Source organism: Trachypithecus francoisi, unplaced genomic scaffold, assembly GCF_009764315.1.
Source record: "Trachypithecus francoisi isolate TF-2019V2 unplaced genomic scaffold, Tfra_2.0 Lachesis_group12, whole genome shotgun sequence".
NCBI classification, from domain to species: Eukaryota; Metazoa; Chordata; class Mammalia; order Primates; family Cercopithecidae; genus Trachypithecus; species Trachypithecus francoisi.
The window spans coordinates 105,968,654-106,108,945 of NW_022681457.1; the positions used below are offsets into that span (position 1 = coordinate 105,968,654).

The following is a 140,292-nucleotide window of genomic DNA, read 5'->3' on the forward strand; positions in this document are numbered from 1 at the left end:
CTTTGGGAGGCCAAGGTGGGTGGATCACTTGAGGTCAGGAGTACAAGACCAGCCTGGCCAACATGGCAAAATCCCATCTCTACTACAAATACAAAATTTAGCTGGGCATGGTGGTGCACACCTGTAGTCCTAGCTACTTGGGAGGCGTGAGAATTGTTTGGACCAGGGAGGCAGAGGTTGCAGTGAGCCGAGATTATGCCATTGCACTCCAGCCTGGGTGACAGAACGAGTGAGACTGACTAAAAAAAAAAAAAATTAAATAATTAGGGTACATCAAAGACAGGGGTACTGTGTTCTCAGGGCAGGACTTCTGGCTGTAGGGAGAAGAGTCAGAAGGAGGGTGCTTGGGGCTGGGGCCACAGGGTCTGGCTTCTTCCTCTGGAAGGAACTGTGAGTCGGGCAGATAGTGTCCTTCCCTCCCTCAAGGAACCCTCCCTTCCTGAGATGGGGAAGACAGTAAACTGGTGGAAATGCTACAGAGAAATGAATGCTTACAATGGAGAAGAACAGGAGGCCCCGACCCTGGGTTAGGGGGTATGAGGTAACTTCTAGGAGGAAGTGCTGCCCTTACCCTCATCAGAAAGTCTAACATAAAAGGGACTGACTTTAATATTAAATGTTAGCTGGGAGGTGGAGCAATCAGAACCCTCATGTGTTGTTAATGGGGAGGTAAAATTGTATGGCTACTTGAAAATCTGTTTGGCAGTATTTGTCAATGTTAAACACGCACATCCCCTGTGACACAGCAATCCTGCCCCTGGGGCGAGTCCCAAGAAGAACAAGTACTGTGTTCACCAAAAGACGTATGTGAGAAGGTTCCAGCTTGACTCCTAGTATCCTCAAATTAAGAAACAGCCTAAATCTGCAGTAGAATGGATAAATAAATGGTGATGCTCACATCATCTAACTCTATGTAGCAAGGAAAAAGAGCAAAACAACACACAACTAAATGGATGAATCTCATACACGTAGGGTGGAACAAAAGAGGCCAAAACTAGACCGTATGATTCCACTTAATGAAGTTCTAGAACAGCCTAGAAAGGAATCTGGGGAAAGAAAAGTCAGCACCTGATTACCTTCGGGAGGCATCAACTGAGAGGGAGCATGAGGGGACCTTCTGGTGTGTGGGAAATGACCTGGTGAGTTCATCAGGGGTACAAATGTAGGAATTCATAGAGCTCTACGATTAGTATTTGTGCACTTTACCTATATACGCACCTTTATGCAAAGTCAGAACAAGAAAACAAAAGAGAAGGAGAAGGGCTCCCAAAGCTAAGATCTGGCCCATAAGTAAGGGCTGGCCAGTGAGGAGGGGGATGGTGTCTTGGAGGAGAAGCCAGCAGGTGCAAAGACCCGGGGGCACGAGTGTGTGATCTTGCTTCTCTGCCTGGCTCTGGGATCGCCGATGGTGCTCCTGTCCCTCTCTTCTCTATGCTCCCTTCCACTCATTTGGAGGTTTCCACCGACACCGTGAACCAGGTTGGCAGAAGTCATTTCAAGAGCATGTTCCTCCAGTCCATGTTTAATGTTCTACCTTTGAGTTGTTGCGGGAGGAGCTACAATCAGAGCAGAAGAGGGGCTGGCCTTGGAATTCAAAGCTGGATTCAAAGCTCAGCTATGCCATGAATGTGTGTTCTTGGAGAAGCCCTTTCTCCCCTGTGAGCCTCAGTTCCCCCATCAGTAAGCAGGTCTTCTTAACATACACAGTTTTAGTGAGAAAGTCGGCTGCAGGAGGTGTTCAACAGATTCCCATCATATGGGAATGAAGGAATAAGGTCTGAAGGCAAGGGACCCATGCCAGGCTCATGGCTACCCCTAGAGTGACTGAGTGTGGCCCTGATAAGGCCTCTGCAAACCCTGGCATTGATCATCTGTCACACAGAACTCAAACCACCACTCAAACAGTGCCTGGCACATACCAGGGATTCAAGGAGCATTGGGTTGTAATAGCTGGTGCCTAATACGTGCCAGGCATTGCTCCAAATGCGTCATACCTGTGGACTTCTTTTTTGATCCTCCCAGTAGACCTATGGACGTCTGCCTTCCCATTTTACAGAGGGGAAACCAAGGCATAGAACTTTTGAGTGACTTGCTCAAAAGCACTCTGTTAATAATTGATGGAGCCTGGCCCTCGTCTCCTGCACCTAACCACACTACCACACAGCAAGAACAGATGGGGCCGCCCAAGCTGCCTCCACAGGGTGGCCTGGAGAAGGTGCCAAAAGCAACCAGGGCTCCCCCAGGGCTGCTGACCAGGATCAGTGCTGTCAGGGCAGCCAGTGGGGACACTCCAATGCCCTGACTTTGGCAAAGCCCACACCCTTTTCGAGGAAGACAAACCCACTCATAATAATTGTTGAGGCAACAAGCAGCTTAAGCCGCTCATAAGCCCTGAGGTGCCTGTGAAGGCTGAGGCCCGGCAATGAGCCGCCACTGCCAAAACCAGCAAGAGTCACCCTTTTTGCCAACCTTTTTTTTTTCTTAGCTGTTGTCATTATTGTTTTTTGGGAGGAGAGATGGGACATCTCAGGAATTCGCCTGTGCTGCTGAATTCTCACCTGCAGCATCATGTGGACTCACAGCCACTCCCTATCCTCTGTACCGTCATGTTTTACTGTTCTCTTTAATTCCACCATGAAGAGACTTGATAGGAATGTTCTGGAAACTGCAGCCTGGGGGTGGGGACAGGGGATGCGGGGAATGGGGAGCAGTTTATTCTCCATGGCAGCAGGACTGAACTTTGGTGCCAGAGGGCCACTGGGTGTGAGATATTTGTTTTTTCCTGCCTCTTTATACATTTTATGGGCTTTCTACATTTGCTTAAGCAAAGTTAAAAAATGACAATGATAATAGTTAACATTTATTGAGCATTGCTGGCATTGATTGAACATTTATTGAACATACTGACTTTCCATGTATGAACTCACTTAACCTTACAATCACCGCGTTTTTTTTCTTTCTTTTTTTTTTTTTGGAGACAGTCTCACTCTGTCACCCAGGCTAAGTGCAGTGGTGAGATTACAGCTCACTGAAGGCTCTACCTCCCAGGCTCACCTGAGCCTCCCACCTCAGCTTCCCAAGTAACTAGGACCACAGGCATGTGCCACCATGCTCAGCTAATTTTTTTTAAAGTTTTTTTTTTTTTTTTTTAGAGATGGGGTCTCACTATGTTGCCCAGGCTAGACTCGGACTCCTGTGCTCAAGCGATCCTCCCACTTCGGCCTCCCAAAATCCTGGGATTACAGGTGTGAGCCACTGCACCAGGTCAGATATTATTATTATTATTATTATTATTTTGAGACGAGGTCTCACTCTCACCCAGGCTGGACTGGAGTGTAGTGGTGCAATCTTGGCCTCTGGGGGTTCAAGTGATTCTCGTTCCTCAGCCTCCTGAGTAGCTGGGACTACAGGCACATGCCACCATGCCCAGCTAAATTTTTTTGCATTTTTAGTAGAGACGGTGTTAAGCCCTTGGCCAGGCTGGTCTCAAACTCCTGGTCTCAAGTGACTGGCTTGCTTTGGCCTCCCAAAGTGTTGGGATTACAGGTGTGAGCCACTGCACCTGGCCCCAGGTCAGATAGTCCTATAGTCTTATTTCCAGATGAAGAACTGAGTACAGAAAAGGAAAAATGAAAACTATTGAAATTTAAAAAGAGATCATTAATAAAGAGGAACAAACTACTGATACATGCTACCACATGGATGAACCTCAAAGACATGGTGCTCAATGAAAGTGGCTAGACACAAGAGATCACATCTTGTAGAATGTCATTTATCTGACATATGTAGAAAAGGCAACTCTATAGACACAGATCCTAGATTAGGGGTTGTCTGGGGCAGGGGGTAGGAGTGGGGATGATGAAATATTCTAAAACTGGTTTATAGTGTTGTTTGCACAACTTGGTAAATTTACTAAAAACAATTGACATGGGTGAATTATATAATATGTAAAATATTCCTCAATAAAGTTGTAAAATAAAGAAATGCAATTACATTCTGCAAATATAACATTTCCTAAGCAGCCATGATCCACTTTACAGGAATTTCTCCAGTAACTAACAGTTAATTCATTTGTTCACCTGAACTCATCTTCATTGAGCATCTATTATGTGCCAGGTTCCGTACCAGGATGTGGGTTCCAGGGTGAATCTGATCAAGTGTTTCTGCTCTAATGGTGAATATGGGTTAGCAAGTGTTAGAAGGCTGGGCTAGAAGGGGTGGAGATGTAGATGAGAAATCCAGCAATGACAAGCGAGTATACTTGGGGCTGCCACAGGGTGGGCAGTGCTGGCAGAGCCTGGAGGAAGCAGCTTCCACCCAGACCTGGCAGGTACTTGAGAAGGTTCTGAGAAGAGAAGGTTCTGAGAAGAGAAGGTTCCGTGCTTGAGGCTGGGACCTGGAGGATGAGGAGTTGTTAGCAGGTGAAATGGCTGGGGAGTGGGGCAGGAAGAATAAAAGTCATTTGTTCATTCATTTCTTTTTTTTTTTTTTTTTTTTACATAAATTTTCTTTTTTTAAAAAAATTTTTTTTTCTTTATTTTATTTTATTTTATTTTTTATTATACTTTAAGTTCTAGGGTACATGTGCATAACGTGCAGGTATGTTACATATGTATACTTATGCCATCTTGACCTTTCTTAATGCACTCCTAATGATGGAAACACTATATCATGATTAGTTTACAACTGGGCTAGAAATACACTGGGAGATGGTGGAGAAGAGGGGTACAGACGGGTGGAGTAGAGATGCCTGTTTTCATGATTAGTTTTATATTACTGATTTCTTAAACTTTTTTTTTTTTTTTTTTTTTTTTGAGATGGAGTCTGCATTTCTTAATTCTTTATTCATTCATTCAGCAACCTTTCATTGAGAGCTGTTATGCCCATTTCCCTGATGAGGAAATAGAGCCTCAGAGAGGTAAAGTGACTTGCTAGAGCACAGATACAAACCTTAGCCAATCTCTTGTTTTAAAAGCCCACTTTTTTCCACTCTCTCCTCTTGCCTCCAAAAAGAGTCTGGGCAGGTTAGACACACCGCTGTGACTTTGAGGGTCAGGGGGAGGTACCCTGCCAAAAAACAAAACCTAAGTATCCTTGTTTAGTGAGAGGAGGTTGGCCTGACCCTCAGGGATGTTTCTTTGTCTGTTGGAACCCTCCCCCTGCTTTGAGGACCCATCTTTAGCCCCCTTTGGATCTTGAATCAGGGAGCCAGCCTGCCAGCATCCAGGGTTAAGGGGAGGAAACCACTGAATTCATTGTCTGGGCCAGGGAGGACCTACCATTGGAAAGGGAATGGGACCAGAATTCTAGACCAGGCTCTGCTACCAATTATTCGGGTGACCTGGGTTAGTCCTTACCTCTCTGTGGTCCTCAGTTTTCTGGTCCCCCAAACAAGAGCATTGGGCTGGCTGCATCCTGAGCTACAAGACTTCTGGCCTCAGATGCCTCCAGATTGATATGGGCTGGAAGTAGGGTGACACATTCGTTCTGATTTGCTCGTTCAGATTTACTTTCCAGCTTTTAGCATCAAGAGAAACCTTCTCAGTCCCTGATAAATTGGGATGGTTGGTCACCCTAGCTGGAGGACTGTTAGGTTAACCTCGCCTCACATTTTACCCACCAAGTCAAGACACGCAGCATCTCGCCTTTACTCCTATGTGGCCACGGAACTATTTTCTAGCCATTTTGTTTGTACATATTGTGTTTCTAGGGCTCAGCTGAAAACCCTCTCAGGTCCAGCTACCACTTCCCTCAGTTCCTTCAGATCTTCTGGGCTCTGCTTGACCATCTCCTTTCCCCCCTCCCCGCACCCCCTCCCGTTCCTCAGGATGGTCTTTTTTGGTTGTCTCCATCAGCTCCCCTGGAACCCCTTTAGCTCCTTCGTCTGCATTTAATGCAGGATCTGTGCTGAAGCAGGTGCTCCACAAGTTATCATGGAAAGTCTGAATATCTCCGGGGCCCAGGGCAGGGCTGCCCCCACACCCCAGGAGGGCTTCACACCCCAATTCCAGGGCAACTTTGTTGGCAGGACAGATCCTTCCTGGAAGAGGTTGCAGGGAGCCACTCCCCAGGTGTGACTTCTTAACCCTTTGTCTTCCATGGGACCACTCAGGCATTGGGTGGAGCCTGTGGACCCCTTCTCAGAATAATTTTTTACAAAGGCATTAGGATTACAATGAAAAATCGTTTTACTAAAATAGATATCAAAGTATTAACAGTTTGTCATATAGTGATATATGTTCTCCTTTACTAACACATTAAATAAGATTTAGTGGTGGATCTAATATGACTTGAATTTCACAGTTCTGGTAGCTTAGATGATATCTTGAGATGTTTACAGTAACTGTAGTGTGTTATGTAAATACCTGTGATTTCTACTAGTGACAAAATCACAGCGACATCCACTTGCTACCTACATTCATAATCAAAGGATATGTTAAAAACCACTGGACAGGCACGGTGGCTCACGTCTGTGATCCCAGCACTTCAGGAGGTCGAGGTGGGTGGATCACCCGAGGTCGGGAGTTCGAGACCAGCCTGACCAGCATGGAGAAACTCCCATCTCTACTAAAAATACAAAAATTTAGCCAGGCCTGGTGGCGCATGCCTGTAATTCCAGCTACTTGTGAGGCTGAGGCAGGAGAATGGCTTGAACCCCCGAGGTGGAGGTTGTGATGAGCCGAGATCGCACCATTGCACTCTAGCCTGGGCAACAAGAGCAAAACTCTGTCCCGAACAAACAAACAAACAAACAACCATTTAGAGATTAGTGAGGATAAAGATACAACTTTTGTCCACCCCCGTGTCATGAACTCCCCAGAATTCTATCCTCAGTCTTCTTGGGGGTCCATGAACCTCTGCTTCAAGGCAAAGGGGTTTTGATTTTTTTAGGTTAGATAAACAAGAACATCCTCAAGAGATGAGAGAATGAAGAGTAAAGGGCAGTGTCCAGATTGGGTTGGGTTAAGCAGAGAAAGGTTTCTAGATGGGTGAGTTTCAGAGCTGGGTGTTTAAGGTGAGTCCGTGTTGGCAGGAAGCAAGGAACTGCGGTTGAGGGAAGGAACTATGGGGAGGGTTTGCTTTTATGGCTAAATCAAAAACACAGCAGACTAACATCATAGCCACATCACTCCAGGGCAAGCCCGTGTCTCCTTTGTCACCAACAACACCAAGGCATTGTCCACGTAAGACAGTGTGCCTGTCCTCAAGCTTACATACAAAGAGACAAAACAAACACAAAAGTTAATAACAAGACAAAAATTAAATTGCAATTAAAAAAATTCAGTCGGAAGAATCTGAAACATGCCACAGATCTGGTTAAGTGCATACAATACAAGCCACAGGCGCTCAAAGGTGGGAGTCACCTCCCCTCTGAGGTTTGCGGTGAGGACCAAATGCGGGAGTGGACACGAGGCCAGCTTTGTGGAAGGCCGGTTAGAGCATGCACTTTGGACCATTGCGGCTACTTAACGTCTCAGTGACCTTCTCTGTAAAATGGGGATAATAAATAAGTATAGTGCCTGACATATACTGATGTTTGCAACATGATTCAGGAGACACCAGAGACTGGAGAACTTGGCCTTTAACGTGGTGGGTGTGAAAACATTTGAATGAATGAATGAATGAATGAATGGGTCCTCGGGTTGCCTTGGTCTGCCCCAGGCTGCCCGCTAAGCCCCATGTCTGTGAAATGAATCCCCAGCTCCCGGGGTCAGCTTCATCTCAGCGTGTGGGTGTGGGTGGTGGGGAGGTGCTCAGCAGCTCAGCGGAGGCCAGGCCCCCGCCGAGTTTGTGGGTGTCATCCCGGGAGGGTCTTGCTCAGCCTCCCCAACCCCCATGCTGCTCGGCGTCTCAGTGGGCGGGGGAACCGGCGGGCTTGGCGGTGCCCCGGTTGATCTCGGGAGGACGAGGCCCGCAGCTAGCGTCCGAGGAGCCCACCCCTGGGTCCGCAGCGTGGAGGACGTGCCGGCCTAGGCGCCGCCTTATCCCCGGAAGGTCGATCTGGGCCTCCCCAGGCTGGAGTGGGGGTGGGGTGCCGGTGCACCTTCGGATACTGTGATCCCCCAGCCCTTGCAGCCGCGGTCGCCCACATCCGAAGGAATTTGGGGCCAGGGGCATTCGGGGCGGAGAGGACAGAGAAATGGAGCCCTCTCGGCAGGCGACGAGGGAGAGGAGCGCCCTAAAAAGTGGAAAGCGAGCGTTGCCGAGGCTGCTGGCCCCTTTAAGAGGCCCGGCTGGCTCTGCGGCGGTTCCAGCTAACTCGGTCCCTGGTGCAGCTCTGCGGTCCGGGTCCCCCAGCAGAGAATCGGCACCCGGCGGGGAGGCAGGACCAGACGCAGGAGAGGGCGTGGCCCCGCCGGGGAGCTGGGCGGAGTCTACGCTGCGGCGAAAGCGGGAGAACCCGGCGGTGGGCGGAGCCAAGGGTCTGTGGGTGGGGCCCGGCGCTGCGGGCCTCGTGGGGCGGAGCCTCTGGCTCGGGGAACGCCGCAGAGGGAGGAGGGGTGGGCGGGGCCGCGGCGAGGGCGGGGCCAGTGTCTGCAGTGGGCGGGGCCCGCCGCAGAGTGGGCAGTGCCGGCCGAGAGTCCTCTGCGTGCGGCTGCCGCGGCCCCTCCACAGCGTCTCTGACAGCCCGGGCGGTGCGACCCGCGACCCTTCTGGCCCCGCGCAGATACCGCGGCCTCCACCGCATCCCAAGGAGCGGCCGAGTGCCCTCTCTCGCCTCGGCGCCCGCATCCGGGGCCATCCGTCCCGCCGTCGCTGCGGAGGCCGCATCTGGCGCGCATCTGGAACCGCCCGGCCGGCCGCGCTGGAGCCCGCGCCCACCCTGGCCCGGCCGCGCCGGGAGCCCTGCCCGGAGCTGGAGCCGCACCTGGACCCGCGGGCCCGGGGCCCTGAGCCGCGCAGCCGGCGCATGGTGAACTCGCTGCTGTTCGGGGAGATGGCCTTGGCCTTCGGCTGCCCGCCGGGCGGCGGCGGCGGGAGCTGCCCTGGCGGGGGCGGCGGCGGCGGCGGGGCCGGGCCGGGTCCGTCGCCGGTGACGGCGGCGCTGCGGGACGACCTGGGCTCCAATATCCACCTCCTGAAGGGGCTCAACGTGCGCTTCCGCTGCTTCCTGGCTAAGGTGCACGAGCTGGAGCGGCGCAACCGGCTGCTGGAGAAGCAGCTGGAGCAGCAGCAGAGCGAGCGCGAGCGGCGGCTGCGCTACAAGACCTTCTCCCGCGAGCAGGCCGTGCAGACCGGGCCCGAGCTGCTGCGGCCCCCGGCGCCCGGCGGCGGGCACGGCCTCGGCAGCGGCGCGGCGGCCGGCGTCAACGCCAATGCCGTGGCCCTAGGCGGCCTGCCCCCCGGCGGCGGCTCGCACCCGCAGCACTACGGCCGCCTGCCCGGGACCATCTGGAGCTACACGCAGGTGCGGCGCACGGGCGGCGGCGGCGTTGAGACCGTGCAGGGCCCTGGCGTGTCGTGGGTGCACCCCGACGGCGTGGGCGTGCAGATCGACACCATCACGCCGGAGATCCGCGCGCTCTACAACGTGCTGGCCAAGGTGAAGCGCGAGCGCGACGAGTACAAGCGGAGGTGAGTGGCCGCCCCTCCCCCGCCGCCCTGGGAGGGGGCGCCCAGGTCCAGGCTGCTGCGGAATGCGTGTGCGGGACGGGGGCCGGGCGGGCAGCTGGTCCTGGCAGGTGGGCTGGAAGCTGTGTTTTCAGAGTGCCTTACACATGCCAGAAAGGCCCAGTTATCTAGATCCCAGGATGGGGGTGGGCGCTGGCTACCGTGGGGGCCCCCTCGATGCCGTCACTGGTTAGGCACATTGTTTTCTAGGTGACATAATAACAATCTGTGTTTTATGTGATCTCATTTAGTTCTCAGCACAATACAGCGTGTAAGGCAGACTTATCCTCATCTTATAGATGAGGAAACCGAGGTGCAGAAATGCTAAGTGACTTGCCTAAGGTGGCTTGGCGAATGAGTGGTGAAACCAGGATTTCAACCAGAGATTTTAACCACTCCTGGCTAGTCTGTCTCCTAGCATAGGTATTTTTCCCAAGGAAGTAGGAAGTAGGCTCCCCTCCCTCAACAGATGAAAAGAAAAACTCTAACCAATCCACTGCCTTTTTATTTCTTGAATTAAATGAGATCATGTGTTTGAAAATGGATGGATCTGCCCCTGCCCCCTGGGGCCAGTGTCTGCCGTCTTGCTCCAGCTCTGTAACGTCCAGCTGGCTGGGTTGGATAACCACAACTATAGCAGACTGCTCACAAGCTTTTATAAAATGCCTCCTTTCATCCCTCTTCTCCCCACTCCCTGAGTTTCATGGTTTATTGAGCCCTAACAAACTCAGCCTTAAAAGCCCCCAGGAGAAGATAACGTTGGGCTGGAGACTGGACATTGAATGGACTGAGACCACCATCTCTGGCTAGAACTGGGGTCCAGACTCTGCAGGACTGGCCAGTGCATTCCTGCCCAGCTCAGATTCCCCAGCTGGGAAACTATCATTGCTTCCTGCCTGCAGTCTGGCCAACAATACTGTCTGCTTGGCTTTCTGATAAGAGGAGAGGGGTCTCCTATCTTCCTCCTCTTCCCATAAGAGGAGAGAGGTCTGTCTGGCATCTCAGACCTGGCTGGGGGAGGGGCCCTCTGGCCCTGGCAGTTGCTGTTCCAGGCACGGGCAGCCTTCCACTGGGAGTTATTGGCTCTGAACTCCAGGGCTTGGAGGATGTACTGAGAGGGACCCTTCCTTCCATCTCTAAAGGTCTGCCCAGGGAGCTGGGCATAGGTCTCCTTCCTTATTCTCCCATTGGACAGGCTAGCAACTGGGTAGGATTCAAATGCCAGCCTTATACCTGCTGGTGAGATTATCAAACCACTTGAAATCCTGTTTGCTCATCAGAGAAATGGGAATAATAAAATCTGCCCACAGTTGCTCGAGGGGAGAGCAGGATGGTGATGCTCTTTGGAAGGTATAAAGTAATCAAGCTGATGTTATTAAAGATGATGGGCACTTTGTCAAGCTAGCGGGGAGTAGAAACGCTGAGAGTCCTCAAGCTCTCTCATTCAGCGCCTCGCTTCCTGGGGGTGGGTCTTACACTCCAGTGGGAGATGGGCCTCTCTCCTGGGTTACCTCTTTCTCTGGAGGTACTTGAGAATGGCCCACCTGGTGCCTTCTCTCCTGGGTTACCTCTTTCTCTGGAGGTACTTGAGAATGGCCCACCTGGTGCCCTCTCTCCTGGGTTACCTCTTTCTCTGGAGGTACTTGAGAATGGCCCACCTGGTGCCCTCTCTCCTGGGTTACCTCTTTCTCTGGAGGTACTTGAGAATGGCCCACCTGGTGCCTTGCCACATAGAGGCCACCTCTCCGCCCCTCATGGTCCATGTCATTGGGGCAGGCTAGGGAAACAGGCACTTGCTCTCGATGGTGCAACTGGGGATGGGCCAGGCCCTCCTGTCTGCCACTGTTGATCGTGTCGTCATGCCTTAGGCTTGTGTTGTGTTTGTTTTATTGTGTGTATGCTTTTTGGACCTGGCTACTCAGGTGATGGAAAAACCGTGCCCAGTCTTGGAGGGAGATGGATTGGCATTGAGCAATGATCTATTCAAGTTGCACCCAGGGTGTGGGGTGTGATGTCAGCTTCTGGCGCTGGCCTGGAATGAGACGGTGCTGCTGAGACAGGTGGAGTGCGGGCGTCTCTCTTCCCGCCCTTCTGGGATGCGTGCACACCTCTTCTTCCATGTTTTTTCTGAAGTTGACTCAAGACTTACGTTGAGTTTTTCCAAAGCAAGTATACTCCTTTCCTGGAGCCTCAGTTTCCCCATCTGTGAAGTGAGGTAGGTGGGCTAGAATTGCAGTCCTTGACCCAGGCTTTCTTAGAGATGCTTTAGGGGTTCCTTGAATATCTAATAAAAATAATCATTTAAAATAACATTAAGACATTAATACAGTGATAAAAATGTGCTCACTCACCTTTAAGTTCTTAATATTAACTCATTGGGTTCCACTAACACACTTAACTTGTTAATAGTATGTTTTGGGTACCTCCTAAGAATTTTCTTTGGGAAGGAGGGCAGACATTTGATAAACATTTTTTAAAAACTTGAAAAACCACTGGGCTACATGATCTCAAAGGGTCTTCCCAGCCTTGGCAATATATAAATCTGAGTTTGCGCTCCCAGCCCGCTTCTGATTCCCTGGCCATAAGAGAAGTCACCATCTAAGCGGTGAGACCCAGGTGTCTGCCTGTACTGTTGTGGCCGCAAAGGGTCTTAAATCATCCCAGGATGTCTATCACAGAACTCCAAGCAGTGACGCCCAGAAGGGAAAGGTTCCAGGGTTTCCCTGGTCCACCTGGAGGAACCTGCAGCTCCAGAGACCCCCACTTGCTTCCCCAAAGGACAACTTGGGATGTGAAACTCAGCGATCTTCAAGCCGGAGGCTTGTTGAGTTCCACCTTCGTGATTTCTGGCCACGTCTATGTACTACCACCTGTGCTATTACTTACATAAAATATTTTAACAACTTCATTGAGGTACAACTTACAGGTCACAAAAGCTGCCCATTTTAAGTGTACAAGTCAAATTCACAGAGTCGTGCAGTCATTACCACAATTCCGTTTTAGAGCATTGCATCACCCCCCAAAAAGATCCTTCATGTCCATTTACAGAAAATTCCCATTCCAAGACCAGCCCAGGTAATCACGGACCTGCTGTCTTTCTAGAAATTGGCCTTTTCCGGACATTTCATAGAAATAGAATCATACACTCTGTAGTCTTTGTGTTTGGCGTTTTTCAGTTAGAGAATGTTTTTTTGAAGTTCATCCATGTTGTAGCATGTATCCGTAGGCTGTTCCTTTTTATAGCAAAAAATATTCCTCTGTAGTATAGACCATATTTTGTTTATGAATCCACCCAGGTATTCAACATATTTTAAATTTAAAACATCAACCATATACCACCTAGCATCATCTCATGTGCCATCAGTGGTCCACGAACCATGCTTTGGAAACACCAACCCAAACCATAGCCCCTGGCCTGGGGTGCCTCCTGGCCCCAGTCACCACTGCTTTGGTTTTCCCTTGGCCCAACCAGGTCTCTACCACGTGGGAAATGTGGTCGCTGAAGCCGCAATGAGGACAAGGTTGTCAAGCGTTGATTTGGAAACCAAAACAAACATCTCTACTCTGTCACCACCCAGGGCCACTAAAATATCCTGTTCTGACTTTGCAAGCTGGGGGCTTTTCCCTGGAGATTCCCACTGAGTTTATCTGAACTCAACAGTGGAGAGTTCCCCGAGTTGGCATCTAGGAGACTTGGACTTTAGGTCCAGCTCTGCCACTAGGTGCTGTGTGACCTCTGGCCAACCGCTGCCCTCTCTGGGCCTCAGATCCTCCACCTTTACATGCAGGAGTTCCTGTAGGTGATCTCTCTCAGCTCGCTCTCTACTTGAGGTCAGTGACTCCAAGAGGCCCGTGTCGTGGCTGATCTTTCTGCCTCTGGAGACCACAGTGTGTTTGCTGAAGCCTTTCTCTGTTCTGGGCTTCCCCTTCCCTCTCTTGTCTCTGCCTCAGATGACTAGGGTCCAGGCTCCAGGCATGGGCAGTACTGGTCATCCCATCCCGTGGCTTAACTGGTTCAACCGTGTCCCCTCTCTTCATTGGCTCCAAGGAAGGACGCAGGAAAGCTTTCAGGTTGTCAAGAAAAAGGTCCCTCCAGCCTGGCAGCTGCTGCATAGTTGCTCTGGGCTGGTAGAGGAAGTTGTCCTGCGCTGGTAGAGGAAGCTGCCCGGCACTGGTAGTGCTGGCCTAGCTGCCTGTCAGACAGGGCGACTCTTTTGAGGGCCTGGTGCCCCTGTCCAAAAGCCTGTCCAGCCATCCTGGCCCCCTCAGGCCCAGTGTGATTTGCAGCTGGCTGGCCTCGTTCCCTCCCATGCGAGGGGCTGAGTGTATGCGCCCCCCCAGTTGAAGTCAGCCTGGAGCCTAGGTTTCTTTTTTCCTGGTGCCTGGGGTGATTGGAGGGTGGTTTGGGAGCCTGGAGAGACCACTGTGATCATTCAGCCTGGTGGTTTTCAAGTGGGCTTTTTAGATCCCTGGAGTCCAAGGCAGGGCGCCTTGGGGGACTTTGGGGACAGTGGGAGGCTGAGTACCTGAGATTTGACCCATGTTGCCCACCATAACTCCATGCTTCTCTGACTCCCAGACTGTCCAAAAAAGATTCCATTTTAAAAAGTGTTCTGCAGTTTTTGAAAAGAAAGAAACTGCTTATTCAGCTGAGTACTTTCATTTTAAAGGTGGGGAAACCAAGGCCCAGAGGGGGCTGGCCCTCTGTGCCGAACTGGGCAGACCTTCCATCTGCTGTGCAGAGCTGGCCTCCCCGTCTCTACGTGATGCCCGCATCATCGTCCCGCAGTCGAGGCTTTGTTATGTTCTTTCCACCTTTTTGTGTGTCTGTTTGAAACATTTTTTTAAAAAGCCACTTTCTGGGATGGGAGGGACTTTTGTCACAGCTATTTCTGACTATGAGCCGGAAGGGGCTGGGCTGTCGGCCGGAATGAAGGACTCCAAAAAGGGATGGTGGGTGGGTCAGCTGGAGTGTCCCCTGCCCGTTCTTGTCACACCCCAGGGGGGCCCTCAAGCAGGTGGGTGCTGGCCCCTGAATGTCCCAAAGCTCGAATGCTGCCCTGGAATAGAAAGCTGAGGGCTTTGTTCCTTGCCACTCCCATTGACACTTTCGTTATTTCTGAAGCTGGCACCGAAACGGATTCTTAATTCTGATTTTCCAGTGAGGCAGCCTTTGATGGTGGAACAGGGTTTCGCATCCTGGCTCTGCCACTGTCTCTGTGAACATGGGCAAGTGGCTTGGTCACTCCAAGCTGCCCGTGGAGCTCCCCGCTTTGTCCTCTGTAAAAGAGGGGTCATCTTGTTGCTCTCCCAGGGATTGAGAAGGAACAAATGAGGTCTAGTGTTAAGGTACCTGGGGCTTGGCAGGTTTTGGACATGCCTACCCCCACCCCAGCCCAGCCCCCTTCCCCTGGCAAAGGCTGTTCCTTTAATTTACAAGGATTTCTCAGCATGGCTCTGACTGCCTAACAAGTCCATTTCAGGGCACGTTGCCGCTCTCTCTGTCCCATGGAGGCGCCAGAGGTGGTGCTGGGGGTGGAGGGAAAGGGCTGCTTCTTTGTCCAGCATCTAAGAAGGCTGTTGGACCTACTCTTAGCCGTTGATTTGTGCCTCCGGAAATCTCTCGCCATCCCCCAGCCCTTTCTCCCAACTTCCTTTAAGAGAAACAGACAAACCCCTCCATCTAGCGCCTCGGGTCTCTTGAGAACTCTATTACAGAATCCCTTGGCTGGGTTGGCATTCTCACTGGGGACAAATTTGGGAGTGATTCTCAGAGCCTCAAGCTAGAGGGAGGAGAATGAGGTCCCAGAAAAGAAAAGGAAGCAGGGAGACAGCTGACGCTGAAGATTCCTTCTCAGAGGAATGTGAGGCGGGGCTTTGCCTTGGCGAACGAGACCGGATGCGGGGCCCCTTGGTCCCCCTTCCCCCCACGTGTATGCACAGTCTCACACACATGTACATGTACACACACACACTCCACACACATGCAGATGCACACACCAGGCTCTCCGTTCAGTCCTGTAGCTCACGTCCCCACACATGACTGTGTTTGAAGGACACAGAAGGGTAGACCTGGAATTTGAACACGCCCTTTGCTGCAACGAGATGCGATGCCTTCCAGGAGAATTGATTTAAACTGTGCCATGTGTCAGTGACACCGGAGGCTGTGGGCTTTGCATTTGCAGTCCTGGCTTTTGATCACATTGAGAGGTGAAAGCCGGCTGGCGTTCCATTTATTTCCTATGTCACGGATGGCTGAAGGCCCGGGACGGGAAGGAGGCAGCCCTGTCACGTCCCTGTACTCAGGATTAGGGTTGTGTTGCTTTTTCCTGACTTTCTGCTGTCAGGCGGTCCTGAGCGCCCACCACCTCCCACATCACAGCCCTCCACACCCGGAGTTGTAACTACCTGGCGTGTGTCTGCCCCTGCATCGACTGGAAGCTCTGTGGGGGCCTGCTCCAGCTCTGGCTTCGTCTCCCACTGGCAGAGCCCAGCCAGGACCTGGCCAAGGTACATGCTGAGTAAATACTCATGCAGCAGGGAGGCCTCTGTGTCTGGCTGCTGTGAGCTAATAGGTCTCCAGGAGGATGAGACAGAAGACCGACGACATAGACCATGTCCAGGGATTCGGCTGCTTATGGAGGGGATGGCCTGCACTTGGAATCAGAAGGTCTGGGCCAAAGTTCAAAGTTTGAATGAACCCCCAAGCCTGGCAGTGTTGGGTGCTGGGGCCCCAGGGCAGGAGTTAAAAGCCGAGTGAGCTTGGGCTAGTCACTGCCTCTCGAGCCTCAGTTTCTTCATCTGTAAAACAGGGATGCTAAACTCTGTGTCTAGAGGTTGTGGAAGAAGTAGACGGGCTCACCTAGCTATAGCACAGCATGTGTAAATGGTCAAATTCAGAATGATTTCACAGGGCAGAGAGTGGGTGCCCTACAGAGGCTGAGCTGTGCTGGCCCTATGGGGTGGGCAGAGTTTGAAAACCAAGCTGGAAACCGGGAGAGGGTGTCCTGTGCCCTTTGCTGGCAGCATCTGTGGGTTGCACAGCCCTTTGAGTGTTGCCAGACTGTGAGGTGCTTAGAAAATTCCAGGCCAGATGGGAGGCTGCTAAAGGTTTGTGACGTTGCCGCCGCCTGCCCACCAGGGGAGTATCCTCCCACCCACACTGGGCACCGGGCGCTTGGCTTCCTGGGCAGGATGTGGTTTCTCATTCTAGATCTGGTACAAGAGAGGGTAGTTGTCACCCAACAGTAAACCTGGCAAATGGCAATGCCTGGTTCTCTCGAGGGTCCGTGGAGCCCAGGTTCTGTTCTGGGTTTGCCTGCAGGGTGGTCTGATCTTCACTGTGCCCACCTGGGAATGGGGACAGTGGGAAAGTGGGCTTGCCCAGCAACCCTGTGAAGACTGCATTCTCTCCGTAACGTAGCACAATTCCGTGCATGCCATTTAATCCCTTGCATCTCATTTTGTTGCTCTCCAAAATGGGGGTGTGGTTTCTTACAAGTTCTGCTTCCCAGGGTGGAGGTAAAAATCAATTCAAACAGTGCAGTAGGAAAACATTTTGCAAAAGGGTTTGAAAATAAATCAATATGGCTTTATGCTCCTGTTTATTGAGCACCTACTTTGTGCTAGGTGCAGTGATAATTATGAGAGCAGTCCCAAGAGGTGGGAAGTGATTATGCTCATTTTACAAATAAGAGGTTCAGAGAGGTGAAGACATCTGTCCCAGATCTCGCCATGAGTCCATCTGGTTCTCTGGACCCCAAGGTCAGTGCTCCTCCCAGGAGGTGGCCTTGTCTCGTGTCCCTGGAGGTTGGCGAAGGCTGGCTCTGGGTGAGGAGGCAGGCAGGAGGCACGGGGTCTCCCCAGCACCTGTCACAATATTGCCACGGCGGGTGGCAGAACAGGAGGCGGCTGCTGTGCTGGGAAGATTCCCTGCTGTCACTTTACAGTAATTATTTCTTGAGAAAGCAAATGAATCACTGGCAGTAGCAGGCAGATGAGGCTCCCGGGCCACTGTAGCAGGCCTGTCCAGGCCCCTGCTCTTTGGAGAAGGTCTCACTGGGGGCTGGCAGGGCTGGCAGGGGAAGAGTTGGGGAACAGGGAACACATATTATGACCCGTCTGGTGATTTCCATGAGGTCTCATTTAAACCCGGTGGTGGCACTGCAGGATGGAAACTGAGGCTCAGAGAGGAGAAGTAACTTGGAAGTCAGGCTCCAGATCCAACCTTTATCCTGTGCTGTACCCGGAAAGGGCCATGCCCATTGCAAGCCGCTTTCCTGCTGTGAGCCTCAGTTTTCACTTCTGTGAAATGTCGTCTAGCAAAGCTGGGGCAGGCTGTGGATCTCAGACTCTGAATTAATGCTCTATTTATCTTGCCCGGCCCCTGAGTGTCCTCAGGGCAGCAGCCAGCCAGAGGTTCTCATCCACGTATCACCAGCAGCAGAGGGCCTTGGGCGCTCTGGTGGCTATTTGGGAGCTCGCCTCCGCCCTGGGCTGGAGTCTCCGTAGCTTTTGCTTTCAGTCAGTGCTGTGAACTTTGCCAGGGAACAGGGAAGTTGTTACAATCATTTGGTGCCTCTTGTTGGGGAAGATGAGACTGCCGGGTGTGGATGTCTTAGGAGCCAAAGAGGTAGTGTTCTCAGAACAGTGGCTGAACACCCACCATGGGCCAGGCCCGTGCCCTCGATAACTCAGAATCTGGGGACATAGACAAATGTGTCATGCCATGTGGCAGCATCACGTGATAATAGCATGTGCCCAGTACCTTCTCCAACAGTGCTTGTGGATAGTAGGAGCACAATAAACATGTATTAGTTAATGAATTTCATTAAATATTTATACAACATTTACTCTTTGCCAGGCTTCATTCAAAGTGGTTTGCAAACATTTAATTCATGGAAGCTCTAATAACCCTGTGAGTTGGGTACTGTCGTTAGCCCATTTTAATGATGCTAAAACTGAGCCACAGAGACAGGGGAGGGAACTGGGCCAAGACACCTTGAAAGTGGCAAGCCCAGGCTGGGTGTGTTGGCTCACGCCTGTAATCCCGGCACTTTGGGAGGCTGAGGCAGGTGGATCATGAGGTCAGGAGTTCAAGACCAGCCTGGTCAAGATGGTGAAACTCCGTCTCTACAAGAAAATAAATAAAATTGGCCAGGCGAGGTGGCAGGCGCCTGTAATCCTAGCTACTCAGGACCCTGAGGCAGGAGGATCACTGGAACTTGGAGGGTGGAGGTTGCAGTGAGCCAAGATCGCACCACTGCACTCCAGCCTGGGCGACAGAGTGAGACTCCATCTCAAAAAACAAAAAACAGAAAACAGAAAAACAACAACAAAAAAAGAAAGTGGCAAGCCCAGATCTGACCCCAGAAAGTGAGGCTCCAGTTCCAACCTTAAACCTGTGCAGTCCCAGAAAGGGCCATGCCCATTGCAAGCAGTTTTCCTGCTTGAGCCTCAGTTTTCACTTCTATGAAATGGGAGTAATAAATCTGACCTCATAATGCTGTTTGGAAGACCGTCTAAAATGATACCTGTGGAGCACTTTGAAAACTGGCAAGTGGAGTGCCTGTAGGGACTAAATCCTTAGGAGTCCTGAGCTCTACCCGCACTGCGGTTTCTTTTCCAACTTCCTGTGCAGCCTGAAGCTCTGTGAAGCTCCATGCAATGTCTTGTCCTTTCTTGCCTTTACATTCACACCTCCCCCTGGATCCTGGGATGGGATGTTGGACAGAAACCTGCTATGTTAGACAGCTTAGGGGAGAAGCTTCATGTGGAACCCAAAAGCTGGGAAGAGAGGAACCTGCAGCGTATATTTCTGCTGCCTGTCAGCTCTGAGACCTCGGGAGAGTCACTTTGCCTCTCCGAGCCTCTGTGTCTTATCTGGAAAGTGGGAATGGTCACGTTGCATGGAAGGCAAGTGCGATGATGGTGCTCTGATTCTGGCTGCCATGGCAAACATCACTAAATAAGGCTGGGGGTTCTGGGGAGAGGAGCTGAGCAGGAATCGAATGGCATTTGGGCCTTTGCCCTGGCAGGAGCCCCTCCACGTGGCCGTGCTGGGGGTGGGGCCTGTCTCTGAGATGCTTGCTCAGCGCTCTCTGGCCTGCGTGCTCCGACTCTGGGATGTGTGTTCACACAGACCCTGCTCATCTGCTGCTCGATGGAGAGAGGCCCCTGCAGTGGAGACAGCGCCTTCCGCCCTCTTAATTGGCCATCTTTATTACTTGGGTTATTTAAGACGGTTCTTGGCTCGCTGCCGCCTGTTTGCTGTCTTGGGGGAGGGGAAGAGCTACTGGTGTAAGTAGACCTTGTAAAATTCCCTGGCAGACAGGCTCCTCTCTGTATAGGGTCAGCCCATCTTCCCAGGGCCCACTGGCATCCCCTTTTTGCTCCTGACCCACTGTGCTAATAGGCAGAAGGCCATCTTGGGGGTGGTAGTGGAAGCTTTAGGGAAAGCTTGTTGCAAAGTCAGGACCAGAGAGTCTTGGAGATCTGGGTGGGACACTGGTGAGACCCTGGGGTGCCCCAAACCCAGGGATTCTGGAAGGTACCCAAGCCAGTTTAGAGCCAGTCAAGGAAGGCTTCCTGGAGGTGACATCACCTAGGTTGTTTTTGGAAGGTTCAGTAAGAGTGGAAGAGAAGGAGAAAGGGTGCTCCAGATAGAGAGGACAGCTTGTACAAGAGCCTGGAGTTGAGCTGCTGTGCAGGACACAGTGTGGAGCTGCTCCTGGTTCCTGGGCTTGAGCCTGGCACTGCCAGAACTTGGCCTGTCCTGTGCTTGCTTCTTCCCTGTCTTGTCCCCTCCTCCTTCCTCATGCTTTTCTTGGCTCTCATTTTCTGTCTTGCTCTTCTTTCCTCTCCCTCTTTCTTTCTTGTTTTGGGCACAAGCAATCCTCCTGCCTCGGCCTCCCAAGGAGCTAGGACTACAGGCACACACCACTACACCCAGCTAACTTTTTTTTTTTAAATAATTTTTGTTGAGATAAGGGTCTCGCTATGTTGCCAGGGCTGGTCTTGAACTCCTGGCCTCAAGTGATCCTTCTGCCTTGGCCTCCCAAAGTGCTGGGATTACAGATGTGAGCCACCATGCTGGCCGAGTCTTTTTTTTTTTTTTTTTTTGAGACGGAGTCTCGCTCTGTCGCCCAGGCTGGAGCGCAGTGGCCGGATCTCAGCTCACTGCAAGCTCCGCCTCCCGGGTTTACGCCATTCTCCTGCCTCAGCCTCCCGAGTAGCTGGGACTACAGGCGCCCGCCACCTCGCCCGGCTAGATTTTGTATTTTTAGTAGAGACGGGGTTTCACCGTGTTAGCCAGGATGGTCTCGATCTCCTGACCTCGTGATCCTCCCGCCTCGGCCTCCCAAAGTGCTGGGATTACAGGCTTGAGCCACCGCGCCCGGCCGCCTGGCCGAGTCTTGATATTACATTGCAGTTGGTTTCACACTTGCCTTTAAAGAAAATATTAGTATTTAAAACATTAGGACTTAAAATTTGCCGGGTGTGGTGGCACGCGCCTGTTATCGCAGCTACTTGGGAGGCAGAGGCAGGAGAATGTCTTGAACCTGCGAGGTGGAGGTTGTGGTGAGCCAAGATCTTACCACTGCACTCCAGCCTGGGCGACAGAATGAGACTCCATCTCAAAATAATAATAATAATAATATAAAATAAAACATCAGGACTTATCTGACTTGGAGACTGAAGGCTTGAACTCTGCAAGCTACTGCTGGCAGAGCCAGAATTAACCTGGTGCCAAGTTGAGGGACCTCCAACTTGTAGGTTACTCTTTTTCTGAGCCCTAAGGCATAATTCAATTGTGGGGAATTAAAAAGAAATTACTTCATTTGCTTTGCTTCATGTTTCCTGTTGGCCCGTGATTTGGGCCTTCTCTTGGGTGGGAGCTCTGGCTCTGGGGTGACACTGCTTGGAGTTGTGTTACTGCTCTGAGCCTCAGTTCTCTCATCTGTAAAATGGGGATGACAGTCTTAGCTGATGAGGTTGCAAGGATTTGATGTTGCCTGCAGAGTGCTCAGTGTGCCGCTGGCCCCTCAGCTGTTACCGCTCCCTTCCTCCTGCCCTGGCCTGGCTCCCACCAGCCCCCAGGCCCCAATTTGTACATACAAAAACATGTGCAAATCCCAAAGTACTATTTGTCAGGCCACATCCCCAGACAAGGAGCTCTGGAAACATAGCTTTTGTGGGGAATGAAGGATCAGCCTCTATGGTTCACCCAACTCCAACATTCTAGGCAAAGTTCTCAAGCCTTCCAGCTCCAGGGCTTACCCGGGAGATGAGGAGACAGGGCAGCCTTTCCTGGGCCAGGCTCACCAATACCCTGTGGGTCTCATCATCCCATCCCATCTCATACAAAAGGAAAACGGGGCACAGTGAGAACTGCCTGCTCCCTCCCCCTTTGGCTGAAGACTGGCCTTTTGTGTTCCGAGCACTTCCTCTCCCCAGTAGAGCTGCCTGGGCAGCGAGGAGGAGGTCATGTCCCCTCTCTTCTCGAGCAGACTGTCAACACAGGGTGACTGGGAAGGCAAGACCTGGCATTCAAGGCTGTGTCCTGCGCAGGGTGCCGCCTGGAGCCTGTGGCTCCTAGGAGGGCCTGATGGAATGTGGACACGAATGGGGAAGTCTTTCCTGTCCCCGCCTCCCTGGGGATCCTGGACTGTTTCAGCCTCCCCGCTGTGTGGATTTGGAAGCAGCCTCAGGGAGTCACGTTGCTGGTCTGAGGTCTCACTATGAGGTAGGGCCAGGACCAGGATTCGAACCTGCCTCTTGCAGACTGTTACCGAAAGTACTCTCTGCCACACGCACGAGCTCATTCTGGCAGGCTGAGATACGGGAGTTGAAAGACAGAGGTTCAAACCCTGCCCTGCTCCCAGCAGCAGAAAGGCAGCTGTTCCTCCTTCTGGGCCTCCGTAGGCGATGGGTAGATGGTTTCTGTGTTTTCATAGACTGCCTTGCGAGGCCTTGTGGGTGAAGGGCCCACTCTCAGACCTTGGCAGAGGAGTGACGTTGAAGGCTGGCTTGGCATTGTTTTTCCAGGGTTGACGTCAGGGCAGCTGGTTTAGGGTTTCATCTGTGAGACAAAGGCTGCTTTGTAGCTTCTGCCCGGTTTAAGCCCAAGCACATCACCCCCCAAGGTGGGAAACGAGGTGGAAGGGATTGCAGGGCCCAAACAGAGAAGCCTTGGGAGGCTTGGCTTATGCTCAGCCCCTCCAAGAAGGGAGCCAAGATCTCATAATTCTATAGCCATCTTGCTCACTTCCCAAGAGCACCCTGTATACCCACTGCAGTGTTTGAAGCCTCACACATATGTTCTCTGGAACATCGCACCACTCCAGCAAGGTGGCTGTGGGTATGTCCATTGTACAGATGAGAAAAATGAGTCGTGCCAGGTAAAATGACTTGTTCCTTGTCAAAGCTAGAAAGTGGCAGAGTGGGCACGTGACCTCAGGTCTCTGGCTTCCAAGATCACCACTGGGTTCCACCACTAGAGTCTCGTGTTGCACCCAGCTTTGGAAGCCAAGATACCCTAGAATCAGACTGGAGCAGATAAACCTCATGGGTTCTGCGGGGGACCTGGAGCTTTCTCTTGTCAGGATTCAGAGTTGGGTCACTGCTTTGAGCACGTGTTGCGTATTTGTATCTGCATGTGTAGGTATTTGCACATGTACGTACAAGTTAAAGAAGGGAATTGGATACTGGAGGGTCTGCATCACTGGCAGGTGATTCTAGGGAGGCCTTGTGGGCAGGTGTAAGGTGTCATCCCAGGGATGACTGGACCTTCTGCTCTTCTTTGCCAGGATTACCCCTACTTGATCATTCATTATTCCATCCATCTGTCTGTCCGTCTGTCCATCCATCCATCCATCCAACCATCCATCCGTCCATCAGTCTGTCCATCCATCTATCCTTTTCTGGGCCACTGTGCTCAGGCCCTATGCTTGGGCTTTGGGGATGATGCTGCCTGAACTAGGAGTTTGCGGAATCTGGGGAGCTTGCCAAGTGACTGTTAAATCAGGGCTGGAAGAGTCCTTAGAGATTGGTTAGATCTTTTCTCTCCCTTATGTCAGAGTGGGACCGTGACTTGCCCAAAGTTGCATGGCAAGTGGCGGAGCTAGGGCTCAAAGTCAGGTCTATAGGTCCAGCCCCATGTTTCTGCTTCTCCGCTGTGTCAACAGACAGCTCTCACTCCTGGCCGGCAGCCCCCTTACCTAGCGCTTCCCTCCTCTGCTGTTTTGATGTGTTCTTGGCTTTTTGGGAGTTGCTGGCAGACTCTGTTCTGAGAGACTTCCAGAGGTGTCTACTGAACCAGCATGCAGGCCCCACACTGGGGCCAAGCTTGGCCATGCTCTGCCCTGAGATGACACCCTCCCGCGTCTGGAACAGCCGGTTGGCTGAGCCCCTGAGGGGAGAGACTCCAAGGCCCTGTTTACTTTACCCTACTGGACACTGGCTTCTTTTCCTCCAGGGGTCTCCAGAGGTCATCTGTTCCTTCCTCATCTTGGGGCGAGGACCATTGCAAATCCTGCCTGAAGATCTTATTGTCTAGGAAGCACATTCCAGAGCCCTTTCTGAGACAGGCCGTCCAGTGTCCTCGTGGCCTTTTCCAGGGAAGTGCTTCCTGGTGTCTAACCATAATCCCTACTGCTGCCTTTCCCCCCCTTTTTTTTAGCCTTTCACAGAGGAGGAAAGTGGTTGGACATCAATTGCCTGGTGGTTCTCAAGGCAGCACCATTATCTTGCTGCGTACCCTCTTCCCACCTACAATCTCCCTTTTCTCCATTTCCTGAGAGACTGTGCCTTGACTCAGATACAAGTTGAGACACAAACTTCATGCAGAAAAGATCTGGCTGTTCCCTGTAGGATCCCACAAGTTTCTGGGAGGGAGGCACATTCCTTTTTCAGGAGTCATGGAGCCCTCTGAGCCAGAAGTGGCCTGAATCCCAGGGATCACTCTGGTCCCATCTTTCCTGACAGGGAAACTGAGGCCCAGAGAGGTTGAGCAACACATCCACAGCCATTCAGCCAGCCTGTCTGAGTTGGATGTCCTCCTTCATGCGGCAATGCTGTTTCTATGGTTTGGGCAGGGGGCTTGATAAAGGTGGCTGGTGGCCTCTTGGCCTGGTGGTCCCTGCCGCAGACAGATGTCCTGGAAGCAGAACAGCCAGCCCATGTGGCCCCAGAGGGCTCCCTGGCCTGGAATCAGTGCTCCTGCCTGTTGGTTCCCTGGGTTGGCAGATTCCTGGCGGTCCTGGGCTGCCCTCAGGGCCAAGCAGTGGCACCTCCTCCGCTCCCACCCACCTTGTGGCTTCCTTTCTCCCACAGCCTCCCAGACTCCCTTTTGGCCCTAGAGGTGCTAGGGAGGCCCCTCACCTCCAAGGGGAGAGGACAGGAGGCCTGAGTGTACACCAGTGATTAAGTTGCCAGGGGGACGCTGGCTCCTGTGGCTGGGGCAAGAAGGGGTTAAGCAGTGTTGCCTGCCAGGGCTGGACTCCCAGCTGGTGTCCCAGCCACTGGGGCCAATGAGGCCATCTGGCCTGACAGATACCACACTGTGTCCCATCTGTCCCAAGGCAAAGTCACCAGGAGGAGACTGCCTACTGCCTTTGAGGGCCTGCAGGGGTGGGCGTGGACCCTGCTGTCTGTCCCTGGGGGGCCAGGCCAGTTGGGAAGGGGCTCCCCACTGGGCAGGCTGTCCTCTGGCCACGCTCCCTGCAGGGTCTCCCTAGCTGCGAGGTGGGGGAGTCTGAGTCCCTGATGTGGTCGGAGTTTCCTTGTGCAGAAGATCTAGAGAGGTACAGGGATGGACTCAAGGCCACACAGTAAGTCAGCACAGGCAGAGCTGGGCTTCCCCCAACGCCCTGCAGGTGGCTATGCCCTGTGGCTCCAGCTCACAAGCTCATTCATCCAGTCAGTACCGGTTGAGGGCCTACTATGTGCTGGGCACTTGGTCACTCGATACCAGACAGTTCCCCAGTCCCAGCATGGGAGAGGGAACCCAGAGGCAAAGCCTCTAAGGAGAAGCGTGGCGCAGCTTAGCCAAGCCCGGGGCCCTGGATGCTGTAGCAGCCCTCCCAGCAGCCTCCCTCCCAGCCTTCCCAGCAGCTAGAGCTGGGACTTGCTCGCTAGGAGGAGCAAAATAATGTTAAGCACTGGTGTTTATGATCTTGTGGGGTCTTCACCATCCAGGGAGGTGTAGGTACTATTGTTATTCCCATTTTACAGATGAGGAAACTGAGGCTCAGAGAGGTAAAGTCGCTTTAGCAGATCACCAGCTGGGGAGTGGCTGAGTTGGACACCCATCCCAGCTCTGCCTGAACTCAAAGTGTTTTGGGATAAGGGGCAGGGGACGGCTGCAAATGGCCTCCCGCTTTGCCCCAGGCTGGCTCCTTCTTGCTGCGCTGGCCTGGACCATCTCCTTTTTGGCTTTTTGCTGAGTCCTGGCTGGGAATCTTGTGGCTGGAGGCCCAAATCTCAGGGGGAAGAGAGCCCCCCGCTGGGTTGGAGTTGAGAAGAGAGGCTGCGCTGGTGCCGGTTCTTTTGCATAGCTGGGGCTGCCTCCCCTGTGTGGGGTGCCCGGCAGTATCTGGGCAGCACTTGGGGGATTCCCCTCGGAGGACCCTCCATCCATCTGAGGGCCCCAAGGCTCTGCCCTCCAGTGGGGGCTGGGCCAGGCTGATGGGAGCCTCCATAATGCTGTTATGATTATGTGACCCTGGGTGAGTCACTGCGCCTTGGTGAGCCTCAGTTTCCCCATCAGCAGAATGGGGGTGAGGAGATGACAAGCTCCAATAAAGATGGCCTCCGAGGAGCTTTGCAGTCACGGAAGGGTCCCTGGGAGGCTTTGCTCCATTTCATTCCCTGTCCCATCTTAAGGGGACTGACTTCTCTCTCCAGCCCCGTGGGTCGGTGGGAGGAACACTCTTGTTCGTGTGTTGTGGGGTTGCCTGGTGCCCTGCCTCCGCACTCCCCACTGGTTCACATCAGGTGGAATGCCAGGGCTGGCCATGATGACAGGAGCCTGGGATTAAGTAATGAGTCCATCCCCTTGAGCTGTATTTAGTCACTAATTCTTTCGGTGCGAGTGTTTGCAGTCTAATTACCTGTCTCAGCTGCGCTGGAACCTGCCCCTTCCCGGCCAGTGAGGATGATGATGGCGCTGCACAGACAGGTGGCCGTTGCCCTGTCACCCGTCCTTGGTTGCACAAGCCCCACGTGTCTTTTGTTGGCTGGGTCCTTGTCACTCTTCCCTCCTCCCTCCTGGAGATTGCTCTGGAATGTTCTCCTCCCCTTACCAGCCGCATGGCAGGCAGCTCCTAGTCTCTGGAGTTGCACTGAGCCAGTCACTGCTTGTGTGGGACCTTGGACGTATCATCTCCCACCTCTGAGCTTCAGACTTCTCATTTATGAATGACCTAGATGTCCCCGTCTGATGTCCTAGGATCCTGTGTTCTGTGCTTTTTTTTTTTTTGGCCACACCTGGAGCCAGTTTGTGTTTGCCCATCCTCATTTAATCCAGGTGGGGTCATTCTCACCCATTTTACAGGTGAGGAGACTGAGCCCTAGGGAAGTGACTTGGCTTAAGGCCGCAGAGCCTTGCTTTCAACCCAGGTGTGCTGACTCTGGCTGGTGGGCTCTGCCTGGCTGCCAGCCCCTCATTTTTTTCAGGCTGCACATGATAAGGAAAATCTGGGCTCCCAGGCAGCTGGCTCCAGGGTGGCTGCGGGTGAGTAAGTATGCGGGAGATGACCCTGAGGTGCTCTACATTTACCTCCAGGGCAGCACAGTCACTTGGAATAAACAGTGGAGAGACCCAAAGTACATATTAGGTTTCCAAAATAGCCTTGGGAGTTGCTGTTTTTCTCAAAGCTGTAAACATATCCCTGGGCCGGGGGGCCTCTCACACTCTCCTGAGCACAGACCCCCTGAACCTCCTGCCTCTTGACCTGAGTGCCCAGACCTGCTGCCCAGACCCCCTTCTGGCTTTCACTTAAGCAAGAGCTGGAGCCCTGGAGACTGAGAGCCGGCAGACACTGGGGATGGGGATGGGGTGGAGGGTTCATGGGGGCTTGGCCAAGCCTACGCAGAAAGACAATGTCCCGGGGATGGAGAGCCATGGATACCAACTTTCCCATCATCTGCCCTATGCAAGGTAGGCCCAGGCTTCAAGGTGCAGAGAAGAGAGTAGCAGAGTTGGCCTGGACTGTGGAGGTTGTTTGGGGAAACTGAGGCTGGAGGGAGGGGCTGGCAGGGAGGCCATGTCTAAGGCGACAGGGCTGCATTGGCCTAGATTAGATCTCCTAGAGAAGGCTCTGGAGATGACACTTACTGGGCCTTTTTAATCCAGTGAATATTTACGGGGCCTCCTTGTGCCAAGCTCTGTGGTGGGCGCTGGAGTTGCATTTGTGACCCAGAGATGGGCCTGATCTTGAAAGAGATGAAGGCCGGGCACAGTGGCTCACACCTGTAATGCCAGCACTTTGGGAGTCTGAGGCGAGAGGATCACTTCAGCCCAGGAGTTTGAGACCAATCTGGGCAACATAGTGAGACCTCATCTCTACAAAAAAACAGAAAAATTAGCCAGGTGTGGTGGCATGCACCTGTAATCCCAGCTACTTGGGAGGCTAAGGCAGGAGGATCCCTTGAGCCTAGGAGTTCAAGACTGCAGAGAGCCTTTGTTGTGCCCCTGCACGCTAGTCTGGGCACACAGTGAGATCTTATCTCAAAAAAAAAAAAAAAAAAAAAAAAAAAAAAAAAAAAAAAGACAGAGGCAGAGAGAGAAAAGAAGACGAGTTAGGTAGAGGAGACCAGCAGGAGATCAAATACCTCAGTACCAGTGGCCCAGAGGCTTTGCAGTACAGAAGAGTGGCACTTGACCCTGACCAAGGAGTCGGGGTGGCCTCCTAGAGGGGGTTATAAGCTGGGTCATGAAGTCACATCAGGTAAGGGAGAGAGAGAGGAAAATGACAACAGGGAAGGGGTGTAGAACCTGTTGGGCAGAGAATGCAACACATGCCTTGGAGGTGTGATGGAGCTTGACACGGGGGGCTGGAGGTGTCGGGGGGATGCTATTCAGCCTTACTGTACCCTAGCACGTGGCCTTGTTCTCCAGGACTTATCACCCACCAGGTGAGACTTCTGTCTACCCTTTTGGAGAAGAAGTGTCTGGCCCATTTCTCAGATGAGCCTGATCTCCCAACCCTCGCTCCTTGGGGAAGGTAGAGGGCCACTGGTAGACGAAGGCAATATTTTGACCAGTGAGGAAACTAAGGCACAAAACATTGTTGCTGCAGGAGCTAGAGTAAGGACCCAGGACCTTGCTTTTCCTTGGCTCCCTGGGCAACTGGGAGCCTGTGGTAGAGAATGCCGGAGAGCGTTCTCTCCAGCTCGTCACACATGGCTCTTTAGAGGGGCACAAAAGCCTTTTCCACGTCTGCACACTTGATCCGGAAACCCAATCTGGGTATCCCAGAGGGATACCTGGACATGTATGCAAATGTGAGGGTATGAAGGTGTTCACAGTCTTGTTTAGATTGCAGGGACTCTGCGGTGACAGCAGAGAACCCATCAAACCGCTGGCCCTGCAGCCACCTGCTGTGTCACCTGCTTGGGAGGATGCTGCCGTATATTGTTAGGTGGAAAAAATACTTTTGAAAACCACATATGGTCGCATCCCATTGTCTTTAAAAAACAATCTCATAAGAAGAGAAAATCTCATAAGAAAAAGTTGGGAAGGATATACAGCCGATGTTAACCATAATTGTCTCAGGGAGGGGGATTCATTTGGGTGGGTTTTACATTGGTTTTATCTGGCTTACCTGTTTTTTTCTTTTCTATGTCTTGTGTAATCATTGTAAACACTCATGCAATTTAAAGCAAGGGTAACATGAGCAGGTATTTTTGTCTTCTAAAAATTTAAGTGGTTTTGATGTTTTGAGCAGGTATACGTGACATTCAGACTTAAAAAGGTACAGAAGGAGGGGAAATTCTGACACACACTACAACAATGGATGAACCATTTATGCTAAATGAAATCAGCCAGGCCAGGCACGGTGGCTCACGCCTGTCATCCCAATACTTTGGGGGGCCAAGGTGGGAGAATTGCTTGAGCCCAGGAGTTTAAGACCCGCTGGACAGCATGGTGAAACCCTGTCTCTACAAAAAATAATTATTTAAATTAATTGGGCGTGGTGGCTCATGCCTATAGTCCCAGCTACTCCAGAGGCTGAGGCAGGAGGATTGCTTGGGCCCAGGAGGTGGAGGTGCAGTGAGCTGTGATTGTACCACTGTACTCCAGCCTGGGCAACAGAGTGAGACCCTGTCTCAAAAAAAAAAAAAAAAAAAAAAAGAAGAAAGAAAAGAAAAGAAAGAAGAGAAATAAGCCATTCACAGAAGGACAAATACTATCTGATTCTGTTTACACAAAGTACCCCCAAGTGGAATCCACAGAGACAGAAAGTAGAAGGGTGGTTGCCAGGGGCTGTGGGGAGAGGGGTATGGAGTGCTACTGCTTAACAGGTACAGTTTGTTTTGCAAGATGGAAGAGTTCTGGAGATGGATGGAGGTGATGGTTGCACAGCAGTGTGAATGCACTTAATGCCACTTTAAAAATGGTTAAGATGGTGTGTTGTATGGTTTATTTATTTATTTATTTTTGAGACAGGGTCTTGCTCTGTCACCCAGGCTGGAGTGCAGTGGTGCAATCTTGGCTCGCTGCAGCCTTGAGGTCCTGGGCTCAAGCAATCCTCCCACCTCAGCCTCCTGAGTATCTGGGACTACAAGCAGTGCCACCACACCTGGCTACCTGGCTAAATTTTTTGTATTTTTTGTAGAGATGGGTTTTCACCATGTTGCCCAGGCTGGTCTTGAACTCCTGGGCTCAAGTGATCCACCTGCCTCGGCCTCCCAAAGTGCTGGGATTACAGGTGTGAGCCACCGTGCCTGGCCTGTTATGTGTATTAAGAAAAGATACAGAGAGGACAGAGTGATAGTTCTACCCTATGATCCCCAGTCACCCACGTCCCTCATGAAGGGAACCGATGTTTTCAGTGGGATGGTGAATGCTTGGTTTCCTCCCTCCTGCCCCTGGGTACAAATGAGCAGTGGCAACTTGTATGGGGCCCTTCACTCATGGGTAGAGGAAGATACCCCCTGGCCCAGGGCGAGCATTCCCTTCCATCCCCGCTTGCCTGGCACAAGGCAGCCAGTGCCCAGATCTTCCCACGCTTCTTGGGTTGAAGGGATTGAGGATCTGAGGCTGCAGGAGCCAGAGGTCCTGCCCCGGCAAGAGCTCCGGAACTCGCCTCCCCTCTCTCAGTGAGAAGAGAATTCTCTTAATCCACTTCTGTGTCCCCAGCACTTGGCTCCGGGGTGAGCACTTGGGAAATGTTTGTTGATTCTGTCCTGGGGGAAGAAGATGAAATGTAAGCCGGTAGCCAGCCTGAGTTGGGCTGTGGGAACTATTCTGGGCTGCCAGGCTTGGGTGTCTCCAGAAACACCCAATCCCTGCTCACGAAGGCTCTCTCAGTGCCAGATCTTGTGCCAGGCACTGGGATGTGGTGCCGAATTGGACACAAGGGAGATGGGACATCCTCCTGTGTGTCTTGACAGCCCGTGTGTTGCCGGGCATTGGTAGCAGAGGAGGCTGGTTTGGCACCCAGGTACCCTGCCTCGTCCCTGGGGCCTTGGCCAGTCTACCCAGAGGAACTGCCCTCCAGCTGAGTTACCATTTTCCATGGCAAGGAGGGCAGCAGAAAGGCCGTGTTCCATGACTAATCATAGCTTCCATCTATTGAGCATTTACTGGGAGCAGGGCACTGTGCTAAGTGTGAAATGTGTCTTGACTCATCTACCACAACCACCTGGCAAGGCAGGTGCTTCTGTTAGCCCCTGCTCAAAGCCAGGGGGCCTGGAGTACAGGCGGTTAAGTGCTTGGCCCAAAGGCACACAGCTCAGAAGTGCAGACCCTCTGCCCCTCCTGGCATCCTAGTCTAGTGGGGCCAGGAGTGAGATCTCTGCATTCAGTGCCTGGGGGCCCAATGGCAAGCTGCAACCTCCCCGCAACCCCGTGATTTCCATAGCGCAGTGGAGCCAGAAAGAAACAGACCATTTTCCAGAGCACAGCAATAAGGGTGCTGCTCTCTCCAGCACCCTGGAGCTAGTGACAGGGAAGGCAGAGAAGGGACGAGAGCCTTCGTTTATTCGGAGCCTGTGTATACCCTCCTTTTCACAAACTGTAGCAGCCTCCAGAGGCGGGGGGATCTTTATGATGACCAAATGGGGAGCGTCAGGGATTGGAATCACTTGCCCAGGAGCGTGTGGTTGGTACCGTTGGGGTTTGAGCCTTGTTCCATCCAGCTCCAGAGCTTGGTGCCTTTCTTGCTCACCACGTGCCGGCCCCAGCTCATCGCCTTGGCAGTGGAGGTGGTGGTGTGCCGAGGCCTTCCTGCACCTGGGTTCTCTGGCGCTGAGAAATAAGTACATGAGTAAAATGACTTTTTTTCTGGATCAGTGACTGTGACCCCATGTGTACACATCTGTGCGTCTGACCCTAGCATTGTAATGCGGGGGCATTTTTGAAGTGATGTGCTAGGGGTGTGGGCAGGGAGTGGGGCTTATGGAGACAACGAGACACTGTCAAACCATAGAGAGGCTTGGGAACCATATGGACCTGGATTTGACCTTGAACAAGTCATTTCACCTGAGTGTGTATAGTGGGAATGATAACATCCGGCTCGCAGAACTGTGGTGAGAATTAGAGATTGTGGGAGTCAAATGATTAGCACCTAATCAGCATTTTACAATAAACGCAAATTCTTCCCTTCTTGTAGAAGAGTGGAGTCTGATGAGAGAGACAGGGAAGTGAAAATTTACAGCCCCTGGATGCCAGTACTGAAGGTGTGAGTTCAGGACTGGGAACATCAGAATGGGCATGGTGACTTATTCCGGGGAAGTCATGGAAAGCTCCCTGGAGGAGGTGATGAAGGGGTTCCCAGGCCTGGAAGAGGTTGGCAGTGGTGCTCCAGAAACTTCATGGTGGCCTGCAATTTATGATGCAGATTTTTCCTCCCTGTGAGATGCTGGTTGAGACAATTTCCTCCTTGGAGTGGCCTGGTTTTTTAGGGGTGGGGGGAGTGCCCACCTGGGTGTAGTTTCTGGACAGAAGCAGTGGGAGGAGGGCACTGGCCAGCATGCTGCTTGGGATTGTGAGTGTCCACAGAGCTGCAGTTTCTCCAAAGGTGTTTTTTGTTTGTTTTTGAGACAGAGTCTCACTCTGTCACCCAGGATGGAGTGCAGTGGCCTGAACCTAGCTCACTGCAACCTCAAACTACTAGGCTCGAGGGATCCTCCAACCTCAGCCTCCCAAGTAGCTAGGACTACAGGTGCGTGCCACCATGCCTGGCTAATTTTTAAAATTTGTTTGTAGGGATGGGATCTCAATATGTTGTTCAGGCTGGTGTTGAACTCCTGGCCTCAAATGATCCTCCTGCCTCGGCCTCCCAGAGTGTGGAGATTACAGCCATGAGCCCCCATGTTCAGCCTCTCCAAATTTGTTTTCAATAAGTGATACCAAGTGGGAGTGATGCTGGGAATCCGAGCAAATATAGACAGGGGAATTGGACAGGTGCCTCGGAAAACAACTGAAACCTCAGATTGGCATTGGGGCAGGGGATCTGGGGGTTCCCTGGGCCCCATGTTGCCCAAAAAAGCCAACAGTTGGCCTGGGTGAACACCCTTAAATGCCTCGTATGTGTTGGAAGGTGCCATGAGACCAGCTGGGCTGTCCTGCCCTGGACCCACCTGCTGCCATCGTGGCCTTTGTTAGGACAGACCTCAAGGGCTGGGCATGCCCGTTAGTTCCTGGGGTAAGTCTATGGCGTGTGGCGGGCAAAAACAGGGCTTTCAATGGGTTTTGCTGGCATGGGGATTCTGTGGCATTAGCATCTGGCTTCTTTCCTTCTGCCACCCCGTCCCCGTGTAGTGCCAGCCACCCAGCCAGGTGAAGGCAGTGTCTAGCTCATTATCATGACCATCAACAACATGGCTGTTATGCAGACAGTGGCTCTGGGGTCAGATGACCCTGGGTTCAAGTCTGACCCCTCACTTACAGTGTGGTCCTAGAGCATTCTCCCAGCCTCTCCCCACCTCTCTGAGCAACTGTAATTGGGAGGTCACGAGGATGAGGATGATGACACCAATAGCATGCTTGTGGTAGACCAGGCACTGTTCTGGGCACTTTTCATATGCTATTCCATGGAATGCGGGCAAAACCCCTCGGAGGTGGGAGGTATTACCAAGACCCAGAGAGGGTCATAGCTTGCTCAAGGTCACAGAACTACAAGATGGATAGCTGGGATTGGATCCCAGGACCCTCTGTCTCCAGAGCCCCTGTTCCCCTCTCCGCTACACACACTGGTTGGAACACAAGGACTGGCATCCCAGCTGGCTTTTGAGCATTTGTGGTTTGTCAGGTGGCTTTGTGGTCAGTGTAGGGTGCTTGTCCAGGGATCATGGAAGTTATTTTCTGGCTTGGATGGGTGGGCCCTTAGAATTCATCCAGTTTGACATCATTGCATTACTGACGGGAAACTGGTGCCAGAGGAGGGGAAGGGACTTGCCCCAGATCATGCAGCCAGCTGGGGCAGAGGCAGGACTAGCTTCAGGACTTCCTGCACAAGGCTGCTGCCTTGTTGCCTGAAGGGGTGTGTGGCTGGGGGCCGGAGCCCAGTTAGGGGCTTGCCGTTCTCTCCCACTCACCTCTCTCAAGTCCTGATGGCTCACCGCAGACAGCCCAGAGACCAGCTAGCTTCCCTGCAAAGGGCCCCATTGGTCACCAGGAAACAAGGTGGGGGAATGTCAGGTGGGGGGAATGTGATGACCCCACGCAGCTCATTCCCTCTGCCAGGTGATGGGACTCACTTTCACCTCCTTGCTGGGAAAACTCCTTAGCAACTTGATTTCAGTGCCACCTCTCTCAGTTGCTCCTGGGTCCCCAGAGGGCCAGGACAGGATGGAGAAGTGTCCTTGCTTAGGCGGCCCAGACTTTCACCCACCCATTTGCCTCTCCCTCCGCCAGGCAGGTAGAGCCAGGGTGACACCGGTGAAGAGCGTGGGCATCATCTCTCGAGGGCGCCTGTGTGCCTCACTTGAGCCTGCTCTCCTGATCCGTCCATGAGCCCTACGAGGTGGGATTGCTCTCCCCGTTTTACAGAGGTGGAGACTGAGGCTTCTAGCTTGAGGTAGGTAGGCCCTCAGGGGATCACACAGAGGCAGATGACTTTCTCAGCTCACCTGCCCTTCCTGGAGAGGTCTGCAGAAATGCCTACAACCTTTGACCCTCTAAGGCCCGCGGGGCTCGTGGCAAGCCCTCAGGAACTGTTTATGGAACGAATGAGTGAGGGGCAAACAAATGAATGCATGCTCCCACACCATGCTGCTGCTGCTTCTGGGAGAGGGCACCCAGCGGGTGTCTGCTGTTGAGTGCAGGCTGTCAGAGCCTTGATAGCACTCAGGATAACTCTGGATGGAGTTGGTGTCCCTGAGGCTGTCACCTCTTCTGGACTCCAAGGAAGGGCCCTATCTAGGGTGTGCAAATATCATGTCCAGAGGGATTTTGGGAGATCCTATTACAGATGGGGAGACTGAGGCCCAGGGCAGAGAAGGGACTTGCTCAGGGTCATGCAGCGAATTAGCAACAGAGCCAGGACGTGAACCAGGACCTCCTGCTTCCTAGCCCAGTACCCTCTCTTCCACAGGGAACTTCCCTGTGGATGTCAGACCCCTCTGCCTCTCCCCTGAGCAACCTTGAACAGACCTGGCCTGCTGGGATCCCTGGAGGAGGCTGCTGTTTCTGGTTGAAAGCAGCTTTGTGTGTCTGTGTGGGTGGCAGTGTGCTGGGGCACACTTGATTAGTGGCTTCTCAAACCTGGCCCCCATCCCCAGCATGCAGCCTGTGCTCCGTCCTGCCCGGGCCATTACTGCCCGCCTGTAATGGAATCGGCTGCCCTGGTTAAGTGTTCACATTAAATTAATACCTCCTCCGTGGAGACGATCAGTTGGCATTTAATTTGTCTTTCCTTCGAGAGCAGCGGAGTACAGCTGGGCAGCCGGGCTCTGATGGGCACGTCTGTGAGGCAGCCTTTCTCGGGGATCAGGGGCTCCATGGAGATGGGAGCCGGGAGGCCACAAGAGGTGGTGATAGGTGTCCCGGGGGGTGGGGCTTGGGGTAGGCAGGAGGGGGCCTCTTCTACACACAGGGACTTGAGCTTATTGGCTGTCCATTTTCGGGGGAGAAGACAGGCTTGCAGTGCGCCACGTGGGAGAGGAAGTCAGGAGGCAAAGCATCCACATGTGCGTCAGTGCTGAGCTGCCCCAGAGGTGAGCCCTGTGTTAGCAGTAGTGGCAGGATTTCCACATTGTATTCCCAGCCCTGCCCCACTCCCACTCCCTTATCAGATTTTTTTTCTGCCTTAAATATGAATTGTCTGTGGTATTAGAGGGGGATGGTATGCAAGGAGGAAGTTGACTTGGTTGTGGTTTTCAGGTTCTCTAGAAGGGCTCAGCAGAAGCAAGTGGGGGCTGTTGGGGGCACGCAGCCCTGACCCCACCGGGGAGCCTGCTCTGGTCTTCCCAACCCATCCGCTTCTGCGAAACTGCATTTGAAGAAAGGGCTCCCCTGGTCTGCCACTGTGCCTGCAACCTCTTCCTCCAGCTCAGATATTATTTTAGAGAAGAACAGCCGGTTGGGGCCCCCAGGCTTGGCCCTGGCTCTGCTGTGAGGCCTGGGGTGAGGCACTGTCCATGCTGGGATGCCTCTGTGCATCTGCAGGTGGGCAAACACAGGAGCTGGGGCAGCTCAGAGCTGAGGGGCACCAGCCAGGCAAAATCTCCCGTGGTCTGAGTCGCCAGGCTCCAGCATGCCCCTGGCCACCTGCACCCAGCCCTGCTACAGTGGGGTGAGCTCCCTGAGGCCAGGGTGGAGCTGAGAGGGTGCCAGCCCTCCACCCGCTGGGAAGGAAGCTGCTCTCTGCCCCCACCTGCCCTCTGCCAGAGGCCAGGCCCACGCTTGGCCCAGAATGAAGTCTTCCACTGAGGGCTCCAGCCCAGCCTCACCTGAGCTCGTTTCCCCTCACTTGAGTGAGTCAGCCGAGGTGTGCCGGCCACTCGCCTTCCCTCAAGGTGTGGGCCGTTTCTACACCTCCCTTGCAACTCTGGAGGTGGGAGGCGGCCACGCGCCGTGCAGTTCACATGGAGCTGCTGAACACCCGTGGTCTGCTGGGTGCCAGGGGTGCTTTCACCCACACGGTCCCCTTCCTGTAGTTCTCACAGCCACCTTCAAAAGTGGGTGGCTGGCTTCCCGACTCACACAGGGGACAACTGAGGCCCAGAGAAGGTAACTGACTTGCACAACGCAACTGGGAAGCGATGGGGCAGAATTTGGACCCGTCTCTTGCTGCCCTGGAGTCTTGGGATGCTCACTCCAGGAGCCCCAGGTTCATCCCTGGAGCCTTCATTGTTTTGCTGGACCCGCACCCACTTTCCTCCTGAGCGGGAGCCTCCAGCCTCTTTCTCTGACTGCACAGGAAGTGAAAAAATCTGTGAGTCAGCCCCACTGCTGGTGACTTCAGCTTGGGTTTCCGCCCCTCTGTAGGGCAGGCTTGTCGGTCCCTTTCCTGCAGGTCTGTGTGTCATCTTGAGCTGACGGGGGAGGGGGAGGCACTGGCCCTGAGTGGGGTGGGGGTGGGGACTGGCATAGAATCTGCCCACCCCCTTTCCCCAGTGGCCAGCAGAGACTTCTCGTCCCTCACGTGGTTCCAGTGGTGGCTCCTCAGGAATGCGAAGAGACCACATCTGGCTGGGGTGGTGCTGCCACCTCCCCCTCCTGGCCACCAGCCCCAGAGAGTGCTTGTTCTGCTAAGATGGTGGCCAAGGCCCCCGATCTCAGCTGCTGTGTGCTTTTGTGGAGTCATTTCCTCTCCCTGCACTCTTTGTCCTGACATCCCTGCCTCCCCTCCCTGGCCCAGGGCTGTGGGAAGTGGGAAAGGGAAGATTTCTCCTTCTCCTGCCTGCTTCCTGCCCTGGCCATCCCTCCCCCTGGCCTGGCCTGGCCTCTCCCAGGAGAGGCTCTGGAGCCGAATGGATGAAGCTGAGTGCAGGGGCTGTGCTGGGAATTTGCCTCCCGTGAGCCCCCTGGGCTGGGATCGTTCAGGCTAAGGATGCTCTGGGGGAAAGGAGCTCTGGCTGGAGGCGAGGGCCATCAGGGCACTGAGGAGTAAGTGCAGCTTTGGATTCATTCAATCATCCATCCATCCATCCATCCATCCATCCATCCATCCAACCAACCAATCCACTCGATAAATACCTGACTCCTTAGCAAGTGCCCAGCCAGTTTTAGGTACAGGGATACAGCAGCAAGCACAGGAATGATCATAACCAGCTCTCTGGGCCTGCAGAAGGACTGGACCCCCACTTGAGACCTGGCTCCTGTGCCTGTTTTCCCACCTAGGCCAGGGACCTTGCCTCTTGCTTCCTCCTTGCCCCATCTCTGTGCCTGAGACCTCCCAAGATGAGTACCAGCCCCCGGTGGTGGTGGGGAAGGTGGAAGTGGCGGTGACCACACGGTGGAGCCATCATTGGCCCTGGCATCATGGGACTGGCTCCTTTGGGCAAGAGCTGTGTGCTGTGGGATCCCACGACCATGCCACTGGGGAAGAGGAGATCCTGGGGCCTCCGCTGCCTTCAGCTGTGGGGCAAACAGTGGACGTGGATGCGAGGCTTGGGGAAGAGGTGACATTTGAGACCAACCTGGGAGAATGGCTAGGGTTTCAGGTGAGGAGGAGAGAGGAAGAGGGGAAATGAGTTACCTGACCTCCGAGCCTCATCTGCAACATGGGGACGATCCCCAGGGGAGGGTTCAGCGGGGTTTTGTAGAGGGAGGTGTGAGTACCTAACGTGGTGGACACCATCGAGAAGGTGGTCAATACATGTCTCTTCTGTCATCCAGCACTAGAAGAGAGAAGGATTTGGAAGTTTTATGAGCTGCCGGGTCAGGGTGGGCAGGGGCGGCTCTCAGTGAGTCAAGCCATGTTGGCCGTGGCTGGAGTTGTCCATAGGCCCTAGGTCTTCATTTTCCTACCTGTAAAGTGGGGACAGGGTAGCTTTCCAGCCCAGTGCATGTGCAGTATGATGGAGGGGATCTATGGAAAGGCCCTGCCCCTCAGAGAACACTGGGATGTGTTTGTCACCTCATTTTCCTCCAGTGACAGGCCTGTCAATATCCTGGAGTCTTCAAAAGACCAGAAAGAACCCCTCCCCAGCCAACAGAACAGCCCCTGGACTGCTGAGGGAGACTCAAGGAAACTGGCCTTTGTACCCTCAAAGTGATCTCTTTATGTTCACTCCAGCCTTCCTTCCCCTTGTAGCCTTAAAGGGCCCAGGCGTAGGATTCTGCCAGACCTGGATTCGAATCCAGGTGCTGCCATTTCCTAGGCAGTCTTTGGGCAAGTCATTTGGTCAGCCGTGGGCTGGGGCTGAGAGCAGGGTTTGTGCAGGCTGAAAGGAAATGATGTCCGCAAATCTCTGACTCAAAGTAGGTGCACCCGTCTCTTGGTGGCAGACAGTGCCTGGCCTGTCCCTTCCTGCTGCCCTCTTTGTTTCTGTTGGTTCCTCTGCCTGAAACACCCTCCCCACTGAAACCTTACTCTTGTGGGCAGACCCAGGGAAGAGGGAGGTTGTGCTTGGGAAGCAGATGTTGAAATCTCCGTGCCAGCAACTTGGTTGACCAGTTCTCAGTTAAGCTGAGTGCTCCCTGGCTCTGGGTGGGTGGGGAGGGAATGCGGGTGTCTGGAGTGCCATAAGAAACACATCGCCCACCTGGCCCTTCACGCCAGTCCTCAGAACGGTCCAAGGACAGAGCTTTTCTGCATTGTCAACACTGGAGCTGGCTGAGCCAGGTTTTCTCCACCACTGCTGGGAGGGATGTCAGGGCGGACGACAGGCTCTTCAGTCAAGCCAGCTGCTGTCCACATTCGGGGTCTGTCCTCAACCTCCTGGGAGCAGGCCAGCCGGCTGCCAACCCAGTCTGGCTTTGGAAATAAAAAGCCCATGAAATCATTTGTGCAAGCTCATCCTGGGGGTGTGGTGTGTGCAGCTCAGGAAACATGATTGAGATGTGGTAGGGTGGAGGGGGTGGGGCGGAAGGAGGGGAGAGGAGAGGTGGAGGGGCTGGGTTGTGTGGTCTTCAGAGCCTGGCCACTCAGTGCCATCTGTAGCTGAGCATCACTAGGGAGCTGTCTGCCCCAGCCCTCGCCTCCTGAACCAGGATCTGCATGGTAATAAGATGCCCAGGTGATTGGTGTGCACATTCTAGGGTGAGACTCACTGCTTTAGAGACTGGACTGGCTTTGAGTCCCAGCTCCCTGCTTGCTAGCTGTGTGACCTTAGACAAGTCACTTTACCTCTTTGAACCTCAGCTCCCTTATCTGCAAGATGGGCTTAGTTAGAAATTCTTTCCCCAGGAGGGTTAATAATCCACATTAAAGCCAGTGATGTGTGTCCAAGGCAGTGAGCCGGGTGTGTGGCACCCAGACCGTACCCCCCAGTTAATGGTTGCTGGTGCTATTGCTGTTATTGTGTCTGGAGAGCCAAAGATCTGGGCTCCCGCTGTCACCTTGGGTGGATTTGGGGCAAGTCTCATTCCCTCTCCGGTCCTCGTTTTCTCCATCTGTACAAGGGGTCTATTGGCTCCTGCCTCGCCTTCCTCATGAGATGGTTGCTCAAAGGAAAAATGAGGGGTGCTGGGCCTCATTCCAAAGGGTCCCTCTGGGGAATGGGAAGTGTCAGGGAGGTGCCCCTGGGTGCCTGCATCCAAGGGAGGAGCCATGTCATTCTTTATTTTTTGTGCCCTTCTTTGCTACTTCTGTTCTTTCTGCAAGATGTGTTAGAGGGCTGGCTCTAGACGCCAGGCTGCAGCCAGAGCCACGCTGGGGCTCGCCTTTGCACCTGCCCTGCTCAGTGGCTTTGGAATTGAGTCGCCTTCCCCACTCTGAGCAGCGTGGCCAGAAGAGATGATTCAGCTTGGGACCTGTGCTCCAGCCTTCACCCCCGAAGGAGGCCCCAGATGCCTTGTGCTCCTGGGCAGGGGTGGAGTGGCTTGGGAACTTTCCCCCCATTGTGATTCCTGTCCCCAACGTGGGGCCTGCTCTTCTCGGCGAGAGATGGCCTGGGACCGGTCCTAGCCTTGCTCCTGATATACTGGGTTATCTGGGCAAATGGCTTGACCACTCGGCCTCAGTGTCCCCATTTATACAATGAGGGGAGGTTCAGTGAGATGGTCCCGGTTGGATTAGGCCCTTAGGTTCCCTCCCTGCCCCCTCTTAGCTTCCTCTGTGCCCTCTAGCCCTGGCAGGAATCCCTTGCCGTCTAGGTCTGGACCCTGGAACCCACGCAGATCTCAGCCTAGCAGCTAACGCTAGGGCTGGGAAAGGCCGGAGAAAAGAGGGAGAGGGAGAGAGTATGTGTCCTCCAGGAGCCCTGGCCGGGGCTGTCTCCTGTGGGAGAGAGGAGGAATTTTCCTCTGTGTGTGCAAACAGTATCCGTTTTCTCTTGTTTCCAAAAGCCGGTGATGTAACCAGCTCTCCACCCCTCCCTCCCCTCTGGCCTATTTTTAGCTGGCCCCGACAGTATCCTAAAAGGGTTCCAGACTGCGCTGCTCCGAGGCCATGTAGGGAGGGTAGCAGTCGGGTGAGGAAGGAGAGAAGCTCCTCTGTCTGTCCCAGGATGGACAGACATCCCAGTAGGGAAAGAACCTGCCCCCAGCTGCCTCCAGGGAGGGAGGAACTGTGTTGAAGGAGCTGGGTTAGGGCCTTCAGGCTTTGACAGTTCCTGGGTCTATGAGGAGCTCCGCAAGGGGATTCTGAGCAACCAGTCTGGAGCCTCCCCACCTGGGTTTCAGTCCTAGCTCCACACTATCTCACCCTGGCCTTGGGCTCAGCTTGTGCCTCTGGGCCTTGCTTTCTGCACCTGGGATAATGATGGGACCCACGCCATGGGTTGTTATGAGGATTGAATTAACTTCATGTAGAACAGTGCCTGGTACAAAGTAAGTCTCAGCGAAGGTGGTTCTGGAATTGGTATTATCATCCAGCCCCAGGGAAGTGCTCCCACCCCTTCCTGCGGTTAAGGGCAGGGGGGTCCACTGAACCCTCCTCTGCCTTCTCCCCTCCCGCTTTTCCTGTTCAGCTTCGGGCAGTATGCATGTGAAAGTAGTGGTGTGGAAGCCCTTGGAACAACAGGGCCTGGCACATAGTAAACGCTAAATCAGTGGGAACTGTATTTATTGAGTTTTGTTTTAATGTAATAACACAAACCTGGGTTTGAATTCCAGCCCCACCCACTGACTCACTGTGTGTCTTTGGGCAAGACGTTTATTTAACCTCTCCGAGCCTCGGTTTCCACAACTGTAAAATAGAATGATAACACCTACATAGGAGAGTTCTGTGTTGGTTTGGGTAGGCTGTAGGGCATCACAATGCTTAGCACAATGGGTGCAAAGAAGAGCCTGAGAGTGGAGCTGGCTGCAGCGTGGCTTCTAAGGACTGGCTTTGCTACTGCATCTTGCAGCAACAGCAGAAGCAGCAGCAAGCAGTGCTTGCACAGCACTTTACAGTTTGCATGCAGGCAGGTGGTGGTCCCTCCCACCCCTCTCTTCGTGAAGTCCTGGGCTCATACCTTAATGTGGCGCTTGTCACCACCAGCTGGTACTCTGGTTATATATCAGCCTGGCTGTCCTCTCACACCACTCCCCTAGGCTGGGAACTCCCAGAGGGCAGGGAGGGATGGATGCCCCAATGCACCTTCCTTGCCCAGCTCAAGATAGGCCCCGGGTGGGTGTTGGGGTTGTGTCTGAGGGCTGGACTGGCACAAGGAGCTCACCTTCTGACCACCTGTTCCTCTTGGCTTTTGCAGATGGGAGGAGGAGCTCGCCAAGCGCATGAACCTTCAGACCATGGTGGACACACTGCAGGAGGTAAGAGCCCTCAGACATCCTGGCCAGGAGAGGCATGCCAGAGAGCTGTGTGGCCAAGGGGCACAGTCTTCATGCGGCAAAGCCAGGACATTCTTGCACAGCCCCTACTCTGTGACCTCCTACTGCCTCAGTCTCTCCTTTATGGAGCCAAGAAATCTCTTCCACTTCCTCTGCTTGGAAGCTAGGAATGGACCAGCACAGTGTTGCACAAGAGCTCTGATGCAGGGGTTGAGAAGCCTGGGTCCGGGTCCCAGGGTGAAAGTCCCAGCTGCTGTATGAGCTGGGACCAGCGACCCTTCTCACCAGTCACTGTCTCCCCACCTGAGGCTTGGACTAGGTGGTCTGTAAGCCCCCAAACAAGAAGGGTGCCCTCGGTTGGGGCTGAAGGCCTTGGAGAGGGCAGGTGGGCACATCACAGGTGGGCTCCCAGCCTGAGCAGGCTCTCTGTGGTGGGCATTTGGAAACATTTCCCTTGCTGCTCTAGCTGGAATCTCTGCATTCTGGGCTCTGCAACTCCCCCGCCTGTGGTGTAACCTGAGCAGCAAACTTCATCTTCTCAGCCTCTATTTTCCTCTCTGTCAAATGGGAACAAAAGTAGCAACCCCCTGAGAAGGCATGAAAAGTTCCTCCAAAAATGTCTAGAAATTGCGTTCTGATACCGAAAGCATTTATCGTCTAAGAAAGTTAGAGACAGATTAAGATAATTGCCAGTGGGTAGAAGGAAAAGTTTGAATGTCTCCCTTTCTTTTATAACGAAAGTGCTTTTTTCTTTATAAATTTAATGGGTTCATGGTCAAATATGTGGAAGCTATTAGAAAAGCACAAAGAAAATACAAATGATCTTCAGTTCCACCCCTCCACAGTTGAAAAACTGGCGTGTGACCTTCCGATCTTGTCTGTGCGGACGCACACCCACGCTCTTTTAGATGCATGTTAGGTCGACACACGTGACATTGTCATTTTTGAAAGCAGAGATGGCCCAATATTGGCAATTTCACACGGATTGATCTCATATTTTTAATGTAACAGGATTGCTTGTTAATTAACCTGCTCTTTTAATACCTGCCATGGATTTTCCCACGTAATAGATAATCCTTTGGAAAGTGTTTTAAGCAGTCGGCAGTGTTCAGTGGGAAGCCAGGCAGGATGAGGTCCTTGGCGCCCCTTCCCTGGCATGCAGGTGCCCAGCTGGGGTGGACATCGGGTGCCTAGGGCTCTGGATTCAGGTGTCCAGACCCTTCTATCCCCAGAGGACCTGGCCCCTCTGAAGCCTCCCCATCTCCGTCCCCGCAGGCAGCACAGGAGGCTGATGCCATCCAGGAGGAGATGAACGAGAAGATCGAGCGGCTCAAGGCCGAGCTGGTGGTGTTTAAGGGGCTTATGAGTGACGTAAGTGCCGCCCGCCGCCCCTGGGTGTCATGACCTCCCCCACACCCATCATGCAAAATGCTTCATTCCCTCCGAGGCTCTGGAGCTCGGCTTCTAGTTAGAATCCTGGCTGGCTGTGTTTGACCGTGAGGATGACGGATGCATTGGATGCATCAGAGACCAGGCACCCTCCTCCCACCCCCTCCCCACTTCCGCTTCCCTTGGTCTGAGTAGAGATGCATTAATCTGCCGCTTAACCCATCCCACCCTCCCCGGGCTCCCTGATGGTCTGTGTGTGTTTGCTCCCACTCCTTCCCAGCTCGCCTTGATGAGGGCAGGCCTTGGTGTCTGGGTGCAGTGGGGTGTCTGGCAGGTTGGGCCCGGTGCCGTCTGGTCTGTGCGGGCCTGAGAGACTCGCAGGCCCAGCGGCCTTCAGCAGGGTTGCTCTGTGAGGTCAGGAAAGGCTGGCGTGCGTGTCTTTTTGACAATCTGGGGCCCCTCTGAATATCTGTGGGTGGGGGGAGCTATTGGCAGCAAAGGGCGTCTTGGTGCTGGGGACCCAGGTCTCCTCCTTCCAACAGTGGGCAGTACAGGGGGAGACCCCACCAGAAGGCAGAAGGGGCCAGAACATGGGTGAGTGAGCCTGGCATGGCTCCTGGTGTGGAGGGGCATGAAGCTGGGTGAGGTTGGTAGAAGCCTCTCAGGACCCTAGTTGGAGGCCACTGGGCTCCCTCTCACTTGTGTCCAAGGGGATCCACCCTGTGGTCCTCAGTGACTCCCACTGCTGGTCGTGGGAGGCATCCAAGAGAGAGAGAGCTGCCTGTGTCGGGGACAGGTAGGGTGTGTGGGCGGGAAAAGAAGGGCTCTCTTTCTCCAGCGGGAGTTTGGCTTTCTTTTTTCTTTGCTCTAACAAAGTAAACATGGATCCTGTGTCTGCTGGGAGGATGCCTTCCAGCCCTTAGGGAGAGCAGCACACACGGTGTCACACTGGCCCCCGACTCCCAAGGCCCCGACCCCATCCCACCCTGAGCAGCGCCGCAGCCCTCCACTCCACGGAAAAGCCTAAGGCACCCTCGGACTCTGGAGGCCTCCCCGCACCATCCCTGCTGACACCTAGGGGTCTCCCCACCTCTCTGCCCAGCCCCCCAGGCTTGCTCCATCCCTCGCTCATGTAAACCCTGCTGTCCTCCCTGCAGCCCATGACAGACCTGGACACAAAGATCCAAGAAAAGGCCATGAAGGTGGACATGGACATCTGCCGCCGAATCGATATCACGGCCAAGCTGTGCGATGTCGCACAGCAGCGGAACTCGGAAGACGTGTCCAAGATCTTCCAGGTGACTAGGGCTGCCCTGCTCACCAGCCAACTCCCCGCTCTCCCAGAGCAGCCCTGGCCTCCAGCCCTGCCCAGCCAACCCCTGTTTCCCTCCACATCCCACTCACTCCCTCCCCTTCCCCGAGAGGCAGAACTACCCGACCCTGTGGCCTCCCCAGGTAAAGGTAGAATCAGGCTCCCCTGGACTCATAGGCTCGTCTGACTGCTTCATCCTATGGCTGGGGAGACCGAGGCCCAGAGGATGATGTGCTGTGCTCAAGGAAGGAAGTGGCAGAAATCAGTCTCCTGCCCCTCCAGGGCTTGGTTCACCAGCCTACACTGTACCCACTGCCCCATTTCCTGTTCCTTCCTCTGGGTGCTAGAACTGGGCATCATCCCCATGGTTGGGGAACCCTGGCCAGGTTATGGGGAGAGCTCGGGGAGCTGGCCTGAGCTCTGGTAGAGGGGCCTCAGACTTCAGAAGGGGAGCTGTTGGCCTTTGACTATTTTTCATTCCCCCCAAAGAGGCTCTCGATACCCCCCCGACCTAACGTGCAAGTGTGGGTGCCCCCGAGAGACGGCGATCAGGTTAGCGCCAGTGAGGCTGTCTTCTGGAGAGGGCTTGGGGGGCCAGTCCAGCCGAATGAGGCACATGTCATTCTCCAGAGGCTGCTTCTTGAGTTTTGGGTTGTGTTTGGCTTTTGCTTGAGCCCAGGGCAATACGGTGTGTTGTCGCTCTGTGTGTGTGACTCTGACGTCGCTGGGCCAGATCCGGGCCTCTCTGGGGCCCTCTCTCCACCTCCATGCCTTCTTGCTGTCCCTCTGCTGGGAACCAGGGGAGGCCAATGCAGCCTTCGTTTGCTCGTGGCTTGTCTGCTTGGAGTGGAAGCTTTTGGTGAACCTTGGGCCGCCTGTCCTTTGCCTTTGCATGTGAGCAGGAGGGCTCTGGGCAGCATGGGGCCGTATGGCCTTTGTCAGGGGTTCTCCGTCTCTCTGGCTGGCTCTGAGATATCCCAGGTGACTCTGTGTCCTGGTCTGGCCTGCTCCTCTCTCCAAACTGTGGGGTTGCTTCTGTGGTAAAAGGGCGAGCTGAGCCGGCGCACCCACCAGGCCACCCAGGGCAGGGAAGAGTCCAGCCCATCTGTGTCCCCTTGCATGTCTCCCACCTCACGCTTCCTGCTAACGCCACCTGCTTCTTAGAGGACCTGCACCTTTCCTGGCACTGACCGGCCCCAGTCACGCTCATCATCCTGTGAGATGCCGGCTCCCTTCCCAGTTCACCCCTCCCCTCCATCCTAGCCGAGCCCCCCAGTTACCTTGATTGCTTCCTTTCCGGTTCAGGTGGTCCCCAAAAAGAAAGAACGTAAGGTGGCTTCCGATGATGACATCTCCGAGCAGGATGGGGAGGTGAACCGGTTCTCGGACGACGAGGTCGGCTCCATGAACATTACCGATGAGATGAAGCGTATGTTTAACCAGCTGTGAGTATCCCCGTGGCCCGCACACTCTCCGTTTCCCCGGATTGCTTGGGCAGGGGCGGTGAATGGGAAGGCTTGGGCTGAGAGTAGCCCGTAGCACTGGAAGAATTTGGATTCATTTCCTTTTTTTTTTTTTTTTTTGAGACAGGGTCTCACTTTGTCACCCAGGCTGGAGGCTGGAGGGCGGTGGTATGATCACAGCTCACTGCAGCCTCAACCTCTTGGGTTTAGGGATCCTTTCATCTCAGCCTCCCAAATAGTTGGGACCACAGGCATGTGCCATCATGCCCAGCTAATTTTAAATTTTTTTTGTACAGACAGCATCTTACCGTGTTGCCCAGGCTGATCTCAAATTCCTGAGCTCAAGCGATGCTCCTGCCTCGGCCTCCCAAAGTGCTGGGCTTACAGGGGTAAACCACTGCATCCAGCCAAGATTCATTTTCAACATTTGTAATTTGGGAAATTTCATATGTTCAGCCTCTCTTGGAAGCTTGAAGAGGTCAGGCATTGCTGAACCTGGGGCACAGTTTAACAGGGCTGGATGGCAGCTGCTGAATCTGGACAGGCGCATACTCTTCCATTCACCAGCATCCTTTATGTTTCCTGTCTGCCATTCTCCTGCCTTTCCTTTGAAAGCTTCCTCCAAAAAAGCGGTGGGAGAAGGGGTGTTCTTGCCCATGAGATACAGGGGCTGGGCTGTCCCCTCCCTGGTCATGTATAAACATGTCTGTGTCTAAGGATGTCATGAACCCAGAAGGGGCAATGACAGATGTGGTCTTATTTGTAGGCTATTTTTTTTTTTTTTTTGAGACGGAGTCTGGCTCTGTCTCCCAGGCTGGAGTGCAGTGGCCGGATCTCAGCTCACTGCAAGCTCCGCCTCCCGGGTTTACACCATTCTCCTGCCTCAGCCTCCGGAGTAGCTGGGACTACAGGCGTCTGCCACCTCGCCCGGCTAGTTTTTTGTATTTTTAGTAGAGACGGGGTTTCACCGTGTTAGCCAGGATGGTCTCGATCTCCTGACCTCGTGATCCGCCCATCTCGGCCTCCCAAAGTGCTGGGATTACAGGCTTGAGCCACCGTGCCCGGCCATTTGTAGGCTATTTTCTTTTCTTTTCTTTTCTTTTCTTTTCTTTTCTTTTCTTCTCTTCTCTCTCTTCTCTTCTCTTCTTTCTTTCTTTTCTTTTTCTTTTTCTTTTTTTTTTTTTTGACAGAGTCTCATTGTGTCACCCAGACTGGAGTATAGTGGCGAGATCTTGGCTCACTGCAGCTTCTGCCTCCTGGGTTCCAGTGTTTCTCCTGCCTCAATCTCCCAAGTAGCTGGGATCACAGGCATGCACATGATGCCTGGCTAATTTTTGCATTTTTAGTAGAGGCAGGGTTTCACCATGTTGTCCAGGCTGGTCTCGAACTCCTGACCCCAAGTGATCTGCCTACTTCAGCCTCCCAAAGTGCTGGGATCACAGGCAAGAGCTACCTCACCTAGCCTGTGGGCCATTCTTGAGCAGACCTTAGCCAGACCCACCTGCACTAGTTTGCCCTTGGTGGGCTGGCTGTGTTGACCACACGGCTTGCAGAAATGGCTCCTGACGTTCACTTGGAGGGGGCCCCACAAATGTCACTTTGCTGACTCCAGACGCCCAGCCTAGGAGATGGGGTATCACTCGCCTTTTGTAGACAGGGAAACTGAGACTCTGAGAGGAGAAGGGACTTGGGCAACGCCGCTCAGCTAGTATGTGGCTGAGCTGGGATTCAGAGCCAGGCCGCCTCCCACACTAATGCACTCTCAGTAGGAAATGCTGCTTGGGGTGGTGGCAGGGTCTGGGCTGGGTATGGTCAGTGGTGGGCGAACCTGCTGGTGCCAGCTCTTAGAAGCTGCTGTACCCACTCCAGGCTCAGTGATGTCATGTTAGTACCTTAAAATTTGCCATTGCAGGAAATCGGCAAATGCTACCAATCAGAGCTCTGGGAGGCTCTGCCACCTCCTGAACCCCTCCAGAGAGGGCATGTTCCTTCTAGCAGATGCCTTTGACATCACTTGTTTCAAAAGCCAGGGGCACGGGCTCTCCTAACCTTCCTGCAGAGCTCTGAGGCTGGCTCAGAATTCCATAGTCCAGAGCTCACTCTGCCTGGCCCCTCAGAGGGGCACACGTGGAGTTAGGACAGAGCTAGGCCCCCAACTCTTGGTCCAGTGCTTTGTCCCCCATGCCACACTCGGAAGAGAATTCTCTCTTCTGTCCCTATTCTAGGCTGACTTTTAAGGTAGACAGGAGGCAGGGGCAGGGTTGGAACTGGGTGGGGACAGGAACTCTTTTGCCTGATACTTCCTGGACCTGCCATTCCTTTGAAACAGAACCGAGATGGGAGCTGTATTTTAGGGGTTTGCTATTTAAGGGTGATAAGGAGACCCCTAGATTCTTGATTCCTCTTTTGATACCCCCCCATCTCATATTCTCATCTTTTGCTGCCTGCCAAGAGGGGCTTTTTTTTTTTAGACAGCCTTGCTGTGTCACCCAGGCTGGAGAGTGTGGTGGTGTGATGTCAGCTCACTGCAGCTTCCACCTCCCGGGTTCAAGCAATTCTCCTGCCTCAGTCTCCGAAGTAGCTGAGATTACAGGCACGCACCAACACACTCAGCTAATTTTTTTTGGTACTTTTTTAGTAGAGACGAGGTTTTACCATGTTGCCCAGGCTAGTCTCAAACTCCTGGCCTCAAGTGATCCACCCACCTTGACCTCCCAAAGTCCTGGAATTACAGGCATAAGCCACTGCACACGGCCAATAGGGGCTTTTGGAAAGAACCAGTGGTTGGATCTAGGTTTTCTGAACATTGCCCTGGGCATTTCTGAGCCTAAGACAGGACTGTATGCCCTGGAGACCCCAGGCTGGGTCCACGTGGTTAAATTAAAGGGCTTCTCTGAAGAAATTATTGTCCTTGCTTTTATAAAGTCCCCAGGGCATTGTTAAGCTGACCAGGAATAGGGTGAGCTACAAAAGGAGACAGATCAGAGTGGAAGCCAGGAGGCCCCACAGGCAAAGGCTCCAGTGTGTGCAAACAGCATTCAGATCCAAGTCAGGCGAGGTTGGCTGCAGGAATGGGCGCCTCAGTGTTGATAAAGCTGAATTGGGTTCACTATGGAATTAGATTTAGCTGGTTGTGAAGTTACCTAAGTTAAAACAATGAACCCTCTGATCACTTTGATCACCCCCCACCCCCATTCTGCAGTTCTGTGTAGGTCACCCTGACCCCACCACAGGTGGGGCCCTGGGCCTTTCCCGTGGACATCTCCGCCAGCTGTGGGCAGGACCTACCTAGCCAGGCTGCCCCTGGCCAGATCTGATGAAGTGTTTGAGTAATGCAGCCGTGTTTTGTTTTGATCCAAGTCGGTTGTTTGGGCTTCAGACCAAGAAGAAGAGGGGGAATGTGCAACTCTCCCCCGGCAGGGCCAAGGCTCCTCCTCAGCCCCACCTTGCAGATTTGTGAAGTGGGGGTCTCTTCCGAGTTCCTTCTCTGGCCCGTCTTTCTGTCCTTTCCAGCTTCCTGTCCCTCGGCTGGGGTTTCCTTCAGATCCCAGACGCTGGGAAGGAAGTGAAGTCAGGAATCAAGTGTGTGATGCAGTGAGGGCTGGACCCTGGTGACTCCGGACCACACGGCCCTCTCCAGCACCCGCCCCCCAGCTCAGGACCCTGGACTCCTATGGACTGCTATGGGAATGGCTTTTGGAGGGGAGCTGGCCCTGCCTGACTCCAGGGGGCGCTCAAGGCAGCTTTTTACCAGACAGCCTTCTTGGGACCTGCCCAGTCCCCAACCCAGTCCATTGGGAACACTCATTGCCCCGGAGGATCCAGGAAGGAGTTGAGGGAGGGTGGGCAATGGGGAGAGCCCTGGGAGGGCAGCCTGGAGACAGGGTCCACACTGTCGTGTGCTACCGATGCCCTGTGTCAAGTGATTTCACTCCTACAGACTCAGCCTTCCCCTTGGAAAGAGGGGTATGTTGGATGAGCTGATCTTTAGGTCTCCTCCAGTTGGAGTAACCAATACATCTTGGGAACCCCTTAGTCCCAGGCAAACCTGCATGGTTGGTTAACCTACTTCTGGTTCTAGCCAATAGGGAGGTCTTGACATCTCCCAGGCTTTGAATTTAAATCTCGTTTCCAGCATGTATTGTTCTAGAAGGCCACTCAATCTCTCTGAGCCTCTGTTTTCTTACCTGTGAAATGGGAATGATAGTTATGCTTACCTCATGGGATTGTTTTGAGGGTGGAATTGTTTTGAGGGCGTTGCATTTTACTGCATGCTTAGTGGCTGGCCCAGTGCCCAGCACCTAACAGGTGCTTGGGGAGTGTCTTGATGGGGAGGAAAAGGCTGTAGGAAACATTTGGCATTCTAGCCTGTTTCTGCTACATGCTAGCTGTGTGACTTTAGACAGTTGAGTTATCCTTTCTGAGCCACCATTTTTTCATCTGTAAAATAGGAATAATACCAACCTTCCCAAATTGCAGAGAAGATGATATTATATTGAGCATCTCACTCAAACGAGGGGCTCAAGAAATAGCTGTTAAATGAATGAGGAAAATTGCAAGATTGGACTTGGAGGAAAATATCTTTAGTCCCAATTAATTAAAGCCTGACATTAGAAAAAAACCACATTTTTAATTGTACAAACAATACATAAATACATTCTGCATTTTAAAAGAGTTAAACTCCTTTTGGATACGGCGAATGTCCCCTTTGGCTACTACCCCTGTCTTTTCTGAGGACAGCCTTGAAGGTGTGTACCTATTGGGCAGCTGCCCCTTTCTGTCCCCTGTATGGGTCCCTGGAGCCTGGCTTCTGTTCAGTCATGCCCTCTGGTGTCACCCCCACAGGCGGGAGACCTTTGACTTTGACGACGACTGTGACAGCCTGACATGGGAAGAGAATGAAGACACGCTGCTGCTCTGGGAGGATTTCACCAACTGCAATCCGACCATCGACCTGCAGGGCGAGGTGAGCCCGGCGCCTGGCTTCCCAAAGGCCAGGACTAGGGACCTGGGGGGCACCTCCTTTCAATGGTCCCTCATCGCTGTTATTTTCCTACAGCCCCCACCACCCAGCTAAACTATCCCCTTTGGGCCGGGCGCGGTGGCTCACGCCTGTAATCCCAGCACTTTGGGAGGCCGAGGCGGGCAGATCACCTGAGGTCGGGAGTTTGAGACCAGCCTGGCCAACATGGTGAAACCCCACCTCTACTAAAAATATAAAAATTAGCCAGGCCTGGTGGTGTGCACCTGTAATCCCAACTACTCGGAGGCTGAGGCAGGAGAATCTCTTGAATTCAGGAACCAGAGGTTGTAGTGAGCCGAGATCGTACTCTGCACTCCAGCCTGGGAAACTGTCCCCTTTGTTCTATTTCCCCAGCAAGAAGAAAACTTGGGCAACTTGATCCACGAGACCGAATCCTTCTTCAAGACGAGAGACAAGGAGTACCAGGAAACGATAGGTCAGATCGAGGTGAGGGCTCGGGATGTGGAGCCCACTTGTGAGGCTCTCCTGAGGTCCACGTGGTTGAGATCCTGGCGACCAAATGCCCATGTGTCATGGGCAGGGGCTGGTAGAGTGGGACAGGCATAGGATTGGGAGTCAGGAGGCCTCAGGGGCGACTAACATATTTCTTAGGGCCTCAGTTTCCTAATCTGTCAAATGGGGGTGGTGATCCTTGCCTGCCTCAGAGAATTAAAAAGAATATATGTAGTTGAGAAGACGATCCCATAATAACCACAGAGCTGACATTTGAGTGATAGTGAGTGACGCAAGGTGCTGAGTCCACCCGGTATCCTTACCTCCACCCTATGCAGTAGGCACTATGCACCCCTTTTACAGAGGAGAAGATGAGGTTGGAAGAGACCAAGTGACTTGCCCAAGGCCTTGCAGCCAGGAAGCAGCATTGAAGTACAATTCTCTCTGGCTCCAGAGGCTGTGCACGTGATCACTTCTATAAATGACAGTCATTGCTATTGTGCAGGAGAAAGGGAAGCCCAGCTCCTTCCCTAGAGGAAGTATCACTTGATAGAGGACAAGAGCCAGAAACATGAAAAAGCCTTCAGGATTTTTGTAATCAGGTCTGGATAAAGGAACCCAGAGATACCGAGTTCTCAGAACCGGGTGGGGCACATCAGAGCCAGGCTGCTGCTGGGATTGCTAGACAACCATTCCCCTTTGGCCAGAAGAAGTTCTAGGGGACGTGGAACCATGTGCAGAGAGCAGAGGGTGAGGGAGGTTGATGTCCAGAGGCCGGGTCCTGATGGTGTGGTGTCCAGTGGTGGACTCAATGGCACCATCCCTGAGGAATCCAGGAGGGGAGGTTGCTGAGGCTTCTGCCATGAGGATGACTTGCCCTCACCCTTATTCCTCATTGGTTCCTCCCAGCTGGAGCTGGCCACAGCCAAGAGTGACATGAACCGGCACCTACATGAGTACATGGAGATGTGCAGCATGAAGCGAGGACTGGATGTGCAGATGGAGACCTGCCGCCGGCTCATCAAAGGCTCCGCAGACAGGTACCCGCCTGTCCTCCCAGGGGATTCAGCTATGGCGTCCTTGGAGGGGAATTCCCAAGGCTGCAACTCGGCCATGTTTCATACTGCCAACCTATCTCTCTGTCTGTCCGTCCGTCCATACATACATCCAGTGACTGTTAGCACACCTATGTGCCAGATGCCTTACATATCTAACCTCATGCAAGTCCCACCACCACCCTGCCCCTTGTTGATTCAATAGATACTTGTCAAAGGCCTGCTCTGTGCAAGACGGTGGGGCCGGTGAGTACAGCCCTCGCCCTCAAGGAGCCGAAGCCCCATTTTCTGCTGAGCTGGGAGCGAGGAGGCGGACGGGGCATGCTCCCGTTTGCTCACAGGAAGTGATTTCCCTTCCTTTGCCATCTGTTAGTCTGTTCTCATGGTGCTATAAAGAACTGCCTGAGGCTCAGCGTGGTGGCTCACACCTGTAATCCCAGCACTTTGGGAGGCTGAGGTGGGAGGATCACTTGAGCCCAGGAGTTCAAGGCTAGCTTGGGCAACATAGCAAGACCCCATCTCAAAAAAAAAAAAAAATGCCTGAAACTGGGTAATTTATAAAGGAAAGAGGTTTAATTGACTCACCGTTCCACATGGCTGGGGAGGCCTCAGGAAACTTATAATCATGGCAGAAGGCACCTCTTCACAGGGCAGCAGGGGAGCGAATGAGTGCCTAGCAAAGGGGACACTCCCTTATAAAACCGTCAGATCTCATGAGAACTAACTCACTGTCACGAGAACAGGATGGGGAAACCGCCCCCATGATTCAATTATCTCTAACTGGTCCCTCTCATGACACGTGGGGATTATGGGAACTACAATTCCAGATGAGATCTGGGTGGGAACACAGCCAAACCATATCATCTTCCAACCCAGGACCTGTCCCCAGGAGACTGACATGTGTCAGGCATGGCACACAAAGCAGAGCCCCTGCCTTCAAGGACACACAGCCTTGTCGGGGGACAGCCATGCTGAGAATGAGCTAATATGCAGAGAATGCCTGCCACACAGCACAAATACATTGTCGTTGTTTTCCTCGTTTTGCTGCGTTACTGTATGAGAGGGAGGGACAGCCCTGTGGGGAGCAGATCTATGTGCAGGGCCGTGGCCTTGCCTTTCAGACTTTTAACTCCTTGAACCCGCAGAACCCACTGTGGTTATCTCCATTATTCAGACAGAAGAGCAGACACTTAGGCAGGTTAAACAGCTTGCCCAAGCTCCCCCACCCCCAGCTCATCTGAGATAGAACCAGAACTGCAGCCCAGTGATGTTAACTGTATCCTGCATAGCCTCCTTTTGAGCGCTGAGTCATCCAGGGTTTACTGAGCACCTACTATGTGCCCAGACCTGGGTTAAGTGCTTGGAGAGTAACAGTCAAACTTGAGCCATGGTCCAGCTCCCAAGGGATTTTCTTCCTAGAGAAGTCAACACAACCAGACCAAGTAGGGGGCGGTGCAGGGGGTTACCTCGTGAACTTAAATGATCTTAAGGATAGCTGAGTGAGGCAGGAGCTCAGGGCGAGGCTCCTCTAAGGGTAGATATTATAGAAGTGGCAGCTCAGCCTTCCCACTCCTTGGCCCTTCAGAGGCCCAGGGCTGCTCTCTGAATTTCCCCACTCTCTTGTGCTTCTCAGGAATTCACCGTCCCCCAGCTCCGTGGCCAGCAGCGACTCAGGAAGTACAGATGAGATCCAGGATGAGTTCGAGCGGGAGGCAGATGTGGAGCCCATGGTCAGCTGATGACTGAGGCGCTGCCAGCCTGGTGGTCTTGGTGATGGGGCCCTGCCACCTCTCCTCAGGGGGCCAGGAAGGCCCCTTGGAGTGGGGTTCGAAGCCGCACCACACAGACTTTCTCTGCCCTCCCTTCTCTGGAGGCCCCGAGGGACTGCTGCTTCCTTCCTTCCTTCCACACCACCAACGGGTGCCCCGTCTCCATCCCCCACCCACCCAAGGAATGGTGCTGTCAATTTCTATTGTTCTCCACATTACAAATGCAGACTTCTGTGCGGACTTTGCAGTGTTAACTGTGCCTTCTCCCTTAAGCTGAGCCACTTTGAGCTCCAAAGAATTATTCCTAGCAGGTGTTTTTATACAGAACTCTAAGGTGAGGGCCGGGCCGGCCGGCTGTGGTGTAATGTGGTTTCTGCCGTCCGTCTCACCTGCTCCTCTGATTGGCCATGGGCTACGCCCTCCCTTCCTCCTGAGCCAGCCCAGACCAGCCTGGGGCTTGGGGTGCTCTGCCAACCCCCAGGAAGGAGCCGCTTGCCTCTGTGAGCTTTCTAGGCCTGGGTAGGGACCACCCCAATTTTCTCACTCCCTGAAGGAGAGAAAGGTGGAAGGAAGGGAAGGAAGACACATTTTAATTTTTTGGGGGATCGAGTGGCCAAGTTGAAGGGACAAGGCACTGTGAGGGAAGGCGGAGCCCCACTGTGTTTAACTACTATGCAAAAAACAAAACAAACAACAAAAGCAGCTTGCCTTATATCATTGTGGGAGGCAGGACCTCTCCTGGGTTCCTGGCTTCCCCCTGGAGCTGGGAGGGAGGCCGGGGTTAGGGTGATCTGTGTCACAGCACCGACTGGGTAGCGTGGGTTTGGCTGAGGTTGGTCAGGAGGCCGGGGTTCCCGCAAGGCACTGGCCTGCCTGACCGCTTGCTCTCTTCGGGGCCTCTGCGGGTTCAGGGCAGGGGCCAAGGGGGTCTTTTATTGCCCTGATAACTGGATGTTCTTCCCTCCGTCGCCAGTCAACAATAGAGGGTTAGAGATCTGTAATTTCTCTGTGAGAAAGTCTGAAGGGGCCAGGCCCGGTCTCTGCTCCCTTCCACCCGCCTTGGGTTAGGACTGTCCGGCAGTTGCCTGCTTTTGGCCGCTAGCAGGAGAGAGGCCTGGTGGGCTGCTGGCAGGGCAGGAGCTGGAGTGAGGGCCATCCTCTTTCTGCTCCTGGACACACACAAGCCTCTCTCAGCAATTCCCTTGACTGGCCAGTCAGGGTGTTGATCTGAGCCAGTATCCCCCAAGACTTGAATGGCTTGAGTGGGCCTGCATTGAAGGGCACTGTGTGGCGACCCTCCCCCTTCCAAATCTCAGCTTGGAGCCAGCTGAGCAGGCTTTATTATTATTTTTTAACCTTTTTTACCTACTGCAATGGGTCTGTTGCCAATTTTAATTTGTTGTCCCAGGAGCTCCCTCTAGTGGTCAAAGTAGCAAAATGTGCCCAAGGACTAGAACTTGGGTCCCTCTGCCTTGTCTGGAGGCAGAGGAGGGGGATCTGGGTTTGACTGGGATTGTGGTCCCCAGAGGTCCAGGGCCTTTAAGGGTCTTCTCTGTTTTCTGTTTCCCCCACCTGTGTTACAGTCTTAAAAATACTGTACATAATAGATACACGTAGAGAGAGAGAGAGCGTGAGAATGTGTTAGTGACTACGTGTGATGTAATTTATCACGATTTGGTGGCCTTCGTCATGAGTTTTTTCCTTTGTTTTATGTTGCTGGGGGCACCTCCCACAGGTCCCCTGCAGCAGTCTGGCTGTGACTCTTCCATAGTCAGCATCTCCTGTTAGCCAAACAGTTCCCTTTGGCAGGTACTTGGAGGGACAATGGTTTTGGAAGAGAGACGGCCCTTCTCTCTCCTCCTCACTGACCCTTGTTCTAAAGGTTACAGGGTTCAAACATACCTGATTCTTGTTGTTATTGTTGTTGAATTTTTATTTTAACCAAAGGTTATCAGAGCCAGTTGGGCTTGAACCTCAGCTGCTAAAAAGATTTTCCGTTTCCACAAGGGCAGGAAAACATCCGCCCTCGTGGGTCTCCTCCGTCCGGGGCTGAGGGAGGCGTTGGACAGTGTGGTGTGGGAGTTTCGTGGGCAGCGTGGAAGCCAGCCCTGGGTTGTTCCCCAAGGTGGTGGGAGGGTGACAGACATATCTTTAGAGTTAAGACTGTAAGGCAGCAGTGTTAGCGTTGGAGGGTAACAGGTTACTGTGGTGATCGGTGTCCGGCGGTATTATTTTTACTTTCCTCCTTGTATACGTAGGTCATTTGTCTTTGAGAACTAGGGTACTCTAGGGAGTTTGAAAATGGCAGGAGCCAGAAAGAGATCCTGGCCTGAAAGTCCCTTCCTGCTGGCTTTTAATATCTGTTCTCCTCTTGGGAGTGAGGACTTGGGGCAGGTGGGTGGGAGAGGGTAAGCCAGAGTGTGATGGGCCTGCCTCCTGGGCTGGTTCCTGGGTCCGGCCTGCCTGACTGCCTGCCTCTCCACCACATGCTTTTTTCAGTTAATGCCAGTGGGCTGTGCTTGTCCCCTCACCATGAGCCCACAGCTTGCCAAGAAAGACCCCAAAGCTCGCTGGGGCAGCACCAGTCCTAGCTGGGACGAATTGGTCCATCCTTTGTAAAGCTGTAAATACTTCGTTTTGACTTTCTATTTCTAAGCCCAGTGTCATATTGACACTGGTATTTTAGAATTGTTCTCAGATGGGCTCTCCTGCGCTGCCCTCTGTCTCCTATTTTTGGGGGTTTTATACAAACAGAGGATTGGGGAGGGATAGGAAGACTAGCATCCATTTGGCTCCCTGGTTGGTTGTGAAATACACACACACACACACACACACACACACACACACTCTCCTCTGAGACTCCAAACAGAGAAAAATATTATTGGCCAGCCAACATTTTCTTTCTTGTCTTGAGAAAATGTCTTGAGGTCCCTGAAGGACCAAATCCATCGCGGACTAACTCTGTGGGTAGCACTCAGATGACCTAGGGAGAATTCAACCACTTACGCTTGGAATGGGAGGAGAGGGGGTGGGGTGGGGGAAGATTATAAGATGTAACTTAAGCTAAATGTAATCTATTTATAAAGCAAGAGACTCTCATCTATTTTTATGAAAGGAAGGGTTTTTTAATCTAGGGTAGGCAGTTGTGGTAGCCCAGCATTCTCCTGTGGACGAGAAATGGTGCATGTTGTTGCCGGATTGAATAGAACCCATTCCCCTCCCCATGCCTCGTCTTCTGTCCTCACTTTTGGTCATTAACACCCATGAGCAGCTTCAGCAGACTGTAGGTCCCACTTCACCCCATTCTCCTCTCCTCTGACCCCTCAGTTTCTGGGAGGTCTTGGGGTGGGCTGCGGGAAATTCAGAAGTGTGGTGGATGGGGGAAGGGACAAGGCACACTAGGGAGGGGACGAGCTGGGCTCTGGGGGTAGGCTCTGATGAGTTACTCTGACTCTGGTCTGCCGAGATCCATTTCCAACTCAGCTGCGCTGGGAGAGGGTTGGGAGGCAGCAGAGCACGGGTGACAGTGGGAGTACATGACTTCCTTGGAGCCTGGGCCTTCATGGGTCCCAGGTGGTCAGGCAGCTGGAGTAGGAGTGGAAATGGCATAAGATGCTCATAGCCCAGCCCTGGCTGTGCCTACGCCAGGCCAAGCCTGGGCTGCAGTCCTTGCTATGCTCCCCTCAGGGTCCTGGGGGAGGGATCAGGGTGCTGGGGGTTTCCTAGGACAGGGGTCTTCCCCCTTGAGACACCAAGCTCTGGCTCTGGAAGAGCTGTCTCCTGAAGTAGGGAGTCTGGAGGGGGCTGGGTGGGTGCAGGTAAAGCCAGATTCTCTCTGGAAGGGAAGTTTCTATGAATGGATGATTTCCAGGCTCAGGGTGGGCTGTGTGTTAGTTCTGGGCAAATCCCTCACCAAGACCCCTCCCTCCCAAGCCCTCAAAGAAAGGAGGCAAAGCCCTTCCCTGCAAGACCCCTTGTGGACGTTTCTGCATCTACCTGATTTTTAGCCCCATCCAGGGAGACTTTATACCCCATGATTCCATCCTGCCCCACCGTTGCTGTCGTCTGCCAGCTGGGTCTAGCATCACAGGGAAGGGGGGTTTATACTCATGGAAAGACTACTGATCCTACCGGAAACCAACCTGTTTACTGTACTGTTGTAAATATCATGCCCTTTATATCCTGTATATTGGCTTCTTTTAAATAAAGTCAAGTGTCTTAGAACTGATGGTGCTTTTTTTTGTTTTTGTTTTTAAATAGAAGATGAATCTGCTGTTGGGGGAGGGGTAAGAGGACTGAGGGTCACAGAAACACTCAAACTCATTAGCTAATTAGCCATAAAATAGGGGATGTCATATCACCTGTTACATTTGTAGCTCACAATAAAAGCTTTGGAAGATGATAAAGCAGGAATCATTACACACATTTTACTGAAGGGGAAGAGAGGACCCGAGACATCACAGGCTCAGTAACTGGCTTGGCCTGGTTTGGAACTGATGGTCTTTTAACCACAAAGTCCCCATTTCTCCAGGCTCTCCAGCGTGCCCACAGGAGGTCACCTTCCCAGGCTCTGGATCTGACACTATCCAGCGTTCTAGTTTTTCTTGTTAATGGGCACGTTCAGGGCAACATTGCCCTAATGTGAACTGAGCCCACCTGTCTAGGGTCTTCTCCAAAGATGAAGACAAACAGCCGCCACCAATTCCAAGCTGCTTTTTGCCATTCCTAATACTTGGCACTTTTCCCTCTCCAACTCTTCATTTAAATGTTTAAATTCTCCCAAAGTATCTTAAATGGTGTAATCTGGAGAAAAAGAAGTGGCCTAAGATCATGGCGGCATTGTGAGTTGGCTATTATTACCTCCGTTTTACAGATGAGGAAGCTGAGGCCCGGAAAGGATATGTAGTCTGCCTGGTGCCCTACTGAGGAACCAGAATCAGCATCGGAACTGACTCCTAAGCAGATGCTCGGTTCGTGCTGCTGGAAGAAATATAAACAAATTAGAAGAGAGAGTAAGGAAACGTAACATTACTTTAGGAATGGATTGAGTCCCTGAGACCTCGTCATCAGAGAAGACTTCAGAATCCAAGTTTTAAATAGCATTCCAGTGTTTACCAAGCACACAACATTTTGGAAAGCTGACATTTTTACTCGAGGGTAAAAGGCTCACGAACAACTGGTTTTGCGGCCAAAGGCTTTAAAATGAAAAGCTAAGCTTTGGCCAGCTCAGGTTTTATCTTGCATTGATCGTAATCTGCAAGAAAGCTAAGAAGCTGGCCGGCGCCGGGCCTGGCGGATAGGTGGAGGGCGGCTGGGTCCTGTCCAGTGAGGCTGGAAGGCAGGCTCATTCCAGCCTCATTGCGTTCCCCTGGAAGCAGCAGGGGGCTGGCCGCGCTGTGGCCCTGCGGGGTCGAGGAGTCTGGTAGCGGACAGGTTTCCGGCCTCGCACAAACCACTGGCAGCTTGAAAGAAGTCAGGGGGACGCCCACCTGACCCGGGGCGCACACTAGAGGGCCGGGCGCACACTAGAGGGCCTTCCGCCCCGCTTCAGCACGTGTCCCATTCCGGTTATCTCATTGGCTCTATTCAGCCCCTCTCTGCTCCACTTTGGGAGGCTGCAGCAGGACCGCTCCGTTGATTGGTTCAGAAGCTTTGGTGTGTCACTCTGACTGGTCGGAGGGGTTCACGCCTCTCGGGTCATACCATAACGAGAGGAGGGGAAAACGCATGCATTTCAGGACTTCGCTTTCGGGTTCCCTTCCCCTGTGTTGTGTTTTGCCCCTATTATGGCACAAAGAGATACTTTTTATTAGCCGAAGCTAGATATAGTGGAACTTCGGCTGATCTCGAGCTCGGAGGACAGCCGGCGTGATCCGTTTCCCCCCGCGGATCGAGGTGGTGCGCTCTGGACGGGGCTGTGCATTCTAGGCGCGCCTGGGCGGACCATCCAGCAAACAACTCCGCAACGACTCAGAGATGCTGCTGCCGGCGTCCGCGCTCCTCCGCGCCCTGCTGTCCCGTCCTTGGACCGGAGCCGGGTGAGTGAGCACGGGGCTCGGGGCGGCCCGAGCGCGCGCCTGGGGCCCGGGAGCCTGAGAGTCACTGGGCGTCCCCCGCGCCGCACTCCCTCCCTGCCGGACCCCCAAGCTGCTTCGGTCACCGCCGGGTTCCTCAGGGGCTCCCCTTCGACCCCCACACAGGCCTTTCTCCCACTGAGATCCCTTAGCCTCCTCCCTCAGGTAGTCACCTTACTTTAGCGAGGGGACCCCTCTTCCCGAATCCTGCGACAGAGTAGGGTGCCTCGGGAGCCCTGCAGGTTCCCACGCTCGGAAAGTAGCCTCTATAGTCACTCGTCTCACTCCTAATACTGGATCTTCGCAATTTGCGAGCTTCCCCCGAGGGGCACCTCTATTTTTTAGCACACCACACATCTCACTTCCCCGACCCTCGTCCCACGTTCAGTGCGCCCATCCCGCCCCGGATTCCCCGAGTCCTCCTCTCCTTCTACCAGGATTTCGGCCTCTCTCTTTTCTGCTCCCCTCCGCACCCCGCCGCCCGCTTTTTTTTCAAGTTAAATGTTGGGACAGAAAAGAGGGACTCCTTTCTTCTTGTAGGTGGAATAATCATATTTATGGAGTGCTTATAATGAACCAAATGCTGGCCAGGCACTTGGCAGGTGTCTTATCATGAGGATTAAGTGGTTATTACACGGGGAGTACACTGAACAGTGCCCGGCACAAAGGCAGTGCCCGGTTGTGATTATTGCCATGATCATCATCATTATCACCTCTTTTTAAACTTCTCACTCCTGTGAGGCAGGTATTATTCCAAATAATGGAGAAACCCAGGAGCAGTTCAGGGGTGGAGCTGCCCTTCAAATCCAGATTTGCAAACCCCGACACTGTGGAGCCGGGTGTCTGGATCCTTGCCCACTCAGTGACAAATATTCTCAGAGAGCCCTTCCAGCTCGGAGCTAGGTTTGGAGAGGTGGGTGGGACACAGACCCTGCCCCAGAGGGGATCCTAGTCTGGCGGGGCTGCGCACCTGTGGGTCAGCTCCTCCTCCCATTTGAGTTTTGTTTGCTTGACCTCCAGGGCAGTTAGCGGCTGTCTCTCTCCTGATGAGCTGTGCCCTTTCTGAGTTAATCAGTGGCCCTCTCCCTTCCCCCAAGGGATGCCATGGTGGTGCCCTGAACACAAGTGAGTTTCAACACTGCTGTGTGTCCTCTGTGTGTGGGGAGGGGATAGGGAAGGGTGCAGGAAGAGGACATGAGACAGAAGAGTTCCTCTTGTAGGCTGAGACTGGGGCCACACTTGCCATACTCCCTGTGCGATGCCATTTGCAGGCCTTCCCTGCACTCTGAGGCCCAGGAAGATGGGGCTGATAGAGTCCAGTGTTATACCGAGTGCCTACTGTGAACTGATGCTCTACTCAACACCCTAGAGGTGAGGAGTACCCAGGGAATTTACATGGAGTGGGGTCTTTGAGGAGTTTTCAGCTTAATAGGGGAGAAATGCATAGAAGAAAACCTCCAATATCTAGTAGAAAGCAATCTATATTCTAACAGATAAGCCCATGATAACAATAATAATAATTATCAAGCAATCAAGCACCACGGGCTTAACACCGAGCCGATAAGTACTGTCTCATTCCTGTATTATCATGGGAAACGATCTGCCATTCAGAGATATATGACTGAAATTACAGTTGGTCTAAATCCAGATTTATGCTCTGAATTATGAGGCCTCCTGAATTGAGAGGGGAAAGAGAAAGAGCGTTTCGCAACCAGTTCCCTGGGCTCAGGTTACCCCTTTGATGCAGCAGCTGGCCGCGTGCCCTGGACAGGATTTCTCACCCTCACCACTATTCACATTTGGGGCTACATTTTTGTTGTTGTGGAGTCTGTCCTGTGCACTGTAGAATGTTTAGCAGTGTGTCCTTGGCCTTTACCCACTCCATGTCAGGGTCACCCCTGGCCCTGACAGTTATAAAAGAAGTCCTGGCCCTAGCAGGAAACACAAGTTCCCAGACATTGCCAGATGTTCCCTGGGGGACAAAAATCACCTCTGGTTGAGAGCCACTGCTCTAGAGGAACAGCTTTGGTATTTGATCACTTGTTCATTTACTCAACGAACATTTAGGGCACACCTGTGGTGCGCCGTGTCTGCATTTATGGGGAAACAGTTGCAGGGTGTTCTCAGTGACATCCCTCAGGGTCCTATGTGTAAAACTCTAGTCCTGAGAAAAACCACTGCTTTTGAGGAACGGGTATGGGAGATGTGTCTTAGTGTTTTGTTTTTTTGCCTTCAGTGCCAGGAATCTCTGCCAGTTTTAAAAAATACCCTTGATACATGTTTTCTTTTAGTTTAATGCATGTCAATTGTGAAAACTACAGATAGGGCAAAAAAAAAAAAAATAGAAAAATCACCTGGAATTGTACCACACAGAGGTACCCACTGTTAACATTTTGATTCATGTCCTTTAACTTTCCATGAATATATATGCTTAAAAAAAAAAAAAAAAACTCATAGAAACAAGCTCATCTGCCAGTAATTTATTGTAGCTTATTTTTTCCCTTTATACACTTGTCTGCCTTACAGTATATTCCCAGGCCCTGGAACTGTGTCTGGCACCTGGTAAGCCCTTGGCAAACATTTAGGGAATGAATGAACTTATCATGTGAGCCCTTGCTTGTCAACCGATATTTATCACAGCCAGCCTTAGGACAATCACCATAAACGTGTGGCCGTTATAGGTGGGCCCGGGGATGGCGGCTGATGACAATGACTGCCATTTACTTTTCATGTGGATTATTTTACTCAGCCTCTCAGCAGCCTGTGATGTAGGGGTTACCACCCCCATTTCACAGATTAAACAACCGAGGGCCATGGAAATTGAGAAAAACTTGTCCAAGGCCTTGAGCTGGTGAACACCAGGCCTCCCAACTGACTGCCTCTTTTTCCTTTAACCCTGACTTCCTGTTCTTTTCTCAATCAGCTTTACCATTGGTGTCCTCAGCTCTCTTTGGAAACAGGCAGGATACAGATTAATAGCCAGCCCAGGCATGTAGTAGGCTTATAAGAGTTCATTTCTGTTCCTTACTTCTTGTGCCAAACCCAGACGTGACTCCTGCTCACCCCATCTGACATCAGGGGGCTGATGGGCCGGAATTGGCTACTGCCGTGTCCCCTGCAGTGATCCTGGGTGGTTTTGGACTCTTCTCAGGCTACCTGATGGTTTAATTTTCAAAATATCACAAGCACCCAATGCTTTTCCCAGTCTGCCCGGCCCTTGGATGGGCACAGCTTGCCCTGGGTCGGTGGCTGGCATTTCCCACCATTCCTTACACATTCTCTGCTCTTGAGCTCCTCCAACCAGTGGCTGGGGCAGTGCCTTTGGTCTGGAATGTGCTGCCGGCCACCTCGGTGAGCCCATCCAGTGCTTTGTGGCCTTGGAAAGGCAGCTTCTGTCCCTTCAGTATCCTCATCTGCAAAATGGGGATGTATTAACAGCCACATAGCAGGTGGCTGCAAGGATTAACAGTGATGTGACCAGTGGTTTCCTGGGTGCCTGGTACCGAATGTGTGCTCTGTGAGTATTTGAGTGGAAGAATAGTCAAAACATGTGATTACCTTCACACTTCTAAAGTAGCGAAAGCACCATTGAGGCAGTGCTTGGCAGTGGCACCCCTGGGAGCAGCCTGCCTCCTGTGCCCCGCATCTGGTCCAGCACACAGTAGGCGTTGAACAGTTGCTATTGAGATGCTGGGAACACAGCATGACTTGGATCCTGGCTCCAACTCTTGGCAGCTCTGTGGCCCCAGGCAGGTTACTCACCCTCTCTGGGCTCCTTTATGTTCTCATATGGAAAATAAAGATGACAGTAGTAGTCACCTCATAGGATTGTCCTGTGGGTTAAATGGTCTCATACATGAAAAGCACTTTGGAGTGCCCAGCACCTGGAATACTCAGTAAGTGCTGCTGCGGTTGTGATGATCCCCTCTCCCACCAATGGGCTTCCTGGAGTGATCATCTTCGATCAGGAATGTGAAGACACCAGGGTCCCAGCAATGAAGGATGGTGGCAGGAGGGAAGGTATGGAACTCAGATGTCCTCGGTCTCTTCCCTTTATTCCAATCAAGTACCCCAGATGCCAAACCCCTTCTGTTATTATTATTGTTGTTGTTTTGGAGACAGGGTCTCACTCTGTTGCCCAGGCTGGAGTACAGTGCCACCGTCTCCGCTCACTGCAGCCTCAACCTCCTGGGCTCAGTCATCCTCCCACCTCAGCCTCCCAAGTAGTTGGAACTACAGGCGCACATCACCATGCCCAGCTACTTTTTGTATTTTTTTGTAGAGATGGGGTTTCACCGTGTTGGCCAGGATGGTCTTCACCTCCTGGGCTGAAGTGATCCTCCTGCCTCGGCCTCCCAGAGTGCTGGGATTATAGGCATAAGCCATCGCGCCTGACCTTCTGTTAGGGTTTTGACCCTGGCCCTCAGGGGATGGAAGAGACTTATCCGCTTCTTGCAGGCTCCTTAATCCCCAAACCTTCCCTCTCCTGACAGAGGTCATGGTGTGGAGTGAAGAGTCCCTGGGCTGAGCTGCAGTGCCAGTGGACAGCTGAGTGACCTTGGGCAAGTCACTGCCCACCTTGGGGCGGCCACTTTCCTCAGGTGGAAAGGAGGTTCTAGCTATATGGTGAGGAGGATGAAAGTGTCCCATCACCCCACCTGACCCTGGGCCTCTGAGATGTTGCAGGTGCTTCAGCCATACTGTAAGTCTCCTGAGTAAGGAAGACCTGGGTTCAAATCCTGCTCTGTCACTCATGAGCTGTGACCTGAGCCAGGAGTGAGTAACTCGGAACCTCATCTGTAAACAGATCATCCTGCGGTTGAATATCCCTCATCTGAAATGCTTGAGAACAGAGTGTTTCGTTTTTTGGGTTTTTATTTTTTTGAGATGGAGTCTCAAGCTATCGCCCAGGCTGGAGTATAATGGCAAGATCTCGGCTCTTGGCAACCTTCACCTCCTGGGCTCAAGCCATCTTCCTACCTCAGCCTCCTAAGTAGCTGGGACTACAGGCACACGCCACCATGTCCAGCTAATTTTTGTATTTTTAGTAGAGATGGGGTTTTGCCATGTTGGCCAGGCTGGTCTCAAATTCCTGACCTCAAGCGATCTGCCCTCCTTGGCCTGAGAGGATCCGACAGGAGCCCCGTTCCAGCTGTGTGAGGTTGGACCAGTGGAGGCCATCTCAAGCAGAGGGGACCCCAGGGGATCCCAAAGTGCTGGGATTATAGGCATGAGCCACTGCGCCCGGCCGAAAGTGTTTTGTATATTGGACTTTCTTGGATTTTGGAGAATTTGCTGAACCCGTTGAGCATCCCTACTCCCAAGTTCCAAAGTCCAAAATGCTCCAATGAGCATTTCCTTTGAGCATCATGCTGGCCCTCAGAAAAGTTTCAGATTTTAGAGTATTTCAGATTTTGGATTTTTGGATCAGCGATGTTCAACCTGTCATGCCTCCCTCATACATTTGTGTGGTGGATTCAGTGAGATGATCCTGTCTCACTTAGGTTAGTGCTTGGCATGTGGTGGCAAATGTTTGACAAACGCCTGATGTTTGCTGGGCCGTGGCTGAAGCAGTTCATCCCTGGCGTCTGGTGTCGGGTCTTTCCTTTTTTTTTTTTTTTTTTTGAGACAGCGTCTTGCTCTGTTGCCCAGGCTGGAGTGCAGTGACGTGATTTTGGCTCACTCCAACCTCTGCTTCCCGGGTTCAAGCAATTCTTCTTCTTCAGCCTCCCAGGTAGATGGGATTACAGCCACCACGCCCAGCTAATTTTTATATTTTTAGTAGAGACGATGTTTCACCATGTTGGCCAGGCTGGTTTCCAACTCCTGACCTCAAGTGATCCACCTGCCTCAGTCTCCCAAAGTTTTGGGATTACAGGTGTGAGCCACTGTGCCCGGCCAGGCCTTTCTTTCCCTCCTGGCCCTGCCCTGGGCACTGCACTTTCTCTGCTCACCTGGTGTTGCCTTTATCTCAGTGATACGGAGGATTAGCCTTATCAGGCTCCAGATAACAGGTGGACAATCCAGGAGGCTAAATGAAGCAAAGATAATTTCCTTTCAATTTCTCCTCTCCTTGTCCTTGGCAACCCCTCACCCTAGCCACTTGGGAACCCAAGGGGCCTGTGTGCAGCCCCAGGTGATAGCAGAACAGCATTGGCCTTGGAGTCCAGTCCTAGGGGGGCCTGGCGTCAGCTCTGACACTCATACATTGATTGTATTTCTCAGGTGCTTACTGTGGCCAGTCAGTGTGTTAGGCTTGGGGTGCCTAGTGGTGAATGGAATGGGTATGGGCTGGCTGTGTGGAGCCTGTGGCCTGGTGGGCACACAGATGGTCAGTCAGAGCTCTATAATAGGGTTGTCACTAGTGCTTCCAGAAAAGTCTAGAGCTATGAGAGGGTCCGATAGGAGCCCCATTCCAGCTGTGTGAGGTTGGACCAGTGGAGGCCATCTCAAGCAGGGGGGACCCCAGAAAAGACCGGGGTGGCTGGGTTGCAGCAAATGGGGCAGAGTGACGGGGAATACATTTGGAGGCCTTGGTAAGGATTCTGATGTCTTTATTTTAGAAGAAATGAGAAGCCACTGAGTAGTTTCTCACTGAGCTCCCCACTGTGCCATCTCTCTAATGATCAGATTTCCATGTTAACTTTGGTTGTGGTGTCGACTTGAAGGACTTGGAGACTGGAGCAGGACTGGCATGGCATGAGTCCAGGTGAAAGTGAATAGTAGCTCGGACCAGGTGTCTTGGACAAGGTGGAGGCCAGGCCCTCTGTGTCTTTTCAGTTTTTCCCTTTGTAGATTTCTGAAGCTGCACTGGCTGGCCTACAGCTCCTTGCAACCCTGACATCTGGTGCAGGAGGTGAAACGGTGCATGGCCTTTGTAGATCATATCTCAGTACTTGTAACCCTGACATCTCCCGCCACAGGAGGTGAAACGGTGCATGGCCTTCATGGACTGGATCCCAGTGCTTGCAGCCCTGACGTCTCCCGCTGCAGGAGGTGAAATGGTGCATGGCCTTCGCAGATCAGATCCCAGCACTTGTAGCCCTGACATCTTCCGGTGCAGGAGGTGAAATGGTGCATGGCCTTCGCGGATCAGATCCTAGCACTTGTAGCCCTGACATCTTCGGGTGCAGGAGGTGAAATGGTGCACGGCCTTCGCAGATCAGATCCCACTTGTAGAGGGTGAGGGGGACCAACTTGAGGTCTCAGGCCCAGAGCACGAGCAGAAAGGGCACTGCAGATCTTCAGGGAAACCTGAGTCAGATTCAGACTCTGTCTTGTGCCACTTTCCCTAAGTGGGAGGACTGAGGGCTGCTCTGAGAAAGGTTGGGTTGGATCCATATCCACCGCCCAGAGCCAGGTACTTCCTGGGTGCTTGGAAAACGAGGGCTGAATTATTGAGGGCGCTGTTATTGACCTGATCCGATTTATCTCTGCATCCTTGTCATGTGGAATAAATGTGTACTGACTGCATAAATGCATGAATGGATGAGGAATGCCAAGAAGGTCCTCATGGATCCTCATAGAGGCCCCAAGTCCTGTGACTGGTTCATCTCTGCCTTCACCGGAGCAGCCAGTGAATGGATACTCCCGTTAGTCCAAAATGGTTCATACATGAAAACATAAAAAGAAAAAAGAAAACATTGATGGGAGTCCCTAGGTTATTTTTAGCTGCAGTTGACTCAGGCTGAACTTTGAACTAGTGTCTGTTTTCCAGGCCACACTCAGACTGATGGATGGACAGCTGGGCCGGTGCTTGGAGACTTCCAGGCACAGAGAAAGCCATGGGGGCATGTGATCCTGAGGTCGCAGTGAGCATCTGGGTCTCTGCCCTGTGGAAGGGGGAGAGAGGCCTACAGGATCTCTATCTCTGACATTTCCTGAGAGGGAATGGAGAAAGGAGAACTGGCTGCTACTACATTCATTCATTCATTTATTTATTTTGAGACAGAGTCTTGCTCTGTTGCCCAGGCTGGAGTGCAGTGGCATGATCTGGGCTCACTGCTACCTCTACCTCCCAGATTCAAGTGATTCTCCTCCTGCCTCAGCCTCCTGAGTAGCTGGGTGTATAGGTGTGCGCCACCACGTCTGGCTAATTTTTTTTTTTTTGTATTTTTAGTAGAGATGGGATTTCACCATGTTGGCCAGGCTGGTCTCGAACTCCTGACGTCAAGCGATCTGCCCACCTCGGCCTCCCAAAGTGCTGGGATTATAGGCATGAACCACTGCAACCTGCCTACTGCGTTTTAACCTGGGGATGGAATATGGTGCTGTGTATTCCTCCAGTAGTTGCTGAGTACCTGGGCCAGCCCCTGAGGCTGTGATTTTTGGGGCATCTGGGAGCCCATGTGAAATAGCATTCTGAGACCTTTATAATTTTCTTTGGAAAGCAAGAGCAGGAGGGGTGAGGAAAGGCCAACACTTTTAATCCTCCTGATGACCCTGCAAGGTGCATCGTGTCAACCTTAAATAGTGAGATTCAGAAAGTAGGATTAAGTAGTTTATTCAGGCACTGAAGTTGAGGATGGCCACTGGGGAGCATAGATTCAAGTTACCCTGAATATACACTCTGATTAACTGCAGTAACAAGTGGGCTTTTTAAGGTGCAGGGGAAAGAGGCAGTTTCTAAGTCATTTACCAAAAATTTATATTAAAATAATATAAGCTACTGGCCAAGTTCCCGCCTGTAATCCCAGCACTTTGGGAGGCCAAAGCAGGTGGATCACTTGAGATCAGGAGTTCGAGACCAGCCTGGCTAACATGGTGAAACTCAATCTCTACTAAAAATACCAAAAATGAGCAGGGTGTGGTGGCGGGCACCTGTAATCCCAGCTACTCGGGAGGCTGAGGGAGGAGAATTGCTTGAACCCGGGAGGTGGAGGTTGCAGTGAGCTGAGATGGCACCATTGCACTCCAGCCTGGGCTACAGAATGAGACTCCAAATCAAAAAAAAAAAAAAAGCTACTGATTGGCTGTGCATTGTTCTTTGTATGACGCTTTCCAGGATCATAAAATTAATGGATGAGGCAGCTAGTCAGAAACAAAATGCCTTGAAATAATTGCCACCGGGCGTGGATGCAAAGGGATGACTCAGGTCTGTATTTGTGTCTCCCCGGGTCTCATACATTTTGCATGCTTCACATAGCTCACACTGCTCTGAGCTATTTTTCTCTTTTCAGTAGTATTGTCCCCATTTTCCAGGTGAGGAACCTGAGGCTCGCAGACTTTCTAAGAATGCACTGAGGTCAGAGAGCAGGTGTGAGCTTTGCTTCCAGATTTGTCTGCTTCTGGGGCCTGCGCTTTTCCCGTCCACCAGGACCTGGGCTCCAAAGGGAGACTGGGACAGGGTTCCACTTCTCCGCTCAAAGAGTCGTTGGTGATATCTGGCTCACCATCTGTGGTGGGTGTGGTGCTGTTGAGGCCTGGAGCGCTGCTGGAATGCATGGTCAGGAGCTTAGCTGAGGTCCCTGTCAGAAGCTTCCAGATGGTCCCAGGGGATTGGTACTCCTTTGCCCCTTCCAGAGGGACTGTGGAGACTCATGGCTGCCCCTCCATTCTTCCCATAACAGTAGGTGGGAGAGGCAATGCAGGTTTTAATGTATTTATCGTTATCAGATCTCCATAGTAACCCCATGAGGGGGTGTCAGTGTTTTACAGAGGGAAACTGGCTTCAAGACAAGTGACTTGCCCAAGGTCACACAGCTAATGGGAGGCAGAGTGGGGGTGGGGGGGATGCAGAGCTACGGCTCAGGGTGAAGGTTGATGGGGAGGGGAGGGGAGTGGAGAGAAGGTCTTCTGTGCTCACTTTGCTGGAGGCAAAGTCGGGGTGGGGCGTGCAGAGCTGCCAGCCCAGGGTGGATGTGGATGGGGAGGGAGAGAAGGTCCCATGTACTCACTTTACCTGCCAGGATCTTGGGTGGACTGGCCCCTGCCCCTGCGTCTCCCTCTGCCTCAACCATGCAGGCCCCTCAGCCCCTCCCTCGGCCTCCTTCTACCTGGGATGCTCTTCCCAGCTCCTCTCAAGCCTCCTTTAAGTCTCTCTCAGGGTCACCTCCTCAGAGAGGCCTTCCCTGACCACCCTGGCTGAAGCAGCCCTATTCTCCCCGTTGTTTACTCATTGCCATGCTCACCATCTGTGGTTACTGTCATGCGTGTCCGTGTGAAGAGACCACCAAACAGGCTTTGTGTGACCAACATGGCTGTTTATTCCACCTGGGTGTAGGCGGGCTGAGTCCGAAAAGAGAGTCAGCGAAGGGAGATAAGGGTGGGGCCGTTTTATAGGATTTGGGTAGGTAAAGGAAAATTACAGCCAAAGGGGGGTTGTTCTCTGGCGGGCAGGAGTGGGGGTCACAAGGTGCTCAGTGGGGGAGCTTTTGGAGTCAGGATGAGCCAGGAAAAGGACTTTCACAAGGTATTGTCATCACTTAAGACATGGACCGGCCATTTTCACTTCTTTTGTGGTGGAATGTCCTCGGTTAAAGTGGGGCAGGGCATTTTCACTTCTTTTGTGATTCTTCAGTTACTTCAGGCCATCTGGGTGTATATGTATGCCTGCAAGTCACAGGGGATGCGATGGCTTGACTTGGGCTCTGAGGCCTGACAGTTACCTTGCTTGTTTCCTGACCAGGCCTCACACTGAAGGTCACCTGTGTGCAGCCAGAGGCCTTGCTGTCTCTGTCACTGCTTTATCTCCAGGGTCTGAGATGACACCAGAGACCCGGCAGGTCATCAGTCATTGCAGAATGAACATAGGGTCTGGATAGTTTTGTGTCCTTCCTTCAGACCTCCCTGGCTGGGTCGTTGAGCCCCAGACTCCTGGCCCCTGACACTCAGAGCCAGGCCATTCTGTCTCCTATAGGGCATAAACAATCTCAGAACGCTAGCCTCAGGCCATGTCCCTCTGAAACTATGATCAGATGAGACACAATAAGCCCTCTTCCTGATTTTTTTTTCTTTTTCCTTGAGACGGAATCTTGCTCTGTCATCCAGGCTGGAGTGCAGTGGCATGATCTCGGCTCACTGCAACCTCTGCCTCCCAGGTTTAAGCAATTCTCCTGCCTCAGCCTCCCAAGTAGCTGGGAGTACAGGAGCAGGCCACTATGCCCAGCTAATTTTTGTATTTTTAGTAGAGACGGGGTTTTACCATATTGGCCAGGCTGGTCTCAAACTCCTGACCTCAAGTGATCCGCCCACCTTGGCCTCCCAAACTGCTTTGATTACAGGTGTGAGCCACCGCGCCCGGCCTCCTCTTCATGACTTTTGTCTAAGCACAGACAAAAACGAGATCTCTGTGCCACCCACAAAGCACCAAACATCTTGGTAAATGTTCCTTTTTTCCCAGTCAGCCTCACCCCCACTTTCTGACAGCAGCCAATCCAGAGCTAACCCTGGCTTCCTTAAACCCTCCTCAAGTCACCCTGCCAAACCCCATGGGTTTCCTAACAGCATCTTACTGAGATGCCCTGTGGTTCCTCACGCTGTGTGTTTTCCCTCATTGTGCCGACCAGTGAGCCCCACCTGTGCACCTCCAGCTGTTCTGGGTTGTCTGGGGTCATTGACACCCGAGAGAGATGATATCTGGGACTTCTGGACTCAAGAGCAGGTTTCTCCTACTCTTGATCTTGAACTAGTCATTTTCCTTTTAGGACCCAAATGACCTTATTTCTGTGGAGAGGTGGCTGGTGGGGCCCATCTGAGGCCACGGTAGATGGGAAGTTTGTCAATTTCAAGTGCCCTTTGGACATTAGCTGACTTTGTCATCATGATTCTTCTCATTTACAGAGGGGGAAACAGGCCTGAAGGGGAAGTCCCACAGCTGGGAGGTGGCAGAGCTGAGGCTCCAGCTCTGGAATGACTGACCCCAGCGTCCTAGCTTTGAGCCACCTGACCTCCCACCTTGTGACCCTCAGATGTGGTCGGGGGTGGTGGAAAGAGGTCAGAGGATTTGAGCAAGGAGTTCTTGAGATTCAGTGCCCTGGAATCAAGCACCTCACCCCCAGAGCCAGCCCTCCCGGGTCTTGAGCTGAGCTCAGGGCAGCCCTCCTGGGTCGGTGAGCTGAGCTCGGGGCAGCCCTCCAAGTTCTTGGTCCACATCTTGGACATTCCTGCCCACCTGGAGCTCTCAGCCCTTTGTGCCAAGAGGATCTCAGCTGGTTCACATTCTGAGGAGACTGTGTTCTAGAATGTGCTGCCCTTTCAGCTTAGAAAGAGAAGGAATTTGGGTCTTTTTGGGATAAAGCCTGCCTTGTGGGAGAAGAAAGGGAGAGTAACGCTTTGCGTGTGCAAAATACTTTAAACGTGGTTTTGCATCTATGTGTTTAAACTTCAAACAACCACATGAGTTCAGTGTGATTATTTTTACTTGATAGATGTAGAACCACGCTCAGAGGAGGCAAGTCACAGGCTCAAGGACACACAACCGTGGGACTGGGACTTGAACCTTGGGTTGTGGACCCCCAGGGTGGGTTTTTGTTGTTGTTTTGAGACGGAGTTTTTCGCTCTCTCACCCAGACTAGAGTGCAGTGGCATGATCTTGGCTCACTGCAACCTCTGCCTCCTGGGTTCAAGCGATTCTTCTGCCTCAGCCTCCCGAGTAGTTGGGACTACAGGCACACACGCCACCACACCTTGCTAATGTTTTAAGTATTTTTAGTAGAGACAGAATTTGACCATGTTGGCCAGGCTGGTCTTGAACTCCTGACCTCAAGTGATTTGCCCACCTCGGTCTCCCAAAGTGCTGGGATTACAAGTGTGAGCCACCGTGCCCAGCCCAAGGTGGGTTTTTGACCCCCTACTTTCTAGTTGCATTGGATTTCAGGCCCTGGGTGCCCACCTAGGACCCCCTGTTGGAGGTAGAAGGGCTGGGGTCTGGTGGTGGGGCCACTGCTGACCTCTCTGCTTCTGTCCCCTGCCCTTGTGTCCCAGGCTGCGGTGGAAGCACACCTCCTCCCTGAAGGTGGCCAACGAGCCTGTCTTAACCTTCACGCAGGGCAGCCCTGAGCGAGAGGCCCTGCAAAAGGTAACGGGAGGGTGGGGGGCACCCGAGAGGTGCAGGGCACGGAGCAGAGGCCGCCCCCAGCAGCCCTGAGCTAGTGCTCCATGCCTGCAGCCATCACCCACTTCTACCCTTGCTCCCCGCCTTGGGAGGAAGCCTGGGAGGGCTGTGGGTCTGGAGTGTGGGAACAGCTGTGAGGACCAGGGTGGCAGCCTAGAGCTACTTTGGGGCTTCTCAGGCCAGGTCAGATGTCATAAGCCCAGTTGTTTTATACTTAAACGTGTTTTCCAGTTAATTGCCAGCGTTTTAAAGATCATGAGATTTCACATAAGTTTCAGGTGCAGTTTTTTTATCTCTGTGTCGTGGGTAGACCTCACCTTCCTGCAGGGTGACAATGGCTGGAGCAGAGTTCGGCTGCCCCCGAGGGGAGCACACGTTCTCTGATGGCCACCGACCCGGCCTGGCCCCCTTCTCATTTCTGTGTCAGCCTTGGCATCTCTGTCTGTGGACTCTGCATTAGGGTTTTAGATGGGAGGAAGCGAGGAAGGCAGTGACCATACCTGCTCTCGTCCCTCTCCCCAGGCCTTGAAGGACCTGAAGGGCCGGACGGAAGCCATCCCATGCGTGGTGGGGGATGAGGAGGTGTGGACATCGGATGTGCAGTACCAGGTGTCGGTATGTCCAACGGGTGGGCAGGGCTCAGCCCCTCCCCTGAATACGTGACCTCTTTCTCTGACAGCTCGTAAGCTTATAATGTGTGGGCTCTGACTTCAAGGCCTTTATAGTGCCCCTCCCCACCCCAGATTTTGAATTCTGTGAACCAGTAAAACTTCCCAAAGCAAAGGACGGCATCCACACTGCATCCAGCCCCTAGCGGCACCCTGTGTCTGGGCAAGAAAGGCCATGAGGGGTCCACACAGCATCTTCTGTTATTCCTTATAGATTTCTTGCCAAGGGGATTTGGGAGCTAATGGCAAAAAGCTGGGCCCCAGGCCCCGAGCTCCTCAGATGGCATTGGCCTAAGAAGCCCCCATGCTTGGAGTTTATCCTTCCAGAAACTGGCAGGCACTTTACATGGGCCAGGAAACTCACAGGTCTGTGATTTGGAGGAGAGTAAAAGGTCGGGCCTTTTGCAAACAGGGCAAGCACATTCTAGCTCTGTCCGGCTGAAACCCTGGGCAGATGTGTGCAGGGGGAGGGGTGACTGAGCGGGAGGACCCAGGTCCCCCAGTCTGAAGGTTCCCAGGACAGCCTGGGGCAGGAGTTGACCACAGAGGTGTCCTGGAGCTCTTGTCGCTGGCTCAGGACTACCTGGAGCTGTCTAAGCGTGGCCTGGGGTCTACAGGCATTGGCCAGGTCACTCTATCTGCACTGGCTGTGTGTGTGCAGGTGCCAACTGACAGCAGCACCCACCGCCCAGCTCCCTGGTTGTCTCTGTAACTGCCTAGAGCCTGCCCTTACCTGCAGCTCCCCGGGCGTCCGAGGCCGCATGGCAGCTGGGATTTTTCCAGGCAGCGAGGCTCCGGCATTCTGATAAGGCCCTGGGTGGATACTGCTGATTTTCATTTCCCACATTGCCTCGCTGACCTGGCTGGAGGTTCTGGCCATGTGCTGATCACTGTGGCACCAGACATTTGGGGTATTGGGGCATGTGAAGGCAGGATCTATGTTTGCTGGGACATAGCACTGACGGGGCTCTGCAGTCCACTGGGGCCCAGGTTGCAGCCACCTTCTCAGCCCCTAAGCATCACAGGCCAATCTCAGGTATGGTCAGAATACAGAGTGACTGTGCCAAGGTTTAACATGAAGGAGAATGGTCAATTTCTACTCAAGCCTAGACCAGCGCTGGCCATAGAATTTCCTGCAGTGATGGCAGAAATGTGCCAGATCTGCATTGTCCGTTCCAGCAGCCACGAGCCACGTGTGGTTGTCCAGCACGTGAAATGTGGCTCATGGCTACTGTTTTAGACAGGAAAGCTCCAATAACCCACCAGAAGACGGATAGGTAGCAAAAGTGTTAGCTGTTATGATATAAACTCTCTTGCCAGCCCCGGGAAGGAAAGAAGTGAAATTTCTCCCTGCTCTGTTGGTCGTGCTGGCATTCACCACTGCCAGGCGTTAGGTTTTGAAGGGAAGACGAGGGTTCAAGAAAGACACACACACAGAGAGAGGGTGGCTGAGACAGCAACACCGTATATTGCAGAAACCTGAGGAAGTGGGGGACCAGCTTAATGCCAGGGCCCACTGCTGCTTCCAGGCTGGGGTACTCATCAGTATGGGTGGACGGGTCTGGACAGTATGGCTTGCTGCCTGGCAGGATATTGATAAGATGTTGTTACGATCAGGCGGTTTGGCCCCCTCCAGTGGGATGTCATTGTGGTGTTCCTTATACCTTTACCCAGCAAGATATGATAAGGATGTTTCTTTTTTCTTCCTTTTTTTTGAGACGGAGTCTCGCTTTGTCGCCCAGGCTGGAGTGCAGTGGCGAGATCTTGGCTCACTGTAAGCTCTGCCTTCCGGGTTCACACCGTTCTCCTGCCTCAGCCTCCCAAGTAGCTGGGACTACAGGCGCCCGCCACCACGCCTGGCTAATTTTTTGTATTTTTAGTAGAGATGGGGTTTCACCATGTTAGCCAGGATGGTCTCGATCTCCTGACCTTGTGATCCGCCCACCTCGGCCTCCCAAAATGCTGGGATTGCAGGCGTGAGCCACCGTGCCTGGCCGATAGGGAAGTTTCTTTAGGTGGGCCTTTGTCCGCCTTGTGGTCACAGGTGGCTGAGCCGGATGTTTCTCATGACCTGAGCTCCCATGAAATGTTTTACTTGGACCAAGGTCTGCAAAATAGTGGGGAGCTTACAAAATGGTGCGGTTTGAACCAACACTCGGTTCTGTTTATAAATGTTTGTTGAGGATCTTCCTATTTAGATTAGTAAATCTGGGGCTTAGGAAGCAATTGCTCTGTCCATAATGGCTTCGGGGCAGGGCGGAAGTCCCAAGCATTTCACAACACCAGTGCGTTCTTTTTGACCTCACCTGGTCATGTTGCCCATGGTCGCAGCCTCATGCTGGACCAAAGAATTTTCATCCATGATCCCGTTTGGTTCTCCTGTCCATGCTAAGAGACAGGGAGGGCAGTCCGCATTTCCTAGATGAGGAGACTTAGGGGAGGAAGTGAGCTTACCTGGGGCCTCACAGCTAGTAGGTGGCAGAGCCAGGATTTGAACCCATGTCTCTCTGATCACAAAGGTCCGTGCTTTCCTGGAAAGACCCTGTGGTGTATTTCCAGGATGGTGAGCCTTCCGGAGGAGGAGCCACGTCTTACTCATTGTATAGTGGGTACACCAGCACTCTTAATAGGGAGCAACCTGTGGGCCGGGCACTGGGGAGGGCTTCATGGGAGCAGGCTGGGGACAGCAGGCGTGTCCAGGACTTTCCTGGAAAACCAGCTCTGAGCCCGGCCCTCTCCATCCTTATCCTGGCACCTCCCTCCTGGACAGGGACCTCACTTCTCTCTCCTTTCAGCCTTTTAACCATGGACACAAGGTGGCCAAGTTCTGTTATGCAGACAAGGTGAGTGAGCCCCTGCCGCTGGTGACCGGGGGTTAGGGTTGCTGCCCCTGCCCTGCCCTGCCAGCTGCTGATATGGGGGTAGGCATCAGTTGCTGTATCCTTCTTTGGCCATGGTGGATAGGTGGGCAGGGGGCGGCTGGCACTGAGGGAGTCCCTGGGTGATGTCTTTGACTGGGCCAGGCATGCAAAGGTTAACTTGAGCCAAATGCAAGCTGCCTCAGCCAGGGCTGAGACATTCCCAGACATGCCCGTGGTGGGTCAGATCTTGGACGGGGGAGGAGGTGGATTCTGGAAGGCTGAGTCAGGGCAATTGGAGACACCATCGATGGAAAGCCAGGCCGAGAATGGGCACTGGAAAGGGCCAGCAGGAGGGGCTGGGGTGACTGGGGGTCCAGGAGCTGGCATTGTGTGGCGATGAGGGCAGTTGGGGTCTGGGAGGCCAACAGCAGAGCCATGTCTCAGGCTCCAGTTGACCTCAAGTTTCTGGATGGTGGGTTCAGGGGCACCAGGTCCCAAGAATAAGGTGAGGTTTTGATTAGACCATGAGAGAAAGTGGAGCCAGTTTAACAGCTGTGGGACTCAGTGCCAAGACCTTAGAGAGCTGACCAACCTGGCCGGGCCCTTCAGGTTTCAGACTGCCAACCGCTACAGGCTCTGACGGGACGCTGTTGGCAGCTGTGATGGCAGGGGGCTGAGGGACCAGGCAGACAGGCATTGTCCCTGGATGGAAGAGAGTGGCCTTCCAGGTCTCTCCTCCCTCGCTCACTCCCCAGGGCCCTTCCCGCTACAGGCGGCAGTTCCCAACCTCTCCGTCTCCCTTTAGAGCCTGCTCAACAAAGCTATTGAGGCTGCCCTGGCTGCCCGGAAAGAGTGGGACCTGAAGCCTATTGCAGACCGGGCCCAGATCTTCCTGAAGGCAGCAGACATGCTGAGTGGGCCGCACAGGGCTGAGATCCTCGCCAAGACCATGGTGGGACAGGTGAGGTGCTGGTGGGTCCGGGTGGGTGGAGCAGGGTGGGCTCAGAGTCAGTTGTGCCCCACCCATGGCAGCAGACATCAGCTGAAGCGCTTCTGGGTCCCAAGCCCTTTTGGGGACCCAGAGATGTCCTCAAGGGACAAGGCCTAGGAGCTGGGATGGATGATCACAAATTATCATGCAGAGCCGTGTGTCCTGCCTCGGAAATGTCCCCTGTCCTCCATCCCTCTGTCCTCGCTCCTAGGCTTCGTCATGCTTTGCCTGGACTGGTGGTGGCCTGCACTGTCTCCCTGCCTCCCAGCTTGGTCAGCCCCTCGCCGCCCTCAGAGTGATCCTTCCAACACCTCCAGGATGTCACTCCTGGCTTACGACCCACCCAGACCTCTCCACCACTGAGAGGCAAGTCCCAAGACCTGAGCGCCGGCCGGGCGCGGTGGCTCAAGCCTGTAATCCCAGCACTTTGGGAGGCCGAGATGGGCGGATCACGAGGTCAGGAGATTGAAACCATCCTGGCTAACACGGTGACACCCCATCTCTACTAAAAAAATACAAAAAAAAAAAAAACAAAAACTAGCTGGGCGAGGTGGCGGGCGCCTGTAGTCCCAGCTACTCGGGAGGCTGAGGCAGGAGAATGGCGTAAACCCGGGAGGTGGAGCTTGCAGTGAGCCGAGATCTTGCCACTGCACTCCAGCCTGGGCGACAGAGCGAGACTCCATCTCAAAAAAAAAAAAAAAAAAAAAAAAAAGACCTGAGCCCCATATCCAGGGCCCTTCTGCCCACCTCTGTCCAGCTCACCCGCTATCCTGCCCTTCCCTGCCAAGCTGTCCCACCCGTGGTGTAGCCATCTGGGGCTTAGCAGGACTCCCTGGTCACGGCAGACATCCTCTCTGCCCACTGTGTCCTCCTGCCTGGAATGCTTGCTGTCTGTTCCATGCTCAGTGAACTCTTATCTCCTGGTCCAGCCCTGATGTCACCCCCTCCGTGAGGCTTCCTGAGTCTTCTCCAGCCGAAAGGACTATTCCTGCCTCTGTTTCCCCCGAACATGTTGTTCTGCATCAGTTACAGCTCAGATTGCACTGGAATAGATTGAGTTCCTAGATACTACCCCTTTACAAGCTTTTTGGACATAGTAAACATGTCTTGACATTCTCAGTCTTTTTCTGGGCTTTGCATGATACCTTTCAGGAGGCATAGCAAGGCCCTGATCTGCACAGAGCTGGCACGACAGCTTCTTGCCCTACTAAATGCAAGTTGAGTGAGGAGTGTCTGTAGCAGGCAGAGTGTGCAGGGGACAGGAGCCGAGGGAGAAAGGGTTATTCCACCACCTCCAGGACCTGAGCCCTGCGCTGCCAACTCACCTGGGTTCCTGAAGGGTAAATTGCAGGAGCCAGAACCCAGGCTGCTTTCTGGATCAGGCATTTGCCACTGCCTGCTCCCGGGGCCTCATGGTGAGCACCCCCTCTGCTGCACAGAGCTGGTATGACAGCCCCTCATCCTGCTGAATGCCTCCTTAGATTGGCTCAGCAGCCCTCTGGGATGGGTGTCCGGCTCTGCGTGTTCCCGGTAAGCCGCACATTGCTGGGAAGACAGTCTAGGATCAGTTTAGGCTCTCTCTGTATTTGGCCTAAGACTCAAGAACTTCTAGGAAGCCAGGTACACATCTTAGCTCAGCTTCCTGGGCTGTGTGTCTCTAATAGGTCATGCACCTGCCAGTGACCTTGGGTGCCAAGAGGGGGCCACGTCAATCTGGAAAAGCCCTGTTCTTGGCTGTACACAATTTTTTTCCCTGCAGCTCACATTTGCTGTTAGTGACAATGGACGGTTTAAGGGAATCACAGTCACTCTCCTCTTGGTTTTTGGCCCAAACTAACCAGCAAGGCCGAACATCATTCCTGGCGAAGGAACCACACGCCTCCCACACACCGAGTCTCTGTCCTGGTTTTCCAGTGGCCAGTCTCCGGCTCATGCTAATCTGCCCTTCTGTCTGGAAGGCTCTGATCCTGAATTTGGTCTGAGGCTTGACCATAGATCCTTTGCCATACTCCACCATTCAGAGTTGCTATGAAACGAAGACAGTGCATGGGAAGTACCTGGCCTGCTGCAGAGGATCAGTCAATTCTGCTGATCCCCGTCCAGCCCAGAGGGCCGGCTGCAGGAGATGCTGGCTCAAGGGCTTGAGAATCCTTTCCCCGTCGGCCCCCGGGACGGAACCTGGTCAGCCCTCCAAATGTTTCCTAGTCCCTGCTGGGGCCTGGCTTAGTGCTCGCATTGGGCACAGGGTCAGATGTGAGAAGAGGAAGGACAGGAGGCTGTTAGCTGTTCCTGACACTTGGCCCTCTGCCTTGCAGGGTAAGACCGTGATCCAAGCGGAGATTGACGCTGCAGCGGAACTCATCGACTTCTTCCGGTTCAACGCCAAGTATGCGGTGGAGCTGGAGGGGCAGCAGCCCATCAGCGTGCCCCCGAGCACCAACAGCACGGTGTATCGGGGTCTGGAGGTACCTGCAGGAGGCAGTGGGTGGACACGTGGGGCAGCCCAACGCTGTGGGCTTGGCCTCACTGCTGCCTCCTTCCCCAGGGCTTCGTGGCGGCCATCTCGCCCTTTAACTTCACTGCAATAGGCGGCAACCTGGCGGGGGCACCGGCCCTGATGGTGAGATGTGGGCACAGGTGGGACAGCGGCAGCCGGTTGTCCTCCTGGTCCCAACAGACAGACAGAGGCCACCCTGAGCCCCTTGGGTCTCAGCCTAGTCATGGGGAGAGGCACAGAAGGTGGAGGCCGCTTGGGGCTGTGGGTAGGCTTTGGGACCAGAGATCCAGTTTGAATCCCAGCATCGTCCCTCTCTACCTGGGAGACCCTGGCAGTCTCTGAATTTCTCTGAGGCACAGTTTCCTCATCTGCAAAGTGGAAATAATGGGAAAGCCTCCATGACTGGGTTGTGAGACTCAAATGAGACACATCCAGCAGCAGGCAGGGCTGGCCCGGAGCTGGCTGAGTGTTGGCGGCTCTGTTGATGACAATTACCGCTGACCTTCAGTGCTCACCACGTGCCTGCTGTTGTCGAGCACGGCATGGAGATGATCTCATTTCATCCTCTCAGCAGCTCCGAGAGGGAGTTGTGACTCTGCCTCTTTGCCAGATGACAAAACTGAGATACGCAGTCGTGATTTACTTGGCAAGACTGAGTGACTAGTAAATAAATGATGGAGCAGAGAAGGATTTGGATGTAGAGTCTCTCTCAGGGTTGATGGTATTCAAGTCACTCCTCTGCCATTATTGGAGTGAGGGTGGCTGTTACTGGATGAAGTCCCTGGCTTATGGGGGAGATGCAGCCCAGCTCCCAGACAGCCTAGGCGGGAGAGGTCCACATAGTCATCGGGAACTCCGAGCCCCAGACAGGGGCGCTGGATGCTGATGCCAGGGTGTGTACTAGGGACATGCATGGGGACATCCTCGTGCATCTGTGCACAGACAAACACGGTGCATGGCCAGGCACCCACGTGCCTGGCTGCTGCACATGCCTGGCCCAGGATGTGTGCTGAGAGAGCCTGTGTGCCCCGCCGTGCCCAGTGAGCACTCAGTGACTAGCACTAAGAACAGACTTGCCCAGGTGATGGCAGGACTGGTTGGTGCAGGCTGCTGGGGAAAGGGAGCCTTGGCCAGAGCATTGGGTAGGTCGGGCCATGCCGTGGCCTCCTTGTCAGGGACTTTTGGAGACAGGGCCAGACGCCTTGGAGGAATGGGGTCGGGTAGGGGATGTCCTGGTTGGCACAGGGTCTGGTGGTTCCAGGTGAGGGACGACCATGCTGTAGGGTGGGGGTGGGGGTTGGGGGCTGGTGGCGCCATCCTCATGCATCACCAGAACACCTCCCATGCAGGGCAATGTGGTCCTGTGGAAGCCCAGTGACACCGCCATGCTGGCCAGCTATGCTGTCTACCGCGTCCTCCGGGAGGCCGGCCTGCCCCCCAACATCATCCAGTTTGTGCCAGCTGATGGGCCTCTATTTGGGGACACTGTCACCAGCTCAGAGCACCTCTGTGGCATCAACTTCACAGGCAGTGTGCCGTAAGTCCCTGGGGATGGTGTAGGCTGGGGTGGCTAGGGGACGTTCACAGGCAACCCTGGTCACCTGCTGTCTGTGAACCCAGGGTCATGCACTGACCTTGCTCCTTTACTTGCTGTGTGGCTGTGAGTGAGCCACTTCACCTCTCTGAGCTTCCATTTCTTCATCTGTACACGGAGTGAGTATCCTTAATTTGCAGAGTCATTGCAAGGATTAAACATGTTAATGAACAGGAAAGAGCTTTGCAGGCTGGAAGTGCACCCTATGGCTGTGGGTGATACTGATTCCAGTGCTACCTCTGCTACTGGAAAGGACACAGAGGAGCGTAGAATGAATTGGAGGAGTCAGGAAGGCTTCTTGAGGAGGTGGCATCTAAGCAGAGGAGTTGGCCAGGCAGAGGGGAAGAGGCAGGAGAAGAATATATATGCTGGGAGAGGGAACAGCACATACAATGTCGTCAAGGCAAAAACATGTGTTCTGAGGCATGGCCGGATCCTGTGTGGCTGGAGTGTGGAGTTTGGGGGCAACCGGGCAAAAGAGTGAGGGCGGGGCATGGTTTGAGTTGAGGTAGGAGAGGCGGGCCACTACCTGATCTCAACCGTGCATGCACTCACTGGCCGAGCAGGTAATTTGGAGCTCACACCAAGGCCCAGTGGTGAGCACACACCAGGGACAAGGTCCCAGCTCTTGGGCTGGAGGTGGCAGCGGGGGGTGGTTAGTCCAGTGACCATAAGATACTTAGGAGTCTGCAAAGGTGTCTGGCCTTTATCCTGAAGGTGATGGGAGCCATGGAAGGTATCAAGCAGGGAGAGTGGCTGAGTCAGAGTTCTGTGTCAGCAGAGATTGCAAATCATGGTCCCCAAATTGTTTCTGGCAAGAGGTTCTACTTTTTTTGACTCCTAACAGTAATGGCCCAAGTTTGTATAATTGGGACAATTTCACAGATAAATCCAAATCTTGGCCTGTCTTGGTCCCCTGGATCTGGATGCTCTGATCTTGCATTTCCTGGTGGTACCACTGGCTGGAGGTGGGTGGGTGCGTTGTGGCTCTCTGCATACCTGATCCACCTGTTTCTTTTCCCTGCTGACTCCTCTGGGTCCCTGTGTTTGCACCCTCATCCTCAGTGATCTCTCTGTGGCCTGACGCAGGAGACTAGCCAGGAGCTGTCGACTTCCAGGGAGGGGTGGTGGGGGCTTGAACCAGGGGAGAGACAGGGGATGTGGAGAAGGGGGCAGGTTCAGGTGAGTAGGATGCAGGGAAGCACAGGGACCATCGCCTGTCCTGGAGTTGGGGTTGGGGTGGGTGTGGGTGTGGGGATGAGGGGGTAGTCAGCGAGAATGTTCAATGTGGGCACCTGGGAGGGCGAGCGGGCTTGGGGGAAGATGAATCTCGTGTTGGTCACTTCAGGTGTTATCTGAGTGGACATGCCTGGAGGCAGCCAGAGACCTGGGTCTGCAGCTCGGGGTCCTTCTTACCTCCTCTTCCAGGCCCCAAGCTCTGCCACCCCCTTCCCTGCAGCTTTGCCGGGGGTGGGGGTGGGTGGTGGCAGCGTTAGAACTGCTGAGAAGGGCCGTTTTCCAAAAGGCCTGCTCCGCCAGCCGCGGGCCCCTGGGCTCCCCGCCTATCAGCGGGCGGAGCGGGCCTGGCCCCCATTCTCCACGCTCTGATGAGCAGCGGGCTTAAAGGTGGGAAGGCCATAAATTAGTATTAGCTACTGTGTCACTGGCTCCCGGGTGATTAGCATTTTTATTGTTTTGTGGTGCTGAGGTTGGTCACACTTGGAGCCTGGGGAGGAGGCGAGGCCCTCCAGGGTGGCAGCTTCGGGTGGGACCTGAGCTCCCTCTCCCAGGACTCTGCTTGGTTTGGTCTCTCAGGCCTGGGCGCTGGGCTTGGCGGGGATCCTTCGCAGACCACAGCGGGATCTGTCCCCTGCGAGGTACCTACAGTGTGCCCAGCATGTCTTAAGCACTTGCCTCACACTTGAACTCATCACGAGACAACCCTGCCAGGTCAGGATTGTTCTCCCTGCTTCCCAGATGAGGTGCAGAATTCCAGGCTCAGAGAGGTTAAGTAACGAACCCAGGATCACACAGCCCTGAGTGTCCTGGCTGCAGAGCATGGACCTCCTCTGCACCATCTTGCTGCCTAGCCCCCTGTTGCCCCTCCCTGTAGTCTTGGAATGCAGCCTGTTCCCAGCGGCCATCCCCGACTTGGCTCCCACCTCCTGCTGGGCTGCTCCCCACAATGTTCCTCCCTGGGCTTTTCTGCCCCCTTCCTCTGGCCTGGCTCCCTGATCCACACCCTTTCTCCTATGGTTCCAGCACCTTCAAACACCTGTGGAAGCAGGTAGCCCAGAACCTGGACCGGTTCCGCACCTTCCCACGCCTGGCTGGAGGTAAGGCCTGCCTCACCTCCTCCTCCCCTGTGGCCCCAAGGACCCCTCCCCTGGCCGTTATGAAAGAGGAGGGAGGTAGAGGGGATCCAGCCACGAGTCAGGTGGATGAACCATTTCAGGCACCAGCACTGCCCAATGGAACTTTTTGCGATGAGGGATGCGTCCAGGACCTTCACGCTCCAGTACGCAGCCACCAGACACACGAGGCCATGGAGCCCTTGAAGGGTGGCCTGTGTGACTGAGGAACTGCGTATCTAGTTTTCTTTCTTTTTTTTTTTTTTTTTTGAGACGGAGTCTCGCTCTGTCGCCCAGGCTGGAGTGCAGTGGCCAGATCTCCGCTCACTGCAAGCTCCGCCTCCCGGGTTCACGCCATTCTCCTGCCTCAGCCTCCCGAGTAGCTGGGACTACAAGCGCCGCCACCTCGCCCGGCTAGTTTTTTGTATTTTTTAGTAGAGACGGGGTTTCACCGGGTTAGCCAGGATGGTCTCGATCTCCTGACCTCGTGATCCGCCCATCTCGGCCTCCCAAAGTGCTGGGATTACAGGCTTGAGCCACCGCGCCCGGCCTCTTTCATTTTAATTAAGTTAAATCTTAGTAGCCACTCATGGCTGGTGGCTGCTGTGTCGGGCAGTGCAGCTCTAAGCTGAGGCAAGTGCAAATGCAGATAGCAGAAGTGGGAATGAACTTGTATTTGAAGAAACAAAGCAAGACCCGTGAGTAGGGAGGAAGGCAGGCTGGTAGGAGAATACGGGCTGAGAGGTAGTCATGGCTGGACCTTGTTGGCATATTCAAATTTTCCCACAAAGAAACCGTTTCATGGTCAAGGAAATTTGGCATGTGTGGTATTCAAGCAAAATGGACTCCTCCCATGCAGAACTTCTCAGAGCCTTAATTGCTCTAATATGCATGGCACATCTTCAAGGGCAAGGTCTGCCATGCAGTGTTGCCCACACTCACTGGGCCATGCAACCCCATTTCTGCAAAGACCCCATGGACCAAGTGTTTTGTGGAGCACATTTTGGGAATGTGCTGAGACATAGAGGGAGGGAGAGCTGCAGCTCGCATATGACCAGCAGAGCTGGGACTGGTGGTTCAGCATGTTTCTCTGTGGGGTGAAATAGGGCCCACCGGGGAGTCTGGACCCTGTTCCTGGACTGGTGGGAGCTCAGATGGGGGTGACAGGGAAGGTGAACGCTCCTCAGGGTCAGCTGTGTGGCTTTCTGCTCTCAGAGCCTCCTTCCCTGCCTCCCTGAGGGAGAGAGGCGGCTGGTTACCACTTTCCAACTTGGAGCAGGTGACTTCATCTCTCTCTGCCTCAGTTTTCTTGGCTTGAAACTGGGAGGTTGTTATGAGGCTTCAGTCGGATAAAGCACAGAGTACTTCGTCCAGAGCTGGGCAGCTGTTAAGTGCTTCCAGCTGCTATTAGCTGCTGCTTCCCACGTGGGGAGGAAACTGAGGCCAGGGCGGTGAAGTGACCTGCCTGAAGCTCCCTCCCACTGGGGAAATGGGGGAGTGGTTTCCAGCATGGGTGAGGAGGAGGGGCCCAGCCCTGGCAGCCGACATAGGGTGGGCTCCCCTGTCCCTCGTGGACGAGGGCTCAGGAGAACCTCACAAAAAGCTGTGCCCACTTCTGGGAATGAACTGGCTTTCGGGGGCCTTGGGTTCTCATCAGTCGTCTGCCATTGTGTTGGGTAGTTTCAGTCTTCCCATTGGTGGAATGGGGCTGTTGGACCTGATCACCTCTGATGCCCTTCACCCCTCCCTGGGCCTCAGTTTCCTCATCTGTGGAGTGGGAGAATAGGCCTGGCCCGTGGGTCTCTGGGATGTTGGCCAGTGCTTGCTCTGAGCCTGCTCCTGCTCTGGTCTGCTCTGTGCTCGTGTTGGTCCCGGGCCATGGATGGCACAGGTGGTGCTTTGGGTCCCTAGGCAGCTGGGGGAGCCGGCTCCCCTGCTCATTTCCCCATCTCCGGCCCCTGCAGAGTGCGGCGGAAAGAACTTCCACTTCGTGCACTGCTCGGCTGACGTGGACAGTGTGGTGAGCGGGACCCTGCGCTCAGCCTTCGAGTACGGCGGCCAGAAGTGTTCTGCCTGCTCGCGTCTCTACGTGCCACACTCGCTGTGGCCGCAGATCAAAGTGCGACTGCTGGAGGAGCACGGTCGGATCAAAGTGGGCGACGTGAGTGGCACCGTCACCCCCGCCGCGGCCCAGCGGGGGGCTGATGGGATTGGGTCCCCGGGAGGCTCCTCTGCAGCCAGGGCTGGGGTGTGTGGGGAGGGGGCTCCCTTTGTCTCGGCCTGCAGCGGCTCATCTCTTCTGGCGCCTCCCATACCTCCAGCCTGCAGAGGATTTTGGGACCTTCTTCTCTGCAGTGATTGATGCCAAGGTACGGGATGGGAAGTGGGCATTCCTGGGGCGGGGGGCAAGCCCTGGAGTGGGTGGGAGAGGGAGGAAGAGATATGGGGGACCCTGACCCAGGGCATGACCCAGCCCCACTGCTTTGATCAAGGCAGCTCAGCAGCCGCACATACACCTCTAGTTTCAGAAAGGGTAGAATCAGCGGTAGCCAGAGAAGAGCTCATCTCGTGGCCACCCTGGAACCAGGCTCAGCGAGCTCCTAATAGCATTTGCATGTGTGCGTGTACACATGTGCTCACGAATGTGTTCATGTAGGGCTCTGTGTGGCTACACATGTAGGTCTTTCCAGATAAACACATCCATTTGCACATAAGCACACACATGCATATGTCAGTAAGTCCAGCCACACGCATGTACATGTAGAAGGCATACAGATCCCTATATGCTTCAAGAGACATGTGACCGTGCATGTGCCTATATATGCATTGATTGACGTGTGTCTGTTTATACAGGAGTGCCCCTGTAGTACTAATACATGTACACATGCGTGTGTACACACACACAGTGTGCGTGTCTGTCCTTGTCTCTGCTGTGGCTCAGCCAGACCCTGGCTTTTGCCCTTGGTGTCCCCCGCCCCTGCCCCTATTTCACGAGTTGGGCCCTTCAGGTGCAGGTTTTTTGTGGTGAGTGTGTTGTGGGGGCTGCCGCAGGGATGCCTTCCCGGCCTCTTTGACCTCCCTCCCTGCCCACCCCAGTCCTTTGCCCGTATCAAGAAGTGGCTGGAGCACGCGCGCTCCTCGCCCAGCCTCACCGTCCTGGCTGGGGGCAAGTGTGATGACTCCGTGGGCTACTTTGTGGAGCCCTGCATCGTGGAAAGCAAGGACCCTCAGGAGCCCATCATGAAGGAGGTGACTGGGGCGGGCAGCCTGGGGTCCAGAGGAGGACAGTCCCACCGGAGCACAGCACACACAGTTCTCCTGGAGACATTCTCCTGTTTCACACACGAGGCCCTAAAGGGAGACCCTAAAAGGGAATGCCTCCTACCAGGAGAGGGTGGAACCAGGTTTTGAGTTCAGGCTGCCTGACTCCAAATCCAGGGCGGTGTCCTTGGTCCTAGCTAGGTCTGAGCACTGCCACGGCCCACAGCAACCACGGCCACCACAGTCATAATGGCTGACATTGATAGACTTACTGTGGGGCCAGCCGTGGCTGAGCACTTGGCTGAGATGAGGTGGGTGTTAACTGTTCCCATTTTACAGATGAGAAACTGAGGTCAAGGCACTTGCCCAAGTTGGCAGTGCAGGGGTGGAGTCTGCCTGAGAAGATCTTCCCCCAGCCCCTTGGTGGCAGAGGGAACCATGAACCCTTCTGGAGGGAATGGTATCTCTGGGCAACTCTCATGCCAGCTGCTGCTGGAAGCCTCTGGGACCTGGACCCTTTGTTCTCCGGGTGTGGGTTTGGCAGGGAGAGCCAGGAAATGTTTGCATCTTTTGCCGGCTTGCGGTGGGATGGACAAGGCAGGGAGCTGGGCATGTTGCTGTCCTGGAGGGAACCCAGGAGGAGGTGGCACCTGACCCTTCTTGCAGACACTGAAGTGTAGACTGAGGCCCAGAGACTGGGGAGAGGGGATTCAGAGCAGGGGCACTGGGAGGGCTCAGGGCCCTGGCCCCGTGGAGGGCCTGATGCTGGGGCTTCTTTCCTAGGAGATCTTCGGGCCTGTACTGACTGTGTACGTCTATCCAGATGACAAGTACAAGGAGACACTGCAGCTGGTTGACAGCACCACCAGTTATGGCCTCACGGGGGCAGTGTTCTCCCAGGATAAGTGAGTGGCCAGGCCACAGCCCTGGTGCTGTGCTTGGGTGTCCTGTCCCTGTCGGCCCTCGCTCCATCCCCACCTCCTGGACATGGCTCCCAGTAATAATGCCGCCACTACCTTCTCTCTGTCCCCTCCCCTCAGCCCAGGCAGGCAGCCAGGTCTCCCCACATGGGCCCACAGCAGCAGGGTCTTTATTGCCAGTACTGGTGGTGCCAGTGCCAGGGTGCCACTGGGGACCAGTGAATCTGAACCTCTAGGGGCAGGGCCAGGAATTGGTGCCTTGGGCCAGGAATTGGTGCCTTTGACCAGCTCTGCAGGATCTGGTGGGGCCACACTGAGTGAGGCGATTGTCCTATGCTGCAGAGCAGGGCAGGCCAGGGGCTGCAGAGGCAGGATTTGAACCTGGGTCCCATAAGGCTAAACTTGAGGCTTCGCCTCTTCTTTCCTCCATGGCACTGGTTGCCCCCATGTCTGCCTCTGTGAGTGAGTGGAGGTGAACTTGGAGAGGGAGGAAGGGTGGGGGCCTGGGAGCTGGAGTTCCCACTGCTCCCGAGGGACAGGAACATTGGACCAGGACAGGCCACTCCGTTGAACTTCGCGGTAGCCCTGCGATGAGGTGTGCCAAGCCCCTCCGCAGAGGAGGAAGCTGGGCTCAGAGACTGGGTAACCTGACCGAAGGCCCACAGCCAACAGCTGGCCAGCATCCCTCATCCCTGACTCGGCCTCATGCTGAACCTGGAAAGCCAGTGTGGGCTGGAGCAGGGGTGTGGAGGCTGGAGCTGGGGCTGGAGGGGAGATGAGCTGGTTGCTCTGTCACCACTGCCCTGCTTTGTAGGGACGTCGTGCAGGAGGCCACAAAGGTGCTGAGGAATGCTGCCGGCAACTTCTACATCAACGACAAGTCCACCGGCTCGGTGGTGGGCCAGCAGCCCTTCGGGGGAGCCCGAGCCTCTGGTGAGTGGGTCCCCCTTCCCACAGGGGAGCTGAGTTCCTGGTGGGAGACCCTCAATGCTGCGTCTTGAGGGGCTTCAGAGTAACAGGAAGGATACCATTTACTGAGCACTTATTGTGGGCCAAGCAAGTGCGCTAGCTCAGGGTCCTTTCAGTGCACTTGTGAGCAAAGGGACTATTCTTCCCATTTTACAGAGGAGGAAACTGAGGCTCAAGGCCATGTGGCCCTGGTGGGGTTGTAACTTTGGCTCCAGCAACTGTGTTTCCTGCACCATAGCCAGTGTCCCTTAAGTCCAACCAGCTCTACTTCACAGTGGGAAACTGAGGCTCAGAAGGAGCAACGGCTTGCCAAAGCTGACTGCTCCTGAGTGGCAGAGCCAGGGCTGAACCCTGGCCTGCTGGGGTTTCCCACACCAACCAGTTCTCCAGTTCTTGGTGGACGCTGGCTGCGCGTCCTACAGTTTAACTTGATGCTAACTGCCTGGGGTTAGTGCAGACCCCACAGGTTAAGAACTCAGTCCCATAAGACTGACCCCCCAACTTCAGATGCCAATCACAAGTACTGGGACCCCAGGTTAGCCACACCTTGTCTGACTTGGCGACACATCAGAAGTTCCCACTTCAGTTTCGATACTTGGTTAGAATGGCTCACGGAACCCACGGGAAGCGTACTTACTATTTACCCATGTATTGCAGAGGGGATTGTAAAGGATACAGATGAACAGCCAGACACGCAGACACACAGGGCAAAGACTGGAAGGGTCCCCAGCATGGGCACCTCCGTTACTCTGGAGTTCGGGCTATGCCACCCCCTTGGCATGTGGACGTGTTCACCAATCTGGAAGCTCTCCTGACCCTGTCCTTTTAGGTTTTTATGGAGGCTTCATTACACAGGCATGATTGATTCAATCGTTGGCCATTGGGGTCGACTCAACCTCCAACCCCTCTGCCCTCCCTGGGCTGAAGGTTCCAAGCCTCTAATCAGAGGGTTGGTTCCTTTGCCAATCAGCGCCCTCCTGCAAGAGCCCTCATTAGCATAAACTCATGTGTGATTAGAAGGGGCTTGTTATGAATAACCCCCATCACTCAGGAAATTCTAAGAGCTTTAGGAGCTCTGGCTAGGAACCAGGTATGAAGGCTAGACATGTACGTCTTATGGCACCCCAGGACCGTGCCAGGTCCCTGCCTCTCAGTCCAGTGCCCTTTCCATGCTGCGCCCTGCCTCTTAGACATCCGAGCATCCCAGCAAGGATGCAAGGCTGGATGCGATGTGGAGAGAACAATGGAGGCTTCCCAGCAGACTGGAGACTGGAGACAGGGGCTCCTGTCCATCCCTCTGGCTCTTCTGCATGCCCCAAGCTTGGCAGCAGGCCCGCTGCTATCCGCCCGCGCCGCTGGCCTGTTGATTCCATCATCTCCTCCCTTCCCCTTCTGCCCAGGCTTTGTGTCTTTTCAGAGAAAAACAGAAGTGTCTTTTCTGCAGGGACCAATGACAAGCCAGGGGGCCCACACTACATCCTCCGCTGGACGTCGCCCCAGGTCATCAAGGAGACGCATAAGCCCCTGGGGGACTGGAGCTACGCGTACATGCAGTGAGCCCTGCTCGGACTCCACCGTCCTGCTGTCTGTCCGTCCAGGCAGCCGACCTCACTGCACAGACCCCACTCCAGCCCCTCCACCCCTTCTTCATGCACAGCTGCCTTTCTAGAATCCAGGCTTGACCTCCTTCCTACCACTGTATTCTGGCCTCTCCCACGTGTCAGGCTGTGGTTTGAGACTGTGCTGGGGAGGAACATGGCCACTACCCCTTATCCCATTGGCCATGTGGGAGGTATGACCGTGGTGTCCGGCAGGTTCTCCCTCTCCCCTCCACTGGGCCCAGTGGCTCAGGGACCTGGGGAAAGGAGATGGAGCCGCTCTCGGGATCCTTTGGGGAAATGGAGGCCATTCTGGGCCCCTTGGCAAACCTCACCACTCACAGAGGCTCCTGGCCTTGATCCCTGCCCCTCCAGGTGTCCAGGGTAAAGTGTAACTCAGGTTGACCTGTGGGACACAGAGGGCACCAGCTGGCCTTACCCTCTCTGGTCTGGGCTGTCTACCTTCCTCACTGTATCTTTGCTCACTGTACCCAGCCATACACCTTAGATGCCGGCATGCCTTTCTCCAGGTGCCTGTGTTCGGCCAAGGCCCATGTGATTCCTGGTCTGCACCACATGGCGGGGCTGGGGGGCCGCTGGAGGCCACCTGCCAAGGCGTGGGATGGGGCGTGATTCTGGAAAACCTTGGATGGGCCTTCGTCCTATGTCAGCCTTCCCTCAGATCCTCAGGCTCTACCTCTAGAGACCTCCACTCCTAGAGCTGGTCTCAGGGTCTGGGATTTCCCTGCAGGAGCTCAGCCACCACCATGCCATGGTGACACAGGCCGAGGCAGACATTGCCCCTCCCTTCTCCCAGCCCCCAGAGGCCTGGCCTTGGGTTCATCAGCCTGGGCCGAGGATGTTGCCTGTAGAATGCTCCTCCTCTGCGTGGGAGTGGCTCTGTGTGGACCAGTCCCTCACTGGCCCATTCTTTTTTTGACACAGCCAATCTGTGACCACGATTCCTTCTACAGATGCCTCCTGCTTGGATTCTGAGTGGTCAGGGATCCATAAAGCATGACTTTCAAGGATGGTTTTTAGGGCACTGTGAAAGTGTTGGGACTTCCCCTAGGATGCCTGCATGGGACCCCCCCGGAGCTGGTGTGGCCATTCCCCAGGTGCCACCGGCTCATGGATGGGGGTGGGTGCCGGTGCCACCTGGACTGGGTGTGGGTTCTGTGTCCTTCCAGGATCTGTGTCATTTCCCATGAGGGGCCAGGGCAGGTGGCTCGGGGGGGCACAGGCTGGAGTGTTCTCCATTCTACTGGTTCTACACTGTGAGGTGGCAATGGGATTTGCTCTGATGCCACCCAATAAAATGCCTGTTACTTAATCAAAGAGGTTGATGGTCTTTCTGGAGGGGATGGTGGTGGCAGCCAACATCTTTTAAGTCTGGTGGCATTGCCAGTGTGTCACCCGGTCACGGGCACAGTGCTGTCAGTGTGACAGGAGGAACAGTAGGTGGTGATGTTTGAAATTGTCTGTTGGAGGCAGTGGGGCTGGGTTCACATTCCTGGCTCACTGCCTCCCAGCCAGATGATTGCCAAAAAGTTATGCAACCTCTCTGACCTTCCATCCCTTCATCCATAAGATGGGGTAACCGCCCCCTCCCCCTGCCATGGGTCATCATGAGATTCGAATGAGTTAATACATACACATGCTTAGAATAGTGCCAGACACATAATGAGTCAAAAATACTACCCATAAGGCTGGGTGCGGTGGCTCATGCCTGTAATCCCAGCACTTTGGGAGGCTGAGATGGGCGGATCACTTGAGGCCTGGAGTTTGAGACCAGCCTGGCCAACATGGTGAAACCCCATCTCTACTAAAAATAAAAAAAAAAATAACAGGCATGGCGGCATGCACCTGTAATCCCAGCTACTTGGGGAGGCTGAGGCAGGAGAATCACTTGAACCTGGGAAGCAGAGGTTGTGGTGAGCTGAGATCACGCCACTGCACTCCAGCCTGGGTGACAAAGCAAGACTCTGCCTCAAAAAAAAAAAAAAAAAAAAAAAAAGTTACCCATTACCCACTTTCATTGTAAGAACCACTATCCTGTGTTGTGATGGTTAATTTTATGTGTCAATTTGGCTGGGCATAGTGCCCAGGTATTCGGTCAAACATTCTGGGTGTTTCTGTGAAGGTGTATTTGGATGAGATTAACATTTAAATCAGTGGAGTTTTAAAAGTAAAAAGCAAGGCAGATGACCCTTCATCCTGTGGGTGGGCGAGGTCTAATCAGCTGAAGGTCTTAATAGAGTGAAGAATGAGCTCTCCACGCAGGAAGGAATCCTGCCAGCAGATTACCCTCACACTGAATTGCTGCAGCTCTTCCCTGGGCCTCCAGCCTGCTGGGCTGCCGTGCAGATTTTGGACTTAGTAAGCCTCCATAATCGCATGAGCCAATTCTTAAAACCTCTCTTTTCTCCTGTTCTGTGTCTCTGGAGGATCCTGATGAATATGTGTGCTGAAGTTCCAGGGTATGTTGCCTTGCAACAGCCTTTGGAAGGAAATTCTGCCACATTCCCATTTTGGAGAGAAGGAAATTTAGGTACAGAGGTCAGGGGACTTCCTGGGGGTATGGTAGTGCTGAGACATAAACCCTGGTCTGTCTGATTCCAAAGTCTGTTCTCTCTCCTTCACCCAGATGTCCACGGCTAGTGCTGAGCTGTCTTGGAAAGATACTCTCAGCTGGCCAAGCGATGACTGAGAGGAGCCACTGTGGCCGGTTAGCTTGAGCCCAGGTCTGTGGGCCACCATGCAGGCCAGGTGACTTGTGGAGGGGCGGAAACGTGTGACCTGGCCTGTCCCCACCTGCCCATGATGTAAAAGGGGCTGTTTGTAAACCACAGTGACACCTCCAGGGACAATAGGCAATCCCAGAGTGCCCTAGGCTGGAGTACAGAAGGGAAGGGTGGCAACTGCATTTATAGTCATGGGACTGGCAGGCTGTGAATGGGTTTGAACCGTTGGTGTGACTTGCTCAAGATCACACTGAGACAGACTTGGCTAGTTACTAAATGCTTTACCTACCTGGTTGCTTAGAGCCTTGGCAGTGACCTTACCAGGTAACTGTGGCAGGACCCATGGAGGTCGGAGGCGGGATAATTAGCGCAAGCTCATGCAGCTGGTTAGGATGAAGGCTGGGGCTTGCACTCGGGTCTGTGGGTGCCCATAGCCCATGCTCCTCGCCACCTGCTCCACTGGGCCCCTGACTTCCAAGCTCCTCCTCTCCCACTGTTATTTTATCCATCCCTCCCCAACCTGCCGCCTTTGCCTCCTTTTGAACTAGGGGTGACTCAAAGCTGTTGCTTACCCTGTTCTCGCTCCTCTCCCTCGTCCCCTACACTTGGGGCTGGTGGCTCTTGAGGGCCCAGTGACTGCTCGGGGAACTGAGGCCTCTTTGCATGGTCACCACAGTAAGTCCCTATGTCTGCGGTGGCCCAAGAAACCCCTTCATTTCCCTGCTGTGGCCAGGGCCAGGGCCTGGAGCATGAACCATTTGACTGAGGCCGGATGTCCCTGCCACCACTGTCCCACGGGCCGCCAGTGGAGCATGCCCTCTAAGGAAATGAGGGGCCACCTGTGCTGGCTGCAGGCCACCAGGCTGACCCGGAGCTCCCGGGGGGGTCTGCGGAAGCGGCAGGAGGCAGATCCCTCCTCTGCAGAGAGTTTTCATTTTCACTAGTTCATCTCCCCGAATTCATCATCTTATTTCCTGGGTGTTCTGTTTAGGGGCCAGATTAGTGAATAACAAAAGCCACCGTTGTTTGAACACAGGCTGTGTGCCAGGCATTGGGCTAAATGCTTCGGACATCATGGCCTCGGAACCTCACGGCAATCTCATAAAGTAGGTGCTGTTACTTCCATTTTATAGAGGAGGAAACTGGCACCGATGGGTGAAGTAACTAACATGCCTATAGGAAATGAGCAAACTGGGTTTCAGTCCCACACCTCTGACTCCTAAGCCCCTGGCCATAACCACCACCGCACAGTGCCCTGGAGCTGGACAGGCGCTCGCTCAAATCCCACCCTTAGCCCCTTGTTCCTGTGCCTTGACCTCCCGGCTTCAGGCTCCTCCAGGAGCTGAGGACCAAATGAAATACTTAAAACAAAACGCTGCATCCCATGGCCTGCCGGGGTGAGGTGCCCAATCAATGTGAACTTTTAATTTTCAACCTCAACACTTCTTCATCCTAGATATGTGTGTTTCCAGGAAAGAGGAGAAGCCAGATTTAAATGAGCACCTATTAATAGGTCAATTGTTCCTACGACTTCCCTTGGACCACACCGGCCTGTGAGATAGTATTTTAGCCCCATTTCACAGGTGAGGACTGAGGCTGACAGAGGTGAAGAGAGACCTGCTTAGTAAGGGACAGAGAAGAACAGAAGTTGTTTCTGATGACCACACCATCAACCCCTTGTCCTCATCCCTCACAGGAATCCATCCTTCTGGGTGGTCTGTGCATGGGTGGAAGGAGGCATTGCTGCTGTCATGGCTCTGAACACAACCAGCCAGCCTTGTCCTTCTGTGTCCGGGGGGCTGCCAGCGCCCCTGGATGATGGAGCAGGTACCACATGCCCCTCAGGCACCCAAGGTAGAGCAAAAAGCTGTTCCAGGCCTCTGCCATCCTTTCCCTCAGCCCTATGTGCTCAGGCAGCTGCCCTCTTTCCCTGAGCATCTGGTCCGTAGAGGTTGGAGGGAGCTGACGTTCTGTTGGGCACCTGCTCCAGGATGTGCATCGGGGCAGGCATCGCTGGAGAGAGAGTGAGGCTCAGAGAGGGAAATGCCCAGAAGAGGCCACACAGCAAGTGGCAGAGCCAGAACTGGAACTCCAGTGAGTCAGATTAGAGTCTTAGTTGACAGTCACAGAGAGTCATAGACCCTAGCCTTTCACTAGGGCTGAAATTGAGGGCACGCCTGTAACCCCAGCACTTTGGGAAGCTGAGGCGGGAGGATCACTTGAGGTCGAGAGTTTGAGACCAGACTGGCCAACACGGTGAAACCCCGTGTCTACTAAAAATACAAAAATTAACCAGGCGTGGTGGTGGGCACCTGTAATCCCAGCTACAGAGGAGGCTGAGGCAGGAGAATCGCTTGAATCTGAGAGACGGAGGTTGCAGTGAGCTGAGATCGTGCCATTGCACTCCAGCTTGGGTGACAGAGTGAGACTCCATCTCAAAAATAAACATTAAAAAAAAATTGAGGGTCCCTTGCCAGTACCATGCCAGGCATGAAGCCATCAGCACTGGAGTGCACCATTTATTGGTGAGCATTTACTGAGCAGGTGCTTGATATATTATCTCATTTAATCACCATTTGAGGGTGCCTATGGCCATTTTATAGGTGGGGAAGCTTCGAGGAGTCAAAGCCTCCTTGTTGTCCCCTGTCCCTTGGGCCAGGCTGGGGCCTCAGGAGCCCCACAGAATAGGACCACTCCCTCGTCCTCATCCCAGCTCTTTACTTTCCATCAAGATCTCCCTAAGCCTCTTCCTTCCCAGGCTGAACATCTTTTATTCCTTCAGCTACTCTCTGTGGGATGTAGTTTCTGGAGCTTCGTCTACCTAGTGACCTGCTCTGGTGATGCCAAGGAGTACGTTCTGGAATCATCCTGAACTGGGATCCAGGCTGTGTGACCTTGGCTGAATCACATCCCCTCTCTGGGCCTCAGTCTACCCTGCTGTCAAATGGGGACATAATGTTGATAGTATTCATCCCCTACAGTTGTTAGGAGGATCGAATGATCTGAAACATGAAAACAGATTTAGTGCTGGGCCTGGTGGCCAGGAACAGGTCAGTCAACATGAGCCAGTACTGTTAAGGTCAGGCACCCACGTGAGGTCTGATCACCACATCACACAGCAGGATGATCACCTCTCTTGTTCTGGACAATCTGCTCTTTTGGCTATAATCTTAAATTTCGCTTGGCTTACACTAATGCAATGGAAAGATTAAGAGCTCTGGAGTGCCACGAAAGTGAATTCAGGCTGGGTGCAGTGGTTCTTGCCTGTAATCCCAGCACACTGGGAGGCCGAGGAGGGAGATCACTTGAGGGCAGGAATTTCAGACTAGCCTGGGCAATGTAGCGAGACCCCACTTCTACAAAAAGAAATGTTTAAAAAATAGCCAGGCATGCTGGTGTGTGACTGTGCTCCCAGCTACTTGAGAGGCTGAGGCAAGAGATCTCTTGAGCCCAGGAAGTTGAAGCTAAATGAGCCATGATCATGCCACTGCACTCCAGGTTGGGCAACAGAGCAAGAGAGCAAGATCCTTTCTCTTAAAAAAAAAAAAAAAGTCAATTCCCAGTGACTTTGGACAAGCCATGTAACTCCCTGAGTTTTGGTTTCTTCATCTGTACAATGGGAATAAAAAATCCTTCACAGAATTCTGGAGAGCAGATGCGGTGATGTTTGAAAGCATTGCAGAGGCTCCATAAAAGCTGCTTCCTTTCCTTTAGACTTTAGTTACTATTACCCTGTTGGTTCTTATTGGGCTTGTGGTCATTTGAGACCTCCAGCTCTTTTTCTGGTTGAGAGGCAACCTGCTCACCATCACTCAGCAAAGTTTGGTGAGGAGGCTTGAGTGGATCCCTGAGTGCAAAAGAGTACCCCAACCACAGCAGAGTCCCTTCCTCAGGTCTTAGGAGCCCACACCACTCCACTCCTTGGACTTCTTGTCTCAGAGGAGTCGGGTGAGGCGTGCCGATGAGGTTGGGCCCTCTGAGAACTGGCTTTGAGGCCTTCCCAGCAACCCTCCTCTGAGGTGCTTCTGAACGAAGTGGATTGGCTTAGGGTCTGCTCATCCCCCAGACCTTTCCTGGGGTGGCCCTGCATGCTCACCCTCTCCCCATCATAAGCCAGACTGGAGGTGGGTTTCTAGCAGCCCAGGTTTGTCCTGGAGTATGGAGTGCTGGTGAGAAACAGAGAGAGAGAATGGTGGGTGGGGAAGGAGGAGACAGGAGCGAATGGAGAGATATGCAAGCAGAGAGACAGAGACAGATCAGAGGGTGGGGCAGGGGCAGCAGCTGATGTATCCCCCAGTCCCTAGAGTCAGGGCCCTCTTGGGGGCTCCCCCTGTGCCCCAGCCCCCATCCAACCACAGGGCAGGGGGAGGAAGGATGTTCAGGGCAGCCCCTTCCAGCTGACATGCCCATTTCCTTTCCGTGCACCTCAGGGGAAGCAGATGCCAAGGCAAATGGGCAGCTCCTGGCTCGCTGTTTCCATGGCTCACCCCTCTCTCCCTCCCCCGTGGACTTTGCATAAGTCTGCCATGGCTGTTGGTCACCTTGGCAGCCACACAGGTACGAGCATGGGGACGGCAGGCCCTGGACCAGACGGTGAGGGTGATGGCTGGGACTGGCCTGCGCTGTGTCCAGCTACGTGGGGGCACGTGCTGTGTGTGCGGCACTGAAGGATAATCCCAGTGACATTCCCAGGCATTCCCAGGCATCTATCTGCAGGGAAGCCACTGCTCTGGATGGCATCCGTGTGTCCCTGCTAGATAACGTCAGGGCCTGAGGGGACCTTGCCGGTCATCTCAGTTGAGTTCTCAGATGAGCCTCAAGGTCTGGCAATGCCCTGGATGTGGGTGCATGGCTGCATTTGTTGGGGGTGTGTTGGCATGCAGGGCTTTCATCAGAATCTCAAAAGGATGCTCATCCCCAAACCATTAAAAAGCACTGAGTCCATTTTACAGCTGGAAGAATGAGGCCCAGAGAATGGAATTGACTTGCTCAAGGGCTGCATCACAAGTTGGGGCAGAGCTGGACCAGGATTTTGACTCTCTGTCCAGTGCACCTTCAGATTTCCGTCTTCAGAGACATCATCTATCCATACTGGCAGCCCACACTAAAAAGCTCTTCCTGTCAATGGAACCCCCATTATTTCTTCCTTGTTGGAGCCCCTGAGTCTCCACCACTCCCATTAGCCCCCATTAGGGTGTTGGGTTGTTCCAATCCACATACTTGCTAAGTGCTTTTGAATAAGTTACTGGTCCTCTCTGAACCTCAATCTCCTCTTCTGCAAAATGAGGAGATAGTAGCACCTTAAAAGGTAGAATAGGCCAGGCACAGTGGCTCACGCCTGTATTCCAGCACTTTTGGAGGCCAAGGCGTGTGGATCACCTGAGGTCAGGAGTTTGAGACCAGCCTCACCAATATGGTGAAACCCCAACCCTACTAAAAATACAAAAATCAGCCAGGTGTGGTGGCACATGCCTGTAATCCCAGCTACTCAGGAGGTTGAGGCACGAAAATCACTTAAACCCAGGAGGCGGAGGTTACAGTGAGCCAAGATCTCACCATTGCACTCCAGCCTGGGTGACAGAGCAAGACTCCGTCTCAGAAAAAAAAAAAAAAAAGAAAGAAAGAAAGATAGAATAAAACAGAATGGCGCAGCATGGCGAGGGTCAGTGCAGCACCCGGCGGATCACGAGCATTCAAATCACATTAACAACAGAAATCGCTCGTGCTCACTATCACCATCATTGTCCCATGTTTCACAGCACAGACCCTGCTTCCCCCAAGGAGCTCTTGGCTGGTCGGTGCCTTCTTTCCTCTTTACTCTATCCCGGTGGCATCACACACTGTCCTGATGCAATTTGATTGACTTTATTAGAGCAGAGGGCTCAAATCCCAGCCTTCGCCCCTTGTTCCTGAAAGAAATCTGCCTTTCTGGACTTGGTCCAGAAAGAACTTGATCCTGAAAGTCAATGTGCCTTTCTGGACTGGGGTGACTGGCCCTCTCCAGGCCTCAGTTTCCCTATCTGTATACCGGGTAGGTTTGTGGGTCTCTGTAGGCTCTCTCAGCTCTGACACAAGACATCACACTGTGGATGGGCCTGGTTCCCCGGTGTCTTCCAGTGTGCACTGGCCTCACCAGGGCCCTGGTTTCTGTCTCCAGATGCCACACAGTCGGCTCAGCCGGTGCCCACTGGATTAACAGCTGGCTTAGCCATTCTTGTTCTCTACCACCCTCCCCGTCCCAAACCCTGAGACTGGGGCTTTGGGCCGACTGACATGGAGGCAGATAAAGATAGTGCAAAGAGGGCAAAGAGAGCCTCCCCACTCTATAGATGCAGAAACTGAGACCCAGAGAGGGGAGAGTCAGGCCCAGCGCCCACATGTCCCAACACCCCACGCAGGGCGCTTCCTTTTGTTTTATGAGTCCCCATCTCCCATCCCCTGGTTTATCCATAGAGGGACAGGGACAGGCCCAGATCACACAGTCAATTCTGCCTCTTCCTACAGCACCAGGAGGCCTCCCCCTGTTGACTTAAAGGCCCACAGGATGACCCTGCCCCAGGAGTGGTCAGGGGCAGGGGAGGGGGTGTCCTGAGATCAGGGCTACATCCTGTGGTTCCCAGTTAACTAAGATACTCTCTCTCTCTCTCTCTCTCTCTCTCTGGCATACTCTCACCCCTAAGCTTTGCCAAATAATGTGGCTTTTCTAGAAGTCTCCAGAACATCCCAGGGCCTCCTGGCCTCTTTATTCCCCAATTCAGAACTGACATGTGCAGTCATATGTGCCGCCTTGTGACTGTACCAGAAACGAATCCTTCCCCAACACCTGGGGTGGGACCTGAGTTGAGGGAGGGCAGGGCCATCCCGGAACCCCCATGGCAGGAGGCGCAGTGACAGCTTTTGTAGGCAGAACACACTTAGCACTGGGGCTAGGAGCTTGGGCAGCCTGGATGTACATTCTGGCTTTACCACCTAGTAGCTCTGTGTCTTCTGGAAAGTTGCTTAGTCTGTCTGAGCCTCAGTTTCCTCATCTCAAAATGGTAGTAAAAATGACTACCTTGAAGGGGAGTTGTGAGAATTAAATGATAATGCATATAAAATGCTTCACACAATGCCTGGCATTTAATAGACTCTGGGTGGATTTAATACACACTTGGCGTGGTGATTTACACCTGTCATCCCAGCACTTTAGCAGGCAGAGGAGGGAGGACCGTTTGAGGCCAGGAGTTCACGACCATTCTGGGCAACATAAAGAGACCCCCATCTCTACAAAAAATTAAAAAACTTAGCTGGGTGTGGCAGCACGTGCCTGTAGTCCTAGCTACTCAGGAGGCTGAGGTGGGAGGATCAGTTGAGCCCAGAAGGTCGAGGCTGCAGTGAGTTTTGATCATGCCACTGCACTCCAGCCTGGGTGGCAGAGACCCTGTCTCTAAAAAACAGAAACAATAAGTCACACTCTGGGAAAGGCGCTATTTGTTGTTATGACCCACTCATAAACCCCTAGGTATTTGGCAGGGCAGGCATCTGTGGCCTTGGAGGCCCCTAGAATGCTATCCCAGGAAGATCCTCCAGGGACCCAGACCCAGGGAGGCCAGTGTGGCTGTGGTTTGTGGCACGTGGTACAGGAGAGACCAGGCTGGAAAGACCGGGAAAGAGAGGATGAGTGAGCTGGGGCCGGGCTGGGGGGGGCCTCAAATGCCAGGACAAGGAGCTCAGACTTGATCCAGCTGGTTATGGGGGAGCCCCCGGGGTGCATTAGAGCAGAGGAGTGATGAACTGAGAGCTGTGGTATGGGGTTTTAAACAGTCAGTATGGGGCAGATGGAGAGGTGCAGAAAGAGGGTGATGAGGGTCTGCGGGGGGTGTGGCGTGGAAAGTGGGAGGGTATGGAGAGAACCCATGAGACAGTGGCGGGTCAGCGCTGGGGTTTTGGGACAGCATACATGGAGGCAGACACGGGCAGTGCAAAGAAGGGCTCCCCACTGTACAGATGAGGAAACTGAGACCCAGAGAGAGGAGAGTCAGGCCCAGAACCCACACCTCCAAACACCCCTTGCAGAGCGCTTCCTTTTATTGTATGAGTTCCCACCTCCCATCCACTGGTTTACACAAGCCCAGAGAGGGGCAGGGACAGGCCCCGATCACACAGCCAATTCTGCCTCTTCCTGCAGCACCAGGAGACCTCCCCCTGTCAGCTTACAGGCCCACGGGATGAGCCCGCCCCAGGAGAGGTCAGGGGCAGGGGAGTGGGTGCCACTTTGGCTCTGCAGTGGTTAAAGACATCCAGCATCCTTCAGGGTAACTTTAAGAGGCTTTGGGACACAAAGGGGCACTTTCAGCTGGACACGGAGCCCATGGTTCCCCCTGCGGCAGCTGATTTCCTTGTAAAAAGAAACAACCTCGCACTTTTGCAGACTCCCCTTTCTCCAAGCCTGCTCCGCACCCCCCAGTTTTATTTAACTTAATTCCTACACCAAATCCGTGAGGCTGGAATTGTTATCCTTGTTTCAGTAGAGAAGAAACAGAGCCTCAGAGAGGTTAAGGAACCTGCACGTGCTCATCCAGCAAACAGCTGATGTCAAATCTAGGTGGGTCCAAGTCACGTGGTTTCAAGGTTCCCCAAGTAGAGTGGACACACGCAGCAGGATCCGGTTAACAATGTAAGGCTGGTAGCCAGTGCCCAGTGACGATGCAGACAGGAGGCTTGTTGCTGCTCAGAGCAGGGGAGGGTCCCTTGAACTGACGGGCTCGAATGGTTCCTAGGAGGAGGAGAAGCTCAGACTGGATCCTGAAGGAGGAGCAGGGCTTGGCTGGGGTGGGGCAGAGAAGAGCATGTTTTTATTTTTATTTTTATTTTTTGAGATGGAGTCTCACTCTGTAGCCCAAGTTGGAGTGCAGTGGCACGATCTCGGCTCACTGCAACCTCTGCTTCCTAGGCTCAAGCGATTCTCATGCCTCAGCCTCTCAAGTAGCTGGGATTACAGGCGCGTTTGCCACCACACACAGCTAATTTTTTGTATTTTTAGTAGAGACAGGGTTTCACCACATTGCCCAGGGTGGTCTCGAACTCTTGAGCTCAGGCAATCTGCCTGTTTCGGCCTCCCAAAGTGCTGGGATTACAGGTGTAACACACCATGCCCAGCCGAGCACAGGGTTTTCAATCACCTTTTTGTACCTGGAAGCCTCTGCCCATCAGAACCCTGGAGCCCAGCAGCCGGGTATGTGCCTTTGACAGACCCATTCCAGCCGCGTGGTGTGTGGCAGGTTCCCTAAGGCTCGGCCACATGTTGTTAGGACTGGAAAGGAACAAAACAGCACTAATTGGACAAGGGTCTCTGATTCCAGTGGGTCCCTAATTCACTGGAGCCACCTCCCCGCCTCTGACTCCTTGAGAGTATTCACCTATGAATTTAGGAATTTTCAACTTTCTGTTCTGCCCACAACCCTGCCCTTTGGTGTGGGGCCCAAGGGGTGGGGGACCCAGAGCGGGTGTTGCTAGGCTGAGTGATGGCAGCCTTCAGAGGGAGTGAGACCACCCCTCGCTTACTCCTTCCCAGAACCTCTTCGCCACTGCTGTTTTTTTTTTTTTTTTTTTTTTCTTTTTCTTTTTCAGACAGTGTCTTGCTCCATTGCCCAGGCTGGAGTGCAGTGGAGCAACCTCAGCTCATTGCAAACTCATCCTCCTGGGTACATGCCATTCTCCTGCCTTAGCCTCCCGAGCAGCTGGGACTACAGGCACCTGTCACCACTCCCGGCTAATTTTGTTTATATTTTTAGTAGAGACAGGGTTTCACCATGTTAGTCAGGATGGTCTTGGTCTCTTGACCTCGTGATCCGCCTGCCTCAGCCTCCCAAAGTGCTGGGATTACAGATGTGAGCCACTGCACCTGGCCACCATTACTGTTTTTTTTTCTATCAAAAGTACTAACTTTGTGATGTCATGTGGTGTGGCGGTGAAGGACCAGCCCTGGAGTCAGGCCTTGTGGTTTGACTCTCAGCTCTGCTAGTCAGGGAGCCCGGGCTGGATTTCTTAATTTCTCAGTGCCTCCATTTCTTCATTTTTGAAATGGGGTTAGTAATAGTCCCCTTATATGAGATGCAACCATTATATGAGATGATGAGCCGCAAACACCGGCATGATGCCTGGTTCTTACTGACAATGGCTACCACTTGCTGAACACCGATACATCACTGCATGCCTGGCCTGACTTGGCTGGGCTCTAGAGCTTGGGCTCTTTTGGCCACAGTACTCTGTCTCCTCAGAGCACCTATGTCCTTTACTCCTGAAATATTTGAAATGTCAGGAAGACGAGACTTGTCCTTGGACAAGCGGCAGAAGGCCAGGGTATGGCCAAGTTATCAGGATGCTCTCTCTCCTTCCAAATAGGGTTCCCCTAGACCACCTAGCCCCACTATGCTCTAAGAAAGAATCATCGTAATTCCAGCCTCCTCTCCTCCCCTTGGGCCCCCAAACCTCTCCACCTGCTCCAGGTGCCCCACAGTCTGTGGCAGGACCATTGCTATGTAAATGTCTGTGCAAATACCCTGGTGTCAACCACCAATTCTCCAGTGAGGCAGGACTACCTCCTGAGACCATCACTTCCCAGCCATGCGGCCCAGGGCAACGGCCATCTGCTCCCTGTTCTTCCTGCTACGGGTCCTGGCTGAGCCGGCTAAAAACTCGGACTTCTACCTGCCTGGGGATTACCTCCTGGGTGGCCTCTTCACCCTCCATGCCAACATGAAGGGCATTGTTCACCTTAACTTCCTGCAGGTGCCCATGTGCAAGGAGTGAGTCTCCAGTGTGGGGCTGGAAGTGGCAATGGGGATGGGATGGGAGGCCAGATCTGGTCCTGTGGGTCCTTGGGAGCTAGACCAGGACCGAGGGCTTAGAGCACTCCTTCCCATTCATTGCCAACCCCCTTACTCTAGATCCATGCTCCTAGCCCTCAGGGAGGCCTCATGCAACACGGGTTACCAAAATCTTTGGCGATTGTGCTCTGAAACACTGAGACTTGGGTCATCTCAGTGTTATTTATTTTTTTTTAATAGAGTTACAGAATGTTCGAGCCTAGAGGGCTTTTAGAGACGATCAAGACTGCTCCCACCCACTTTGGCAACTGGGGGACTCCCAATGGGTCCATGTAAAAGCCCATTCAAAATCCTCTGGGAGGCAGATTGTGATTTTTCTCTATATAAAGTTCTCAGACTGCATTTTCCAAGGGCTGTGGCTGGGTGGGTAGGGGTGCTTTCGGGCCTAGAGGGGAGTTCCTCTTCCCCCACCTCTTCCATGAACCCCTTGGGATGACAGCATCACTTGGAGATTGTGGCGCCTGGGTGCATCTGCATGCAAGCACGAAGGCTGGGACATGGAGCCAGCCTGGGACTATAAAACACTGACCTCTTGCAGAGAGGGTGAAGGTATTGTGGGAGACAAGGAGAAAGGTAGGACAGTGCAAAAGATGATTCAGGGTTGACTATAAGAAATGCATTATTTATGACATTGGGGAAGATTATATGCTGGCTTGAGAATGGTGAAGGTGATGGCACTAGGCACAATGCTGGGTTTTCTAATGCTTGTGACCATGGTGGGGAGTATAATGAAGGTGATGGTGGTGATGAAAGTAATGGCGATGATGCTGACAATGTTGATAACAGTAATACTGGTGATGATGACAATGAGAAAAAGTATGATGGTGATGGTGATGATGATGGTGGTAACGGTGGTGGTGATGGTGACAGTAGTGATGATGATGGCAGTGGTGGTAATAGAGTTGGTAATGATGGTACTGGTAGTGATAATGGTGATGATGATGATGGTTTTAATGATAGTGTTGGTGATGATGGTGATGGTAGTGATGATGGCGTTGGTGGTGTTGATTATAGTGATGCTGATGATGGTGCTGATGGTGGTGATGGTGTTAGTGATGGTGTTGGTGATTATGGCAGTGGTAGTGATGATGGTGATGGTGGTGTTGATGATAGTGTTGCTGATGATGGTGCTGATGGTGTTAGTGATGGTGTTGGTGATGGTGATGGTAGTGATGCTGGTGATGGTGTTAGTGATGGTATTGGTGATGATGGTGATGGTAGTGATGATGGTGATGGTGGTGATCGTAGTGATGCTGATGATGGTGCTGATGGTGGTGATGGTGTTAGTGATGGTGTTGGTGATGGTAGTGATGATGGTAATGGGGTGGTGATGATGGTGATGCTGATAATGATGGTGCTGCTGATGATGATGGTGTTGATGGTGTTACTGATGGTGTTGGTGGTGGTAGTGATGGTGGTGGTGATGGTGGAAATGGTGGTGGTGATGGTGATGATGATGTTGATGACAGTGGTGATGGTGGTGGTGCTGATAGTGATGGTGGTGGTGTTGATGGTGATGATGGTGGTGATGATTGTCACAAGGCTGTGGTGACAGTGATGGCCCTGGTGGTGATATTGGTAATACGGATAGTGGGTGATGATGGTGATAGTGGTGATGGTGTTAGTGATGGTACTGGTGATGATGGCGATGATAGTGATGCTAGTGATGGTGTTAGTGATGGCACTGGTTGATGATGGTGATGGTGGTGATCATAGTGATGCTGATGATGGTGATGATGGTGGTGATGGTGTTACTGATGGTGTTGGTGATGGTAGTGATGATGGTGATGGGGGTGGTGGTGATGGCGATGCTGATAATGATGGTGCTGTGATGGTGATGGTGGTGAGGGTGTTACTGATGGCGCTGGTGATGGTAGTGGTGATGGTGATGGTGATGGTGGAAATGGTGGTGGTGATGGTGGTGATGATGATGATGGTAGTGATAGTGATGGTGCTGATAGTGATGGTGGTCGTGGTGATGGTGATGATGGTGGTGGTGATGGTCACAAGATTGTGGTGACAATGATGGCCCTGGTGGTGATATTGGTAATACGGGTAGTGGGTGATGATGGTGATAGTGGTGACAGTGATGATGGAAGTTTTAGTGGATAATGGTGGTCACATTAGTGGACGTCAGTAGAGTGGCAATGGAGATTATAGGGATGGTATTGATTATGGCCACATGGATAATAGTGTCAGTGGTGGCCATATGGGCAATGGTGACCCTAGAGATGTGCTATGGTGACAATGACATGGTGAAAATGCTGGAGTCTTCTGGAGTGGTTCCTTCTCAGTCAATGCCTTGGCTTTCCTGTGGCAGGGAGGAGGAGCGGACTGGTTCTCTTATCCCTCCCTTCCTCACTCTGGATCTGCTTCCATCTCATACTGCTGTGGCCCCTCCAGGTATGAAACGAAGGTGATGGGCTACAACCTCATGCAGGCCATGCGCTTTGCGGTGGAGGAGATCAACAATGACAGCAGCCTGCTGCCTGATGTGCTGCTAGGCTACGAGATGGTGGATGTGTGCTACATCTCCAACAACGTCCAGCCGGTGCTCTACTTCCTGGCACAGGATAACGACCTCCTTCCCATCCAAGAGGACTACAGTAACTACATGCCCCGTGTGGTGGCTGTCATTGGCCCTGACAACTCCGACGCTGTCATGACTGTGGCCAACTTCCTCTCCCTCTTTCTCCTTCCACAGGTGAGGCTCCTGGGCCCTGGGGAGTGGGGCAGAGGAGTGGCTGTCTATAGGCCTCAAAGGCCACTTCTTCCAACAATCATGGGAGGTGATGATAGGACCAGAAGCAGGGTCAGGGCATCAGCCCAAATCTTGAGAAGACAGCCCAGCTTATGGAGTAAGGGCTCAGGCTTTGGAAGTGGGCAGATCTGGTTGTGCAACTTGGCACCGAGTCTTGGCCACAGTGAAGCCTTTGGCAAATCTCTTAACTCTTCTAGGCCTCAATTTCCTCACCTGTAAAGTGGGATGATAAGCGTTCCATCCCAGGACTATCTGAAGATTAGTGTTTCAACCTGTGTAAATTTCTAGCACACAGTAGGTAGTAAATAATGTTGTTTTATAAAGCATCTTACACAGGAATAAAAACTTGAAGTGCTTAGTATTATTCTGTACAGCTGCCTAGCACAAGGTCTGCCTCACAGTAGGTCCTCACAAAAGAGTGATTTGTATTACGACTATTATTATAACTATTATCATAATCATGATTGAAAGTGCCAAGTGCCGTACTGGTACAGGCTACATGTTCATTAAAGATCAGCTAGCAAAAAACTTGGCACACAGTTAGGTAGTCACGAATATTGTGATTGTTACTGTTTAATGTTAGTACTTTTACATGAAGCATCTAGCTGAGGACTGAATTCATTCTTTCATTCATGTAACAGATATTTATTGAGCACCTACTATGTGCCAGGTACTGTTGTAGGTGCTGGGGTACAGCTGGCAACAACATAGAAATCATTGCCTTCGTGGAGCTTCTATTCTAGTGGGGAGAGACAGAAAATAAGTGTAAACAATAGGTGATGCAGGATGTTAGAGGTGAGAAGTGCAATGAATAAAATAAAAATGTGGGGGCTCTGGCACGTCAGTGGAAAGGAGGGGTTGGTAGAGGGAGATTGCAATTTTCAACAGGGTGGTCAGGTGGGTCTCACTGGCAATTGGGCAAAGACTTGAGGGAGGTGAAGGAGTGAGGGAGCCATGAGGGACCTAGGAGAAGAACATTCCAGGAAGAGAGGTTAGCAAGTGCCAAGGCCAGGAGGTGCCTGGTATGTTCGTGGAACTAGGTGAGCACAAATGGAGCCAGAGGGAGAGGAGAAGGAGATGAAATCAGACAGATGAGAGCTGTGCAGATAAATGATTGAGCGCTTAGGGGCTATTCAAGGACTCTGGCTTTTCCTGGGTGATGTTAGGAGCTATTGAGGAGTTCTGAGAAAAGGAGTAAAGTGACCTGACGTGTGTGTGAGCAGGGTTACCGGGCTGCCATGTTAAGCTTAGACTGCAGGGGAAAGGTGGGTGGATAATGTTGCAGTGCAGGCCCAGGATGATGGTGGCTGGACAGGAGGGAGCGGGGAGCTGGTAGGCACTGGATGGAAATATTTTAAAGGTAGAGCCAAGAGGATTTGCTGATGGATCCAGTGTGACCTGTGTGCGAAAGAAGAGTCAAGGACAACTCCAGAGTTTTTGGCCTGAGTCACTGGAACGATGGATTCATCATCAATCAAGATGGGGGAGAGTGTGGATGGAACGGGCTCAGAGGAGAACAAAGGTTCAGTTTCGATTTGTGAAGTTTGAGATGTCAGACAGGCAGTTGTGGTATGCATCTGAAGTTCAGGAGAGAAGTCCAGGCCAGGGCTATCTGCTGGGAGCTGTTGGCGTGGAGATGGGATATAAAGCCATGAGGCTGGATAGGACCACCAAGGGAGGGGCAGAGCAGCTGGAGAAGAGGCAGGGACCGAAGCCTGAGCCCAGGGTCCTTTAAGGTTAAGAGGTCATAGAGAAGAGAAGGAACCAGGAAAGGAGATGGAACACCCTGTGAGTTGGGAAGAAAACCATGGAGCCCTGGAGGCAGAAGGAAGAAACGTGGCTAGTTGCTGAGCCTGATGGTGATGAGGGGGAGGAGGAAAGCGCTGTGCCCAGTAAGAGTTTCTAGATGATGGGGATGACGGCTATGTCATTTACCTAGCCCAGGATGTGGTTCTCACTAAAAGCCAGTGTGCTGATGACTATGAGGATGATGGTGTATGTGGCTTGGCCCAGGCCGTGGTACACAGTAGGTGCTCAATAATCATGATGAGGCTGAGGTAAGGCACCTGGCCTAGGGCCTGGCACACAGTAGGTTCTTATTGCATGGGGCTACCTGGGGACCATGATGATTGACGATGGTGTAAACCACCTACCCCTGGGGTGACTTGCACTAGGTGCTTCCCAAATGATGATGGTGGATACAGCCCTGGGGTGGGGGCAGAGCACCCAGTGGGGCACTCGCTCATGCCACGGCCACTCCCCTCACAGATCACCTATAGTGCCATCAGCGATGAGCTGCGAAACAAGGTGCGCTTCCCAGCCTTGCTGCGCACCACACCCAGCGCCGACCACCACATCGAGGCCATGGTGCAGCTGATGCTGCACTTCCGCTGGAACTGGATCATCGTGCTGGTGAGCAGCGACACCTATGGCCGCGACAATGGCCAACTGCTTGGCAATCGCCTGGCCCGGGGCGACATCTGCATCGCCTTCCAGGAGACGCTGCCCACAGTGCAGCCCAACCAGAACATGACGTCAGAGGAGCGCCAGCGCCTGGTGACCATTGTGGACAAGCTACAGCAGAGCACAGCGCGCGTCGTGGTCGTGTTCTCACCCGACCTGACCCTGTACAACTTCTTCAATGAGGTGCTGCGCCAGAACTTCACGGGTGCCGTGTGGATCGCCTCCGAGTCCTGGGCCATCGACCCGGTCCTGCACAACCTCACAGAGCTGCGCCACATGGGCACCTTCCTGGGCATCACCATCCAGAGCGTGCCCATCCCGGGCTTCAGTGAGTTCCGTGTGCAAGGCCCACAGGCTGGGCCGTCACCCCTCAGCAGGACCAGCCAGAGGTCTACCTGCAACCAAGAGTGTGACAACTGCCTGAATGACACCTTGTCCTTCAACACTGTTCTCAGGCTCTCTGGGGAGCGTGTTGTCTACAGCGTGTACTCAGCGGTCTACGCCGTGGCCCACGCCCTGCACAGCCTCCTCGGCTGTGACTACGGCACCTGCACCAAGAGGGAGGTCTACCCCTGGCAGGTGAGGGGGTGGCTGCCATAGAGACTGCAGGGCACCTCCATCCTCCTCTCTTGGGGTTCTGGGCAAATGGGTGTGAAAGGGCACGGGTATCCCATTCTTCCAGACACATAACACTAGTCCTTCCTGGTGCCAAAACAAAATTGCTTTTTAAATTAATTTAATGCTCACCATTCAAGATAGTAGTCTGTTCTTGGACATTCAGGTGGAATTCACCAGAAGGAAATCCCACAGGCAGTGGGAACCACAGCCCCGCCCCCCCACCTCCCCACCGACCCAGTCTCTCCAGGGTTGAGAGCCTGGGACGGGCTTGTGTTTTCCTGTGGACCCTCTAAGGCCTTGCATTGCTTTTATGGATCTTCTCATTACCCTCGTTCTCTATCACCCTGGTTCAGACATAGACTTTAAATCTGTTCTTCTGGCTTAACACACACACCCACATCCACAGGCACACACAGAAACACCCCACCACGAAGCCTTCTGGGATATAGAAGGCTTCACTGAGGATCAGAGGAGCAGAGGGGATTTACATTAGAGATGCGCACTTTATACTTTGCTATTGGAGATCTCTGTTCTTAAACGGTTCCTTGGCTTTTTCACAGTTTGGGGCCAGCCTCCCACCCTGTTGCTTAGCCACTTCCCTAAACCCTGCCCATCTCCCCTCTTCCTTCTCCCCTTTCGCTCACTTGCTAGATCCCTCTCCCATCTTCAAATAACTGTTCACTTCTTTAACAGAACAAATTAGTTTGCTCTGAAGAAATTCTCTTTCTCATTCTATTTAATTGTACCTCTCTATCCCATAATCTCAGATCCTAACCTTGCAACCATAAACACTTTTCTTTTAAAAGATTGCAGTTATTCTTTAAAAGGAATTCTGGTGCCAGTTGGTAAAAATACTGCCTATTGTTATATGTCCTGTTACATTAATAATATACATAATTATCATGGGTGCTTTACTGTTGAGTGCCTACTAGGCACTGAATGGCTAGTATACATCGCATCTAACTCATGACTCTCCTGTGAGGATAATCTACAGGTAGAAAAACTGAGGGACAGGAAGTCAAAGTGACTAGCCCGTGATCACTCAATGGTAAGTGGTGGACCCTGGTTTTGAACTCAGGTCTGGCCTATTCTGCTGCGGTTTTCCCGCTTCACCTTCCAGGCATCCTCCCAGGTGCAACTGGAAGGAGCTATGATGAAAGACAGTTGACAGCAGAGACCAAAGGGCACCAGTCATAGCAACCAGGATGTCCCATCCATTTTGTTGAGCACCTACTATGTGCCAGGCCTGGGGGACCACCAACCCAGGGGGAGATGAGGACAGTTAAGAAGATCTGTCTACCAAGTGTAGCAGGAAGTCAAAATTGCAGCTGTGCATGGAGCAGGGGCATCATCATGGTGGGAGAGAGTCAGGGAAGGCAGGACTGAAGTAGGGAGTGAACAGACACTGGACCTTCCAGGAGGAGAGTGGGAGAGTGGTGGCCTGGCCACGTGATCAGGCTCGAGTGGCGAAGACAGAGGTGACCCGAACTGCAGGTGATACTGGAGGACATCCAGTGCCAGGTGAAGGAGAGGGGGCTTTGTCTAGAGGCAGCAGGAGTTCATAGAGCATTCCAAGCACTGAGATGACGTTCATGAGACAGCCCTACAAGCCAATTTAGACCTGGGGTGGGGGATGATGCAGTCAAGTAGTAGGGAGCCCAGCCCACCCTATGTAGGCTTCACCCAGGGTCTCCACTGGCATAAACAGAGTCCTTGTGTGAATTAGAAAATGATGCCCTTTTGTGCAGACAAGTTAGACCAAGATGCTCTTTGGCTTCAGATGGACGCAGACCTGTAGCAAGCGCATGGCTTGGTGACCTGAGTCGGCTGGACTCCAACTGTTCCTCCCAGTTGTCCTAACTGGACCCATTCTTGCAGGGCACAACCTGCAAAATGGTATGTGGTGTCCTTACTACCTCCCACCCTCCTTGCCAGGTCACACCACGACACTCTGTTTATTTTTGTCGTAACAGGTATCCTAAGTTGTGATTGTGTTGATATCCTTTGTTTGTTTATTGGCTATTCCCCACACCTCCCAAACAGAGGCCAGTGAGAGCAGGGACCCTGTCAATCCTTTCCAACGCTGTATCCCAAGTTGCCGGCACTGGTCTGGCTTGGCGTTGCTTCTCAGTGAATATTGAATGAATGAATGAATGAATGGGTACTTATGTGCCAGACACTGTGTTCACCTCTTTACATGAATTCTCAGTCATGCCCAGACAGACACTGTTGAGCAGATACTGTTACTAGGTGGGTGCTCTCCTGTACACAGGTGAAACTGAGGTTTAAAGAGGTGATAGGCACCCAGCTAGGGAGTGGCCAGGGGTGGTGATGAAATAGTGCTGGAGTAGTGGGGATGGGCACCGCTATGAGAGGCGAGGCAGAGAGAGACAGGCCTCAGGGGTGATGAGAAGAGTTGGAGATGACACTGGGTGGATGTGCTGCCCGTGGTGATGGTGGTGGTGGGATCAGATCAGTGGGAGTTTGGGTAAATCCAGGCTGGCAAATTTGTGGCCATCCCAGCAAAAATGCTCAGTAGATTAGCAGGGTGTGGTGGCTCACACCTGTAATCCCAGCACTTTGGGAGGCCAAGGCAGATGAATCAAGAGGTCAGGAGTTCGAGACCAATCTGGCCAACTTGGTGAAACCCTGTCTCTACTAAAAATACAAAAAATTAGCTGGGCATAGTGGAGGGCACCTGTAATTCCAACTGCTCAGGAGGCTGAGGCAGGAGAATTGCTTGAACCCAGGAGACGGACATTGTAGTGAGCTGAGATCGCACCTCTGCACTCCAGCCTGGGCGAGAGAGTGAGACTTTGTCTTAAAAAAAAAAAAAAAAAATTCAGCCAGTCATTGAATCATAGAGGGTCAGGGTTGCGAGGTCTTCTCAGGTTCCGGTCCAATCCTTTTATTTCACAAATGGGGCCCTTGGCGGTGGTCTGGCTCTTCCCCACACACCTCTCTCCACCCCTCTTCACCCCTCGGGCATCTCGGATATGGCCCACCTGTTCGTACGTTGTGAAGCAGGTGGCAGTGAGCTGGGCAGAGCTTAGCAATCAGACCTGGAATGGAATCCCAGTGCTGCCACTACTAGCTGTGCAAACCTGTGCAAATTTAATATCTCTGATCCTTGGTTTTCTCATCTGTTAAGTGGAAGGAATCATATGTACCCTGTTGAGTTATTGAGGGGATTTGCAATCATGATGCAAATTACCTGGGGCAGCTAAGAGGCTGAATATACTCTTCTTCTTCTCTGACACCAAGTGCTGGCCTCAGGAGAGAGTGCGGGGTTGGAGAGGTGGACTTGAGTCTGCCTTAAATGTACAGCTTATGCTGGGGTAGGGGTGGGGCTATATGGGGAAGGGGAAACAGGGTTCAGCCTGATGAGGGAACCCCAAGGTGCCCAAGTCCCTGCCAATAATAGTCTAGGCTCCCACCCACTCAGGACAATTACAAGGCCAGTGCTTTCTGACCCCTTGGGGGTGATATCTTGGATCCCTCCAGTCCCAGGTGCTCAACGCTGCTTGGGCAGGTCACTACAGAGGTGCAACATGGGCATCCAGGACCTGACTCCCAGGGGCCTCCGCCATCCTGATCCTCATCCTCAGGCCGACCACCTGGTTGGAGCCTCCTTCTTCTTGGCGTGAAGGACCATTGCCCTTGGGCCTAGCAACCTGTGCTCATTCCAAAGAGTCTTTCTGAGTCAGGACCTCACCTGCTGGGCAGGGAAGGGAGAAGGCCAGGACCAGACTCCCTTGGCTACCTGTCTGTCTGTGTGTCTGTCAGTCCTTGAGGCAGGTGAGCCCTAAAGGTGTAGCCCAATGGACACTCCCATTTATAGAGGGAAAATCTAGGAGCCAGGTCCATGGGATATTTGAGCTGGAAGTCCTTTCAGGGTTAGCCCAGCAAGGTTCAGAAACTTGCTTAGAGTCACACAGCAAATTGCGGACAGAGCTGGGACTGGACTTTAGGTTGGAGGATGCCCACTTCAAAGCGTGCTCTAGTTTGTTCCAGCTGCTGCCTACTGAGAGTGATGGGGCGCTGGGGGCGGGGGTGGGGAGAGACCGGAATGAGAGCTGACGCTAAGGTCTGGGGAGGCAGGAAGGACCCAGGGATCAGGGGAGATCCCAAGTGACCTTTGCAGGTGACAGAGACAGTGGACTCTGTACCTCATCTCATGTATTGGGTTCCAGAGGGATGACTGAGGTGACTCCCAGGGAAAAGGAATTCTATCAGCATCTTGGTAGGAGTGATTCCTGTCTCAGGCTCTGCTCTAAGTCCCTAACATAGATGAACTTATTTTTTGCTTCCAAGCCCAGAAGATAGAGTTTTTATTGCTCCTACTTTGCAGAAGAGGAAACGGGTTCAGAGAGGTTAAGCAACAGGCCCAAGGACTCACAGCAAGAGGCAGAGCTGAGGCCTGAACCCAGATGTATCTGATTCCAGAGCAGAGCTCTCAGCCACTGGCTCCTAAACTGCCACCTTTTTGGAGATTTATTGCCTCCATATTATAGAGTTGGAAATCAAGGCTAGTGGAATGGTAGAATCTTTCCCAGGTCCAGGAAAAATTCTGGCTCGGTTCTGATGCTAGCTCCACTTCCCTTCCCTCTGACCCTGCCAGCTGCTTGAGAAGATCTGGAAGGTCAACTTCACTCTCCTGGACCACCAACTCTTCTTCGACCCGCAAGGGGACATGGCTCTGCACTTGGAGATTGTCCAGTGGCAATGGGACCTGAGCCAGAATCCCTTCCAGAGCGTCGCCTCCTACTACCCCCTGCAGCGACAGCTGAAGAAAATCCAAGACATCTCCTGGCACACCATCAACAACACGGTCAGCCAGGGGGCCTGGTGGGTGGGCAGACCTGGGGCGGGGCCTGGCGGGTGGGCGGGGCCTGGTGGGTGGGCGGGGCCGGGGCGGGGCCTGGTGGGTGGGCAGGCCTGGGGCAGGGCCTGGGGCTCATGATGGAGTTGCTAGGGCTGTTTTCATTATGGACAGAGCTTGGAGATTCTTTATCAATTGCTGGGAGATTCTTTATCAATTGGTGGGGGAGATGTCTATTTGTGGGTGTATAGTCTGGGGTCCTTTCATTCCCCCATTCATTGGGAACTGTGTCTGTTCAGAGCTTTCTAATTTCCCAGGAAGAGGGGCTCAGGGGCCTCTGCAAATTAAACATTCACTGAACATGTGTGTGCCTGGCCTGGTGCTAAGGATTTCAGTTCTCACATCAACCCTGGGGCAGTGGTCCCCAACCTTTTTGGCATCAGGGACTGGTTTTGTGGAAGACAATTTTTCCACAGACTGGGAGGAGGATAGTTTCTGGATGATTCAAGTGCATTACGCTGTGTGCTTTATCTCTGTTATTATTGTAATATATAATTGTAATATATAATGAAATAATTGTACAACTCACCATAATGTAGTATTAATGGGAGCCCTGAGCTTGTTTTTCTGCAACTAGAAGATCCCATCTGGGGGTGATGGGAGACAGCGACAGATCATCAGGCATTAGATTCTCATAAGGAGCACACAACCTGGATCCCTCACATGCACAGTTCACAATAGGGTTTGTGCTCCTGTGAGAATCTAATGCAGAGGTTGATCTGACAGGAGGTGGAGCTCAGGCGGTAATGCAAGCCATGGGGCGCAGTTGTAAATATAGATGAATCTCTGCTCTCGCTCACCTACTGCTCACCTCCTGCTTCATGGCCTGGTTCCTAACAGGCCACAGACTGGTACTGGCCTGTGTCCCGGGGATTAGGGACCTCTGCTTTATTAATAACTGCTAGGATCTCTATTCGTGGGTATATGGTCTGGGGTCCTGTCCTTCCCCCATTGATTGGGAACTATGCATGTTCAGGGCTTTCCAGCTCCCCAGGAAGAGGGGTTCAGAGACCTCTGCAAATTAAGCACTCACTGGACATGTGTGTGCCAGGCCTGGTGCTAAGGGCTTCAATTCTGGTATCAACCCTAGGGGTTAAATACTACCATTCTCTCCATTTTATAGGTTAGGAAACTGAAGGCATCGAGAGGTTGTGTGACCTGTCTGAGACCACACAGTTAGTCTGTGGTGGAGGTTCTCTATATACAGCATACAGCTAGTCTATGGTGGAGGTTCTCTATATACAGCATTCAGGCTAAAGCCTGTGATATGGCTTGGCTCTGTGTCCCCACCCAAATCTCATCTTGTAGCTCCCATAATCCCCACATGTTGTGAGAGGGACCCAGTGGGAGATAATTGAATCATGGGGGTGGGTCTTTCTTGTGCTGTTCTCCTGATAACAGATAAGTCTCACAAGATCTGATGGTTTTAAAAATGGGAGTTTCCCTGCACAAGCTCTCTCTGACTGCTGCCATCCATGTAAGACATGACTTGCTTCTCCTTGCCTTCCGCCATGATTGTGAGGCCTCCCCAGCCCCATGGAACTGTAAGTCCATTAAACCTCTTTCTTTTGTAAATTGTCCAGTCTTGGGTATGTCCTTATCAGCAGCTTGAAAGTGCACTAATACAGCCTGTCATTGGATACTCTTGTTTTAGTATGGTAGCTATGCCTTCAACTGAGTCTGACATCTGTCAATCTAAAGATCCATTATTTTACCCTCTTTAGAGAATAGACCATCAGAATTCTGCTGGAGTAGGAAGGGATAGAGACCTACCTTGTGGAGTTGGGGAGGGGATCTAGGGATTGAAAAGCTTCTGGAAGAGCCTTCATCACTCTCCTTTGCTAATACCCTGCACCCTCTTCCCCCCAATCCCCAACAGCACACTCTATCCGCAGTTGCAGAGGTACCTGATGCTGTGCTTTTCTGAGTGCCTTGAGGATTTTTGTGCAATATATTAGGGTGGTGTGTGTGTTAGTTTCCTGGGGCTGCCATAACAAAGTATCACAGACTGAGGTGGGTAGGGAGCTTAAACCGATGAAATTTATTGTCTCACAGTTCTGGAGGCTGGAAGTCCAAGATCAAGGTGTCAGCAGGGTCGGCTCCTTCTGAAAGCTGTGTGGTAGAATATGTTCCAGGCCTCTCCCCCCGCTCCTGGTGGTTTGCTGGCACTTGTTGATATTCCTTGACTGTAGATGCACCACCTGTATTAGTCCGCTCTTGAATTGTTACAAAGAAATGCTAGAGACTGGGTAATTAGAAAAGAGGTTGAATGGGCATACGGTTCTGCAGGCTGTACAGGAAGCATGATGCTGGCATCTGCTCAGCTTGTGGGGAGGCCTTAGGAAACTTACAGTCATGGTGGGAGGCAAAGGGGGAGCCAGCTTTTCACATGGCTGGAGCAGCAAGAGAGAGTGAAGGAGGAGGTATCACACACATTTAAACGACCACATCTCACAAGAACTCACTCACAGTCAGGAGGAGAGTGCCAAGAGGTTAGTATTAAACCATTCTTGAGAACTCTATCCCCATAATCCCATCACCTCCCAATCACCTCCCACCAGGACTCACCTCTAACATTGGGGATTACAACTGGACATGAGATTTGTGTGGGGACACAGATCCAAACCATATCACCACCCCATCTCTGCTTTCAACTTCAGGTGGTGTTCTCCATGTGTCTGTCTCCAAATTCATCCCTTTTATAAGAACACCACTCATATGAGATTAGGGACCAACTCTCCTCCAGGATGACTTCATCTTAACTAATTATATGACTATGTTCCTGCAATGACCCTATTTCTGAATAAGGTCACATTCTGGAGTCCTGGGGAGTAGGTCTTCAAGCAGGATATAGTTCAGCCCATAACACTGTCTTAACTTGGGTTTCTCCCAGAAAGCAGAGCCTGAGATAAGGGTTTACGTGCAGAAGATTTATTCCAGGACATGATACACGGACAGGAACAGGAGTGGGAGACTGGGGAGAGTTCCACAGGGAAGAGGGAAAGTTGGTGCAAGAGAACAACCTCAAGCCAGACACTACCCTGAACTACTGGAGGTCAATCTTACTGGGACCTCCCGAAGAGCCACCTTAGCATTGTCTCCCAGAGGAGGGTGGCAGTAGTCCACTAGCTCCCATCACCTGGTGGTCGGGGGTTGCTCTGTGGGGTGTTAGCTCCAGAGGTCTCCCATGGGCATTTCATACGGCAGCCTTAGGGCAGAACACAAGACAGAGCTGTGTAGCCGAGGCCAGGTGCTGACAAATGGCATTTCCTTGAAATTGGTGACTGCAGCAATGGCTGGAGTAAACAGTGGGTAGAGAAAATATGAGGCAGGCCACAGAGAGGTCCATTTCTTGTTCCACTCAGTGGCTTTCCTTGAGCCTGGGGAGTCACAGACTTTTTAGACTTTTTAGAGCAGCAGCCAGTTCAGCCTCTAACAGAGGGCTGTTTGGTGGACTCAGCCAGAGCCCAAGGTTGTCACTGATATTCATCTCTCTCTTCCACCGACCATTCTGGATTTCTTCACTCCCAGCCAGCATTTGGCTGCTCTCAGTCACTTGCCTGGGTGGTGATCCAGACCTACCTCCGCAAGGTGTCTGGGCCCTTAGTTGCCTTGCCTTTCTGGGCTGTGCCTGCTGCAGATCCCCACCAGCAGGTGCACTGGGATTGAAGCACCCAGGGTTGCCAGACCTACTCCTTGGGTGCCGGACCTACTCCTTCCTACTCCACTCGTGTAGCAACCACCTCAGCTCCACCCACAAATCCAGGTCAGTTACCTCTTCCTTTCTTGGCCTTCTCATTCACTGGCATGAGGACCCCAAAATGACCACATGGTAATCATAGAGCCCTATAGTGTCTGCTGGTGGAAAGTATTCCCCCTTTGGGAACCAGAATCTCTATTCCAGCAAAGTCTAAGATTGTAGAGAGGAGAAGCACCAATGCTGCAATGGGCCCATGAGAATAATGGTGCATGTAGCCAATCTTTCTGGTTGCTGGATACACATATTCTAGCTGTTGGGGCCACAACATTATACACAAGCCATTCATTCAAAACTTCATCTTAAAGGGCAGTGTCCCCACCTTGCAGGGCATCCTGAAGACGGTACCTTAGCTGAACTTTTAGTATGCCATCTCATCTCCTGGTTAGATAGGATACTTCTGGGTAATGTGGTATATGTTAGGATCAGTGGAGCCTGTGATCACGTGCCCATGCCACACCCCTTTACCATGAAGTTGACTCCTGATCTGAGGTGATATGGTATCCTGCATTAGTAGTTCATTTGCTCTGGAAGCCCTCAGAAGGCGATGCTGCACTGAAATCAAGGAAGGAAAATTCTTATGAGGTTGAAACACTGCTTCTTCCAGAAAGAAAAGGATCTGATGTAATAGATCTTTCAGCAGTTGGTTGGCTGGTCTCTTTGAAGAACTGTGCCAAGTCAAGGGCTCAACGTGGGTCTCTGATGTTGGAATGTTAGATGTTCTGCAGTGGCAGTAACTAGGTCAGCCATGATGAGAGGAAGCTCAAGTGAGAAGAAGCTCAAGCTATTGGGTTCATACCCGTAGCCTCCATCCCTGACATCATGGCTACTCTGTGCAGGCCTTGGGGTGGCTGAGGACAGAAGCCAGCTGACCTCCGTTGGACAAATCCTCCTCTTCCTCCTCCTCCTCCTCCTCCTTCTCCTTCTCCTTCTCCCCCTCCCCTTCCTCCTCCTCCTCCTCTTCCTCCTCCTCTTTCTTCTTCTTCTTCTTCTTCTTCTTCTTCTTCTTCTTCCTCCTCCTCCTCCTCCCCTCCTCCTCCTCCCCTCCTCCTCCCCCCTCCTCCTCCTCCTCCTGCTCCTCCTCCTCCTCCCTCCTCCTCCTCCCCTCCTCCTCCTCCTTCTTCTTCTTCTTCTTCTTCTTCTTTCTTCTTCTTCTCTTCTTCTTCTTCTTCTTCTTCTTCTTCTTCTTCTTCTTCTTCGACAGTCTCATTCTGTTGCGCAGGCTGGAGTGCAGTGGCGCAATCTTGGCTCACAGCAACCTCTGCCCCAGGAATCAAGTGATTCTCCTGCCTCAGTCTCCCAAGTACCTGGGATTATAGAAGTGCACTACCATACCTGACTAATTTTTGTGTTTTTACTTGAGAAACAGTTTCGCCATGTTGGCCAGGTTGGTCTGGAACTCCTGACCTCAATTGATCTTCCGACCTCGGTCTCCCAAATTGCTGAGATTACAAACATGAGCCACAGTGCCTGGCTGGGACAAGTCAACCTTTCAATCTGGTTTCTATTACTCTGTGTTTGCTCTCTGGTTTGCATTAACATGAGACACAGAGATCTTCATGCTTTGTGCTCACTCTCATGGATCCATTCATATACCTTTCCCCAAGCAACCTTGTCTCTATTCTTCCACTCTTGTTCCTTCCAGGGCCCTGAACAACCAGCCAAGCCACTCCATATATCCAGGATCTCAGGAATATCCATCCTTCCGGACATCTCTCCATCCACACAAAGCAAACAACCAAGTGTTCTGCTTGCACATCTCTACATGCAAGCAGTATCTCCCATCATTGCTGTCCTTCACGATTCACTCTGAAAAAAGCTTTGTATCCCTGAAAAAAGCTTAGTATGGCAGCAGTCCACTGTCAGCTTACATTAACATATCAAACCAACCTACTTGTGAATCATTCCTGAATGTTCTTCTCTATTTATTTGTCACAAAGAATCTCTCCATGAGGTCTTATGTGTGATTTGAGGGAGAGGCATTTGTTATAAGATAAATAGATATAGGAGTCACAATAATTGATTTAAGAAATTTACTTGGACCCACTGGTGCTTCTTGGATACCATTTCCCTTATATGAAGACTTGTTTTTATTCCTTCCTCTCTATAAGACTCTGTGAATCTGATAGTCGCTTGATGTCCTGGGGTCAGATACTCAATTTCCATAATGGTGCAGCAGGACTCCAAGAGTTGATTTTCAAGTAGTGAGTAGCATGTTGTGTAGAAGGCATGGCATTGTTGCATCTCTCTCTTAGGGCTTGCCAATTCTTATAAGCATAGATAACTCAAACATCATCACATCTCCTTGATCATGTGGCCCCAGTGGCAGGATCGCTTACACAGAAGCCAGGGCCTTCTTCAGAGTCATTCTCTGGACCTGTTACCTTCTGCCTTGAAACTGAAAGCCTTCTGTATCACCTAATAAATGGGTTGGAGCAGTATTTCCAGGAGCAATTTATGTTGTCCCTCAAATCTAAAGAGGTTCACAAAGTGCCATACTTTCATGGTAGCAGGTGTAGGGTCGATGACTTGTCTATTATCTTAGAATGGATGTCCTGGTATTCTCTGTACCATTGGCCTCCTAAAAACATCACCAATGTGACAGCACCCCCAACCCCAAGTTTTGAATCTTTGTAAGGTTTATTTCCAACCCTCTGGCATTCATAGGTCTTACTTGGATATAAAAGTGCTTGCTACTTTCTACTAACCAGGTCCAATTACCATGGTGTCATGAATATCATAGACCTGCATGATATTCTGCAGAATGTCAAGATGAACAACTTCCCTGTGGATTATGCTGAGATCGAGAGTGAAAGAGTAAATTCTGTGATAAGATAGTGAATGCTAGTGATATGATAAGATAGTGAGTGTTAATGATATAACATGTTTCTTCTTTTTAAACACAGATGTTTATAATAATAAATTTCCTTCTTAAGTATTGTTTTCACTGTACCCCATTAATTTTGGTACCTTTTTAAAATTTTTTATTTTTGTGATAAAAGACATATAACATTTACCAATTTATTTTTAAGCATACATTTCAGTAATGTTAAGTATATTCACGTTTTTGTGCAACAGATCTCTAGAACTTTTTCATTTTGCAAATTTCTTTTTTTTTTTTTGAGGCGGAGTCTTGCTCTGTCGCCCAGGCTGGAATGCAGTGGCCGGATCTCAGCTCACTGCAAGCTCCGCCTCCCGGTTCTCGCCATTCTCCTGTCTCAGCCTCCCAAGTAGCTGGGACTACAGGCGCCCGCCACCTCGCCCGGCTAGTTTTTTGGTATTTTTAGTAGAGACGGGGTTTCACTGTGTTCGCCAGGATGGTCTCCATCTCCTGACCTTGTGATCCACCCGTCTCGGCCTCCCAAAGTGCTGGGATTACAGGCTTGAGCCACCGCGCCCGGCCTCATTTTGCAAATTTCTAACTATTCCCATTGAGCAACTCCGCATTTCTCCCTTCCTCCAGCCTCTGGCAACCATCCTTCTACTTTCTGTTTCTATGAGTGTGACTACCTTAGATACCTCATATAAGTAGAATCATATAGGATTTGTCTTTTTGTGGGGTTATGTTGTGTTTTCATTTTCATTAATTTCAAGGTATTTTCTAATTTCCCTTGTGAATACTACTTTGACCTATTGTTATTCAAGGGTATGCTGTTTAATTTCCACATATCTATGAATTCCCCAAATTTCCTTCTGTTATTGATTTCTATTTCGTTAGATTGTTGTTGGAGAACATACCTGTTATTATTGCAGTCCTTTCAAGTTTATTAAAACTATGTTTACTATTGCTATAAATAAATAGCAATGGTGTCAGAGGCCAAAATTTTCTCCAGTGTCCTTTTTTGTCTCCCATTTTATCTTTGGTTTTCCCTAGATATTCCTTTTTTTTTTTTTTTTTTTTTTTTTGAGACAGAGTCTCTCTCTGTCTCCCAGGCTGGAGTGCAGTGGCGCTATCTCGGCTTACTGCAAGCTCCACCTCCCGGGTTCACGCCATTCTCCTGCCTCAGCCTCCCGAGTAGCTGGGACTACAGGCGCCCGCCACCTTGCCCGGCTAGTTTTTTTTTTTTTTTTTTGTATTTTTTAGTAGAGATGGGGTGTCACCGTGTTAGCCAGGATGGTCTCGATCTCCTGACTTCGTGATCTGCTCGTCTCGGCTTCCCAAAGTGCTGGGATTACAGGCTTGAGCCACCATGCCCGGCCGATATTCCTTCTTAATTGTTGTCTCAGCCTTGCAGTTATTTCGGTTGTATCCCTTGATTGACGTGGTGGTGAGATAGAGGGGAAGTGTTCTGTAATCCTGTGAGTAGGTCTCAATCTTTCAGTAAGCCTGTGCCCCAGAACTGTGAACTTCGTAAGTGCTTCTCACCCTGCCCCTTTAGGCAAGACAAGAAGGCTAGAGAGGGCTGGAGTTGGGATTTTCTCTTTTCCCATGTCAGTTAAGTTCTGGTAAAATTCACATCAGTTGGGTTCTGGTAAAATAGTTTCCCTTGAGGAAAGGCATTTTTTAAGCAGAACAGAATGCTCTGAGCATATTTCAAAATGGCTCCTTTCCTTATCCCTGCTAGAAGCATGAGGGTTTTTTTTCCTACAGTTTCTACCCCAAAAACATAGGTGGCTCCTAGACTTCCTCCCCTGAACATCCTGCTGGTTGGAGAGGGGAGGAGGCCCCCAGAATGTGGGAAAAGAGGACTCAGGGTCTCTTGCCCTCCCTCCTCCAGGTCCCTGTGTCCATGTGTTCCAAGAGGTGCCAGTTGGGGCAAAAGAAGAAGCCCGTGGGCATCCACATCTGCTGCTTCGAGTGCATCGACTGCCTTCCCGGCACCTTCCTCAACCAGACGGAAGGTATGATTCTCAGGCCTAGCACTCCTGCCCTGCCCCGGCCCCACCCGTGGAGTCTCCAGGGCTTGTCTCCTTTGGCAGGGTCTCTGGAGTCCCCCCCAGGGGGTGTGAGTGTCCAAAGGCCAGGGACCAGATCTGATTCCTCTTGTATCCTCCCAATACCTAGTGTAGAGCAAAATCCTCCATACAGGCTGCTTCAGAGAGGGAGGGAGAAGGGAAGGGCCAACACTCCCCCAAGCCAGACTGCAGCTGATCCCACTCCACACGCACGTAGCCCGGGGCTCAGGGAGTCAGGCTGGGGAACACCCACTGGATGAATGAATGAATGAATGGTGTTTGCAATAGGAGGAAAGTTTCTGGAAGACAGGGAAGACACTATCTCATTTATCCTTCTGGCTTCCCAAGTGCCTAGCATAGCTCAAAGCATAGCCTGGTTGCTTAGTGGGTGCTTGTTGAATGACTTCCTTGATGAGAAGAATGATCATTTCTCCCCATAGAACATAAAATCTAGGAACGTGCAGACAGCGTCACCTCTGTCCACATTAATGTTTAGCACAGTTCACAGTTGGAGCTCAATTCTTTTTCATGACGTTATGTGAATTAAATGGATGAAGACATTTACCAATACAAGTATTTAATATGTGCCTAGCAGACCACAGGACACAGAGGAGGAGGTGAACGAGTTTGTGGAATGATTTCATTGGCCTTCCTCCCACAGTCAGTCAAAAGCAGGGAGGTGAGGGCTGGGTTTTATCCATCTCTCTGTGGCCTTCCACCCCAGTCCCTATCACAATGGATGCTGCTCAAAAACACATGTACTGCATGCATTCTTTGAGTAAGTAGTTGAATGCCTCTCACACCAGAGGGTGAGGTCTTGGAAGGGAGGAACTATAGTTGGTAGGCTCTGGGTCAAGGAGACCTGGGTTCAAATCCTGCCTCTCTAACTTGCTGACTTTGGGCAAGTTACTTAACCTGGCTGAGCCTTGGTTTCCTCATCTGTGAAATGCAGTTGCTGTGAGGATTTGATGAGCGAATGCACATGAGAGACTTGAGGAGTATTGGCTGTGAACGCAAAGGTGGCCCTTGGTGCTCTCTCTCCATCCCCGGAGCCTGGCCCTGTGCAGGGCTGGGAGGATGCAGGTGCTTGGGAGACGGGCTTGGCTAATGGGAGTCGCTGTGGGCTTTTGCAGATGAATACGAATGCCAGGCCTGCCCGAGTAATGAGTGGTCCCACCAGAGAGAGGCGTCCTGCTTCAAGCGGCAGCTGGCCTTCCTGGAATGGCATGAGGCACCCACCATCGTTGTGGCCCTGCTGGCCGCCCTGGGCTTCCTCAGCACCCTGGCCATCCTGGTGATATTCTGGAGGCACTTCCAGACGCCCATGGTTCGCTCAGCTGGGGGCCCCATGTGCTTCCTGATGCTGACGCTGCTGCTGGTGGCATACGTGGTGGTCCCGGTGTACGTGGGGCCGCCCAAGGTCTCCACCTGCCTCTGCCGCCAGGTCCTCTTTCCCCTCTGCTTCACCATCTGCATCTCTTGCATCACTGTGCGCTCTTTCCAGATCGTCTGTGTCTTCAAGATGGCCAGCCGCTTCCCACGCGCCTACAGCTACTGGGTCCGCTACCAGGGGCCCTACGTCTCTATGGCGTTTATCATGGTACTCAAAATGGTCACTATGGTGATTGGCATACTGGTCACAGGCCTCAATCCTACCACCCGTATTGACCCCGATGACCCCAAGATCATGATTGTGTCCTGCAACCCCAACTACCGCAACAGCCTGCTCTTCAACACCAGCCTGGACCTGCTGCTCTCAGTGCTGGGTTTCAGCTTCGCCTACATGGGCAAGGAACTGCCCACCAACTACAACGAGGCCAAGTTCATCACCCTCAGCATGACCTTCTATTTCACCTCATCCGTCTCCCTCTGCACCTTCATGTCTGCCTACAACGGGGTGCTGGTCACCATCATGGACCTCTTGGTCACTGTGCTCAACCTCCTGGCCATCAGCCTGGGCTACTTCGGCCCCAAGTGCTACATGATCCTCTTCTACCCGGAGCGCAACACACCCGCCTACTTCAACAGCATGATCCAGGGCTACACCATGAGGAGGGACTAGTGCCACCCGGTGGCGTCTGGGAGGGAGGGAGGGCCACGGCGTTGGGAGGCAGAAGCCAGAGGTCTTCCCTGGCTGGCTCAACTCCAGATGGAAGCAGGGAAGCCATCCCCGACTACTCCCACCTTGCCCTGGTTAATAATTTAGCATTCCTTGGAGGTCCTTTGCATCTGGGCCATTTTTACCCACTTAGTGATGGGTGTCTTAAAACATCCACACTTCACTGATTTCCCTTGACCTATTTTACATGCCAGGCACTGCCATCTTCTAGGAAAAAAACCATCCAAGGTGACCTGTTGGTTTCCAAGGACAAAGTCTGATTTAGCAGCCTACAGCTGCCATCTGGCGGTCGCAGTGGGCACCTGCGGGTTGCAGCTCATTCCCTCACTCATGGTCAAAGCAAAGGGAGGCCTTGGGTGCGCTGGGCTGGGTGCACTGGGCTGGGTGGGCCGGGTTGGGCCAGGGTTGGTGTGGGCGGGTGGGGCCTGCCGGTCAGCACGTGAGCTCGGATAGTGCAGCCATGGCTCCATTTGGTAGCTGTCTCACATGTCCATTTCCTTTCCTTATTCCTGAAGCGCTTGGGCCCAGGTCCCTGGGTTATCTCTAAGGGATGGCCAGGCATAGCGTGCTTCCCAAATGCTTGTGAATAAACCTCACTTGGGTGAAATGAATGCACTTCCTTCCTGTTTTCTGACGTCCCCTGAGAAAGAACATGTGGAATCAGGAGACCTCAGTCTCAATCCCAGTAGTACCACTTCCAAACTGTGTGACTTTGGGCCATTGTGTTGACTATGAGGGACAACAGTTAACATTTATTGCCAAGTCCCTGGTTAAGAACCTTACTACTTTACCCATGTATTCCTCACAAAACTCTATTGGTTGTGTGCAATTATGCTCCTTATTTTACAGACGGTGGGGTGAGGGCAAGGGGAGGAAGAACTCAAAGAGGTTATGGAGCTTACCCAGAGTCATAAAGCTTGTCTGAGCACCCCCTTCCCCTCCGCAGAGCCCATTCCTGGAGCCACTGTCCTCTACAGAGTAACATCCAGGCAGCCCTGCCTGGGAGGCTCTCCCCACCACAGTGCACAGGGGGAAGGCTCAGGCTTCCCGGACAAGAAACTGTGCTATGGCAGGGGCTTCAGATTTTAAGCAGGTGGCTGGTGGGTGCAGTGACCAGAAAAGCCTTTGAGAGAAGCTGGCATTTGGAAAGAGCCTTGAAGGACAGAGAAGTGTTGGAAGGCAGGACGTTTGGGTGTGTGTGGGAGGGGCAGGTGGGGACAGCAGGAGGAAAGGTGGGATGGAAGGAAGCCCAGGCAGTTCCAAGAGGAGCGTGTGGCTGAGAGTGGCCGGGCTGTGAGAACCCAGCTTCGAAGGACAGCTAGGGCCAGATGTGGGGTGCCCGGCCCCGGGTGTCTGGACCTTGTCTTCTCTGGGTGGCTACTGTCAGAATCCTGTGCACATGCTGGTTTACCTCTCTCCTGGATCACCTGGGATGCCATCTTGGCCCTTTCTGGCCACTGTGACCAGCCTCCTCTGCGGCTGGGTCCTCTTCCCACAGTCCCCAGGGCTGGCCTGGCCTAGTGGGCTGGAGACTGTTGGGCGCAGACCCCAAGGATAGACGGTCAAGGTTTTTCCAAAATGTCCCTTCTCTGTCCCGTTCACTCACTTCCCAGGGGAGCCCAGAGCCTGGGCCGAGGCCCACCCCAGTCTCGAGCTTTCGGGGAGCCACTCTGCATGATCCATCCCTGGGTGCGGCTGTGTCCCGTCCACCTTGCCCTGGGGGACAGATTGTCAGAGGCTCAGGGAGTTTTAAGCTGTTAATTCTCTTTTCTTGCATGCTTCTGATGCCTTGGTTTAATTTTTTTTTTTTTAAGAGATAATCACCGAATTTCTTGGTTCTGCCTCGCGGACCACCATGAGAGAAGAGAATGCTGGAATCCCACTGACCTCAGAGGGCCTCTGCTCCATACTTCCTACAGCAGCCCAGAGGCTGGGATCTTGAGCCTTTAATGTTCCCCATCCAGTGATGGGAGCCTCACCAGGACAACTGTAGTTATCAAAAAATTATTCTTAGATTGAATCAAAACCCTACTCCGTGGGATTCCAGTTTATGGACACTAGTTTTATCCTTTGGGACCATGAATTAAATCTAATTCCTAGCCTAAGCATGGTAGCTCACACCTGTAATCTCAGCACTTTGGGAGGCCAACGTGGGAAGATTGCTTGAGGCCAGGAGTTGGAGATCAACCTGGGCAATGTAGCAAGAACCCTTCTCTACAAAAGTAAAAATTAGCTGGGCATTGTAGTGAATGCCTGTAGTCCCAGCTACTCAAGAAGCTGAGGTAGGAGGATCTCTTGAGTGCACGAGTTCAAGGCTATGGTGAGCAGTGATTGTGCCACTGCGTTGCAGCCTGGGAGACAGAGCAAGATCTTGTCTCTCCCTTCCCCCCCCACAAAATCGAATTCCTCTTTCTCACGATGCATTTTACACACAATAACAAAAAGAATTGCCTTTCAAGGAGCACCTGCTGTGTGCCAGGTACTTTTCACACATTGTCTCCAGTTCCCACAATGGCCATGATCCATGGGTACCAGTGACGTTGGTGGACACAGGCTGATACCTCCCACACCCCTTCCCTCCGCCCTACCTGGCAGCCCCATATGGTTCCAGGGAAGATGAGGCCATCTCCTGGCTCCAAGGGGTGCAGCCGGTGACCTAGGCCAAGCCAGTCAGCACTGTTCTTCCCAGTCTGCAGTGATTGGCTCAGAGGTGGGCACATGACCTTGGTTGGTCCAATCAGAGAGACTCTCAGAACTTTTGCTAGAACCAAGCTTCTTTGTAAAGGAACTTGCAAGGCTCCAGACCGAAGAGCTGGGGGCAGTTCTTGTGGGATCACGAGGTGAGTCAGCCTCAGGGGAAAGCTGAAACTTACAGAAGGCAAAGAGGAAGGATAGAAAAACTCAGCCCTTGAAAGTCTTTGTGAGCTATTGGATCTCACCTGACGGCAGCCCTGCCTCTGAAACCTTCCATTTCGTGAGTCAGTTAATATTCCTTATTGCTTAAGTTAGCTTGAGTTGGATTTTCTGTCCTCTGCAACCCAAAGCATCCCTGTACTATTGTAAAGGAAACTGAAGCTCAGAGACGCTGATTAACTTGCCCAGGGTCACCCAGCTCTTAAGTGAGCAAACTAGGATTTGGGCTCAAGGGGGGATTTGGGAGGGGTTACAACAATTGGGTTTTCCTCACGTCATCTCTTCTTTGGTCTGAAGGTCCCCAGGTGCTCTTAGGACCTGATTTAGGCCATCATCCTGGTCCTCTCCTTTAGACACACTCTGATTTGCAAGCTTCTCTCTTCGACCATTTTTCGAGCTTTCCTCTCTTTGATCCCTGTCATCCTTCCCAGATCCACAGTCTCTGGCCACCTGAGTCATGTCCCCTAAACCAGTCACAGTCAGGGGCCCTCCTGCCTCAGGAACCTCCTGTGGCTCCCCAGCGCCTGGACAGTAAGTCTTCATTAACGTTTTTGGTACATTATTGGAAACTGTGACTTTCGACAAAAAGACAAGGCATATAGTGAACCAATATTTTGTTCCCATCCATATAATAAAACAATGTTATTTGAGGACCTGCTGTAAGTCCTTTCGCTTGAAGTCGCAGTTTTGAAAAACCTATCCACGACAGCATTAAGTGAGGACTTCCTGGACTGTCATGCCTGACCTCCTATGTGTGTGGAAAGCCTCACAAAATCTGAATCCTGCTCATCTTCCCAGCCTCATCTCCTGCTTAACTGTTTTCCTTGACACTTACCACTGTCTAACGCATTATATGGTTCACTTCTTTGTCTTTATCTCTCCCAATATACTGCAAACTCCATGAAGGCAGCAAATTTTGTGTATTTTGTTTACAGATGTGTCTCAAGAGCCTAGAAAAGCACTTGGTACAGAATGGTGCTCAGTAGGTGCTGTTAGAAAGAAAGAAAGAAGAAAGAAAGAAAGAGTGAATGAATGAGTGAAACAGAACTTTAATGGATCGTGAGGTCAGAAGCCAGGAGAACTTGCAGCAGGCCAGGAAGTAGGGAAGGTAATGGACAGAGTGAGTCTGTGAGCAAGGAGAGGGTATTGGAGGCCAACACCTCATTCACTCATTCATTCATTTACTCACTCACTCATTCACTTAGCACATGGCTATTGAGCAGTACTAAGGGTCAGGCCCTGTGTGGCACCGAGGGTATGCACCCAAGAGCATAGTCCCTGTTCCTAAGCAGCTCACATTCTAGTGGGGGACTCAGGACACCAGGCAGATGCTCACAACACCACGCGGTCGTCTGTGATGGGGTGGCTCATGGTGCCACAGAGACACCCAGAAAAGCTTCTTACCTTGGGAGTTGGAAGAAGGCTCCCTGAGCATTCAGGCATCAAGTAGAGACCTGAAGAATGAATCACTGTGAGCCAAGCAAGGGAAATGTCACCAGGGGTGCACCAGACAGAGGAGTGGCCTGGCCAAGGACCCAGGGCAGGGAAACTGGGAAGGTCAGAAAAAGAGTAGGGGCTAGTGGAGCTGGAGCTGGAGAGAAAGTGGGTGAGCTGGGGGAGAGGGAGACAGGGAGAGGCGGGCAGGGGCAAATAGAGGGAAAGAGAGTGAGGAGGCAGGAGAGAGGGAGGAAGGGAGTTGGAGGTAGAGGCAGAAAAGGGAGAGAAGGGTATAGAAGGGAAGAGGGAGAGAAGAGGAAAAAAAGAGAGGGGAGAGGGGGAGAGAGAGGGGAGAGAGGAGGAGAGAGGTGAGAGGGAAGAAGGGAAGGAGGACAAAGGAGAGAAAAGGGAAGGAGAGTGCATTAGTCTGTTTTCATGTGGCTATAAGGACATACCTGAGACTGGGTAATTTATAAAGAAAAGAGGTTTAATTGGTTCACAATTCTGCAGGCTGAACCGGAAGCATGGCAGCTTCTGCTTCTGGGGAGCCCTCAGAAAGCTTCCAATCATGGCAGAAGGCAAAGGGGGAGTGAGGTGTCTTATAGGGTGGGAGAGGGACAAGAGAGAGAGCGCGGGGAGGTGCCACACACTTTTTAAACGATCAGATCTCATGAGAACTCATTCACTATCACGAGGACAGCACCAAGGGGTTGGCACTAAATCATTCATGAGAAATCCACCCCCATGATCCAGTCACCTCCCACCAGGCCCCACTTCCAACACTGAGGATTACAATTCAACATGAGATCTGGGCAGGGACACAGATCCAAATCATATCCGTCTCCCTGGGTAGGTCCATGAACACTGGATGGAGAAAACTGGCAGAAGCTTGTAGACACTCTGAGAATCTGGGGCCACCTGGACAGATGCCCATCCAGGCCCACTCCATAACCAGAAGCAACCACTCTGGCTCATCCTCTGGGACAGGAGATAAGGCCCATTTTTCCTGGGCTTCAAATCTCCCACCTTGGGCTTCCCTAGGGGACCCTCAGACCCGCTGCCGTCTGTGGGGTGTGCGGGCTGGGGGAAGAGGAGGAGGCCAGGGCACTGCCTTCCCCTTCTACAGGGAAGTGGGAAATGTGAGTTTTCCATACGATAATGGACAGGCCCATCTGCTTCCAGTTAGCAGCTCTGGGTGAGCCTAATTGGCAGATCAAACCATTTGATGTTCCATGTTAGATAAGTAGTTAGAGCAGCCCCAGTGGAGTCTGACACTTTTTGGATGGAGCCCAAGCCCTGCATCCTACCACCGCGGGGCCTGGGGTGCTAATGCAAACCAGACCCTCGTGCACAGAAGCGGGAGGATATTCACAAGTGTCAAGAAGCTTTGAAGCGCCTGGGCAGATGTGGCCCTGCCTTCTTCCCCCTGCGCCACCGAGGAGAGGCGCGGGGGCTCCTGAAACTTAATCTTGAACGTTGAGGAGGAGGGAAGAGCCCTCGGAGGGTGGCTTCCTGACACCAGCGGTGGGTGGGGACACCCAGCAGCCCTCAGGTCGAGCCATGGCAAAGAGAAGCGGTGGAGAAGTATTGAGCTCAAAGTGGAAAGACCTCGGTTCTTACTTCCCATACCACCTGCTGCGGGTCACATGGCATGAAATAACTGATGCTACATGGCTTTGGGCAAGTGACTTCGTCTCTTAGCGCCTCAGCTTTCCCGTCTGTGAAATGGGGGAAAATAATCCTGCCTCACTCAAGGTGGAGAGATTTGGTTTAGATTCCTGATTTGCTACTTACTGTCTTGGACATGTCCATTTTTTTTTTTTTTTTTTTTTGAGACAGGGTCTGGTTCTGTTAAGCATGCTGGAGTGCAGTGGTATGATCAAGGCTCACTACAGTCTCTACCTCCTGGCTCAAGCCATCCTCCCACCTCGGCCTCCCAAGTAGCTGGGACTATAGGTGCATGACACCTTGCCTGACTCATTTTTTTTTTTTTTGGTAGAGATGGGATTTTGCCACATTGCCCAGGCTAGGACAGAATACTTAACCTGTCAGTTAAGGAATTCATCTGTTACTAACCTTATCTGTAAAACAGGGTTAATACTTGGGTTGTCATGAGCATTAAGTGAGATAATACATGTCAAGTCCTCAAAACCATACCTGGCCCAAGCACACACTGGATAGGTGTTAGCTGTTGTATTAGTCAGTGTTTGATGGGCTGTGCTGTCGTGACAAACATCCCCTGAATCTCAACGGTTTGCAGGAACAAAGATGGATTTCTCTCTTGTGTTACATAGCCGCTATGGGCTGGCTGTGGCTCTCTTCCTTGTGTCTTCTTTCCTGGATCTGGGCTGAAGGAGCAGGCCTGTCAGAAAAATGCTACAGTCACAGCAGAGGGAAGAGAGCCACAACAAAAGCTCACCATGACTCTTTTTTTTTTTTTGAGACGGAGTCTTGCTCTGTCACCCAGGCTGGAGTGCTGTGGCCGTCTCTCAGCTCACTGCAAGCTCCGCCTCCCGGGTTCAGGCCATTCTCCTGCCTCAGCCTCCCAGGTAGCTGGGACTACAGGTGCCGCCACCTCGCCCGGCTAGTTTTTTGTAGTTTTTAGTAGAGACGGGGTTTCACCATGTTAGCCAGGATGGTCTCGATCTCCTGACCTTGCGATCCACCCGTCTCGGCCTCCCAAAGTGCTGAGATTACAGGCTTGAGCCACCGCGCCCGGCCCGCTCACCATGACTCTTAAAGCTTCTGCAGGGGGTGGCACATGTACTCATGCTCGCATTTCATTGGCTAAAGCAAGTTACTTGATCTTGAGCCTGGTGTTAATGGGTGAGGGAGTGAAGTCCTCTCGCAGGGAGGGACCCCCAATGTATGGAGGGTTCCAATGAACACAGGGGCCTGGAGATGGGAGGGTTATTATTCAAATGTTTAGTCAAGAGTTTGATTTGGATTGTGGCACAATGATGAGTTTCTCAAACATTGTTATTAATGTCTCCACACTTGTTTGTGCTCTTTCTCCCTTCAGGCTCTGCTTTCCCAGGAGCTCAGGGCCCTCCCTGAGCCTGTCCGATCCCTGCTGCTGTAAGGAAAGGCCCACACAGAATAATTCACAAAAGGTGAGTTAGGAGCCCTCAAGAGGAAACCTGGACACCATGCTTGACATACCAGCAACAGTGGGACTCAGGCACCAGCCTGGAAGGAAGAGAATTTTGCCAAGGAGGCCTTCCCAGTATCTGTGAGGGGGGCTGCCTGGATTGCTTACCCCAGACCCTTGACCCAGAGCTGAGCCATCAGCAGAGGCTCACCCTTCGACTGTGCTCTGAGTCATGAGCCGGCCTGCCCAAGCAGACATTCAGGAGTTGCCTCAAGACCTGCCTTTTGAGGGGTTCCTCAAGTGGACTTGTGTGCCTATAGCTCCTCTCCTAGTGACCTGGACACACAGGCTCCCAGGGAGGGTACAGGTTTGCTGAACTCTGGATTCTGGGCTGCGCCACCATCAGTCCCTTCTCCCAGCCCTCGGGGTTGCTGACGGGTTGTGGTGCCAGCAAGTACTTTGAACACAAGTCACAAAGCTCCCGAGAGCGGGTGTGCCTCCCACCTTGCCCAGAACATCTCAAAGCCCAGGGAGGATCTTGTGCATGGCTTTCTTATGATGGCAAACTGAAGGTGCTTTACAAAGATAAAGAACAACCACTGCAACGGCAATAGGTGCCATTTATTGGGCGCTTCCTATGAAACAGGTGCAGTGTTTAGCATTTTGCACACATCATCCCATTTAATCTTCATAGCCACCCACTTGGGTATTGCTATTATCCCCATTTTATAGACGAGAAAACTGAAGTGCAGGGGAGTTAAGTAAGTTGTCCTGGGTCATTCATTCAGTCATGGATGGAGTTGAGACTGGGACTCAAGTCTGTCTGACTCTAAAGTGAAAATGGAAGTGGTTCTTCTAGTGGTTAAGGTGGGGATAGCACAGTGGCCTTTGTAACAATGCTATGATAACATGTAATATAACAGCAGTACCAATGACAACAGCCACCATTGAGACAGCTCTGAGTTCAGACAACTGGGTGGGGAGGTGTGGAGGAGGGCAAAGCTTGTATATTAACACATTTCCTTCCTGTCATATGTAGATCTTGTGTTTAATCCTTATGACAACCTTCCAAGGTATACAAAATTACATTATTACGAAGCAATATATTTTCTGAAGAGGAAATTGAAGCCCAGAAATGTACAATGCCTTGTCCAAGATCATAGAGTATATAGGTGGTACAGCTAGGATTGGAACCTAGAGTGGTCACTTGGTGTTGGTGACAGTGGGCAAGTGGTCACATGGTTGGCAGGATAGTGATGTAGGTCAGCAGTTCCCAACCTTTTTGGCACCAGGGACCACTTTCATGGAAGACAATTTTTGCATGGACCAAAGTGGTGGGATAGTTTTGGGATGATTCAAGTGCATTAGATTTATTGTGCATTTTATTTCTGTTATTATTACATTGTAACATGTAGTGAAATAATTATACAACTCACCATAATGTAGAATCCGTGGGAGTCTTGAGCTTGTTTTCCTGCAACTAGACAGTCCCATCTGGGGGTGATGGGAGACAGAGACAGATCATCAGGCATTAGATTTTCATAATGAGCACACAACCTAAATCCCTCACATGCGCAGTTCTTAATAGGGTTCATGCCCCTATGAGAATCTAATGCTGCTGCTGATCTGACAGGAGGCAGAGCTCAGATGGTAATGAGAGTGATGGGGAGTGACTGTAAATACAAATGAAGCCTCTGTCGATGGCTCACTTGCCTCTCACCTCCTGCTGTACAGCCTGGTTTCTAACAGGCTACAGACCAATACTGGGGACTGGGGACCCCGATGGAGGTCACAGCTGTCCAATTGGGGTAAAAGAGAGTTGGCTAAAACAGAGATTCCCCCAGTGTGTAAGCACAGCATAAGTTATTTCTCTGCTATGTAACAGTCTGGAGGTGGCAGGTGTGCAGTTGAGAACTGGTGAACAACTGCCACCCTCTACACTTAGCATCCATCTCTGGATCCAAGATGTCTGTTCCAGCTCCCGTCATCACATCTGCATCCCAACTAGTGCGAGGGAGAGTTGGAAGAGGGGTACATGTCTATTTCTTTTCAGGCATGACTTGGAAGTGGCAGACATAATTTGCTCTCATATGTCATTGGTCCGAATTTAGCCATTTGGCCACATCTTGCTACAAGGGAAGATGGGAATGTAGTAGTTAGTGGGCATCGGGGGTGGACACTGTGATGCTCCACTCCAATATCCTTCAGAACTGAAGGACATCTTTTTTCAGCTACTGGGAGGGCTGCTGGTTGACAGTCCTCAACCCTCTCCAGAAATGGCTCTTGGCTGGAGAGAGCTGCCCCACCCAAGATTATGCTCCCTACCTGGGGGTAGCCTGCACACAGTGGCTGGATGGCATGGGAGTGTCACAACCTGCACAGTTCTGAAGGGCCACCCGGTCTTCACAGGTCCTTGTGGGGTCAGCCAAGGCCTTATCTGAGACAGTATGATGCCCGCATCTCCCTTTGCCCAATTCCATTTCTTTTCCTGCCCCTACACATGTGTTGACCCCAAGGGCACTCCCGGCCCATCTGTCTGCTGATCTCCATCTTAGGGTCTGCTTGCAGGGGAAGCCAACCCTCAACAGCATCCCTACGCCCAGATAACCTTGGGAGCTCTGTCACTGAAGGCAGCAGGGGACAGTGCCTGCTGATGGGCAACAGCAGTCTCTGCTTTAGTTGTGGTGGTGGTCATTGGGGGATGTGAGAGAGTCCATAGCTGTGGGGAAGGTGGTGTTGAGGCTGTTGTCATGGTGATGGTGGCCATGGCTGTGCTAGAGAGTGGGATGCTGTGGCGGTGTAATGGTGACGTTCGTTCACCTGGGCTAGGCTTAACTGCCTGCTGGATCCCACCCAATCCTGGCCTGCTTTTCACCTCATGAGTGGGCTCCTGTAGGGGCTGTTCTCTTTCCCTCTTTGACATTCCATCCGGACAGCTGCCAGCTGCCTTCTCACTCCTTAGACTCCCTAGTCCCTCCTTCTCCTAGCCAGCCTGGTGGCTGCCCTGGATAGACTCCTGCCTGCTGCCTCTGCTCTCCAGTCCCGACTCAACCCCATCTCCTGCCCTTCCAGCTCCACATCCCTGACAACCGACAGCCATTTGGCTCTCCTAGGGGCAGATGCCCAGCCTACACACAGTCTCTCTGGGAAACTTTCTGGTTTCAGTGTTAGCTACAGGGGGTCCTCTTTGCTCTCCAGTGCAACCCAAACTAGATCTGGCTCAGTGACGATGGTGATGAGGGTGAAGAGGTGCTGATGGTAGTGATGGTGTTGGTGGTGATGTTGATGGTGATGGTGATGATATTGGTGGTAATGGTGATGGTGGTGATGGTGGTAGAGTGTTGGTGTTGGTATTGATGATGGTGCTGCTCCTTCTGTTGGGGTGGTGATAGTGGTGGTGGTTATCATGTTGGTGATGGTGATGGTGGTGGTAGTGGTGGTAGAGTGTTGGTATTGGTGTTGGTAGTGAAGATGGTGTTGCTGTTGTTTGTGTTGGGGTGGTGATAATGATGGTGGTTTTCATGTTGGTGATGGTGATGGTGGTGTGATAATCATGGTGGTATTGATGATAGTGGTAGCAGTGGTGTTGGTGATGGTGATGATAATGATGGTGGTAGTGGTGATGTTGGTAATGGTGGTGGTGGTGGTGGTAGAGTGTTGGTATTGGTGTTGGTGGTGATGATAGTGTTTGTGTTGGGGTGGTGATAGTGGTAGTAGTTATGGTGTTGGTGATGGTGATGGTGGTGGTAATGATGGTGGTAGTGTTGATGGTAGTGGTAGTAGTAGTGTTGGTGATGGTGGTGGTGATAATGATGGTGGTAGTGGTGATGTTGGTAATGGTGATGGTGATGGTGGTGATGTTGATAAGTATATTAATGTTGACTCTTTCCTTTCTTGCTGGATGCCTTCATTAAACCTCCAGTTAGGGGCCAAAAGCTAAGGCCTCTTCTTTTGTCCTTTCTTATGTTGGCAACATACGGACTCAGCTCCTTGTCAGATCTGGGTCATTAGGGGATTCACCCACATTCTGGCTGGGGCATAGCAGCCTGTGGGATGGAGTGAAATGGGGTTGAAGCCTGGAGACCAAGGCCTCTCACCGTCACCCCTTCTCTAGAAAAGATTAGGCAGACCTGACCGAGCCCCTGTGTCCTTGTCACCCAGTCCTGAGGGGCAAGTTTGGGCTTGTGGTACAAGAGAGAGAGCACTGGACAGGGAGTCAGGAGACTATGCCTGTGTTCTGACTCCCTGGGTGACAAATCCCTTTGCTTCTTGGTGTCTCAATTTCCCCACTTGCATAATGAAGAGGCTGGACAAGGGCTGAGGATTTAAGCGGTTTCTCACAGTGGCACAAGCACTTTGCACCTCTTCCACCCTGACAGCCTTAGCCTGAGTCTCCAGCTCATCACCCCTGAGTGCTGGGCAGCTCCTCAGTAGCCCCCTGCTTCTGTCCTTGACCCTCTAAAATCTATTAACCACTGATATGGTTTGGATCTGTGTCCCCACCCAAATCTTATGTTGAATTGTTATCCCCAGTGTTGGAGGAAGGGCCTGGTGGGAGATGGTTTGGTCATGGGAGTGGAGTTCTCATGAGTGATTTAGCACCATTTCCCCTTGGTACTGCATAGTGAGTGAGTTCTCACAAGATGTGGTTGTTTAAAAGTGTGTAGCACTTTCCCCATCTCTCTCTTTTGCTCCTACTCCAGCCATGTAAGACAAGCCTGTTTCCCCTTCGCCTTCCGCCTTCCGTCATGATTGTAAGTTTCCTGAGGCCTCCCCAGAAGCTGAGCAGAAGCCGCTATACCTCCTATACAGCCTGCAGAACTGTAAGCCAATTAAACCTCTTTTCTTTGTAAATTAGCCAGTCTTAGGCATTTCTTTATAGCTGCGTGAGAAAAAACTAATACAAAATTTAATCTGCAAAGCAAAAGTATTAAACGGATGAATACAACCACACAACATTCAAAGTGCCATGTAAAACCCAGTCTGATTTTGCTACATCTCTGCTCAAAATGGCTCCTTATTTCATCTGAGTAAAAACCAGAGTCATCACAGGCCCTACCTGATCTCCCTGTAACCTCTTTAATGTCACCTACTTTCCCCTCTGTTCCAGTGACACTGGCCTTCTTGCTGTTTCTCAGACACATGAACCATGGGCCTGCCTCAGGGCCTTTGCACAGGCCATTTCCTCTGCTAGAAGCGCACTCACATAGCTGGTTCCTCCACCTCCTTCAGGCCTCTTCTCAGCCATTCCTTCTCAGTGACACCTTTCTGAGGCCCCCTCTGCATGTCGTCACCCCAATCCCTAATCCGCAGCCCATCTGGCAGGATACATGCTTGCTAACTCATTGCTAACTCATTGTGTTTATCTGTCCCCTATGCCCCTGCCAATAGAGGGCAGTTTTGTCTTTTATTCTCTGCTGTACCCTCGGGACTTGGGACAGAGCTTGGCATTTTGTAGGTGCTCAATAAATACTTGTTGAATGAACTTCTGTGTGTTTTTGTACCCCTGTTGCAGTCGGGTACTGATACTGCTGAACAAATTCAAGGACACAAACTCTTCTTGTCCTGTATTTAGTGGTGAGGAGCAGTGGAGAGGGCCTTGGACTTGAAGCTGGTGTCCCAGGATGTATCCTGCTGCAGCCACTTGGGGTGTTGTGGTGTTAGGTAAGCTACTGCCCCTCCCTGGGCTTATCCTAGCTGTAAAAGAGATAAGAATAATCCATCCCTATAGGGAAATGTCTCCAGGCTACTTAATACACAGTAGCTACTATGATCAT

General features: G+C 52.6%; 3 protein-coding genes across 5 annotated transcripts; all 3 read left to right on the top strand.

Moving 5' to 3' along the window:
- The first annotated feature begins 8,557 nt into the window (after positions 1–8,557).
- IFFO2 (intermediate filament family orphan 2) lies at positions 8,558–59,356 on the top strand. 2 transcript variants are annotated; one of them, XM_033228089.1, is made up of 9 exons: positions 8,558–9,576; positions 42,586–42,646; positions 43,940–44,035; positions 45,211–45,351; positions 46,671–46,810; positions 51,674–51,794; positions 52,206–52,298; positions 53,214–53,344; positions 54,993–59,356. In XM_033228089.1, exons 1-9 carry the CDS (start codon positions 8,912–8,914, stop codon positions 55,096–55,098), a joined length of 1,554 nt encoding a protein of 517 aa, XP_033083980.1. In that variant the 5' UTR covers positions 8,558–8,911; the 3' UTR covers positions 55,099–59,356. The 2 variants fall into 2 exon arrangements, with proteins under 2 accessions (XP_033083980.1, XP_033083982.1); XM_033228091.1 differs by lacking the exon at positions 45,211–45,351.
- A 1,473-nt stretch (positions 59,357–60,829) lies between these two features.
- ALDH4A1 (aldehyde dehydrogenase 4 family member A1) lies at positions 60,830–93,299 on the top strand. 2 transcript variants are annotated; one of them, XM_033228092.1, is made up of 16 exons: positions 60,830–61,166; positions 74,127–74,220; positions 74,779–74,871; positions 77,720–77,767; positions 78,591–78,746; positions 81,092–81,241; positions 81,322–81,396; positions 82,623–82,810; positions 84,745–84,873; positions 85,130–85,203; positions 87,183–87,379; positions 87,540–87,587; positions 88,315–88,467; positions 89,263–89,384; positions 90,214–90,332; positions 91,813–93,299. In XM_033228092.1, exons 1-16 carry the CDS (start codon positions 61,105–61,107, stop codon positions 91,923–91,925), a joined length of 1,821 nt encoding a protein of 606 aa, XP_033083983.1. In that variant the 5' UTR covers positions 60,830–61,104; the 3' UTR covers positions 91,926–93,299. The 2 variants fall into 2 exon arrangements, with proteins under 2 accessions (XP_033083983.1, XP_033083984.1); XM_033228093.1 differs by lacking the exon at positions 84,745–84,873.
- Positions 93,300–105,315: 12,016 nt separating this feature from the next.
- TAS1R2 (taste 1 receptor member 2) lies at positions 105,316–127,017 on the top strand. Its single transcript, XM_033229350.1, has 6 exons — positions 105,316–105,497; positions 107,982–108,282; positions 110,608–111,381; positions 116,042–116,251; positions 124,778–124,901; positions 126,089–127,017. Exons 1-6 carry the CDS (start codon positions 105,316–105,318, stop codon positions 127,015–127,017), a joined length of 2,520 nt encoding a protein of 839 aa, XP_033085241.1.
- Positions 127,018–140,292: the final 13,275 nt, after the last annotated feature.

Excerpts from the sequence above, each read along its gene's own strand:
- IFFO2 (XM_033228089.1), top strand. The coding sequence starts at position 8,912 with ATGGTGAACTCGCTGCTGTTCGGGGAGATGGCCTTGGCCTTCGGCTGC. Across the intron at positions 9,577-42,585 it reads CGCGACGAGTACAAGCGGAG|ATGGGAGGAGGAGCTCGCCA; the intron begins GTGAGTGGCCGC and ends TGGCTTTTGCAG. Across the intron at positions 53,345-54,992 it reads ATCAAAGGCTCCGCAGACAG|GAATTCACCGTCCCCCAGCT; the intron begins GTACCCGCCTGT and ends TGTGCTTCTCAG.
- TAS1R2 (XM_033229350.1), top strand. The coding sequence starts at position 105,316 with ATGCGGCCCAGGGCAACGGCCATCTGCTCCCTGTTCTTCCTGCTACGG. Across the intron at positions 105,498-107,981 it reads CAGGTGCCCATGTGCAAGGA|GTATGAAACGAAGGTGATGG; the intron begins GTGAGTCTCCAG and ends TGGCCCCTCCAG. Across the intron at positions 124,902-126,088 it reads CTTCCTCAACCAGACGGAAG|ATGAATACGAATGCCAGGCC; the intron begins GTATGATTCTCA and ends GGGCTTTTGCAG.
- ALDH4A1 (XM_033228092.1), top strand. The coding sequence starts at position 61,105 with ATGCTGCTGCCGGCGTCCGCGCTCCTCCGCGCCCTGCTGTCCCGTCCT. Across the intron at positions 82,811-84,744 it reads AACTTCACAGGCAGTGTGCC|GTACCTACAGTGTGCCCAGC; the intron begins GTAAGTCCCTGG and ends GTCCCCTGCGAG. Across the intron at positions 87,380-87,539 it reads GTCGGATCAAAGTGGGCGAC|CCTGCAGAGGATTTTGGGAC; the intron begins GTGAGTGGCACC and ends CCATACCTCCAG.